At 42.1% G+C, this 144179-nt stretch overlaps 3 protein-coding genes across 11 annotated transcripts in view; all 3 read right to left on the bottom strand.

The window, feature by feature from the left end:
• HDAC10 (histone deacetylase 10) overlaps positions 1–30338 on the bottom strand; it is a 36511-nt gene extending 6173 nt beyond the window's left edge. The window contains exons 1-20 of one of the 9 annotated variants that reach the window (XM_048836870.2): positions 30200–30338; positions 28917–28983; positions 28199–28333; positions 25811–25907; positions 25169–25266; positions 24805–24909; positions 24533–24601; positions 23764–23890; positions 20571–20636; positions 20144–20203; positions 19683–19772; positions 17067–17173; positions 15579–15646; positions 11723–12011; positions 10931–11021; positions 9119–9204; positions 8468–8521; positions 2048–2132; positions 1271–1456; positions 132–242 (exon numbers count right to left, since the gene is read on the bottom strand). In XM_048836870.2, coding sequence (XP_048692827.1) covers positions 132–242; positions 1271–1456; positions 2048–2132; positions 8468–8521; positions 9119–9204; positions 10931–11021; positions 11723–12011; positions 15579–15646; positions 17067–17173; positions 19683–19772; positions 20144–20203; positions 20571–20636; positions 23764–23890; positions 24533–24601; positions 24805–24909; positions 25169–25266; positions 25811–25907; positions 28199–28333; positions 28917–28981 — 1989 coding nt within the window. In that variant the 5' untranslated portion in view covers positions 28982–28983; positions 30200–30338. Of the gene's footprint in view, positions 1–131; positions 243–1270; positions 1457–2047; positions 2133–8467; positions 8522–9118; positions 9205–10930; positions 11022–11722; positions 12012–15578; positions 15647–17066; positions 17174–19682; positions 19773–20143; positions 20204–20570; positions 20637–23763; positions 23891–24532; positions 24602–24804; positions 24910–25168; positions 25267–25810; positions 25908–26959; positions 27194–27242; positions 27382–28198; positions 28334–28916; positions 28984–30199 lie in introns of those variants that run through there. The other 8 variants (XM_048836874.2, XM_048836867.2, XM_048836873.2 and 5 more) reach the window with 8 other exon arrangements.
• A 3917-nt stretch (positions 30339–34255) lies between these two features.
• LOC125630658 (secreted frizzled-related protein 2-like) lies at positions 34256–38108 on the bottom strand. The gene is made up of 4 exons (XM_048836883.1): positions 37818–38108; positions 37041–37210; positions 36004–36096; positions 34256–34625 (listed from the first exon to the last, which is right to left on the bottom strand). The coding sequence occupies exons 1-4, from the start codon at positions 38099–38101 to the stop codon at positions 34315–34317; spliced, it is 858 nt and encodes a 285-aa protein (XP_048692840.1). The 5' UTR covers positions 38102–38108; the 3' UTR covers positions 34256–34314.
• Positions 38109–65771: 27663 nt separating this feature from the next.
• Positions 65772–143963, bottom strand: LOC125630653 (mitogen-activated protein kinase 12). The gene is made up of 12 exons (XM_048836877.2): positions 143521–143963; positions 140247–140376; positions 117088–117146; positions 102522–102633; positions 88657–88686; positions 88178–88225; positions 82284–82398; positions 79866–79937; positions 74254–74333; positions 73145–73223; positions 72097–72270; positions 65772–68751 (listed from the first exon to the last, which is right to left on the bottom strand). Exons 1-12 carry the CDS (start codon positions 143823–143825, stop codon positions 68681–68683), a joined length of 1275 nt encoding a protein of 424 aa, XP_048692834.1. The 5' UTR covers positions 143826–143963; the 3' UTR covers positions 65772–68680.
• Between the last annotated feature and the right edge of the window lie 216 nt (positions 143964–144179).

The raw sequence follows: 144179 nt of genomic DNA, 5'->3' as shown, positions 1-144179 counted from the left end.
GCTCAGGGGCCCTAGGGATAGCGGTAAACCACTTGAACTAGTGGTTCCTTCCCCTGGACTACTTTCCTCTCCTGCCCTTCAGCTTGTGGGGCTTCCTGCCCTCCCTCTGCACAAACCAGGTGTCCCTTTACCTAGGGTCTTGGTCTTCTTAGCCCACAGCAGCATTTCTCCAAACTCTCCTCTGCTTCCCTCCAAACTGCTCTCTGCGCCAACCCCAATCCACTCTGCTTCAAATCCTCCTCCTGTCCGATTGAAGCAGGGTTTTTTTTAAATCAGGTGACTGGCTTCAGGTGCTTTAATTAATCTATAGCAAACTTTCTTCCCTCTACAGGGAATAAGGCTCCCTTCTTACACTCTCTTGCTCCCCTCTGGCCATGCTGTATCACACAATATACAGATTTAGTTCACAAAATTTAAATATCATAGCACAGTAAATTCAAAGAAAATTCTAGAGAAATGTAGAATAAAGTACGGTAAGATTACTTAATTGACATCTTGAGAAATAACATGTCCCTAACTGGGGCAGTTTCCAGGAAAGAGATTCCATTTTATGTATTTCATTACATTAAAACAATAAATAAATGTTACATTTACCCCACATAGTACTTGTCAGTAAGTCTGTAAATGGATTCATGGTAACTTACATTTTCCACTTTTTTGCTTCTTTCCTGCTATATAATTCTGCTATTACTTTGTATTTATAATAGCACCTTCTATGTAATTATCTTAAAAAGCGTTAAAGTGCATAACACCTTTGTGGTAAGTAAAGCAGTATTATTCCAGTTTTACACATCTGGAGTAGAGAAAGTAAGAGCCACATTTGTAAAGGTATTTGGATGCTTACAGACCAGGCGCCTAGCGAGATTTTCAACAATAGCTTAGTGCCTAACCCCCAATGATTTCAATGCACAGGTGATTTTGAAAATTCCAGTCGGCACTTACCTGCATCTTTAGGCATCTAACCACCTTTACAAATATGACCGTTTGTGGCCTAGTCCAAGTCACTCACTTATACACCCCTACCATTATATAGGCTTCTTTTACATAGCAATATTTTTAAAAAAACTATGTTTTGTTTTTGTTATTTTAAAGTGAACTAGCCAAATAAAATTGAATATCACCCAGCACGGTGTATTCTGGTGACGCTCTGATAAATGAGGATGCTGACAGCCTACTGCTACTTCTACTCAAGACAATGGTGCTTAAATAGAATAGTTTCTTTGTCAGCTAAAAGGATTTTAGGATAATCAAGATTAGCACCACTTCTTACCTGAATTACCACAAGAATTCGAGACTCAGCTAATCCTTGCAGTAAACAAGTAAGTAGAGAAATCCCATTTATACCAAGGCTCCTGTTTGGTCCAATGACTATTATCATTAAGTCAGGTTGATAGCTATACGCTACAGGAAGAATGAATCCAAGTACAGCACAAAAGAAATTGTTTCTTTCAGCATCCTTTAACAAGAAACAGAAAACAATTTAACATTTATGTGAAACTCCAAAATCCCTGTATGTACCAAAAAACAGAGATTAAAAAATAAACAAAACAAAGAAATAAAGGAGAACAACTATAAAAAACTTCTAGAATAGATCACTGTTGGAAACAGGATACTTCTCTGATCTCATGTAGTGTTCCTATTTTCATATGAATCATTACTTGTATTAATTACGCATCATGCATTATTCATCTCCCCTTTCATTACAACTCCACCCCTCCAGGACTAGTGTCAGAGGCCATTTTAACCTTCTTCAAGCTGTCACAACTTTGGTGCCTAAGATGCACTATACACAAATGAAGAAGAAAAAAAAGGGGAGATTTTTAAAGGCCTAATGGCAGTTAGATGTCTAACTCCCATTTGTATCTTTGAAATTTCCCCCCCAATTTCATTAGTAAAAACTTGAATCAAATTGATAATCTTAGACACTATTGTCAGTTTTACGAACTAGTAAATATACTTGATTCTATTCTAACTTAGTTTAAAAAACAAAAAAAAAACAAAAAAAAAGTCCTTTATCTTATTTGGTTTCCAGAATTTTTTAATGTACCTCTCTCCAGTTCAGAGAAATATGATATTTGGAGTTGGTCTTTTCAGTTTGCTGTTTCTGGCAAATGTTCATCAAAAGTATTTTTCTGTAGATAAAAAATACATTTCACTATTTCCATCAACAACTTCTAATGAGATAATAAATAATACTAGTGAAATTAGTGAAAGTGGATATTAAAAATTATTCTTTGGACGATATTCGTGGCCCCTTATATAAATTTGATCTCAAATTTAACTCAGCAGCAAACACTTCTGAATCATTGTAGTCCCTTGTTTAAATTGTGAAAAGTAAGATTAAAAAAGGTCAATACCAGTTAAAACTGAAATCTCAATAAAAATAATTTTTTTGTATTAAAGTTTTTAGGAAAATAATGATCAAGCCACTTTTAGTGGAAAGAGGAGCTGGAGATGTAAAGTTGGCCTTCAATAAAGAATTGTCTATTTGACTCTTCTTCCCCCCAGCCCCACATATGATTAGCAAGCACATTTTCATAGTATGCAATAAAGAAATAACTACTTTCACAGTACCAAAATTGGGAGACTATGCCAAGCTGGGGAAGAAGCTTAAGGAAATGGAGGCTCAGGTGATCTTCAGTGGGATTCTGCCTTTTACTAGAGGAGGAGAATGAAGGTGAGACAAGATTCTGATGATCAACAGATGGCTCAGGCAATGGTGCTATAAGGAGGGCTTTGGGATGTTTGACCACTGGGAGGCATTCATGGACAGAGGACAGTTCTTGTGGGATGGACTCCACCTGAGTAGGGAGGAAAACAGACTTCTAGGATGGAGGTCGGCACAACTCATTAAAAGAGCTTTAAACGAGGAACTTAGGGGAAATGCTCATGTAATTTCCACACTTGATTTTAACATTGAGGGCGAGGAAAATCAAGTAAGAAAGGATACAGGAATGGAGAAAGGAACAGCAGGGGGTACAACAATGTACATTAAGAGGAAGAATAGTGGTGATACTGGCAGTAGAATGACTGTACCCAATCGGGCAATGAATGTCGGGGAAGCCAAGCAGCAACAATTAGGACATTTGTTACCCGGGCTCCCTGCATTGGTGTACAAAATGGAGGAACTAGAACTATTGGTACAGGAAGTGAAACCAGATATTATAGGGATAACAGAAACATGGTGGAATCGTAGACATGGACTGGAGTACAGGTATTGAAGAGTATGTGCTGTTCAGAAAAGACAAATAAAGGCAAAGGAGGTAGAGTAGCAAAGTATATTAATGATAAGATAGACGTAAAGAAATTAGAAGTGATGGAATGGATAAGATAAGAGTCTGTCTGTGCCAAAATCACTTTGGGGAAGAAAGCTTCTAGAAGTTCCCCTGACATAGTGCTTGGGGTGTGCTACAGACCACCAGGATCTAATTTGGATATGGATACGAACATCTAATGTTTTTAATGAAATAAATAGTACTGGAAATTGTGTGATTATGGGAGACTTTAACTTCCCAAATATAGACTGGAGGACAAGTGCTACCAATAATAGTAGGGCCCAGATTTTCCTGGATGTGATAGCTGACTGATTTCTTCTCCAACTAGTCGCTGAAGCAACAAGAGGTGATGCCATTTTAGATTTGGTATTTGCGAGTAGTGAGGACCTCATAGAAGAACTGGTTGTAGAGAACAGCCTTGGTTTGAATGATCATGAGCTAGTTCAGTTTAAATGCAAGGATAAACAAAACTAGATCTGCAACAAGGGCCCTTGATTTCAAGAACTAACTTTAAACAATTAAGGGAATTAGTGAGAGAGATGGACTGAACTGAAGAACTCAAGGATCTGAAGATGAAGGAGGCTTGGAATTACTTTAAGTCATAGTTGCAGGAACTATCTGAAGCCTGCATCCCTAGCAAGGGGAAAACATTTGTAGGGAAGAGTGGCAGAGCAAGCTGGATGAGCAAGCATCACAAAACAGGTGATGAAGAGAAAGCGGAAAAGCCTACAAGGAATGGAAGAGGGGAGGGATCAGCAAGGAAAGCTAGCCTCTTGGAGGTAAGAAAGTGTAGGGATAAAGTGAGAACTCACAAAAGCCAAGCAGAGTTGGATCTTGCAAAGGAAATTAAAACCAACAGTAAAAGGTTCTATAGCCATATAAATAAGAAGAAAAGAAGGAAAGTAGAAGTGGGACTGCTAAACACTGGGGATGGGGGTGGAGGGTAAATATTATCTAGGCCTAGCCCAACACCTAAACAAATAGTTTGCCTCAGTTTTTAATAAGGGTAATGAGGAGCTTAGGGGTAGTGGCAGCGTGGCTAATGGCAATGAGGATGTGGAGGTAGAAATTACCGCATCTGAGGTGGAAGTCAAAACTCATACATCTTAATGGGACTAAATCAGGGAGCACGGATAATCTCCATCCAAGAATATCAAAGGAGCTGGCACATGAAATTGCAAGTCCAATAACAAGGAATTTTAATGAATCTGTAAACTCGGGGGTTGTACCCTATGACTAGAGAATTGCTAATATAGTTCCTATTTTTAAGAAAGGGGGGAAAAGTGATCCCGGACACTACAGACCTGTTAGTTTGACCTTAATTGTATCAAGGTCTTTGGAACAAATTTTGAAAGAGAAAGTAATTAAGGACAGAGGTGAACAGTAACTGGGATAAAATACATTATAGTTTTACAAAAGGTGGATCGTGCCAGACCAACCAGATTTCCTTCTTTGAAAAGATAACTGATTTTTTTAGACAAAGGAAATGCAGTAGATCTAATCTACGTGGATTTCAGTAAGACATCTGATACAGTTCCACATGGGAAATTAGTTAAATTGGAGAAGATGGGGATTCATATGAGCATTGAAAGGTGGATAAGGAACTGGTTTAAGGAGGGGGACTACAACAGTTCATATTGACAAGTAAACTGTCAGGCTTGAGGGAGGTTACTAGTGGAGTTCCTCAGGGACTGGTTTTGGGACCAATCTTTTTATGACTGACCTTGGCACAAAAAGCGAGTGTGAGCTAATAAAATTTGTGGAGGACACAAAGTTGGGAGGTATTGCCAATATGGAGGAGGACCAGAATATCCTAAAAGAAGATCTGGATGACCTTGTAAACTGGAGTGATAGAAACAGGATAAAATTTAATAGTGCAAAGTGCAAGATCATGTATTTAGGGACTAACAAGAATTTCTGCTATAAACTGGGGACTTACCAGTTGGAAGTGACAGAGGAGGAGAAAGACCTGGATGTATCGGTTGATCACAGGATGACTATGAACCATGAGTTTGATGTGGCTGTGAAAAAGGCTAATGGAGTCCCAGGATGCATCAGGTGAGGTATTTCCAGTAGAAACAGGGAAGTGTTAGTATCATTATACACCTCTACCCAGATATAACGCGACCCGATATAATGGGGGTTCGCATACAACGCGGTAAAGCTCCGACACACTGCTCTGAGCAGCATGTTAAGGGGGCCGGGCTGGGCCGATGGGTTGGATAAGGGGCAGAGGGTCTTGGGGGTGGTCAGGGGCTTCTCCCCAACCTCCAGGGTCTGGGAGGAAAGGGCTGGGGGGGCACTTTTGGGGGCCCCACAGTCCCAGAGTGGCCCAGGAGATTAGCCGGGGGCAGCCCGCTCCGCTTTCCTCACCCCGTCCCCAGCCATGTTGCTCGGGGGAGGGGGAAGGGATCCCCCCCGCACTCACCAGCGGTGGGGAAGTGGAGCAGCCCGGCCCCAGCCTGCTCTACTCCACCAGCTCCCAGCCGCGGTGCTCCATTTCCTGCCGCAGGTGAGTACGGGGGGCATCCTTTCCCCAACGCTTCCCGCCACCGGTGAGTGAGGGGAGGTTCAGGAAAGGACACCCTCTGTACTCACTGGTGGCGGGAAGCGGAGCGCTGTGGCTGGGAGGTGGCAGAGTGGAGCGGGCTGGGGCCGTGTTGCTCCGCTTCCTGCTGCTGCTGGTGAGTGCCTGTCATGGGGCAGAGGGTGTGGAGAGGGGTCGGAGCAGTCAGGGGACAGGGAGCAGGGGGGTTGGGTAGGGGATGGTCAGGGAACAAGGAAAGGGGGGCCCAAAGCAAGTTCAATATAACGCAGTTTCACCTATAATGCGGTGAGATTTTTTTTGTCTCCCGAGGACCATATTATATCAGGGAGAGGTGTATAAGGCACTGTTGAGACTTCATCTGGAATACTTTGTGCAATTCAGGTCTCCAGGGTTTAGGAAAGATGAATTCAAATTGAAACAGGTACAGAGAAGGGCTACTAGGATAATCCAAAGAATGGAAAACCTACCTTATAAGAGGAGGTTCAAAGAGCATGGCTTGTTTAGCCTAACCAAAAGAAGGCTAAGGGGAGATTTGATTGCTCTCTCTAAATACATCAGAGGGATAAATACCAGGGAGGGGGAAGAATTATTTAAGTTAAGCCCCAATGTGGACATAAGAACAAATGCATATAAACTGACCATCAATAAGTTTAGGCTCAAAATTAGGCAAAGGTTTCTAACCATCAGAGGAGAGAAGTTGTGGAACAGTCTTCCAAGGGGAGCAGTGGGGTAAAAAACCAAACTGACTTCAAGACTGAGCTTGATGAAGGGATGACATGATGGGACTGCCTATGATGGCATGTGGCTCACTGGTGACCGCCAGTAGCAAAAATCTCCAATGGCCAGAGACAGGACACTAGATGGGGAGGGCTCTGAGTGACTACAGAGAATTTTTTTCCAGGAATCTGCCTGGTGGGTCTTGCCCATATGCTCAGCGACTAATTGATCGCCATATTTGGGGTCAGGAAGGAATTTTCCCCTAGGTCAGATTGGCAGAGACCCTGGGGGGTTTTCACCTTCCTCTGCAGCATGGGGCACGGGTCACTTGCCGGTTTAAACTAGTGTAAATAGTGAATTCTCTGTAATCTTGAAGTCTTTAAACTCTGATTTGAGGACTTCAATAACTCAGCCAGAGGTTAGGGATCTATTACAGGACTGGGTGAGCGAGGGGAACCATCAAGATCATGTAAAGTTTGAGTCTAATGTCACAATTGGCTTGCCCCACAAACCTCTACACAGCATTATTATTTATTAGGACCCCATTGTGCTAGGTGCTGTACACACATAATATGCCTACATCTGTACAAACAACAAGAAACTTGCCTTCCATGTTAGGTTCTAATACTGAGATAGTTTGATACCGTTTAGCAAATTCAAGTCCTACATGGTATTTTGTATACATTTTGGAATAGACTGTGTCTTCAAGGCACAGCTCTGTGATGAGCATGTGTAGCCATATTAGCCCAGATCCTCAAAGATACTTAGGTTCCTAGCTTCCACTGAAATCAACTGAATTTCAACCACTGATTTCAGTGGAAGTCTAAATACCTTTGAGAATCTGTGCCATTGCTCTGCTGGGATTGCCCAGAAAGCTTCCAGCCCCCATGGTAACACCCATTGGAGGTGACTCAGATGGAGGAAATCTTGTGTCCCCTGTGACCCACATGGATCCTGGAGGAACAGTTGTGGACTGGGGCCAGCAGCAGGGAGATCTTGTGTCTCTGCAGCCGTTCTGTGCCCCTGGTAGCTTTCCATTCCCAATGGCTGGCTAGGGAAACCCCCTCAAAGAGAGGTCCTAGCCATGGAGAGACCCCCCATGGAAAAGATAATATAGCCATTTTGTAGATAAACTGCAGAGTTAGGTGGGAAATGATGTATGCACGCCCTCTCCTTGCTATCTGCCCAGTCCTGCTTCTTCCTCTCCTAATACAAATCTAGAGAACAACATAGAGTCCCACTGAGTCTAGGGTTCTAGATGAGCATGGGCAAGATGACCCCCCCCCCGCTAACCCTTTTACAGCATGCATCATACAGTTCCTAATCCTGGTGCCAGTTCTACTGGTTGTTCAAGAGGGCATGACCATGGTCTGACCCTTTGTTGAGGCTGGTTTCACTGCTGTTCTAGCCTGGAGCTGGCATTACCTCAGACAAGGACTGGGAATGTATCTGGCCCCTCTGTAGGGGCACATGAATGTGAAGGCAAAAGATATTTTGTGCCTTCTCCCCACCATCACATTCACCTGTGCTGGGCTCTTAGTGACTTAAATAAAGCATCTGTGATTAACAGCAATACATTTGATCACATATTGCTCTTTTTAGATCCCTTTTTTAAATAGCCTGACATTTCAATCTCAATTTTCAATAATATCGAAAAGGATTATACTTTAAACCAACAACAAAACCTACCAGAGACAACCCTTATAAGGCAACCTTCTGTCTTTAGAGGCCATCCCAAAATATACCTAAACATACTGAGTACAATTCTGCCGCAACTTTATTAGGTATCAACTCCATTAAACAACTAATGTTTGTTGGGTGCTTGGGTAGTCATTTAATGCAAGTTTCCTCAGACATATGTGCACCTAGAATCATTTAGAAATGATCCTCTGGGATTTAATCACCTGAAACAAATGGAAAGTCTTACCCATCATCTAAATCGAGTTCAAGATCCACGTCTCCAACAACTATGCAGAGCACTCTACAGAACACAAAGAATAATTATGTGTGTGTGCGTGTTATACACACACACACACACACACCCCTTACATTTATAAGTTTCTAACTTTTAAAAACATGCAGTGCAATTAAGTAATCAGTACCAGAAAAAAATCTGAAAATGTGGCCATTTGGCTAAGGGGTTTACATGTGTGGAAGAGAATTCAATCCAGAAAAAATAATAAACAACCGTGGGTCTTCTCTGAATTTGACCTATTAGCAATATAAAAAACAATGGGATAGCATACGGGTTCATGACAGTTCAGGACAAAAAACAAATAATACAACAGGCTGATAAAAATAATGGGGACTTAGGCAATCAAAAAACAGAGTTAGAAAAACTGTTATTTAACAATCACTCTTAAAACGTTGCGTTTTGCCTTTGATAACTAGATAGCTTTATGGTCACATTTACAGGGTTGCCTATATTTAGTATAGGCAATTTTGCACATATTGAGGTGATGTTGTTTCATTACAGAGGCAAATGAAATGTTTTTAAGGCAGCCCATTGTAGTTTATGAACTTGCATCACATTTTCAAATTTTATAAGAGAGCACCATATCCAATGAGCATAGCTCACCTTTGTAATCCAAAATCAAAGCAGTGCTTTAGTGCAAAGGTTGTAGAAACAGAAGCCAGAGATGATTCTGCAATTCCATTGCACACCTAAAAATAAAAATTTGTATTAATAAATCATAATAAATCCTATATCATACCATTTTTTAATTTGTACCAGTTGAACCTGTTTTTGTCTATACATTATATATAAATGCAAACAAAGCTACAGCTGTGTGAAAGGAACATTAATGATGTAGCCTAACAAGATTGGTAAAAGTCCTCGTGGCCCACTACCTGCAAAGAGGATGTGTTTGGCTGTTATGCTACACAGTGGCTCTGTCTGGCAACCTATTTAAAAGCGTTGTTCTATGCTGAAAAGTGACTCTGTAAAAATGGCACCATGGGGTTCCATGTTTATTGTCACTCAATGACTTATAGATAAATCTGCTCAGTTTACAAGTAGGCACTGCTCAAGAGGAACAAACACTGGTCTGGGAATCAGGCTGTGCCAAGTTCTAACTGTCACTGTCATTGTGATCTTGGCCAAATCCCTTCACCTTCCCATCCCCTATCTGAACAATACCTACCCCCGCAAAGATTAAATTAGCTAATGTCTGTGTCATGTCTTCAGATGCTACATAAATATGGAGTAAAACAAGGATTTCCCAATTCCCAGCATGGGAAGCTCAGCCTAGAATCTGAAAGTCAAAATGGGAACTTTTTGGATTTTGAACAATAAAGGTTCTCCAACTGCAATTTAGTTATTAGTTCTCTTGACTGTTGTACAATCCAGCTCCCTCTCCCAGAGCTGAGTGGGGTTGGTAATGTTAGCAGACATAAACAACTTGCTTTTGCCACCAACATCTGCAAATATGACTCTAAATATCAATAGCAGGAAGCAGACCTGTTGAGTACGATTCTGACAAGTACTGCACTTTAGAATGAGATGTTCATCCAGAGAGAAAGTTTGCAACTGTACAATGACAAAATACAAACTCATTTATGTTTCGCTTGTTATTTGTAATTCTTCTGGTCACTCCTGCCAATTGTTGATAACAGTTGTGTTTAAATATAGTCTTGATACTTCAAAGCCCATCTTTCCTTAGTTCCTGATCCTGCAGTGAAATCATCACACTGAATTTGGGGTATCACATTAATTTTCATGGCAATACACTGATGTTTTAAACAAAACAAAGAGGATTATTGCTTCACTGGAGAGTTAAACAGAGAGAAAAGCTCAGTTCTGAGTAAACTGTTATTCAGACATCAACAGATATAATAATAAAAGGGCTAAACTGTACATTTAACATGCAACCCACAATAAGGGAGGATGCGTAACTGCACTGCCCTAATGGTAGGATCAAAAAGGAAAAATTACTCCCAATGTGCACTGGGGAAGGAATAATTTGAGACGCTTCTTTATGGGGTGCAACATACTCCATTTGCATCGCCTTGGCTCTACCTTCTCCCCTCCCAGTTTTGCTTGAAGCATCAAGTGCACAGCCCTCTGCACTCCCTTAAGAGTCAGAGCAATGATCTGGGTAGGCCTACAGAACAAGGGGGATTCTTGCTCCCTCATATGCCCCTGCTCACATAAAGACAGGGCACAATCTTGATCAAACACAATCAAAAAAATTACTGAAGTAAGCTGCTGTTCATATATATTTTCTCTTATCTTTCCCATTTACTCTAGTAAGTAGTCACAATTTTAACACAGATACAATCTGACGGACACTAGCAGGATAGGAAAAGACATAACTAATATTGAACTAACACTGAAGAACAATCAAAGAGCAGAAGAAACATAGAAAACAATATAGGCAGTTAATATTACCTTCTTCTTTAGTATTTTATCTAGGATAGCCACCACATTCTGAAGAGAGAGTAAAGCTCTCTCTTCCTTCACAAGTTCTGCATCAAGTGCACTGTAAAATAAGTTTTTTAAAACTAATTAAAATTGGGTTATGAATAATAATCTGTTATATTCTGAATAGTATAGTAATGTTAATTAATAAATGTTTCTAAAGTATTTTATAAGTGCTACACATTTGTCCTCAAAGAACTAGAGGTGGTCAGAGGATGACAATTTTGTTTCATGACAATTTTTGAGATCTTGAACTTTGTTTTCACTCCACAAAACCCTTTGGGACACTTTCCAAAACAGAATTGTGTTGAAACAGTTGTTTATGGATTGAAAAGCTTAGGTTTTCAATTCAGGTCTCCCTCTACCTTTCTCTGGTCAGAAGTGAACAGAGAGCCCTGGCCCTCAGAAAACTTCCTACTGCAAACTTCATTGAAATCGGTATGTTTCTGCAAAGTGTTTTAGTTTTGGAAAAAACAAAAACACAAAAAAATCCAGTATATTTGATTAAATTACTTTTAGTCACAAATGTTCTGACAAGCTCTACAAAGAGCTTTGCCGACATGGGAGATATATATCATTTACCCTATTTTGCCGATGGAGAAACTGAGGCAAAGGTTAAGGAAGGCCAAGGCCAAAGAGAAAGTTAGTATCAGAGAACTAGGATTAGAAGACAAGAGTCACTGGTTTCCAGTCCTGTGGTCAAATCACTATACCATGCCCACTCCGCAACATTAAGTTGACAGCCACATAAATAAAACCAACCTGACAAGAGTTTTCAGTTCTTGTGCATTCATTTCCATCTCCACTTGAACAGATATTGGTAGCAAATGTGCATCAGCTTTAGAGACAATTGCTGCTGCTGTTTTAACAGGAGGCACTGGAAAGAGAATTTTTTTCATGTGTGATTCCAAAAACCTGTCTATTTTGATAGCTTCATCACTGTTAGTCTTCCCAACCGCTTGCTTTGCTGTGGGATGTGTACTAGTTTGAATTAGCTCAGCCTCCATCATCTGTTTTGACTTGGTAACGAGATTGTGTAAAGGAGTTGCTTCTAGAAAAAAAATGCATTTTTTGGGTTCATAAGTATCATAAAACGCAAGTGTAATTCCTAGGCACTAAAAATGTTATATATTAACATGTACAGTAATTGCATTTATTTACCATAGAGGGGTGCATTTGCCTGGCTGGTGCAAATATATATTTGCAGGTGCTGATTTCAACATATTTATGCTACAAAGAAATATGTAATTTTCAGAAGTGATATTTGGCATTCTTGTTTTCATAATAATATGGCTTCAACCTTCCTTTGATTAATATGAAAGATAAGCAAATAAAGCTGTTTCTAAAAGTTTTTATTTGCAGTGTAAAATAAATTGTTCTGTATTCTTTGATGCCCCAATCCTACAGGTGCTTAACTGAATTAATTGCACTGAGTTCATCAGACCCACTCATGTACATAAAGTTATGCACCTGTATAAGTGTTTGCAGGAAGTGTTTGCAGGATTGGGGCCTAAAAGTATACTCATCCTTGAATAAAAGCCATAAACATTACTGGGAATATCTGTGTAAATCTCAAGAGATTAGAATCCTATATATGATGCTTTTACCCAACAACCTCAATTTGAAAAAGCCTACAATGTGTACCATTAGCTGGGATGGACCACAGTAGAAGGAACGAAACAATCAACAACATGTACCGCTTTTATATTCTGAATTGGTGGAATGATTCAGCAGAAAGAAAACCAGTTGCAGTTAGCAAGGTTTTTGCCTCAAAGGAATATCACTAGTAGTTGTAAGAAGAAAGCAAAATAAATTAACAAACAGAAAAAGAACACACAATACTCCTCAGCATGAGATTTAACCCAGACTTATGACACTGGTGCCAAACCTTCACAAAAGCATCCTCTGCCCCTCTTGTCTCTCAAGCAGCCAATCTGAGCAAGCATACAAAGGGAGGAGGAAGCTGACCAAAGGTTAACCCTTTGCTCACTGGGGACCAAATACTGATTGTGCATCCTGTAATACATATTAGCACTTCCAACCAAGGATGTCACAGCATTTTTTGAGACACTGAGGACCAGATTTTCAGCTGGAGTAAGTAAATCAGTGGAGCTATAAAAATAGAAAACTCAATCATAATGGTGGATTTAAATTATCCCCATATTGACTAGGTACAGGACAGGATGCAGAGATAAAGTTTCTAGACTTTCTAGACCTTCTTGGAGCAGCTAGCCCTGGAACCCACAAGGGGAGAGGCAATTCTTGATTTAGTCCTAAGCAGAGCACAGGATCTGATGCAAGAGGTGAATATAGTTGAACCGCTTGGTAATAGTAACCATAATATAATTAAACTAAACATCCTTCGGGGTGAGAAGAAATACCAGAGAAGCCCACCACAGTAACATATAACTTCAGAAAGGGGAACTACACAAAAATGAGGAAATTAAAAGGAACAGTAACAAGAGTGAAATGACTGAAAGCCGCAGGTAAACTTTAAAAAACACCGTAATAGAGGCTCAAATTAAATGTATACCCCAAAATTTAAAAAAAAATAGTAAGATGAACAAAAAGTGCCACCATGGCTAAAAAACAGAGTGAAAGTGGTGGTTAGAAGCAAAAAATAGAAAGGAGCATAAACTCTGGCAAGGAATAAATGGTCAGTTTTCAGAATAGAGAGAGGTAAATAGTGGTATCCCCCAGGGATCTGTACTGGGACATATTCATAAATGTTCAAAATATTCATAAATTATTTGAAAGAGGGGTAAACAGTGAGGTGACAAAGCGTGCAGATGATAACTTAACTTTCTTGAGTAATTTTGTAAGTCCAAAGCTGATTGAGAAGCATCACAAAGGGATCGAACAAAACTGGGTGACTGAGCAACAAAATGGTAGATGAAATTCAAATGTTGATAAATGAAAAGTAATGCACATTTGAAAACATAATCCCAACTATACATACAAAATGATATGGTCTAAATTTGATGTTGTCACTCAAGAAAGATCTTGGAGTCATTATGGATAGTTCTCTGAAAACATCCACTCAATATGCAGCGAGTCAAAAAGGCTAACAGAAAGTTAGGAACCATTAGGAAAGGGATAGCTAATAAGTAAGGCTATGTTTTAGTCCTGGGTATTTTTAGTAAAAGTCATGGACAGGTCATGGGCAGTAAACAAAAATTCACAGCCCATGACCTGTCCATGACTTTTACTATATACCCCTAACTAAAACTTGGGCAGGGGGCCACAGGTGCTGGGGGAAGTTGGATGGTTGGTAGGGCTGGCAGAGGCTCACTACCCGGCTCCGCATGTCCCTGCAGCTCCTAGGTGGCAGAGGAGCCATGGGGGCTTTGCACGCTACTCCTGCCACCAGCTCCGGCTGCACAGCTCCTATTGGCCAGGAACCGCAGCCAATGGGAGCTGCAGGCCAGAGGCATATGGGCACGGGCAGCACACGGAGCCCCCTAGTCCTTCCACTGCCTTGGAGCTGCAGGGCCATGCCAGTGGGAACCAGGGAGCCCCCCACCCCGAGGTAAGCATCCACACACACACTGCCCAACCCCCTGCCCCTAACCCTGAGTCCCCTCCCACACCCCTGAACTGCTGCTGCTGGCCCAAGGGCTGCCCAACTTGGGCAGCCCCTAAGCCAGCACTGCCCGCTGCAGAAGTCACAGAAATCCCAGAAAGTCACAAAATCCATGACTTCCATGACCTCCATGACAGACTTGCAGCCTTACTAATAAGACAGTAAATATCATAATGCCACTATATAAATCCAAGGTACACCTCCACCTTAAATACTAAATACAGTTCTGATCACCCCATCTCAAAAAAGGTATATTGGAATTGGAAAAGGTACAGAGAAGGGCAACAAAAATGATTAGGGGTATGGAACAGCATCCATATGAGGAGAGATTAATAAGAGTGGGACTGTTCAGCTTGGAAAAGAGATTACTACATGGGGGATGTGATAGAGGTCTATAAAATCATAACTGGTGTGGAGAAAGTGAGCGAGGGAGTGTTATTTACCCCTTCACATAATACAAGAATAAGGGGTCATCCAATGAAATTAATAAGCATCAGTTTAAAAACAAACAAATGAAGGTACTTTTTCACACAACTTACAGTCAACCTGTGAAACAGGATGTTGTGAAGGCCAAAACTATAACAAGGTTCAAAAAAGAATTAGGTAAGTTCACGGAGGATAGGTCCATCAATGGCTATTAGCCAAGATGGTCAAGGATGCAACTCCATGCTTAGGGCGTCCTTAAGCTTCTGACTGCCAGATGCTGGGACTGGACGACAAGTGATCCATCCCTTGAGAATTGCCCTGTTTTGTCCATTCCCACTGAAGCATCTGGCATTGGCCACCGTTGGAAGATAGGATATTGAACTAGATAGACCACTGGTTTGACCCCAAGTGGCCATTTTTATGTTCTTATGAGCTATGCCAAATTACACCAGCAAAGAATTTGGCCCTGAATAGTGATCCCTCACAATACTTCCGTGAAGTAGGTAGGTTATTTGAACCTATGGATATTAATTATAAATCTTTTCTGGAGTTCAAGTATGTATCACATTTATCAATCACATTAGCAAAAAGAAACAGAAGACCAATTACCTTCATACATCAGACATTTCCAGTATGGTTTATGTGCAGCTCTCACATTTTGTATAGACTCAACAGCACTACAAAAGACAAGTGATTAGCATCATCAGTTCAGATGAAAATATAGGGAAGGTTGCCAAGCTGAACATAAGACTCCGTTTCTGAAGTTTTTGCTAGAAAAACAAAGAGAAGGGCATGTTACTTGGAATGATTACTTGCAAGTGTCAGCCACAGAAAATGAAAGAGAATGTGTAGTGTTGTAGTCCTGGATCAGCTATCGACTGAGTACAGAGCTTGTTTGTGAGCAAGAGAGACACCAGATGTGCTCACTATACCATCCTTTAATGCTCTGCCCGCAGGTATGGCTGAGGTTAGCTTGAATAAGGTATTTCTCACACAGTGCAACCTAGAGGCTGAACAGTATAATACAATTTAGTGTTCCATTACACGAACACATTGCTGTCCGACAGGTTTCAGAGTAACAGCCGTGTTAGTCTGTATTCGCAAAAAGAAAAGGAGTACTTGTGGCACCTTAGAGACTAACCAATTTATTTGAGCATAAGCTTTCGTGAGCTACAGCTCACTTCATCGGATGCATACTGTGGAAACTGCAGAAGACATTATATACACAGAGACCATGAAACAGTACCTCCTCCCACCCCACTCTCCTGCTGGTAATAGCTTATCTAAAGTGATCACTCTCCTTACAATGTGTATGATAATCAAGGTGGGCCATTTCCAGCACAAATCCAGGTTTTCTCACCCCCCACCCCCCTTTCCAAAAACCACACCCACAAACTCACTCTCCCACTGGCTGTTATCATCTGGTATTGCCAGTCACGGCATTAGGAGTTCAGCTTTGACTGAGGTGGATGTCTATAGAGAAACGAGGCTTAAGGATAGAGATAGTAAAAAAAATTCCCCTCCTGAGTTCTTTCACCTTTTAAGCTTAATTGGAAATAATCCCAGAAAAGGAAAACAAAACCAGAAATACATGGATCATTTTGAAGTGGGAGCGATCAGAGTCAGAAAAATAATGCATTGTAGCAGCATATTAAAGCCCTGATTCAGCAAGGTATAATAAGCACATGCTTAACTGTCCCATTGATGGAACTATTCATGTGCTTAAGGCTAGGCATGTGCTTATGTATCTTTCTGAACTGGGGCCTAACTTCTTAATTTGCATTTATCAATATCATAATATTGTTTAATATTTTTGAGCATCAGGATTAAAAAAGTAAGGAATGAGCACTTTAATTATTTTCTGGAAATTGTAGCATTTTTAATGAAATGTTCTGTTTCCCACATTCAGGTTTTAAGGTAGTTTTCTTTACACTTTTAGGCTTGATGATACAAGTAGAAAAAATAATATGAAATGCCCATGTGACTTGATTTCTAGCTCACACTCCAATAGCTCCAGTTCAATGTACAATCAGCGTCTTTCATAAACAAGAAAAACAGACACATATAGCATGAAACAAAATATTTCTTGATCCATACCTTAAGCACGGTGCCATTTCTCCAGAGATCTGGGGGAGAGGGTCTCTAAGCAAAGTTTTTACAGTCATGCAGACTGATTCAGACAATGACTTCAAATGGTATCCACCCTAGGAAAATTAAACTATATTTTGTGCAATGCAAAGAACAAATACGTACTAAATAAACTGTCTGTAAAACGTGCTTGTAGAAAGTATATTTTTTCATTTAAAAATATTCTACATCCACCTTTTGAAATATGCCTGCATGTTAGCTAAATGGAAAGTAGGATCTAATGGCTAGTGCCATGGAAATAAATAGTCAGCTACAGTTTCTGTTTCAGTCTGAAAACACTTAGTCAGAAGCAACTTGTTAAAATACGTCATTGTGAAATGACACCAAAGAGCATAATATGGTTGGACTGCATTACTGGAAATCAGTTATGATCTTACAAAAAAAAATAAAATAAAATAAAAAATTGGGAAACTTGGGGTGAGATTCCGTACTGAGCCACTACAGGTACGTCTACACTGCAATTAAAAACCCACGGCTGGCCCTTGCCTCAGGCTCACAGGGCTCAGGCTAAGGGGCTGTTTAATTGCAGTGTAGATGTTTAGCCTGAGCTCTGGGACCCTCCCACCTTGCAGGATCCTAGAGTGCTTTCACAAGGGGACTCCTCACCCAGCTGGAACAAGGAATTTTAGGGCCCCTTTATACTGCTCTGGCCCCCTTACCCAACATAAAAGGGTCAGAATTGGGGGGGTGAGGATCTCACCCATGATGCTTTCATCTCTATTAAACTCATTTTCATCTGCAAGTATCTATTCTGATATACACCTTAGTGCTCAAAGATTGCAACACTGACACCTCTGGAGACTGAAATCCACTATTCATCCATTGACAGGTATAGAATGGTAAAAGACCAATGTATCATAGAACCATAGAATATCAGGGTTGGAAGGGACCTCAGGAGGTCATCTAGTCCAACCCCCTGCTCAAAGCAGGACCAATCGCCAACTAAATCATCCCAGCCAGGGCTTTGTCAAGCCTTACCTTAAAAATTTCTAAGGAAGGAGATTCCACCACCTCCCTAGGTAATGCATTCCAATGTTTCACCACCCTCCTAGTGAAAAAGTTTTTCCTAATATCCAACCTAAACCTCCCCCACTGCAACTTGAGACCACTACTCCTTGTTCTGTCATCTGCTACCACTGAGAACAGTCTAGATCCATCCTCTCTGGAACCCCCTTTCAGGTAGTTGAAAGCAGCTATCAAATCCCCCCTCATTCTTCTCTTCCGTAGACTAAACAATCCCAGTTCCCTCAGTCTCTCCTCATAAGTCATGTGTTCCAGTCCCCTAATCATTTTTGTTGCCCTCCGCTGGACTCTTTCCAATTTTTCCACATTCTTCTTGTAGTGTGGGGTCCAAAACTGGACACAGTACTCCAGATGAGACCTCACCAATGTCGAATAGAGGGGAACGATCACGTCCCTCGATCTGCTCGCAATGCCCCTACATATACATCCCAAAATGCCATTGGCCTTCTTGGCAACACGGGCACACTGTACATTAATTCTGATGTACAAGAGCCTTTTCCAGGTATTTTACTTTCCATGCCCTTTCAGTTCTTGGCCTCTCTGCTAAGACTAATGGATTGTAACTAGGGCCAGGCAATATCACAAATAGCATTTGTTAAAATTATGAGATGTGGCTGGCCTGATGGCCCATCAGAGGTGAGATACTTGGGTTGCAGCTGGTAAAGTGCTTCCTGCAGCCTGCTTATGGAGCAGCCATGGCATTAGCCTCAGAGGATAATGCTTGCTTCTGTCTTAGCTAGAAAGAAGGGACTGCAACTGTAACTTTGTAACAGGCAGAAGAGAGGAGGTTTAAAAGGAATAATTAAATGGAGAATGAGGATGAGAAATGGGTTCGCCTTAGGAGAGAAACCAGGCTTGGATGCCTTGAATGAGTAGTAATATCTCTACAAACTCAACATGCCCACAAGAGCCATCAGTTCTTTAGGATGCTGTCGAGAGGGCGAGTGTGAAGGATGCACCATGAAATGTTCAGAAAGATAAAATATTTTCTTAGTTAAAAAGATAGCTTTCAATAGCAGTAGGTCGTGTAGAGGTTTTTTAATAAATACAATGAGAAATCAATAAGGACTCCATTACTGGGTAAATATGTACTTGGGCAGATGACTTTAAAAGCTCTATTGGGGCAAGGTTTACTTGCAAAAATGTCCATAATGCAGCCTTGTTCTTAATGGATCTGATATGGTTCGGAGTAGCACTCCGGTTGCTGTGCACAAGCACTATGAACCCACATTGAAAGCTTTATTTTTTTAAATCCAAATATAAAATCATCATATAAATTCTCTCTCCATCAAAAGTGTAGACTACAAAATGTTAGTTTAAAAGAGATGCAGCTTTTTTACACACTCACAAGAGCACTGTAAAATCTTAACCATTCTTGCATTCCTGGTTCTCAAAAAAGACATTCTAGTAAAGTTTCACATGCATAGGGAAAGAATTTATTTTGCTGAGCTTTTTATTTCTAGTTTCAGGCTAGGGTGAGGCTCTTATACAGAGACCCTCCCCTCCAAAATGTACAAAAAAATGACACGTTTAAAGCTTTACCTCTAGAACTGCACACAGCCTTCCATTAGCTAACTGCATTAGGAAATGTGTAAGGTGGGCAAAACACTCTGGAGTAGCATTCATCTGACCCTAAAAACCAGGAAAATGTTAGAAAGAAATAGAAGCCTTGGTCAACAAAGCTGGTAACATAAGAACTGCTATAGTGGATCACCCATGGTCCACATAGCCCAGTATCCTGGTTCCAGCACCAGATATTTCAGACAAATGTGCAATATGTGGAAAAATCTGTACCTCCCCCCACCAACCCATAAATGTCTCAGCCTAATTCCTAAAAGTTCAAGATTATTTTCAGGCCTGAAACATGAGGTTTTATTCTTGGTCAAAGTGAAAAATCTATCTATCTATCAATAGCTGGACAATTAGGACATTTAAAATATAAGTATACTTTTAAAATAAAATTATGAATGAGAAAAGATGCAAAATCCTGTAAAATTGCTTACCTCCGGGTCACCAATTCCTGAATCATATCCAGAAGAGACCAGAATAAGTTCTGGAACAAACTAAGATAAAACAAAGATATGTTATATGGCATTTTTGCAATCCCTGGGCCCAGTCCTGTCAACTGGACTACACACATTACTCAGGAAAATTCTTTATTCAAGACTTAGCCTTTGTATTGTTTTCATTACAGCCTTTTACACTGAATATGTAAAAATAAAATCCTAACTCATTTCAATATTTCACTAGTCAGGCATCAATCATTCAGCCACTCCTTTCAGTAGAAACAATGGACCGACTGCATTTCAAATGCATACAGCATTCCTATACCTACAGATATTTATAAAAACACCACTTTAAAAAGTATTTAGAAAGGGTAACAGGTTCTTTTTTATTATTTTTATTCAAAAACTAGAACAAAAACATTACCTCAAAAGCCACTGGAAGCAACACATGGAAAAATGCAGCTAGATAATCTGAATTTCCCATTCCGACCTGCAAAACCAATGCATGAGATACGAAGCAGCTCTTTTTTCTGAGAAAGTAATGTGTTTATTTTCTAGGGGCCAGATCCACAAAAGATTTTAGGTGCTGTGATCCTAAGTATGCCTGTATTCACACCCTGCACACTACTGTAATAATCTTTGTACAAAATATGCCTTGTGTTGTATAATTTAAAAATTAATAACACACTGACTATTTATATTCTTGTGTGATATATGTATGCAGTGTATATTAAGAGTTATGGATATACGGTAGAATTATGACTAAAATGTGTTGAAATCAGGTATGTCGGGGGAGCTGGTAAACAGGAATGACTTACACAAAGCAATGTGTATTTGATTCTCTGACCAGCCCAGTATTCAGTTAAAGACAATGACGGTCCACTTTTAAATATTAGGTAACAAAGCTAACAAGTGGGGGAAGAGAGGGGAAAAGAGCACAGAGCTTCCTTCATCACCAGATTCCATGGTGATTTCCTCACAGCTTGAATAAACTTTACTTTGAGGGGTACCCTCAGAAGAATCTGTTTCAAAGTTTTAATGGTCTATAAGCACAGGGTGGCGAATCTCAAGTGATAAGCAACTGAATCAACTGAGTTTTATAAGACTGTAATATTGTATACAGTGTACAGAGGTCTCTTCTGGAAGCTAATGACACACTGGTGATTAATATAATTGGGAAAGGTATTTACTAACACTATATGAGGAAATATGGATACTTAAATGATATTATGCTTTAAAGTCTGTGGCCAAACAAGGTGAAACAGTTTCCCTCCCAGACAGGATAAAATGCAACTATTTACCTGTAAACTATTCTCCTGTAAATTAAGCATGTGGAATCAAAACAATGGAAGCCCATTTACATGCAGGGAGGTGGGAAGCCCACAGGAAGGGGAAAACAGCATGAGATCATCCCACCTCTTGAAACAAAATCACTGAACTTTGGAAGATATAAGCAAAGATAGAAGCCATCTTCGGCTTCCATCACTAGATGGACACAAGGGAACAGAGTTCTTGCAAGCTGAGAAAGATGGGTCCTTCAACCAAGGAGAAGTTGAAGTCTCTGGAATGTAGATGAGAAACCATCTTGAACAAAGCTTATACCTTGCTAGATTGAGTTTTAGATGTGTGTTTTTCACTTTTATTTGCTTGTAGCCCTTTCTAGGTGTATTCCTTCTACTTGGCATCACTGAACCGATGTCTTGTTGTTAATTAATTTGTTTTATTTTTTACTATAAACCAATTCAGTGCTGTGTTTAAAGGGAAAGCTGCATTTACTCAAGTTAAGTTAATAAGCTATGATGTGCTTGTCTGTCTTTAGAGAAACAAATGAAATTTATTATTTCTCTGCACTGTCCTGCTACTCTGAAACAGGTGAGGACTGGACATTGCAGAGCACACAGGCTTTGAGAAAATTTGGGATTGGGAATGTGTTGGGGTCACCTTGCTGGTTGTAACCGAGGCTGGTGGAAGACACAGTGGGGCTATAGACAGGCTGCTGGGGTCAGAGCTGCTGAACCAGGACTGTCTAGCGCACAGACACTTCAGGGTGTGACCTGCATGCTTGTAGGCTGCATGTTTGTAGGTGGTGAACATCCCAGGCTGGGAGCTACAGCAGCAAAGCACTGTAAGGCATGCAGGGTTTCAGGGAAAATGGTGACACAACTGCTCACTGGTCTGGATTGTATCCAGAATCCCATGTCCCAGTTTTAGGCACCACTGCAATCTGCAAAACCCCCACCTGGCTGCCACCTAACCCCACAGGTACCTAAATTCACTCAGTACCTAAACTTTTACTGTAAAAGTCCCGTAGGCAGGTAAGTTTCTGCCTCTAAGCATGCACACTGCTGCCTAAGACAGGCATCTGGATGCCTATCTCATGGCTAAGCCCCAGACCGATGCTCAAACCAGGAGAAGATAGATGGAGGAATGCTTATCCTACCTGAGTCCAGCACGCAAGCTCAGAGCATGCCTAACACTAACAAAATAGGCAGTGAGGACAATCTTTAGCCCAGTGGTTGGAGCACACACCTGGGATGTGGGAGACCCTGGTTCAATTCCTTCCTCTACCTGATGTAGAGAAGGGATTTGAAAAGGGATAATCACAGGGCTAAAGGTTATTAGGGAGCTTTCCTCCTCTTCCCTTCCATCTTGTGTGGAGTGAGACAGGCCCTACAAAATAGTTTAGGCACCTAAGTCACCTGACTCCAGGAAAAGGGTTTCCACAAGCAGAGACAGGTGCCTCTCTGCAGGCTGGACTTAGGTGCCTAACCTCTATAAGAGCGGAGGGACTTAGGACATCCCCCTCTTGTCAGCATCTCCCATTGGCCCGCCTAAAGTGCTGGCTTTTATGGATCCCATTCTCAGGTGCCTATCTCTCCCCAAGTGTTGTACAAAGGGGCTAAAATCCTAACTCAGGCTTTGTGGTTTTCAAGGTGCATAAAAGTTAAGCATTGCAATGCCTAAGTCCCTCTGTGGATCCAGGTCTCAGTTCCTTCAAGATTTTAGGGAAAGCCAGGAGCAACGGTTAAACAGGAGGAACAGAATACAAAGCTGGAGCCTTAGCTTTTAAGGCCCCAGTACAGCCATCCATCCCTATTCAGCAAAGTATGTAAGCATCCAATTTCAATGGGTCTTAAGCACGTGCTTAAGTTCTTTGCTGAAGAGGGATGGATTTCATCATGTGCTCAAATGCTGTACTGTACTGGGGCCTAACTAAATAACATACAGATAAAGGAAGGGGAATGTTTGAATTGGTGATAGATTGTTTAAATCATCACACTGGAAGTCATTTTCTCAGCAGACATTCCATTCACCAGAACGCGTGACCTCTGCCAAGTAATCAAGTCAATGCATTTCTCATAAAAAGTATTACTTCTAAAACTGCTAAGACAACATTGCCCTGAATGGTTTCAGAGGAACAGCCGTGTTAGTCTGTATTTGCAAAAAGAAAAGGAGTACTTGTGGCACCTTAGAGACTAACCAATTTATTTGAGCATGAGCTTTCGTGAGCTACAGCTCACTTCATCAGATGTTTACCGTGGAAACTGCAGCAGACTTTATATACACACAGACAAAGTTACTGAATTTCCACTTTTATGCTATCAAGCAACATTTACCTTATTCCAGGGTACATTTAAATTGAATCCTTTTCCTTTCCCCTGACCAACAGCATCATAATCAGATTCTCTGAGCAAGGGCCAGAACTGCTGATGTTCATAGCGATGCCAGGAGTAATAGAGAACGCTGAAAGAAAGAATAAACAAACCCAACTGAAACAAAAGTTATGAAGGATCTTTTCACATCTGACCCTCTCTGGCTCATTTCACAGAAAGCATGAAAATAGGCCTTAAGTAGCAAATATTCCTCATCTTTCTCTCCACTAATCTCTGAACAAACTGGCACCCACTTACTTGAAAAGCTCCGTATAGTCTAGCACAACAGTTAAATTCAGCTAGGGCACTTTTGCTGTAAGTTTCTGGCATAGACTCCTCTAGGGCCAGAGAAAAAGAATTTTCGAAAGAGGGGTTTTGCTGATGGGCTCAAAGTTTTTAGCTTTCAGAAAACAGCATAGACCAACTGTTCACTGAATATTTGGATAGTGGTGCGGAGAGAGCTTTTTATCAGCAAACAAAGGCAGCCACGGGGCTCATATTGTGTCAATTTTTCTAGAGTAGACTTACAAATTACTTTTAATTAGGTTTAAAGGTTTGTTTCGCTTTGTTTGACAAATGAGAATAAATAAATACAGTTTCAAAGAGAATGAAGTACCTAAAAGAATGAGAGTCATTTTGTAGGAATTTCCATTTTCAAAGTAAGAAGGGTTTTATTCTACAGAGAGGAGACCAAAAATAAACCAACTGGACATGCAAAAAAAAATTTACGAACCTGGGATCCTCTTCAAATACATATTGAATTCCTTGTCCATGGTGCACATCCCAGTCAACAATGAGAATTCTGCATGAATCAAGAGGAAATATTCACTAGAAGAACCACAGCAAACCATGTCAAGAGGATAGTAAGTAACAGACAGAGGAGAAGATTGTTAAAGGCACAAAAGCAATTTGGTGCCGAACGCCTATGGACTTTCAGTGGAAGTTAGGCACCTAACTGACATTTGTGCCTTTGAAAACCTACCCCAGAGACAAATATACACTAACCTCTGGAGACCATATCTTCTTTTGGCATACTGAGCTGCAATGGCAACATTATTAAACACACAGAATCCATTGGCTGCATTTCGCTGGCTGTGATGACCTGGAGGCCTGAAACAAAGCTTGACATGGTTACTCACTGTGAATGAACTTTGGCTGAAAAGTAATGTAACCCCTTCCTGGTTAGAGTGGCACTCTGTCCCCCTCTAGTGGTGGCTAGGCCAGCTATAGATTGATGACCCTGCTACAGCCATGGCTGAGGCCTATCTTTTAGCTCAGGCAGTAGAGGCTCATATATTTAGCTCAAGAGGTCTCATGTTTGATTCCTGCTGCCAGTACCCCTTAACAGAACTCCTAAGTACTTCATTACCTTACTAATGCCATTCCATTGCACACTTTTCCTGACATCACAGAATCCACCAGTTGCAAAGTTGCTCCTACTGCTAGTTTAGCACAGCGGTAAGTATTCTAAGAAAAAAAAAAATCCCATTATCATCATCAGCCACCCACCAGTTGGTTTAAACTAAATATAACTGACATGTTTTGCATCACTATAACAAATTATTTGAAGTGTTCCCTCCCTAGTGAAGTTGGAGTTGCATGAATGTAACTGAGAGCAGAATTTGACAATAGAAATTCAAGTGTGACTTTTACGAGAAATATTTGTGTATATCATGCACTGTTCTGAAGCATGAGCAATACACAGGCACAAATGGGAAGAATTATGGGAGGAAAGTGTTGGCCTTAACTATCAGTCTCCTTAGTTTTATTAGTTTAAGTTAAAATCCAGAACTATACTTCAATCGGGTGGTGTGGTTAGAGAGCAGAAGCTGTGGAGCTGTTACAAGTATCAGTGTAGTAATTTTAACTGACAAACGTAAGTACCTTGTGAAAAAAACGACAAGTATATTTAAACAAAAGAAAAAAAGTTGGCTATTTTAATTCCAGCTATAAAAAATGGGCTTCTAACGCAACAGTACAAACACTTATATAAATGGCCATGCCCACGTACCGGATGAAAGTAAACAGCATCATAATTTCCTGAGACTCTTCGGAGTTCTTCTTCATTCATTGTCTGGGTGCTCTTTACAACTTCCAAGTATTCTGAACTTTAATAAAAAAAAAAAAAAAAAAGAGAAGCCAGGTTAACTGACCTCAGATATGGCCTGAAAAATCTCTACTAATGCAAAGAGAAAACAAAAGACTACGTGATAATATGAGAGGTTGGTGGTAGCATGTGAGACCTAGCTTCAGAATGTCAACCCCCCATATCCGGTGGTGTTCCGGGGATCAAAACCGAGATGTTAGGTCATATGAGAGCGTGACAACTATCATTTCTACTAGCAACCTGTCTGAGCAGAACCAAGTGTGGTTTGCAGTGTTGTTCAGTTTGGAGACTGCTATCAGCCCCCAAGGAGGCCACTCATTTAGGCTGTGTACACTTATGGTGGCGTGTACCTATGTAGCTACATGCTGCAGTAAAAGACAGGCTACTTGTCACTGTGGTGTGTAACCACACGTCACAGTGAAAGGTTCTGGCAGGGGAAGGCAGTGGTGAAAGGCTCTGGCAGTGAGGAGGCAGTGGGATCCTACACTGCTAACAATAGCAGTGTAGCAGGTGGGGGAGACTGCTTGGGTGTAGAGAGCCTGTATAGGGCATGCACCCTGGGATTCAGGTGTGTTGGGCATTTCATTCCACTCTACTCACCGAAGCCATACCTCATTGTTTCCAGTTGTGTTTACATCTGTGCTAGCTGGGCATGCAACATCTGTACTCTACACCCTTACTGTCCAAAGGAGAGATTGTCCCTTTGTAATCTGCCCTGAGTAAAGAGCAATGCAGAGATGCTGTGCCTCAAGAGTTGATGAGGGAATGATATTATGATTCTGAGAGTCACAGTTCAGTCCCAAATTCTCCCCTTGCTCCATGGAAGAAGTAATTTAAATCAGCCCTTTATCAAGTTTATATTTTTTGCATCGCCACACTGGCTCAATTGTGCTGGCATTGGAAGTGCATTGGAAGGGCAGAATCAATGTTCTAACCATTGTCTGTCCCTGCCCCTCCTGGTCCAACTGCATGGGAATGGCATCCCAGTGGAACCTGTTCTGTCCTCCACTCTGTGACTTAGGATATGATGCATCTTACACCCTGCCTGCTTACTCTCATGTGGGGTCATGCAACACAAGCCACAGTCTCACTCCAGGTAGAAGACAGACACAGTAATGGCAGCTGCCTAATAGGAACAGATGTAAAAGAGTGGCTCCAAATGAAGAGGTTCGCAAGAACTAAGGAGTAGGATCCAAATTCACTGTATTTAAAAAAAGAAAAAGAAAAAGAAAAAAGAAAAGAAAGAGAGCTAACTTAAACCCATAGGCACCAGGTGTGAACAACACATACAAAACATTTCAACATAAATAATTATTAACTAGCTCTTATACAGCACCTTTATAAAGGAGGTCAGTATCCTTGTCCCCGTGAGGCACAGGGAAGGGAACTGACTTGCTCAAGGACACCCAGCAGGCCAATGGCAGACCTAGAAATAGAACCCAGGTCTCTTGAGTCCCAATCCATTGCGGTATCCTCTAGGAAGAGTAAGAACTTTACATGTCTTTTGAGGGAGGCAGGTGGCAGAGTGGGTCACCCTGGGACCTCTTTTGGGCCTGATTTTCTACATGCGTGGGCACCGATCCAGATCACAAATAAAATTGAACTTGGTGGTTTCATCCTAATGTACAATCAACACTTGCCCATACTGAAAAACCACTACACAACATGCCACAATTAAGTTTGGGCCAGGGCTACAGCCAGAGCCTTCTGATTTCAGGAATCCCATCTCTGGGGCACCCTCTCTGAGTATGTATGCCACAGTCCCTCTGGGCCCAGGGCCTTCTGCAGAATTAAATACAATGCCTTTCTATTTGATTCAATTTATCTTAGATAATTTCCCCTCAACATCTCTTCCTATTTGATTTACACAAATCCCCATTTTTCCTGTGTTCACTTTTCTGGCAAAGTTGGACCAGTTTTGTTTAAAGATTACTTTTAAAGTTTTACAAGTACAGAGCCTCAGTTGTATGCAGTTAGTGCTGGATACAATTGGCAATCTCTGCTCAAAAGAAGCCCAGAATAGGAAAACCAAGAAAATTGTCAGACAGGATTTAGGGGCATTACAGACTTGTGCAGGGAAGTTTGTTCAGCACCTGCCCCCACTACACCTAGATCTAGCCAGTCTTTCATTTTGGGCCTGATCCATTACCCACTGATATCAGGGGGAATCCTTCAATTGGTTTCACTGAGCTTTGGGTCAGGACCTTTCATAGCAGCAAAATATATGAACAGTTTTTGTAAAGATCAAATAGGATCCAGGTGATTAAATTAACATTATACTTGATATCACACCTGTGAACCAACATGATCTCTTCTTCCGTTCCTTCCCTGACAGGTACATGGACACATCTTTCCAAAAGATGATAACGTTTAAGTTGCTCATAGGAAGATAACAATCTTTCCGGCACTTCAATATCACACTCAGGGCTACAAATAAACAAAAATTATCTTGTTACAATACAATATCAACAAGTCTTATTATAAATCCTCTTCAGGGATGCTTAGGCACAAATATTTCATTGTGAAAAGATTCATTTTTCTTGTAGGGGTGAATAAGAGAAAAAAGATCTTTGAAAACTTTCCAGTTTGTGGAATTGGGGAGGTGGGGGAACAACAAACATTTTTTGGTTATAAAAATGCATGAGTAAGAAGAAATTTTATGTGGCTCTTTAAAAACATCAGGAGTGCAACCAACAAAGAACGAAGCCAAAATAAAATAAATAAATAGAGAGAGAGAGCACGCCCTAAAATAAAGAAGGCAGGAGTATTCAAATGAAAAGAGTATCAGAGATAAATAATGCTCAAGGCCAGCAAAGAAAAAAGGGATTTACAGCAGAATTCTACTTTGATCAAAAGCCGTAAAAATAAAAGAAACTCTCTGGGTCCCAAGAAAATGCAGCTCACAAAATGGAAATCAGGGCCATCCATCAACTCTTGTACACAACATTTCTAGAAACACTCTAATAACGGTTTGTTCATTGAAAATGCAGCAAACCTGCAGCTGACTTACTTATCCCAAAGTAGTTTGTAACTTGTCATTTCATCATCGTAAATCAAAGCTGTTCCTGAAGCCATTGCTAAAACAAAACAAAACAGACATCCCAAGATACATTTCTGCATATTCAGGCAGAAAACAAAAATTACAAAAAAAGGATTGAACTGTTCATACATCATCTTATCCTGTGTAATCTATTTTGGGGATGAATGCCCACATTACAGAGGCAACAATACAAAGCAGAGGCAGTGATCCAGAAACTGGAGCACAAAGAAAAGGAGTACTAGTGGCACCTTAGAGACTAACCAATTTATTTGAGCATAAGCTTTCATGAGCTACAGCTCACTTCAGGCCCTGCAATTGTCTGAATATGCAGCAAGCCAACATTGTTGGCCATTAGAGCACTAGACTTTCTCTGTTATCCAAACTGTAACATTGTGCTACATACCTATCTGTCAGGGCTGGTCTGAATGTATGTTTGTGAAGTATTGGGTAATCCTCAGACTGGTGAAACCAAAGTGTTATTATTTATACCATAGTCATTACAGTTATAATAAATTGATCACATTAACCTTTATCAGGTTTACTTTTAGAAGGATGGGTCTTATGGATATAAAAAGAAATTCATTTTAAAAACGGATATAAAGTGACAAAAGCAAATTCAAATGCAAAACAATAAACTGGTGTCATCAAAGGCAAGGACCAGAGATCAGCCAGTGGGATGTTAATATGTAACCTGGAACTGCCCAGATCAGCTCAGCTTTCCAGTTCAGTCTCATATCAGTTTATTTTATAACTTCTAAACTACAAAGCCGTTTCCCTATTATTTAAATAGCTCGCGTGTTTGCAGCAGGACCAATCGCAAAATCAGATCATCCAGTCAGCCCACCCTCAGCAGTAAAAATAATCCCAAGAGCGAGTTGTCTGAACACTTGGGTTACGGTGTGAGAGCGCTGACACTTCACTAGCGTCCCGAGCTCAGTGGCGCCCCGCAAAGGGCCGTGAGACCCCTTGGCTCAGCAGTGCAAACACATAAAAAAGAAGCTGGGGGAGAGGGTATGAGAATGCATCAGTCCTGCAGGCAGCCAACCACCCCGGGGGCGGAATAAAGGCGGGGGTAGGGGAATAAAAGACGGTGCAAACTGCGGGAGGGGGAGGCCATGCACTTCTCATTCCCTCCCTGGGCTGTGCGGGGGCGATAAAGGGCTTCAGGCTACCGCCCCTCGGGGGAGGAGAGGGGCGGGTGCAAAGGAGAAGCGGGAAGGTGACTGTATCTTTGCTCTGAGCGGGGGCCCTACCTGGGTTGTCTTTGCGCCGCTGCTACGGCGCGGCCCCTTTGTCTTCGCTTCCTGTTTCCTTTGCCAGCCCGTGAACCCGGAGCGAAACCCCCAACCTGCTGCACCTCCCTCCTCCGTCCTTCCCATTTAAGTGGCTCACGTGACCGATCTCTGAGGGAGGAGTCAAATGGTCGGGCACGCACGTGTGTGTGTGTGTGTGTGTGTGTGTGAGTGAGAGAGAGAGAGGACTAGGACTAGGGGTGCAGAGCACGGTGTGTGCGCGGGGTTCGCGTGGCTGGGCTCTGGAGGCAGGGAACTCTGCGTGTGACGGACAGGGCAGTGTGAGTGGGTTGGGGTGGGAGGACACTGTGTGTGTGTGTGTGTAAGGGACAAGGGTGGCTGGGCACTATGTGTGTGTGTGTGAACCTCACTGAGGAAACTTGAAGGGCCTGGTTCTCATTACACGAAGGCCACATTACACCTCTCTCGTGTGTAAAGAGGTCTTATGGTGGGTACATGTGTAAGTTATATCCATTCTGAGGCCCCCTTACACTGTGTAAAGTAGACTTAGTCCTGCTCTGCACCTGAAACCTAGCTACGTCGCTCAGGGGTGGGAAAAATTCACATCCTCAGAGACTGTCCGCTGACCTAAAACCCAGTATAGACACTGGTAAATCAATAGAAGAATTCTCGCTTGGCCCTCGCTACCACCTCTCAAGGTAAAAATCCCTTCCATCGCTGTAGCAAATGTTTGCACTATAGCACTACAGTGGCACAGTTGCCACGCTGCAGCTATTCCGCTGTAGCACTTGTAGTGTAGACATATTGTTAGTGCAAATTGGCATCAGCCCCTTTGTTAGGGATTGTTTTGAATGTGTTTTCCAGGCCAGTCTTTGTTACACTCCCAGTCAGGGACAGTTTAAAACAGGAGTATTTTATTAAACTTTTGCCATAATCCAACAAAACCCTTCAACCTAAATCCTGACTAAATTCCCCAATATAAAGGTAAATAAAACTAAACTAAGGAAATAACTCCTTTTATTTTTATAGGTTTCAGAGTAGCAGCCATGTTAGTCTGTATTCGCAAAAAGAAAAGGAGTACTTGTGGCACCTTAGAGACTAACCAATTTATTTGAGCATGAGCTTTCGTGAGCTACAGCTCACTTCATCGGAAGCATTCAGTGGAAATTTATTTTTATAAAGAACCATGAATCTAATTCCCTGTGGATCATACTCAAAGTGTACCTTTTAGTATGATCAAAACCAGGTTAGTGATGTTGCTGACCATTCTGACAGGTATTGTGCTTCTAGAATGGGTCACCCACTGCTGGGTGTGAATGTTACCATGAAGAGAGCCTTTTAATGTGACCTTTATGGGAGAGTTGGTACTTGTATAAGCACTGACAGAATTCTTTAAATATTTACCATTTTACCACCAGAGATTGACACACAAGCCACAGGACAGAATGACCTGAGCTTTTCAACTACATGCTTTTTTAAGCAGTTGCTTCATTATACAACACAGCTTTAAAATAGGTTGTTTCAGCTTCTGGATATTTCTCAATCTGTATTAGTTTTCCAGTCCATAACAGCAAACTACGGGCTGGCTCTGGTTCAAATGCATGTATATAAGAACATAAGAACGGCCATACTGGGTCAGAACAAAGGTCCATCTAGCCAAGTATCCTGTCTTCCAACGGTGGCCAATGCCAGGTGCCCCAGGGGGAATGAACAGAACAAGTGATCCATTCCCTGTTGCCCATTCCCAGCTTCTAGCAAAAAGAGGTTAGGGATACCATCCCTGCCCATCCTGGCTAATAGCCACTGATGGACCTACCCTCCATGAATTTATCTTTTTCTTTTTTGACCCCTGTTATAGTCTTGGCCTTCACAACTTCCTCTGGAAAATGATTTACATTTAATTAATGTCAATGGGAATTGTGGCCACCAATCTAACGAAGAGGATTTGTTCCAGTAACAACACTACTCAATTCATAACAAGAGTTCCACAATATATATACAGAAACCCCTATGCCATATGGATTTTAATTATTAGAAAAGATTCATATTGGGGCCTATCTGCACTACTTGAATAAACATGCTTGTACACAACTCTCTGCTATGAATAGGGGACACTGTTATAACCATTTAAATACAGTTTTTTATTACCTGTATGGATGGGAAAACAGCTCTAAAATATTGAAATAAAAAGAAAACGGTACAGAGTTTAGGCATAGAAGTTTCTGGTTATCAGGGAATATCTGATTCAGTCCCATATTTTCTTGTCCTCATTGGTAAGAAGAAGCCATGTTGTTACTATTGGCCTTAGGCAAAGAGTGGGACTCCATGGTGCTGGGAACTGAGCAACATGGAACAGAAGACAGTCCCTGCCCCCGAGAGCTTACAGTTCGCAATGAGCTCTGCAAGGGTAGACTCAATCAAAGAGTTTATTAAAGGATTGGGGTCTAACTAAGGACAAGATGTGACAGGTGAGAATAGGATATAATGGTGGGAGGAGAGAAGCCAAGAAGCCAGGGCTAACAGTGTTAGGAACACAAGGTTGTATATATTAGCTAAGTGTAAGCTAGATTTTTAAATTTTTGTATGTAAGTGAACAAGAGGGTGATTAATGAATCACTAAAAGCTATGTAAAAAGAAAAGGAGTACTTGTGGCACCTTAGAGACTAACCAATTTATTTGAGCATGAGCTTTCGTGAGCTAGTGAGCTGTAGCTCACGAAAGCTCATGCTCAAATAAATTGGTTAGTCTCTAAGGTGCCACAAGTACTCCTTTTCTTTTTGCGAATACAGACTAACACGGCTGTTCCTCTGAAACCTAAAAGCTATGTGCTTAGTTTTAATAAGGATGCCCTGGAGCATGGTAGAGAATCATGTTCTAGTTGGTGTAGTTGGGACCTTAGGACCTTGCTTTAAAAATCCAGATGCTTTTTTAAACTTTTTAAATATACAGATACAACAGGTAGCATATTACTGGTGTAGCTGATAATTTATGCAGTAGCTATTACATGTTTTTGTGCTGATTATACATCTTTATGAAATTAGTTCTTATGTGTTTGAAATTAAATTGAGCCCAATCCATCACCACTGTGTTTTAAGATCAGCACAGGCATACTACAACTGAAGATGCTAATTACAATAATTTGGGCAGTATAATGTTTTACATTTCTTGAATATTATCAGTGTCTTTTGCAGTTGTCTTAGTCCCATGTAATTCCCAGAGACAGCTTGTAAAGCACCTGGGTTGATTTTTTTAAAGTAACTAATGTTTTATTTGAGTTAATAAAATGAAAACAGATTAGATACATTCAGTAGAGTTCTGATTCAGATTCCAGTAGGAGTGTACACTTTTTCAAAATGATCACACACGATCAAGAAAGTACTTTTTCAAAACCTGTACTTGTCTTATGCTTTAAAATATTAATACTATGTTATTGTAAGTAATTGTAATTGTAAGTTATTGTAATGCTACCCATTATAAAATAAAACTAGCCACCCCAACCATGTCCTTCTGAGGCACTCAAACTGATGTTTGTTTGACAGAAAAGGAAACCATTTTGTCCATATAGAAATGTCCAGTAGAGGGCCACCTTCTTTTAAAACACTCCATCAATGTAAGAAATTAAGTAGATTAGTGTAGATGTAGGCCAAATTTTATCAAAGCAGGTGCCTAAAATTAGGCACCTAAAACCACAGTTAGGGCATGTGAAAGTCAATACTGAGATATTACAGTGATGGGCAATACAGAAAACTTAAGAAATTGTAGACAGACAGATTTTCAGAGGTGCTGAGCACCTCAAACAGCATTAGAAGCATTCATTGTTATGATTTGCACAAGAAAGTGTTTTATGACAGTGTTATACATATTATGCAAGATTTTTCACAATAATCTGAGGATACACATTTATACATGCTGGGCCAAAGTGGCTGGAACACCATTTACCACACAGAAATTATGTCCACTTACACCCAAGTTGAATTCAACCTGTTATAACATATTTTTAAAAAATTACATTAAGACTTTACATTGCATTTATAATACATTTCTATTTACAAGACTGCATTGGTATGAGGAGAGTAGTCACCTTTTACATGTATCAGGGATCATAAGATAAATATTTATAAACATTTATGGTGTTTCCACTTCCGTGTGGCCAAAGTTAGCTGGGAGTCCCTCCTCTGCCAGCGGTAAATTTGGTTTACTAAAACGGTACCTTCCTCAATATTCCCCACAATGAGATACACCATGGGGCGGTAGGTCTGGGTCATCCTCTGAGTACAATTTTCATTCATAAGCAACCACTGTTGTATCATGTTCCGAGTATCATAAGGCAAGAGCAAACCCTGGTTGATGAATTCCACCTGGCATTCAATATTATACTCCTGATCACCAGAAACTGTTCTCTTTTTGGACAGCTTTACCTTTACCGCTAGGGAGAAAAAAACACATAAGTTGCTTTAACTGTTTAAGTGTAGCAAGGAATACTGCCTAATGAGCAGTGGAGGAATCCATAGTGAATTCTACAGTATAAGTATTAGGTCATACCTTTGTTTTGGGTCATTGCCATAGATTATGGTAGTATTTTTTTAAAGAGGGACATAGATAAGAGAAGTTTTTCACTGAATCACACAACCAGGAAAATGTAACATTCTCACAAAGATCACTGTCATATATCTTTAGTGACACTGCATGTGTCTAACTACTAGGGTGACCAGATGTTCCAGCACCCTGGTATCATTCCAGCTTTGTAGGGCAACCCAGGTATCCCAGCTGGTCCTATGGAAATTGTGACTTTGTCCATTTTTCAGCAGAATCAACCAACAAAATATCTGGCTACTGCTGCCTGCTCTTTGCTCCACCTTCTTTATAGTTCTTCCCTTTCTCAGTAAAGCTTCCCATCCAGCTATTTCCCCAGATCCAACTGCATCATTGCGTTTCCATGCCCACTTCTCCTAAGGCCTGGTCCAAAGTCAACTGAAATCAATGAAAGTCTTAGCATTGACTTCTGTGGGTTCTGGAAGAGGCTTCTAGCTGTAATCTCAAAGTATTGTCAGTGGAAGCCCAACGAGGCAGCAGCCAGAACTTTCAAACCCTCATCAGGTAAGACTTTTTTTTTAATGTTAGCATTTGCTGAATCTTGCTTTGTGTGGTTAACAGGAATAATGCACAAGTACACATTCAGTAAGGAACTTTCCTCTTTTAATGTCAAACAGCCAAGTGCCTCAGCTTTCTTTTGGTTTTAACTGCCAATAAAAGCCACTTCACTCCTTTGCCTGCAGATTTCAGAGTAGCAGCCTTGTTAATCTGTATTTGCAAAAAGAAAAGGAGTACTTGTGGCACGTTAGAGACTAACAAATTTATTTGAGCATAATGCATCCGATGAAGTGAGCTGTAGCTCACAAAAGCTTATAAAGCTCAAATAAATTTGTTAGTCTCTAAGGTGCCACAAGTATTCCTTTTTGCCACAGATGTTATCCATAAAGTACACTGTAGTACAGCAAATTAGACTAGAACAAAAAAGCCACTTGGTTATAAAATAGACAATAAGGCAACCTCATCATTCAAACGAAATCAGCGTGGAGCCTATTTGTATATTGTTTATAGGGGAAAGAACTTCCAGAAGATATTGGCTTGGGGCTAAATCCTGAGACACACACACACACACACACACACACACACAGAGACATCACAGACTGCCAATTATATTAGAGAGTTTTTGAATACATCTGAAGTGATAAAGTGTGTCCACTATTCAGGAATCAAAAATACTGGTGTCTCTAATTGTACATATATTAACAAGAACTTACCAAAATTATTGGCACAGAAAACATCAAGTACTCTTTTCTGTGTAAAGAATTCCTCCACTGCTGGGCAGGTCTGGCATATAGGCTTTGGCAATTCTGGTAAGAAATATTAAAGTCTTGTTATTGTTTTGTCCGCTGTCTGAATTTAGAGCCAATGAAAGGTGCAAGAGTGACAGGCCTGAAGAGTAACATTCTCCACTTAACCACAGACCAGGTGTGATGTAGGCAAGCTTCCAGACAGTGCTCTGAAAATGGGCCCCTTCTATGGATGAAAAAGGGGTTCATTTTCCATGCCCTTTCACATTGCTTGCTAAGAGTGACAAGGGTATCAATTTGTACCATTTATGGCATGTGTATTGGAGTAATTCTATTGGTGATGCTATGCTAAATTCACGAGAAGGAAGATCTTGTGGTTAAGGCATTGGGCTAGGGCTCCGGAAATAGTATTGGTTCTGCCACAGGCTTCCTGTCTGAGCTTGGGCGAGTCATTTATGGCCAGATTTCCAAAGGTGACTTCAATAGGAGCTGCTGAGTGCTAAAATCTGGGCATTAATCTCTCTGTGCCTAAGTTTCCCAGCACTAAAATGGGAATCCTTCCCTACCTCACAGAGCTGTTGTGAGGACAAATTTATTGTGTATATGAAGTACTCAAATACATGGTGATGAGGGCCATAGACACTCCTATCAGTAAATAAATAAAATACATTGAGCTCTGTAGATACCGTGGTGATTATGCTGCATATATGCATGATTGTATTAGCCTTCCTCCTGCCATCTGACCATCCTTCCTTGACTACAGTGCAGTTATACTGATTATACCAATTAAAATCTGGCCCAGTTTACACTGAAGGTGTTCAGCACTTCACAGGATCGGGTGCAAAATGGATCTGAATGCATGCACAATAAATGTGCACCCAAGGAAATGACTGTTTACAAAAGAGACTGTTTTTGAAATTTGTCCGGCAAGTTGTATTTGATTGATTCTGTACACTTGATTTTAAAACAGCTCACAGCCAATCCGACCCATCTACTCCATCTACCTTTATGAATATGTTTGTATTCTTTGCTAAGAGATGCTAAACACATGTCCTCATCAGCAGGGAAACGATCACAGTACAAACTGTCAGGCCAAGCCAGTCCATGGCAGAGGAGCACAGGAGCACAGCTGTCACGAACAGCGACACACATACTCCTGCAAGGATGGATGAAGCTGTGAAAAAATAAAAATCAGGTCCAACCAGTTAAATTTATTGGAAGTCAGTGACAATAGTGATTATTCCTACAGTAAATTCTGTACAGAGTTGTGAAAGTCTTTCTTATATGTCAGGGTTTAACATCCTCAGTCTTCATCAGTGATGCAAGTCCACACAGACAGAGGGTGCTGCTGGGGGTTCTGTATCTGGGCCTTGGGCTGGCTTTTAGAAGTCATACATTGTTTTAAGAAAAATACCTGTACGTCATTTTTGATAGGCACTCAATAAGGGCCTACTTCTATGTCCAATAAGTGATTTCAGCAGTAATTAGATTGGGCCCTAAATTATTAATATGAATAACACTGCAATCAAACGAAATAAAACCCAACATTGTTTGATCACAACTCTCTCTTTTTTTACATCATGACCAACGTTTAAGTAGAACACTTCTTGTGTGGAATTTTTTCCTGGAACAGGCAGGCAAAAGAAAGGTTAATAAATATTCTTCAGCAAAAGAGAAACGGGCTGAGAATTATCTTCATTTTAAGATTTAACAACATACATTCAGATTGATATCTATTCAGGTACACAAGGCAGAATTTTAGAACGTGACATAGTACTTACGTATCTAAACAGACTGGCGCAAACAGAGAGCACAGAAATGTCCTTGCATGAGGGTGGCAGCCAGTTTGCACAAAGTGCTGCCATTCAGCAGATTTTGGAATAACCTCTGCCATACTTGTGTGTCCCATCAGGTTGGGAAGCCTCATTTCAGAATAACCAATGCTGTGGCACATGCCCATCTCCATAGGTATCGTTACACATTTAGTGGATAATCCGATGTCAAAACCCATTGTCAATCCTAGGAAGCCACTCAGAGCAAAGAGCATCTCTGCTGTAGGAAACATCTTTGTGTGACTCCTGAGTTGCTAAATATGGGGTTGTCAAGTCCTTCTGCAGTGTTCAGACACACAAGCCTTGTGGTTTATATACACCATGAGCTCACTGCCCCATTCGTTATCAACAGCTTATCAAAACACTCAAGACAAGACCTGGGCTTATTGCCCATTCAAGTGATTGTTGTGATAACCAGGGAGGTGGAGACGATGACTTTAAATGCAAAAATTTACATATGGGATTTCATGAGTCTGAAAATGTCAGTGCTGCAGCAAACTATGTGGCATATTAAATTGTGACACATGGTAGTTTTGCTATGTGCCTGCTAAATCGAATTAAGTGACCCCTAGAAAAGTACTTGACAGACAGGCTGTCTCCTGGGGTTGGTGTGTCTCTTTTGTTGTCAGACATTGCTGATTTGGCAGAAAAAAACAGCTCAGATTGACTTATCAAGTGAAAATGTTTTGCTTTTGGTAATTGCACCATGTCTCTTGCACTGTTTTACAACTTCAAGAGGCACTTTCTTTATGTGGTCAAGTACTACAAAGGAGACAGCTTTCTGTTAGTAAAAGAATATTCTGTCTGGAAACTTCTGTTAGGTCCCAATCCCATGAAGCGTTAAGTATTTCAGTAAGAGTCACAGAACTGAGTGCTTATGGAATTTACTGTATTGTCTCATTCATTAGGATATCCAGAGGCAGGGTTATATATTTAGCTTTGGAATTCTCATCTTTCATTGACTAGATTAGCAGAAGGTATATTCAAGTTCAGAGGTGGGAGAAGTTTTTCTAAGTGGATAGTATAGGACCATATTCTGGCTTCAGCTACAGTCATCTATGTCAACATACACTTACACAAAGCCAGAATATTGCTTATAATTGGTACAGGACTTTGGGAGTCTTTGAGATGAAAGATGGTACACATTTAAGGCATTCAGATGGTTATGTATTTTAATTACTTTACTAATAAATGAATATCATTTAATTAACATTTTATAAATACATGAAAATGTATAACTGCAAATACTACTCCCATCACCCTTTTTTTAGCACAAGTTCAATTGTCAGTTTTGTTAATTAAAAATAAATAGAATTGCTGACAGTGCAAGTTATTTTCTTACATAGTATTAAAACAAAGGGTGCCAGATATACCAGAGAAGGGAGCAGACTAGTTGAGGCCATATAGATCTGAGTTACAGCTAGCATACATATTGCTATTAGAAAAGTTATATCAAAAGAGGGTTGAAAATTTTTGAGTTTCAAACTAGAAAAAAAATTTAATGGAAATTTTAAATTTTGATGAAAACAGATTTTTCCATCAGCTCTATTTATATCAATTTTTTAAAATCAATTTCTTATCACTTGATCCATTTCTCCTCAAATAATTGATTTTTTACTCTGAAACAGACAGTAATTGGGCTGCTTTACAATATGTAAACTTATTTCAAGAACTTTTTAGATATTAATAAAATGTCAGGCCCTAATCACAATAAATCTACTACAAAGTATTATCTCTGATAAAAGAAAAGGAGTACTTGTGGCACCTTAGAGACTAACCAATTTATTTGAGCATACACGAAAGCTTATGCTCAAATAAATTGGTTAGTCTCTAAGGTGCCACAAGTACTCCTTTTCTTTTTGCGAATACAGACTAACACGGCTGTTACTCTGAAACCTATCTCTGATAAATAGATGTGTATATAATTAAAACAAATAGGCTCATAATATCTTTTTGAAGGGCTCAGACATGGCAGTTATAGTGCTTGATTAGACTCTTCCAGAATGTTTTCAGACCTCTAGCCTCAACAGATTTGAGAAAGACAATACACTATATATCAGTAGTTGTGTGTAAATGTCTAGGGGTGAAATCTTAGACCCATTGAAATCAATGACAGAACTCCCACGGGACTCAGGATTTCACCGTACATATTTGTTTTATTGTTTGTATGCTAGCAGGAAAATTACAGGATCTGTTTAAATACCCTGATAAAAGACAACATAAAAGTTCCCAGGGATTAATGGTGTTGTTTGGAAAAACAAATATTCCATGGATTTTTTTCTTTTATTGTTTTGTTTCTTGCTCCTTGTTTCTGAGGACAAATATGGTTTATTTATACCTGTCTCCATTTCCTCAAACTAGAGAAGATCAGTACAAAATAAGACTAATTAGGGCTATGGGGAAACACCTCAAGCCTTTATTCATCAGCGTCAAGTTCATCAAGTGCTTCATCTTCAACTCAAATTTAGGAGCCACATTTAAACTCAATAAAAATGTAGTTCCAAAGAAACTGGTTTAGTATCATTGATTTCAGTTAGGCCAGGCTTTTACCTGTTGGCTTTAGAGTTACTTTGCAACAACAGTGTGGCACAAAGCAGCCTTAACACAGGAGAATCTGGGCCTGAGTTTCAAACCAATTCAAAGAAACTTTTAAAACTGTCCTCTGACATGGTTTGGCTGCCCAGTGTGCACAGAGCTAAGTCATAGACCTGATCCTGCAAAACTTCTATGTACATAACTTCCAGTTAAGTCAATGGGGAAAGCCTTAATGGGGTCACCCAACATATATAACCCATGGGAAGATAACACCATGTAGGTAAAATCCTCCTCCAAAAAGGCCCTTAGGGTACCACTCCCTCTTGTTGTCAAAGTAGGAGGCATAAATAAGAAGCAGAGTTGAGATCAAGGCTTCTCTGTGTCCTTGCAATCCCTGGCAGCTGTAACAATTGCTTCAGGTTCTTGACAGGTGATGTAACATATGCTGATGGGCTGGCCAATGCCCAACTGAAGCAGGACTAGGAGAGCACAAAGGTGGTTTACAGCCCCTTTTGCATCCCTCAGCCTTAGTGGCACTGCATATTTCGGAGCTGCAGGAGAATGTGTACAATGCCAATGAACCCCAATGTGTCCAAAATAAACAAACCAAAAGGAGTTCTGTATTCATCCATGCTGTGCACAAGCCTTTGCTGAGTAACCTCATATCCTATTGTTGTAACCCCTTTCCTTCAGCCCCTCAGAATTATTTTGTTGTGTTTTTCATTGCTTTATGTCTGAAATCATGTTGGAAGCTCTCCAGCATTGGGACCCTGCCTTCTTATTTGTAATGTGAGCTTCCTAGCACACTTTTGAGTGCTGTAAAACATATATTATTAAAAGGCCTGAGGGCTATTAACTATTTTGAACATAATTCCCACACTCTTTATATAAAAATACTATTTGATTTCTTCCAAACTATTATATAATGGCAAAACATAGACCTATGACAAATTCTCAGCTTGTTGCAGGCAACATTAATTCTTTCACTCAAATGGCGAGATTGTACCCATGCGTTTCTCAGCCAAGCAAGGGAATAATGGGGTTTAAACACTCCAATTCTTGCTCAGCCTACATGGGTTCCAGTCTGTAGAATGGAGAACAATTGCTGGTCTCTGGGTTGTGGGCAAGTGGGTGGGGAGAGGTAGGAAGTAGGAGGGGCCCTGGCTCTGAGAAGCTGGCCAGGTGTGAGTGGGGAAGCAAGTGGAACCTTTTCCAGGGCTGTATTATATAGCAACAATCCCCTTCTCTCCCCTTCAAAGTACGGAATTGGAAATCTCTGAGTCACAATTTCTTCCTGGGGCTGTTCCTGGGTGGAGCAGTTATGAGCTACCACTTACTCAGCATTGTATCTAAAGACTCACTCTAGTCCCAAATTTGCACTGCAGGAAGTTAAATCAGTTTTCATGTTTGCTTACTGTGCTCTGTCTTTAAAAGGATCTGCACTTTCTAATTGTAAAGAAAACTATTGTGTGTGAGTGAATGTGGTGCTTATTGAGGCAGGTGGACTGAGCATCCTGGAGACACAAGGCCTCAGTTTATAGAACAGGTACAGCACAATAGAACGAGCACATCAAGCGTCTCCATGCTGGCCTCTCAATATGCCTCCACCAGGGATTGGAGGGACAACTCCTCTTGTCTCAGAGAGATCAGTGCAGCCTGTCAGAAGAGACACATACTGTGTGCTCTCTCATGGAGGCTTCACTTCTGCCCTTTCTTGTTTTGCTGTGTACTCTTATCATTCTGACTAAAAGTATCTGCTCCTTGAGTATGGAAAAAATGTATACATGTATTGTTAGCTATAAAATGTGATGGTTTCAAATACACTTTCAGCTTTTTAGTTCATGTGAATCAAAAGCCAGTGATCACACAGCCCTAGTGTGATCGCTAGCTTTCATAAACACATACCCCTTCTGCTTGATATTTGTCACTGTTTCTGGTTTGAGGCAGCAACTGAAACCATTACCTAGTAGGCCATAGTTCTAGTTATCTTTGCTGGCTGCCTTCTGCCAGAAAACAAAGTCCTTAGGACTGGGCTCTTGAGTCTGTTGCACCTTGGTAATCATCTAGTTCAAGGGTGTATTAGCTGTGTCAAATTGCTTATCCTGTGCTATTCTCAGCAGCATCATTTCCCAGGTAAGCCTTCTCCATTCTGAGACTTCAGTTCCACACATTCACAGTTCAGTCTTAAGTACAAGGAAGTTCCTGGATATATTTATTTGTAGGCCTCAGTAGTTTGACATCCTCCATGGAGGGAACTCTGATTGACATGCAGTCTGACAGCAGTTGGCTATACGTCATCATTTTTAACAAGACTCTGGCAAGCCAGTCACTAAACAGAGACATGGCTTGGGGAGCACTTCACATCAATTAGTATGTTGACTCCTCCACAGAAATAGGAGTTACAGGAGTACGAGTTGCCTTTTCTTTTTGTGGCTACTTAACTCATCAGCATGGTGTGGAAAAGTTGCCATGTGAATTTGCACGTGGCTTCATAAGGGGATCCTTTTACTATGTGTTTCACCACCCCCATCCCACTTTGATGCGTTGTTTCACTTTATTCATCTGGTTGTGCTGCATCTCTTGCTGCTCTTCCAAATCCTTGTGGGACTTCAATGGAAGGGCTGCCTGAGTAAGGACTACAAAAAACAAAGAAAGTAAGAATTGCTGAGGAAATTGAGTGAGGAAATTGCAGGGCCTACATGCCTTTTTTTATTATTATTATTAAACTAAGTTTTGTTAGCTTTGAAATATGTAATGTTGTCCAGTCAAAAAGTAATTGCCATGTTTTACAGGTATGTTGTTCCTGAACATGTGATTCAAGCTTGATTCTTTTCAAGACTTTTGAAGAAAGTTGTGAGGTCACTCCCTTAGCCACAGGCCATATTTACTGTTCTTGACTATGAGAGACAGTCACCTGTTGATGGACCCTGATAACTTGAATAGTCACTGGAGACTACCCTCCTCCTCTACCCTGTTCTCTTCATTTCCTTTGACTGTTCCCAGGGAGACAGAGATTAATGAGGAGCCACTGATCAGACTCTATAAGAAATGGGACTGGAATTCTCCTCAAAGAAGGCAGGAGTTTGTTTGGGCAATCTGAACAGATTAGAAAACTAAGTATTAAAAAAAAAAAAAAAAGTTAAACTAAAGATTTGGTGCGGTATTTAGCCATATCAAACAAAATAAAATAATTGTAGAAATGCAAGACGGTTTGAAAAGGATCCATCCCTTAAACTTTGTGCCTCCACTCTCAGTCCTAATGAGAGATTTCCAAGAAGCCCTGCTCTGTCAGTAGTACAATAAATATTTTGTACTTTAACATTCCAGTTGCCTTTGTACTTTGCCACACTAACATGCTTTCTTCCATGACAGCAATTATTTCATAGTCTCTTCTTTTGGTTTTGATTTTGGTGGATTACAAAAAATGATGGTAAATAGATACTGGCACCAATATAACTGTGAGGAATAGTTGTGTTTAGTACTGAAAGAGTTTTCTTTAATTTGTTAATAGGAATGGTTTTAAGATATGCTTTAATTTTTTAAAAATCAGAAATATTATTTTTATTTAAAAAGAGCTGTAGGTGCACATAGTGCAATAAATAGTTCAAGAGAACAGGGCTACTGCCCTGGGATGCTACAAATGAGGATCTTTATCTTTATTACTATTAATTATTTATTGGAGAATAAGGATTGTCCAATGGTTAGGGTGCTTGTCTTGGACTTTGGAGACGCAGGTTCAATTCCCTGCTCTGTCATAGATTTCCTGTGTGACACTAGGCAATGCACTTAATCTCCCTGTGCCTCAGTTCTCCATCTGAAAAATGGGGATAATAGCACTTCTCTATTCTCACATGGGTGTGGTGACGCTAAACACATTAATCATTGTGAACATGGGCAGCTGGTGAACCAGCCATTAGGGAGGGCTAACCCGTGGATCCTCCCCTTCTGCTCAAGGGCCTGCACCTCCTCCTCCCCTTCTGTCTGCCCTCCCCCGCAGGAGCCCAGAGCACCCCTACCGCAGTCCCCAGTCCTGGGTCACCTGAGGGCCCCAAGCGCCAGGCAGGTGGCGCAGTCCCAGTGCCCCAAGCGCCGGGCAGGTGGCGCAGCCCCAGTACCGGCCGCCCTGAGTCCTGGTGGCAGGCCAACCAGCCTGGGCCAGGGAAGAGTGGGAACTGCAGGAAGGGACCTGGAGACAGAGCATGGGCAGGGCTATGCCAGGCTGTTGGGGGAGATACAGCCTCCACCAGCCAATGATACCCACTGCCCATGACTGTGAGGCAGTCAGATACAATGGTAATAAGGGCCATGGAAATACTGGCAGGAGCTAATACAGTAGTGCCAGGGGCCAAGGGTTCTTAGCACTGTACAAAGAGTGAGTAAGTAACAGCTTCTAAATAGATCTGCTAGACAAAGGTTGGGCTAGGAAACAGGGTGCACAGTGAGGTGCACAGTGAGGTGAGTTGTTAGTGGCAAAGGCAGGATTAGAAGAATTCACATCTCCTTTTATCCCCATCCAATGCACTACTCCTGGGGCCACTCTGCTTTCAGTCCAGCCTCACCTATGTAATCATTAGTCATGGAAGTCAGTTGGACTATTTGCATGAGAAGCTTTTAGGCTCAGAACCTCAATTCAGTACAGCCCTACAAAGAGGTAAAACATCCTTAGAAGTATATGTAGGCTGCATTCGGTGGATGGCAATACAAAGGCGATAGTAAAGTTAGAGGCAGCTGTGGGGTAAATGCTGTGTGTAACACAGGTTGTTTCTGAGAGGACAGTGGAAGGAGAAAAGGAGGACAAGAGTTGAAGATTATTATAATGAAAGTTAAATTCCTGCTCTTCAAACATACATAAGCTCTGTGTGGCAGGGACCATTGTTTCATTACGTGTCTGTGCAATGCTTAGAGCTTGGGGCTCCAGCTCCTGACTGGGACCTGTAGGTGCTAGAAATATACTATCTATATTGGGATTCTGTTCTGTGGCCCATCACTGTTCTGTGTGAGCACCTTGCACATAAGATCAGTAGCAATAGCCAAGTATCTAGTGGATTCATGGAGTCCCCTTGTTAGGGATTAAAAACTAACCTATGCATAAGGGGATTGTGGTTATTGTTGATGGTTTGAGTTGCTTGTTTGTATTTATTGTTAGTTTTTAATTTTTAGTTTCGTGTTTTTTAATTTACTTGGTTTTAATTTAATTTAATTTAATTTTTTTGCACAAAAGTGGGGTCCTGTTTAGGTAGGTGGAATTTCAATGTTGGGGCTGTCATTCTTGTTACAGAGGAAAGATTCTTTTGAAGAGGCAGATTTTTCAGCATTTTGTAAAGATGGTCAGAGTCTGGCTTTGCCGAATCTCCCGCAAAGTTCATTTTATAGCTATATCCCTCCACTGAGAATGCTTTGTTCCCAGTAAGTAAATAATAATAGGAACGAATATGCAGGTTTTAAGAATAATTTACAGGATGATTTAAAGAAGACAACGCTGTACAGAAGAGTGTATTGAATGATTTGCCAGCCCCTGTTGAAGTAAAAGTTAAGTAATAATAGTTCCAAAGATGCTGTATATGTATGCTTTAACATAAGCCAAAGATAAATTCATTTGGATGAAAGTAAACAGCAAATACATACCAATTGTTTGTAGTTCATTGAGGAATTAAACAGGGTCATCTTGTCTGCTCCCAGCACTTCCTTTGTCTGTGGCCTGTAGTCAGCTACTGATTAGCATGATAAGACAAAAACACATCAAGACTTGAAAATTATGTCTGGCCTCTTGCTGTTACTGGAGATAGCTCAAATCAGTTAAGAAAGTAAAACTTTCAGGTGAGTACTCACTTGACTCCATTAAGCCGGGAGCTGCTCCTTTCAACTGGACTTGCCAGCTTCCTGAATCCTACTTCATATGATTAGCACAGGCTGCGACTCTGAAACCTGTCATATTATTCTATGTTCCTGGAGGAAAAAACCCTGTGGCTTGCCATTCATAATAATAAACATAGGATCAAATTCGCGGCTTATGTAACCCAGTTGAAGTCAATGAGACTGAATCATGTGATTAAAAGTGAAACATACAGTTAAATGGTCTACAGAATAGGGATAGTCTTAAATATGTGTTTAAGATTATGCATAGGTTTAAGTACATAGGCTGAATTGGGCCTTATTGTCAAATCTTGAGATCTTTTTCATCAGTGAGAGCTTTGCTTGAATAATGACAGCAAGGTCTGGCCCACTTATTTAATTTGAAAAATATATCGTAACATAAATGAGTGAAATGAAAATTCTATTTTCAAATGGCTTTGCTGAACAGGGATTTAAAAATAATATTTGTCAGCAAATAATCAAAGCAACAGCCTGCAGATGCATTGTGTTTCTGTCTGGTGGCTTCTTGGTAGGTGTCAGAGTAGCAGCATGTTAGTCTGAATCCGCAAAAAGAACAGGAGTACTTGTGGCACCTTAGAGACTAACAAATTTATTAGAGCAAAGTTATGTTCTAATAAATTTGTTAATCTCTAAGGTGCCACAAGTACTCCCGTTCTTTTTTCTTGGTAGGTTCTTTTTGATAGATCCTGCTATAAATCTACCAAGATAATAACATTCTTTTTAAGTAAGTGGATTTACTTTTAAAAATTCTACAAAGAAAAAACTGTTAGATGAAATACTAGTCTTTACTTTTGAACTTTCTACTTGAATAGTATTCTTGGATTCTGATTTTTTTTCTAGATTTTCCAAACTTTTGCATTCAGATAAACACAAACAGGTAAATGTACATGACCCTTTTGGCTAGCTCCCTTATAAGAAATGGCTGTGTCTTAAACCATCAACTGATAGAACATTATAACCAAGCTTGTTTTTAGGAAACTTCATTCTGAGCTCATGAAAAAGAAAATATGTTTGCATTAGGTATAAAACTGTTAGGACAGGGACTGTCTTGTATAGAGCATCATGTACATCCTAGTGGTATATAAATGTCTGATAATTATTTGTTCCTGATCACTATAAAAACAATTGCCATTGGAATAGTTCTGTTCTATTCCCACTGCCCCCTACCAGAGGGGCAATGGGACTCCTCCAAATACCTGCAAAAGGCTTGAATATTCCCTAGTTTTCATTTTCCTCCTACCCATTTGAGACCCCCTACTACAGACACTCCCTTTCTGGATAAGGATGACTGCATGGGACTCCCACTAGTGCCATCTGTTACTCTGCCAAAAGCTGTATTTTATGCTACTACTTCCCTTTGATCACAAAGAGGTTCAGTGAGAGGCTAGAAGTCACATCATTTAGTGGCAGGCTGGGAATAGAACCCGGGAGTCCTGGTACCAAGTCTTTTGCTTTAACTGCTACATCACCTCCCACTATATATCTCTTTCTAGGTATAGATCTATACCTTGAATCAGGGATTCTGAGTGTTTATAACATGACATCACAGTCAGACACCCTCATCTAATACTCCAAAGCTGCACCACCCCGCAAATACATTGTTCTAGAATTCCTACTAATTTACAGAGATTATGTTAGATATATTACCTGCTCTTATGAACAGTAGTACAGTTCCCGATTTAAATGTCAAAGTGGCAATAGGTTTGCAGAACAAGTTGCCATGTTTTAAAAGTATGAACAATTTTGATTTTTATCTCTGCATTGTGTACGAACTGGGCCGTATCCCTTTAAAAAGTCTTAGAGTCCTCTAGTGGCACTCTCTGCGGTCTGTGTTTAGAAACCTACCCGAGCAGTAGAGTGTACATGTAGGTAGGCCTTGTATGTTGTACATACTTAGCCCTGGTCTGCACTACTAACTTATGTCAGTATAACTACGTCGCTCAGGGGTGTGGAAAATCCACACCCCAAGTGACGTAGTTGTTCCGACCTAACCCTCGGCATCGCTACTGCCTCTCAGGCAGGCAGAGTAGCTGTGCTAATGGGAGACGGTCTCCTGTTGGTGTAGGCAGCATCTTCACTAAGCCCTATGGTGGCGCAGCTGCACTGGTGCAGCTGCTGTGCTGTACGTGTAGAAAAGCTCTTAGTAAACCTGGTCTCTTGGCCCCCAATGTGCTGCTGTGGTGCCTTCATATTACTATTTACATTTATTGTAAATAAACAAAAGATGCAACGATTGCTCCCTGACCTTGTGAGTCGGTGTCTCGATTAATATAATAATTTCTGGGGCACATTCTAGGATACAGTCAGCCTCAGTCAACAGTGGTGGTTGTATTGATTCACTTTGCATCCCACCCGCTAACCACTCCCTTAATGCAGCATTTAAATGCTCTCCAATCTGACAACACTCTGTGAACTTCCTTAATTCAGCCCCACATTCTGAAATTGTTTCATTTTCTTTTTGTTGTGTAGAGAGCAAAAGACACAACAATCACCAGAGAAAGATGTGCAGGGAAATAACATTTTTTTCTTCAGCCTCCATGATACCAGCGACACTATCTCCATTCAATAGGAGGTTTATACAACTGCAAAGGCAGGTTCCTTTTACATGGTGGTTTGTGAAACACACGTTGCCTATATTGAGATCAAAGACGATTGCTTTCTATTATCATGTCTTGCTGAGAGGTGCACTGATAAAGATGTCTCCACCCTAATGCTTAAATTCTATTCAGACTAAAATAAATGTATGGAACCAGCTCAGCCTCCAGGCGAGGATTAGAAGGCCATGACTCCAGCACCCATTTGCTAGTCTGGATACAGAACATATTTTGCCTTTGTGTGAAATATAACATAGCTTGGCTTGCACAGTCATTTACTGTCTCTGGGTCACTTTTCTTCCAACTGTGCTAGCAGGGATCTAAATTAAGATGAATCCAGCCTAAATAGCTGAATGAACAACAGGAGTTGAACAAATAAATGGGGAAAAAATTACCAGGCAATAATTTATAAACTGTTTAAACTTAAATGGTGCCCTAAAATTATTTTTAAGAATGCGGTTTGCTTTGACTGGTCTTCTAAGGAGCAGGGAAGGAAAGCTGAGCCTGGAATGCATGTAATTGACTGAATATTTTATCTGGAGAGGGTGATTTTAGCGAACAGCAGGGGTTTCATTCTCTAAATAACACTACCGGTTTCACACTGGGTTTTGTGGCCTAAGATTGATGACTGTAATGTTTGAGTCACTTGATGCTCTGAAGAGGCAATTTTCTTTATTAAAATAATAGAGGAGTAAATAGATTAGAGGTGGGATTGTTTTAGCTGACAACATTTGAAGGCTAGACTCAGGAACATTAGGAGACAAAAGTAAGGACACCATTTTAAACACTGCAAAAAGAAAAGGAGTACTTGTGGAACCTTAGAGACTAACCAATTTATTTGAGCATGAGCTTTCGTGGGCTACAGCCCACTTCACTGGATGCTAACGAAAGTTTATGCTCAAATAAATTGGTTAGTCTCTAAGGTGGCACAAGTACTCCTTTTCTTTTTGCGGATACAGACTAACCCGGCTGCTACTCTGAAACCTTTTAAACACCATTAATATATCGGTGCAGGAGAGTTTTCCTGAGGCACAGAAAGAAAAAGTGATACTTTTCTAAAATAAAGAAAACTAAGGGAGTGTGCCTCCTAAATGGGGACGGTTGGCAGGTCTGGATCATTGCACTGAAAGCAATCCACCTTTGAACACAGGAGATAGTTACATTTGAATTGCCATTTGGGGTCAGACTCTGCCACCTTTACTTATGTTAAGTAGTACTTGTCTCAGTGAAGAGTCCCACTGAAAGTAGAATGAAGCTACTCTCTGGCAGCCTGATTCTGCCCATTGAAGTCAATGGCAAAGCTTTCAGTGACTTAAATGGTGCAGAATCAAGCCCTGAAAGCCAGGTTGTGCCACCCTTATTCATACTAAGTATCATCATATATCATGAACAGTCCTACTGATTTCAGTGGACCGCTCATGGCGTACAGCACTATTCAACACAGGAGCAGGTGACAGCACCTGGCTGTATGTAAATGGACCACCCATACTATTCCTGTTTTTCAACTGACTTTTAGGTAGTTATGTAAGAATGCATATTTATAAAACAGGATGTTTAAAAGGATTTAAGATGGGAAGGATGCCTCAATCCAGTATTCTGCACTGGCACATGGGAGACTGGCTAAAATAATCCCCTAAATCCTGGTCTCTCAGAATCCCTGTGCCAGCAAAGGCTAGGAATGCTGCAGATGCACACGCCTAACTTGAAGGGGAGAGAATGCCTTCTGCCACTTAAAGTCCGCTCGCATATCCTTGGGCTGAACAGATTATTTACACAGAGTTTCTGCCCCACCCAGGGAAAGATACCGGAAGTGCGGAATTGAATTTGGCCCTCCACCTCCGTTTGCATTACGCCACTAGCCTGACCATGATTGCTTCTGCTGGCTGCATAGATAGAAATGTTGGTTTTTATTTGGTAAATGGATTTGGTAGATAACACTAAAGGATGAAGCATGGGAGAGGGAGATACTTTCTCTGCCTTTTTGACTCCCTCCCACCCCCAATTTTCCTAGTGTTACTTTTTCTCACTTTAACATTTTATTGACTCCCCACTTTCTCACACATTTTTTGGCCCCCCACCCCCAACTTTCTCCAGTAAAACCAGATCTATGTAGGGCCCTTTGTTAGAATCATCCTCTGGCTCTCACTCCATTTTCTGTCTGGACTGCCTGCTTAGTCTGTGACCTCATCTTAGGAAGTGTGCGTGTTTTTGTGCCTTATTTAGCACTCAGCACCCTATCCTGCTGGCAGATTAATCTACTTAAATTATAAATTTAATCTATTTAAATTATAAATAGATAATATTTCATTTTAATCTTGTATGAGAAATTGTACTTGGTGGGGAAAAAGATGTCTTTTCTGTTCACTTGTTAGGTCCCACAGGCAATTGCTTCTAAAAGCTTTTCAGATAAGGAGTCTAAACTGACAGGTTTCAGAGTAGCAGCCCTGTTAGTCTGTATCTGGAAAAAGAAAAGGAGGACTTCTTGCACCTTCGAGACTAACAAATTTATTTGAGCATAAGCTTTTGTGAGCTACAGCTCACTTCATCGGATGCACAATGTGTATGGTAACACCCACCGTTTCATGTTCTCTGTGTATATAAAATCCCCCTACTGTGTTTTCCACTGCATGCATCCGATGAAGTGAGCTGTAGCTCACTAAAGCTTATGCTCAGATAAATTTGTTAGTCTCTAAGGTGCCACAAGTACTCCTGTTCTTTTTTTGGAGTCTAAACTATGGCTGGCAAGTGTAAATTCAATGTAATACTGCTGGCATCACCAGTCTTTTCCTTTCTAATATGAACTGATGAAAGCTTGTAATATACTCACACAACCCCTCTGAAATATGTTCGCATTTTGAAATTTCTGTGAACTTTAAAGCAACAAAACAGAAGAGGAATAAGGAACTGTGTCTTCTTACGTGATGTTGACTTCAATGAGTCCTAACGTGCTTAACTACTGTACTTAAGCATATGTTTAACTGCTTTGCTGAACTGGGGCCTAAATGCCATATTATCAGTCTTGTGTGGCAGAGAATATATTTCCAGGAAGGATGAAACTTTTGGGGTAAGAGTTTTTATAGTCCATCTTGTGGGTATCCCCAAATTTTTAAAGCCTAACTTTTTGGGCTGGATGAGCCATAGGAAATTTAACCTGTTTTAAAGTTAGGTAGCTGACCATAAGGGATACATTATGCCAAGTTCTGATCTCACACCACTGTACCCCATTAACCTCAATAGGGGCGTATAGGCATACTCTAGTATGAATTTAGCACATTGGGTATAGCTGACCTTGGGTGATATATTCCTCTCCTTGTTCAGCTTTATCCTTTGGACTTCCATCAAAAAGTGCCGAGGAATGATCATTCATATGCCATTTCTCAGCACTGGTGATACAGTTTTGGGAAAATCTTCCATTTTCATAAATAATATACATCTCAAAGCGCTTCCAATAATGAAGACACATACCGTTTAGGGAGAGCAATTCAAATGCAATAAGACACGCAGCAAGCTCATTATACTGATCGAATCAGATCAGTGACACACAGCATTAATCCAATCATAATCCATAGAAGGCTGTAGAATCCCCAATAATTCCACATACCCTAATATTACAGCACAGGAAGATAGAGTTAAAGTTCCATTTTTAAGACTTATGATGGTATTGCTAATCTATCCATTAATTATAATTTTAGAGAATTAATATTAACTGAGAAAGTCACACTGAGACACTGAGAATTTCTAAACTCTTGCATCTTTAAATTTAATAAGTAGGACATTCTTTCACAGCTGTTCTGTAATTTAGCAACCTTAACTTAAAATTTACCAGGGAGTTTTATTTTGGAATCCATAAGAGGAGTTATATTGGAAGCCTGTCCTGTGTAACCTGGGATTTGAAGTGTGTTTATGTAGTTGGTGCCTCTGTCCTCTCACCCTGCTGGTTGAAGAACTCTGTCTCTGTTAGCAATTTTTTCACTTCAGTGGTTTGACTTATCTCATGAGTGTGAAGGTTTCATTTCAGATGTAGAGAACTTCTTCACTTGTTTGCATTAGGTTTCCTTTCTGTCTCAAGCCTAATCTTTGTGGTGGGGGTGAGGGCTTGCTGCACATGTAAACAAGCTAGTCACTGCTAGGGCAAATTACATATCCTAGTATTTTAAATGTTGCACTTACTATGGGTCTGATCTAAAGCCTGTTGAAATCAACTGAAAGACTCTCATTCACTTCAGTAGGTTTTGGATCACGCCCTATGACAGGAAAACTTCTAATATGTTTCCTTTTATTTTTAAGAATTATGAATAAATGTTTTCAGCCATAATTCAATCATGCTGTTATACAGAATGCCTGGTCTAAGAACCAGCTTTGAAATACTAGATGTTTTCAAACCGGCAGGCTCAAATTTCAGGAGGGTTATGTCAAGCCTTCATCCTCCCAAGATAGATCACGAAGTACTGTTACGAAGTTTGTGGGTGTTTCACTTAAAAACAGAGGTTCTCTGATTAAAGATCTGATGGCACTTTTCATAAAAAAATAAGGACAAGGGCTAGCTAGTGTCTTTGGCCAAGAGTTTCCTTTGACACACTGGTATGTGCTGGATGGTTTTTACACTTTATCCCAGGTAGCAGCTTTTCAGTGATGCTGTATTGAGGTAGTGTGTAAAGTGCTTTGAGATCCAATATGCAGGTTTAATATTAACTGAATATTGAACATAAGCAATAAGACATGGTAGTTATACACACACACATACAAAATTACATTAAAAGAATATTAATAAGGTGGTATGCAGTGTTGGTGTGGCTGTGTCAATCCCAGGATGGCACAGCCGCGTCATTGTAAGATGCGCTGTGTGGCTGCTCTTTATCGCCTCTCCTGTGAGAAAATAAAACCATCTCCAATGGGGGCAGTAGCTTTGTCACCAGGAGCGCGGCTCCCCCCAACAAAACGCTGTCCACACAGGCGCTTTTCGTCGCTAACATTTTGTCATTCAGGGAGGTGTTTTTTCACACCTCTGAGTGATAACAGTGCCAGTGTAGATATAGCCTAAGAGAGACAAGGTGGGTGAGGTAATATCTTTTATTGGACCAACTTCTGGGCATATACAGAGCTCAGCTTCAAGTCTGGGAAATTTACGAAGGCTATGGCCACACTACAGCTTAAGTTGACACAAGTTATGTTGTTCAGTGGTGTGAATTAGCCACCCTCTGAGTGATATAACTTATGCTGACTTAAGCGCTGGTGTGGAGAGCTTCTCCCACTGACATAGTAGCCGCCACTCACTGGGGATGGATTAATTAAGTCGACAGGAGAGATCTCTCCTGTCAGCTTAGATGAGGCAGCTGCGCTGCTGTAAGCTGTCTAGTGTAGCCATAGCCTAAGGTTTGGTCTACACGAACAACTTATATCGGTATAAATACGTTGCTCAGGGGTGTGGGAAATACACACCCCGGACGATGCAGTTATACCGACCTAACTCCCAGTGTAGACAGTGCTATGTTGATGAGAGGGCTTCTCCTGTCAACATTGCTACCTCCTCTCTGGGAGGTGGAGTATCTATGCCGACAGGAGAAGCCAGAAAGATTCAGGAAAGATTTCTTTCAGAGCTGGGTCCTGAACCCCCTCTTCTGACCTTCAAACAACCCCACAACCTCTTCAGCCTCATCATCAGAGGCAAGCTCCGCACAGACCAGGACACACCAACTCAAAGAGCACCGGACCCTTCCAGAACAACAGATGCAAAATCTGCAGACATATCTCCATTGCTACAATGATCAACACTACCCCCACCCTGAACTCACCTTTGAAGATCCTTGGGTCCTACACATGCCTATCTCAACATGTGGTGTGTACCTCCTCCACTGCACTAACTGCCCCAATAGCAACTGTGTGCATGAAACCAGCCAGCCAATCACTGTGCTCTCGAATGAACTCAAACAGGAAAAAAAGACAAAACCCCCAAATCACAAAGTGATCACTCTATATCGGACCTATCAGTCCTCATCCGCAAAGGAAACCTGCACAACACTGTCAAAACATGAGTCTGGGAGCTCAAATTCACACCTTTGCTAGATACTAAAAATCATGACCTAAGTAGAGACACTAGATTTATGCCTTGTTCCTATAATCCTTATGACTGGAGGGGTGTTAACGGGCCACTTCACTTTGAATGGTCCCTTGAAATATGTGTTAACTACTTTTGCTAAACAATCTGTTCCACCTTGTATTTAGCTGTAACACCCTGAGTATTTTCCCAAACATGAGCAGCTCAGGGGAAGCTTGAAAGCTCTCACCAACAGAAATTGGTCCAATAAAAGATATTACCTCACCCACCTTGGCTCTCTATTATTAAGGTTGCAAAGTCAAGCACTCGAAACGTAGGAAACCCCAGAATTAAGGTCGCCTATGCAACCTTAATTTGGTCCCCTTGTGCATATGCATTATGATACAATCTTTAGCTATATGATTACATACTGTTTTTTCCACAGGACCCTTGCCTCATTCAGTCCACAGGATAGATGAAGCTATTCAATATTTTGTTTTCTCATTGTTCAATGTATGGCCACAGGCCTTATTTACTGCACACTATTCAAACTGTGCTCTGAATACAGAATTATTAATTTCCTCATGAACTTTGCTCTGCCATTTATCACAATAGTATGTGAGTGCTTCACAGGCACTAATTAATTTATTTCACAGTACCCCTGTGAAGTGAGGGGATGGTATTATCCCCATTTTATAGTTGGGGAACTGAGGCATAGAGACTAAGGCTATGTCTACACTACAGACGCTGCAGCTGCACCGCTATAAGGTCTCCTGTGTAGACACTCTATGCCAGCGGGAGAAAGCTCTCCCGCCGGCATAATTAAACCACCCCTAATGAGCGGAGGGAGATCATCTCTCACCGACATAGCACTGTCCACACTGGCACTTTTGTTGGTGAAACTTTTCTCAGTCAGGGGTGTGTTTTTGTCATGTAATTTGACTAATAATGTTGTGACCCATAACCACGTGTAAAAAGAAAAGGAGTACTAACAAATTTATTTGAGCATAAGCTACAGCTACAGCTCACTTCATTGGATGCATTCTGTGTGGCAAGAACACAAAAAGCTGGACCCAAAGAGAGTTGTGCTGACGGGCAGAGGAAAGCATTTGCAGCCACAGGGCAGTCTCCTTTGGTTGAAGATACACACCCACAGTTGGTCAATTCAGTCTATAGCGTAGGAGTGCTCCTGGATTCCTCACTGATGCTAAGCTCTCACATAATAGCATCTATCTTTAAAAAGAAAAGGAGTACTTGTGGCACCTTAGAGACTAACCAATTTATTTGAGCATGAGCTTTCGTGAGCTACAGCTCACTTCATCAGATGTTTACCGTGGAAACTGCAGCAGACTTTATATACACACAGAAATCATGAAACAATACCTCCTCCCACCCCACTGTCCTGCTGGTAATAGCTTATCTAAAGTGATCAACAGGTGGGCCATTTCCAGCACAAATCCAGGTTTTCTCACCCTCCACCCCCCCACACAAATTCACTCTCCTGCTGGTGCTAGCCCATCCAAAGTGACAACTCTTTACATAATCAAGTCGGGCTATTTCCTGCATAGATCAAGGTTTTCTCACATCCCCCCCACCCCCATACACACACAAACTCACTCTCCTGCTGGTAATAGCTCATCTAAACTGACCATTCTCCAGGTTTAAATCCAAGTTAAACCAGAACATCTGGGGGGGGGGGGGGTAGGAAAAAACAAGAGGAAACAGGCTACCTTGCATAATGACTTAGCCACTCCCAGTCTCTATTTAAGCCTAAATTAATAGTATCCAATTTGCAAATGAATTCCAATTCAGCAGTTTCTCGCTGGAGTCTGGATTTGAAGTTTTTTTGTTTTAAGATAGCGACCTTCATGTCTGTGATTGCGTGACCAGAGAGATTGAAGTGTTCTCCGACTGGTTTATGAATGTTATAATTCTTGACATCTGATTTGTGTCCATTTATTCTTTTACGTAGAGACTGTCCAGTTTGACCAATGTACATGGCAGAGGGGCATTGCTGGCACATGATGGCATATATCACATTGGTGGATGTGCAGGTGAACGAGCCTCTGATAGTGTGGCTGATGTTATTAGGCCCTGTGATGGTGTCCCCTGAATAGATATGTGGGCACAATTGGCAACGGGCTTTGTTGCAAGGATAAGTTCCTGGGTTAGTGGTTCTGTTGTGTGGTATGTGGTTGTTGGTGAGTATTTGCTTCAGGTTGCGGGGCTGTCTGTAGGCAAGGACTGGCCTGTCTCCCAAGACTTGTGAGAGTGTTGGGTCATCCTTTAGGATAGGTTGTAGATCCTTAATAATGCGTTGGAGGGGTTTTAGTTGGGGGCTGAAGGTGACGGCTAGTGGCGTTCTGTTATTTTCTTTGTTAGGCCTGTCCTGTAGTAGGTAACTTCTGGGAACTCTTCTGGCTCTATCAATCTGTTTCTTTACTTCTGCAGGTGGGTATTGTAGTTGTAAGAAAGCTTGACAGAGATCTTGTAGGTGTTTGTCTCTGTCTGAGGGGTTGGAGCAAATGCGGTTGTATCGCAGAGCTTGGCTGTAGACGATGGATCGTGTGGTGTGGTCAGGGTGAAAGCTGGAGGCATGCAGGTAGGAATAGCGGTCAGTAGGTTTACGGTATAGGGTGGTGTTTATGTGGCCATTCTTTATTAGCACTGTAGTGTCCAGGAAGTGGATCTCTTGTGTGGACTGGACCAGGCTGAGGTTGGTGGTGGGATGGAAATTGTTGAAATCATGGTGGAATTCCTCAAGGGCTTCTTTTCCATGGGTCCAGATGATGAAGATGTCATCAATATAGCGCAAGTAGAGTAGGGGCTTTAGGGGACGAGAGCTGAGGAAGCGTTGTTCTAAATCAGCCATAAAAATGTTGGCATACTGTGGGGCCATGCGGGTACCCATAGCAGTGCCGCTGATCTGAAGGTATACATTGTCCCCAAATGTGAAATAGTTATGGGTAAGGACAAAGTCACAAAGTTCAGCCACCAGGTTAGCCGTGACATTATCGGGGATAGTGTTCTTGACGGCTTGTAGTCCATCTTTGTGTGGAATGTTGGTGTAGAGGGCTTCTACATCCATAGTAGCCAGGATGGTGTTATCAGGAAGATCACCGATGGATTGAAGTTTCCTCAGGAAGTCAGTGGTGTCTCGAAGGTAGCTGGGAGTGCTGGTAGCGTAGGGCCTGAGGAGGGAGTCTACATAGCCAGACAATCCTGCTGTCAGGGTGCCAATGCCTGAGATGATGGGGCGCCCAGGATTTCCAGGTTTATGGATCTTGGGTAGTAGATAGAATATCCCAGGTCGGGGTTCCAGGGGTGTGTCTGTGCGGATTTGATCTTGTGCTTTTTCAGGAAGTTTCTTGAGCAAATGCTGTAGTTGCTTTTGGTAACTCTCAGTGGGATCATAGGGTAATGGCTTGTAGAAACTCGTGTTGGAGAGCTGCCGAGCAGCCTCTTGTTCATATTCCGACCTATTCATGATGACAACAGCACCTCCTTTGTCAGCCTTTTTGATTATGATGTCAGAGTTGTTTCTGAGGCTGTGGATGGCATTGCGTTCCGCATGGCTGAGGTTATGGGGCAAGTGATGCTGCTTTTCCACAATTTCAGCCCGTGCACGTCGGCGGAAGCACTCTATGTAGAAGTCCAGTCTGCTGTTTCGACCTTCAGGAGGAGTCCATCTAGAATCCCTCTTTCTGTAGTGTTGGCAGGGAGACCTCTGTGGATTAGTATGTTGTTCAGAGGTATTTTGGAAATATTCCTTGAGACGGAGACGTCGAAAATAGGATTCTAGGTCACCACAGAACTGTATCATGTTCGTGGGGGTGGAGGGGCAGAAGGAGAGGCCCCGAGATAGAACAGCTGCTTCTGCTGGGCTGAGAGTATAGTTGGATAGGTTAACAATATTGCTAGGTGGGGTGAGGGAACCATTGCTGTGGCCCCTTGTAGCATGTAGTAGTTTAGAAAGTTTAGTGTCTTTTTTCTTTTGTAGAGAAGCAAAGTGTGCGTTGTAAATGGCTTGTCTAGTTTTAGTAAAATCCAGCCACGAGGAGGTTTGTGTGGAAGGTTGGTTCTTTATGAGAGTATCCATTTTTGAGAGCTCATTCTTAATCTTTCCCTGTTTACCAGCAGGACAGTGGGGTGGGAGGAGGTATTGTTTCATGATTTCTGTGTGTATATAAAGTCTGCTGCAGTTTCCACGGTAAACATCTGATGAAGTGAGCTGTAGCTCACGAAAGCTCATGCTCAAATAAATTGGTTAGTCTCTAAGGTGCCACAAGTACTCCTTTTCTTTTTGCGAATACAGACTAACACGGCTGTTCCTCTGAAACCTGTCATCTATCTTTAGTTACCTCAAAACTCGATCTGATCCTGGCAAACCATGACCTGGCTTCAGTCATTCACACCTTCCTCATTTTTCGGCTGCACTTAGGAAACTCCATCTAGTACAGAACACTGCAGTGCATCTTCTCAGAAAAACAGGCTACCACAAGTACATCACTGTTGTCCTCCACTCTCTACACTGGCTTCCCATAGAACATCACATCAAGTTTAAACTCTTGGTTCATAGCCTGGGTCCAAGATATCTAAAAGACTGACGTAAGGTCTGGGATGAAGACCCTGGGTGCAACTTTTCTCCTTTGGCCCACTCTCTGCAGCAAAGATAAAGCTGGTCTGGTGCAGGAGACAGACCTTTCTTGGGGGCCAGTTCAAAACTGTGCAATGAATTCACATGGGAAGAAAGGACCACCACAAACCTCATAAGTGCAAGGTACATTTCTTTGACCTTACCTACTTTGCATCCTCTTCTTCCAGCTCCCAGTACCAGTATCCTTGCCCAGCCAGTCACAATTTCACTTGCCCACCCATTATGGCTTTTTTTGTGACTTGGTCCATCTCTTGTCCCGTCTGCATTCTGATCAGGCGGCTTCCTCCTCTGTCATGCCTGGGTGCCAGCAGGGAAGTCACTGAGAGCACAAGAGAGAAAGTCTCCCTATTCTCAGTTCTGGTGCCTGCCCACACCTTAGCCTGGGGCAGCTGGGAACCGCAGTTAGAGGGAAAGTCTGGCTTTTCCCCTGTAGTCCTGGGCTAGAGGGAGAATGCGCAGTCTGGTCAGCATTAGGAGCTGTGAAAGGCTTGAGCATGCTCAGTGAGGACAAAATCTTTAGAGATTTTAGCTGCTAAAATCTGTCCCTTACTGAGCATATGCAAACTCAGACTTTTCATAGGCTTATAACTTGGACAAATTTGAAGGGATTTTTACAGGGATGGCAAAAGAGACTTCCCTGACTTAAAGGCCACTCTCCCCCTGGCTAAATTTCATACCCCTGCTCAAAAGTATGGGGTGCTAGAGTTTTTGAAAGAAAAAGTTACCAGCATTTTTTAACATTGGCAAAACAATGTATTTCCCCCTAGCCTCATTATCAAAAATAGCCGAACTGTGTTGTCTGCAGGAGAGGGGAAGTGGTAGAAAGAATTGCAGTCTTGATGATTAAAGTTTGTCAAAGGTATAAGCAACTGAAAAGAGGGTATTGTAATAATGGGACGAATCAGACTACCTCAATAATAGGTGATTCTGCCAGCACCAATGCTAATGGTATTGTACTACATTGCACTGAAGGCTGAATGTCACTACTGTCCTAGAAACTATGCATAAAATAATCTAGAAAGACGTATAACAGATGAAAGGTGGGGAAACAGGATCCAACATACAAACAGAGTGATCAGAGCGAAGAAGTCACCTGTCTTTAAAAGAAAAGAAAAGAAAATGTATTACTCAGGGCAAATTCCCCTTTTAGTTATGGAACTCCATACCTAGCCATTGCTTTACATAACAGTGTTATATAAAGTGTTTATTGCTTTGTCAGGCAGGAAGCCAAAATTAAATATAAAAACAAAAGCTGTGTTCCTCTGAACAAAATCCAATACCAAAAGGCCCAGATTTTTGTCTATAGATGGGGAACATAGTGCGGTTGAGGAGAGAAGTATGTACAAAGGCAGCCCTTGCACTGCCCTTTTCCTGGGCTGGTCTCCCGGCATGATTTGGAGGAGCCTGTAAGTAGCTGCCTATCGCCTTGAGGGCCACACAGCAGCCAGCAGGATACAATGAGGTGTGGGTATAGCACAGGAGGATCCTCTATATTGGGGTTATCCTACCATGGCAAGGTACAACAGCTTTGGGGCTGGAACCCACTAACAATGCAATGCAAAGCAGCCAGCCACATCACACCTTAGGATCGGATCAAAAGCTGTCAAATCCCCTAGTTACCTTATAAGAGAGCAAACAGAGTCACAACATTCATTTGTATTAGCTACAGTAAGAGAAGTGCCCCAAACAATTTTGGTCTGAATTGATGAACAATTCTTGGCATCTGCCCATCCACTTGACAGACAGTCAAAACTCCAGTTGACTTCACTGGGGCCTTTTCACCCTTACTCTGCCTGCTTTAACTGGAGGTTTTGCAGTGGCATGTTAGTTGCTGCACTAGAAAGAATGCTCACCAGGGTTCATTCACTTGGGAGTTCAATGTTGTGTGGTTATTTTAGAGACAAGATAGGTGAGGTGAAACCTTTTATTGGACCAACTTCTGTTGGTGAGAGAGACAAGCCTTCAAGCTACCCAGAGCTGTTCTTCAGATTATTCTAATTGAATATGCCTAAGTGGTTCTACTGTTGTTCAGGAGTCTTTTTATTTGAATGGTAGTTTCAGTGCCTTTAATACTAACATTGTTTCATGTTGCGATATATTCCAGATCTTAAGAATGCTTTTCAGAAAGCAAACTCCTTGGTTTTGTTTCAAAGATTGTCTGTGCATAAAGCAAAGGAGTACTAGTGGCACCTTAGAGACTAACCAATTTATTTGAGCATAAGCTTTCGTGAGCTACAGCTCACTTCATCGGTTGCATCCTGTAGCTCACGAAAGCTTATGCTCAAATAAATTGGTTAGCCTCTAAGGTGCCACAAGTCCTCCTTTTCTTTTTGCGAATACAGACTAACACGGCTGCTACTCTGAAACCTTTCTGTGCACACTTCTCCAATTCTTTTTTTTCCCTAATAATGATCCACTGCATTTAAAAATATCAGCTAAATAATTTAAATGAAAAACAAAAAAGGAAGGAGTTTCCTGAAAACGGCAAGTGGTTGGATATACACCAAATGACATGTGTCACAAAGACAACAAAACTAACTGCACTGTCCTGCACAAACAGCGAGCCTCTGGGAAAGGGAACAGAAACTTAGTTGCTGCAGCCCCCTGGTGGCCAGAATTGTGGTCTCAAAAGTATTACAGTTTGTATGGTATTTTCATTGTCTGCGGAGATCAATGGGAGTTTTTCCATTGACTTCACTGGGCACTGAATTAGGCCCCAGTCACTGCCTTTGATTGTTACTTATATTACAGTAGTGCTCAGAGGTGCCAGTTAGGATCAGAGCCCTGCCAAGCTAGGCATTGTCCAAACACAATTAGCCATTCCCTGCCCTGTTTACAGTACTTTCCACAGCAAAAATGAGCAGATTCTAAAACAGGATCTGAACAGTAATTTGTTTCATTTGATTTCATGCATAGCAGTCAATTTACATTTGCATTATTTCACTTACACTTCACTTGTGAAAAGAGCGTTTCAAATACATCAGTACAAGCGATGTAGAGTTTATATTGTGAGGGGATTAGTGCACTAGTCAAATCCAATTGGGAGAGTCCCCACATCCTTCAGTAAAACACAAGTGATTGATGTAGGAGATCATGGAGAGCTCAAGGAAACTGCCACAAGTACTCCTGTTCTTTGTACTGCAGAAGGAAGTTCAGCAGGACTAAAGCGGGGTGGGGTGGGGTGGTGGTCTTGTACTGCAGTATTATGTAACATTGCCTTCTGAAACCAATTTCTTTGTCCTCAGTTGCCTTCTTCCGGAGGGAGGCTGCTACCAGCAGCATAACAAGCTACATACTTCCCATGTCTGAGAGATGCAAGCGGTTGCTAGGTGGCAATGTACGTTTTTAAATAGTGGGATAACAATCATGCGGGAGTGCAAATAGTCTGCTGAGCACTGAGAATCACCTAGCAACAGCATAGGGCAGTTGTAAATGTGTGTGTGTGTGTGGAGGGGAGAGGGGAACACATAAAAGAGACCCTCCTTTCCTACACTGCCGGCAACTTAAGGCTTTGTTCTCAAACCATTTAGAAGTCTGCCTGGGGCGCTGGTGGCCCATGCACCGAACTGGATAGAACCACTGGCCATAGTAAGTCAAGTCCTACTTCATATGTAGGAGTGGACGTGGAATTAGGAGATGGAAGGTGGATTGGCAGGCAGAGCATATTCAGGAAGGTTTCCAGACATGTCACTAACTCCCCCGTAGCTACAGATAAAGCACCCCCCCCCCCGCTCCCCACTGGACCTTCCCCTAAAAACAAGTCCAAAGTTACCATCTTCATTCTTAAAAAGAACAGGAGTACTTGTGGCACCTTAGAGACTAACGAATTTATTAGAGCATAAGCTTTCGTGGGCTACAGCCCACTTCGTCGGATGCATAGAATGGAACATATAGTAAGAAACTATATATATCCATACAGATAAGTTGGGAGTTGCCATACAAACTGTGAGAGGCTAATTCCTTAAGATGAGCTATTATCAGCAGGAGAAAAAAACTTTTGTCGTGATAATCAAGATGGCCCATTTAGACAGTTGACAAGAAGGTGTGAGGATACTTAACTTTAGGGAAATAGATTCAGTATGTGTAATGACCCAGCCACTCCCAGTCTCTATTCAAACCCAAGTTAATGGTATCTAGTTTGCATATTAATTCAAGCTCAGCAGTTTCTCATTGGAGTCTGTTTCTGAAGCTTTTCTGTTGCAAAATTGCCACCCTTAAATCTTTTACTGAGTGGCCAGAGAACAGTTGAAGTGTTCTCCTACCGGTTTTTGAATGTTATGATTCTTGATGTCAGATTTGTGTCCATTTATTCTTTTGCGTAGAGACTGTCCAGTTTGGCCAATGTACATGGCAGAGGGGCATTGGTGGCACATGATGGCATATATCACATTGGTAGATGTGCAAGTGAATGAGCCCCGGATGGCGTGGCTAATGTGATTAGGTCCTATGATGGTGTCCCCTGAATAGATATGTGGACACAGTTAGCAACGGGCTTTTTTGCAAGGTTAGGGTCCTGGGTTAGTGTTTTTGTATTGTGGTGTGTGGTTGCTGGAGAGTATTTGCTTCAGGTTGGAGGGCTGCCTGTAAGCGAGGACTGGTCTGTCTCCCAAGAACTGTGAGAGTGAGGGATCATTTTTCAGGATAGGTTATAAATCTTTGATGATGCGCTGGAGAGGTTTTAGTTGGGGGCAATTTTGCAACAGAAAAGCTTCAGAAACAGACTCCAAAGAAACTGCTGAGCTTGAATTAATATGCAAACTAGATACATTAACTTGGGTTTGAATAGAGACTGGGAGTGGCTGGGTCATTGCACATATTGAATCTATTTCCCTAAGTAAAGTATCCTCACACCTTCTTGTCAACTGTCTAAATGGACCATCTTGATGATCATTACAAAAGTTTTTTTCTCCGGCTGATAATAGCTCATCTTAAGGAATTAGCCTCTCACAATTTGTATGGCAACTTCCAACTTATCTGTATGTGTGTGTATATATATACATATATATCTTCTTACTATTAGTTCCATTCTGTGCATCCAGTGAAGTGGGCTTTAGCCCACAAAAGCTTATGCTCTAATAAATTTGTTAGTCTCTAAGGTGCCACAAGTACTCCGATTCTTTTTGCAGATACAGACTAACATGGCTGCTACTCTGAAACCATCTTCATTCTTGTCCTCTCTAAACCTATAGCATATCTAGGTTCTAGACTTTGCTGCTCAGTGTTCAAATGGTTAGCATGAAAACGTCATTTTTAATAGCCTGCTTTCTGGGCTGACCATGTGCATGTGCCAAGTATGAGCCCTAAGGGAGTATTTTAGTCCAAGTTATAATAAAGAAATAATTTCTGATATAAGATCTGACACAACCTTAGCTGGAGCAGGTGGAAAAGGCACTTGATATTTGAATTTTGCAAACGGTAAGACAGCAGGAAGCTCAAACGAGCAGCTCATAAGCTTTTTTATTCTAAGCAATTGCTTTTTAGGGCAGTGGATAGTGAACATTAATGGAAGAACTGGTATTGTAAAATGGTCAGTACGCATTTAGGTTGTTAGACTTAGGTCCCAGCTCCACTTCTAGAACGCTGCTATACTTCTATACTTACGAGGTGTTGATGTCATAACAGGTTTACTAATTGTCAGTGTGGACAGGAAGCCAGTGGTTCTTTAATCAAGTTAGGGAACGGTTTTAAACTGAGAATGCCTATGAAATAACCAGGTGGCAAAAACTACACTCAGTCATGTTGTGTAGCTGATGTGCAGTGCTGGACATTGGACTGGAAGAGGTTAGAATCTATGGGCTTATTTCATTCCAAAATAAACAAAGCCACCGTTTCTTATTAAAATGGGATACATCTATAATATCAGGTTTCAGAGGAACAGCCGTGTTAGTCTGTATTCGCAAAAAGAAAAGGAGTACTTGTGGCACCTTAGAGACTAACCAATTTATTTGAGCATGAGCTTTCGTGAGCCACAGCTCACTTCATCATCTGATGAAGTGAGCTGTGGCTCACGAAAGCTCATGCTCAAATAAATTGGTTAGTCTCTAAGGTGCCACAAGTACTCCTTTTCTTTTTATCTATAATATCGGGTTTCATACAATTTCTTGACAGCAAAAATATTTTACCCAGACATCTTTCATCAACAATACAGCTGGTTTGTGTGTGTGGTGGGGGGAGGAGAGGGGTCAAGGAGTAGGAAAATGAGACCACTATTATTAAAAAAACAGTTTATTTTTCACAATATATGTTGAGTACATGCAGATCATATTTACATTTCTCCTTAAGGCAAACAGAAATTGGGTTCTTATTGTCCTGAGTTGCCTAGCACCAGTAGAAATAGCAAATAAAAACCTACGAAACTTTGCCTCCCCCTTTGAATCAGCAGTTGTATCACACAAAGTATACTTTCCTCTACATTCACATTTCTTTTAATAAGCTATTCATACTAAAAATCCCTATTGCTCTCCCCAGCAATTTTTTTTATCTTAAGCTCTTTGAGGATATATGATGCAGAGATATTACTTACTGCTTCTGTTAACTCTATGATCCCTGGTCATTTGACACAAGCTCACATAATATTGCATCATCTACTGTATGTTCTCTGGTTTCAGAGTAGCAGCCGTGTTAGTCTGTATCCCCTCCCAAAAATAAACAATAATAATAATTTGTTAGTCTCTAAGGTGCCACAAGTACTCCTTTTCTTTTTGTATCTTCTCTGGTACATTCAGAATTCTGTATATTTCATTAAGGTCTTCTCTTCCCAACATCTTTTTTTTTTCTTCTTCTTCCAAGAAAGGGTTAAAAAAATAAGACAGTCCTATATTCACTGATGTTTTAGAAAAATTAAAATTATTTTGCTTATGCCTCATTGTGCCTGTCCAGCTCTACATTTAGAAATCATAGTAAGTTGAGAGGCAAAAATCCATCTTCAAGCCAATGCAGGAGATATTGCATGATCCTAAGTGCTGAGCACTAGAACTGGTCAACATTTTCCAAAACTCAATTAAATTAAAAAAACAAAACTAAACAAAAAGACAGGAAAAATAGAATTGAAATTTTATACAAAACATTCATCCTGAGATTTGACCAACTGGAGTGCAGGAAGGAATTTTTAAAATTTCCAAAAGTCTGGTGAAATTTAGAATTTTGAAATGTATTTAAAAAATATGAAGCAACACAAACTATGAAAAAAATGAATTGAAGTATTTGTCCCTTTTTCCTGATTAGCTCTGTCGAACTCCCTTAACTGCCATTACCTTCCATGAGAGTTGAAGGTATTTTGCTCTCAGCACCTTGCTGGATCAGGGCCAGAGTTTCCATATACAGAAGGTCTCAGATATTAGAGTACCTGATCCTGTGCCCATTGAAGTAAATGGCAAAGCACTTATTTACTTTAACCACAGGACCAAACTCAAGGTGAGAGCAAATGGTAGTGGCAAAATGAAACATGACTCCCAACATGTGCATTCCTTCATGTCTTATGTGCTAAGAGGTTTCCCTTTGGGTTGCATTTATTGCCTCTTTTTATGCATGTTTTTTTTTTTAAAGGCTTATTTATGGATGCATAAAATTGCAGGGTTTTAGCTACCATTTCCTTTCTCCATGTACCTCTTCCGGCTGCTCAGTGTTCGTCACAAATAGCTTCCTGCTAGATACTGGTATTTATAGAGCTTTATATTAAACAATCATTAAAAACTGAGTTGATGAAGCCTTCCAGTTTAAAATGTTTACTGAGTAAAAAAATAAGTCAACTGAGCCATCACTGGGTTCCTTTCCAGTTATTAGGTGCTAAGATCAAATGTCTCTTTCCACAGATGTTCCACTTGGCACCGATGCAAAGCAGCACATTGTAGTGGGAGTAACCCTAATGCAAGTATTCAGTTTTTAAAGAGATGAACTTTAACCATAAAAACATGTACAAAGGTTTGTCACTTTCCATTTCCTGCTCCTGTGAGATTACTATGAACTAAGCAGCTAGGAAAGTGCAAGAGATGAACACAGCTGAAGAACCCATCGTAGCTTCTAACCAATATCCCAGAGTAACTCATCAGGTAGATGTCTCTTGTGGATATTGTACCTTCTGTCAAGGGATTGTTTTTCACAAGCGAATGAGATAAGGAGATTTAAAAATAATTAGTTCTGTACACCTAACACTGCCTATGCAGAATACGAACAAAATATCTAGCTGAGGGTCAGAAGAAGAATAAAAGTATTATCATCCCCATCCCTATTGTCATGAAGTGACACTTTGCATGTAGCTATATTTCTAACTCACATCGGCACACTGATCCCCCCTCCTCCCCCAATTACTATGTACATTTTCAATCACTACATCAAAACCATGAAGGAATTACAGAGCTTATAGAATGTTATAAATCCTCACAGTTTTTCCCCTGGAAATCAGGAACCTCTACTCCACTATATAAAGTGAGAGCAAGTTATTCAGAAGAGGAAGAAAATACTATGTCATTTAAAATCAGGACCACTTGCGGCTCCTCTCAGGCCCCTGCTAAACCTCTTGTGGCCAGGGGGGTCCCTGACCACCACTGCTGCCGCTTGTGCACACCCCTCACAGTAGGCTTGTTGAGCCTATCCAGCAACATTTTCATTCCCTCACAATCTGCAGATCATCTACAAATTGGCTTCTGCAGGAAGGAAAGAACCAAGCGGGAAGTTAGCACACTCCCTTTGATGCTTCTGGGCTCATACTCCCCTCCATTCATGTACGAAGATGGAAACACTTGTCCGTTTAGCCTCAGATTGCTTAAGGTGTTCACTATTTACTCTATTACCCTGTGACTCGAACTAGCAATACCTGGTCTAAAAGCACATTCATGAAAACCCTGGTATGTTGAGGAGTACTTTGATTAAATGAAACCACAAATTTGCACAAAAAGATGAGAAAATTTGGGTAGAGGTAAGTTTCCAGACAGTCTTGAAATGCTACTTCCAAAGGTGCTAGCGTCCTGGTTAGAGTAAAAACGCCATTACAGTATTCCTTACCATACAGATATAACAGATTACATCCAGTTTATTTATAAAAAGGTTTGTACAACTGAGTTATCACAAGCATTTACACCCTTCCTGCTTCTTTTGATTTTTGAAGAGACGGTTCATACGGTTACACTGCCGTTTCCTTTGACTCAGGCAGGGGAGATGGCTTGAAGTTTATTACCTCTTTATAGGTAATGCCTGAAAAACAACAGTAAGAGAGAGTATTGCTAATATGTTCATAAAAGGAGCCTCAGACAGTAGTGAGGAGCCAATCCCAAAATGGCTGGAACGTTGTCTATTTGGGGATGAGACATGGGTGAGGGAAAGAAAACATACAAAGAGCTAGGGTTCAAGTTTTCAAAAGTGGATGCCTAAAATTAGGCACCTAAATAAGCGACCTGAGTGTCAGTGTTGCATCTACAGCTGGCATTATCTTCAGCAGCTGCTGCCATGCAGAGCAATCTGAAAATCAGGCCCTCTCGCTTAGGGGCCTAAATATGGGCACCGAAAGTTAAGTGCCAAAGTTTGTCAATCAGGACCAAAACTGAGGCCCCAAATCTCATCAGAAAGAGATGGTCTCTCAGACTCTCGTAGCAATAGGTAGAGACCTTAGGACTACAGCTCGTTGTCAGTCTCACACTCAAAGCACCAGCTACCAGGAGAACATGCTGTGAAAGGCTCCTAATAAAAGGGTAAACCAAAAAAGAGTTCAGTCAGGAACAGGCAGGCAGGAAGCTGTTAGGGAAAAAAGAACTGAATCCCCACTTTTCTGACTGCCAGACATCTGGGTGAAGGCAGCCTTAGATTTCCAGAACCAGAGCCAGGTATGTATGGGAGCGACTGATGTCTCTGTCTTGTTTCGTTATGAGACATTTGCATACTAAGTATCCAATCCCCCTGTGGAGGAACATCAGTTGCTTCCTTTGCTTGAAGTTTATTTTTAATTCATCATAGTCTGTAAATCTAGTTACCACAACTTCCTAGTTCCGTTGAGCACAGAAATACTGCAAGAACATCATTTCTGATGGCATTTTAGTATTTCTCATCCTGGCCAACACTAGCAAGTAAGGATGTGAGGAAATGAAAGAAAAGCATGAATCTCAGAAACAGCCTGGTTTGCACGATGGGGTGAGGACTAGAAATTTCCTTTTTAGTTTGTTTTTTAATGGAAAGTTAAATTAACTCAACATTTATATTTATTTAAAAGTCAGCAGACTCAAGTTTTGTAGATTCTAGAGGGTAGCCTTGGTCATTTTAGGAAATTTAAGGGAATTTGGTTTTAATTTGAGTGACACCAAACAAAGCAGTTAGAAATGGGGGATTAGAAAGAGGACAGCCAGCAGACCCAGCAGCAGAGGGGAAAGAGTAGGTGGAAAAATCAGCAACATTAAAAACAATTATTCATGTTAAAAATATTTAAAAAGTATATAAGTAACCAATAATCAGCACAATCTCTTCTGTGTATAGAGGCATATCACTGAAATGCATTAATTATGCAACTGCATAACTTGTTTTATATGAAGGTGTAGCCACTCACGGGACACCCAAGCATAATCAGTAGCTCATTAGGTTTAGGAGAAGTATTCTCCAGCTCCATTGGCAGTAAGCAATAATACACAGCATAAGAATTCAGAAATGCCTCCTTTCTGTACATTTCAAGGTATCTTTCAGCAGAAAACCAGGAGATCAAAGTACAACTTATTACTTCCTCTTCCCCTCCATTTTCAACATTTGTTATGCTAAGGTAACAACTGTGACCTGCACTCAGTCATTGGAGCCAACAGCACACTGAATACTATTCTTATGTTCCCTTGCACAGGCTAATACCTGTCATTTGTTGCCAACCTTTGGAAGGCACGTGCAGATGGGAGGGTGTTGATAGCTTTGCAGAGGTTTGTTTTAGGAAAGGCAGATTTGTAACAATCCATCATCACTACTCCTATCCCTGTGATGTATGAATTAGGGAAATGAAAAAAAGAAAACCCAGAACAAAAAGTGAGCCCAAATCCTCAATAACTGATTCCAACTCCTCTTTCCCTCAGAGAAGAGGAAATTATCATTTAAGTTTATTCTATATATAACTCCTTTGCGGTTTAAAGAGCATGGCCCCTTTAAATCTTTTACCTAAGGGGAGAGGGGGCGCAGTGGGAATAAGGAGTGTGTGGCTGGAGCTCCAGGGTGTGTGGCTCTGGAGCTCCAGAGAAAAGAAGGGCTGCAGCAAGCAGGCCCTCGCAAAGTGAAGCAGCAGAGAACCTGCCTGAAGCCTGGGAAGGACAGGGTGGCCGATCGGGGACACCCCAGGATAGGAGCCAGGAGGAGCACTGTGCCAGGGAGGAATTGCCCAAGAAGGACAGGCCGGCGCTGGACCCAGTATCACTGCTTCCCAGAGCTGCATGGAGCTGTGAGTACTGGGGCTTGTGACGCTGCACTGGGATTAAGGAGGGAGGCTGCTAGCTAGTTAAGTGGGGAGGTGGTCTGTGTAGCTTTGCAGAGAGTGGCAGAACGGGACACCGGAGGGGTTTGTTGGGAAAAGTTCACTGGCGCCGAAGATGACCAAAAGCATCCAAGACTCACCAACGGACTGGAACTTTGCTCATGTCTGTCCTTTCAGACTGTGCTACCACTGGGCCTGTGGGGCCTTGGTTTGGGTGCAACCCTGTTTTACGGCTCCCCCTATATTTCCCCTTGTTGTTTTTCTCCTCTCATCCCTCTTCAATAAATATTTCCCTTTCTTATATCCATTGTACTTTTCCTGTGGGTGTGGGTGTTCACTCTGGGGGTTTGGAACAGGTACCCCTAGGGTGAAAGGGATTTTTCCTGCTGCATTCCTGCACGCACCTTCTCTTGGCCAGAGCTGCCTGCAGAGCAGACTCCATCTTGGCCATGAGGGCACTAAAGTTACATATACATAGCAATAAAACCTTGTAATAGTGTTCTACAAACAGTATACATCTAATTATTTTCCACTTTCAAGACACCACTGGACAGTGAGAATGTTTGATAAAAACCCAGAATGTTCCATAAAGATCAGAAGCCACTTCAGATCTACCAGCTAGCTTTGCTTAACCTCACTGCTAAGTAATTTTTTATTTCCATTCATTGTATAAATAGCTGCACTGTAAAGAAAATCTCTGGTCATCTAAAGGCATTTCCCATATGGGTCAGGGAAGGCTTGTTAGAACCTTAGCTAACCTTGGTGGGACCAAGAAGGGTGAATTGAAAGAGCTCAGGAAGAGAAAATTTGATGGGGAATGGAGAAGGGACGGGAGGGAGAAAAACAGATAAAGCATGGGGGGTTTGGGAGGAGCAGAGGAGGCGGAGCGGAGTGGGCTCCCTGGAGAGATATGGAACTAGCACAGGGGCAACCTTAGGTGGAGGTACAAGGTGAGATGGGGGCACTGACTCATTTTATGTTTCTAGGCCCCACTGATGCCTATGTTCTGCCAAGACCAAGGAAAGTCATTTGTAAGGAGATAACAGTGTTTTTACTTCTCAGCTAGCCCTTCTGCTTCGTCCCTTTTAGCCCCACCATAATGGACTTACGCTTCCACTCATCCAGTGGCAAATCCATATTGTCAAATGTGTCATCATATTTCTCTGCCTCCGTTTCCTCTTCAGGATCATGAATTGGTTCAAAATAAGGATGTGCTAAAGCTTCTCCTGCCGTTATTCTCTTCTCTGCATCTAACACCAGCATCTTCTCCAAAAGGTTTACAGCTGTTCAACACAAGCCAAACAGGACATTCAAATATTGCCACTGAATCCAACTTGGATTTTAAAGCTGTTGTGCCTTTGTTGTTTTTTAGAATTACAGATGGTTACAAAGATGAGTTATTTCATTTCATATATATCTGATGTTTTAAGAAGAAAATAAAGATACAAAGTGTTTTGCTGCTGTCAAGTCATATCATTATGATATTCAATACAAAAACCACTTCATTATGAACCAGTCCACATGTTCAGTACACTTTCAATCCACTAGTGCCATCAGACTGCCACGTGTATACCTATAGCACCGATTTTCTCAGCTATGCAAACACAGTGAAATCCATGGTAATCTTTACGTGTATTTCAGTGGGATTTGGATCAGGCCCTATGTGAGCTTACTGAAAAATTCAAAATGTACTGTGCTTACTCAGTATGTTATCTTCAGAAAGACCAAATCAAAACCAATTTTCTCTGGAACCCTGAGATACTTCTCCCTGAGGACTATTTTCATGACAAATTTCAGTTTTCAACCCCTATCAGTTATTCAGAATAGGGCTTTAAGAATCATTTTTTTAAAAAAGGAAAATTATATTATCTATATTTGATTTCTTGGTATTCACAAAGACCCTGATCCAGCAAAACATTTAAGCATTGGCTGGATCAGGGCCAACAGCATAAACTACTTTTGCTTAACTTTTTAAGTCCTGCTTATCCAAGGACTAGTCTTGGAAAATTTCAATCCTTAAGATGAAAGTTATGAGCAATGGAAAACAAGGGGTTAGAATCCAACCTTAATTACCATAACGCAACCTTATTTATAGCAGCAGCTGCTGGCCTGCTGTAGCACACCACAAATTGTAGAAACCCAAACATATTTTCTTACCTAAAGGATTTGCATACTTCAAGATGGCTGCAAAGTCTTTTTTCTGCACTTTTGGGAGGCTTTTGATATAATTTTTTGCCTTAAAATAAACACGAACATTGGTTAGAACAGTTCTTCCTTTTTATCTGATAAGATTTAGCAATATGCTTGCTAGGTAAATATTCATGAGTTTTGTGAGAGCATGCTATGCATATGGACATCATTAATGGGGTTCTATTTTAAGATCATTCTGGGGCCTTGTTGTCTTTATATACTGATTGAATGACACATTGTTTGCAAGTGTTAAGAAAAAGGAGAGAAATAATACCTAAGATTGAGCTTTCGTACTGTTTATTATAGCCTGTATATTATTTAGTTTGGGAAATATATGCATCATTCAACAGAGGTATAATTATTTTTTCCCCACTGTGGGTTGATACAAGTTTCTAGAAAAGTAGATCTTTCTTTTTAAGATATATTCAATGCATATTTAAAATTTACAGGTATTTTAAGGAATGTTACGGTGCATTTAACAGCGTTAAACTCTCTAGAGAAGTGTGCACCTGGGACCAGGGAAGGCAAAGTTAAAAACAGAAGAACAAATGTCAGTCTTCTAAATACATTATATGTATCGTCAGTGCGCTCTCAATAAAGGTAGCAGCCAATCATCTAGAGCTGTTGATGTGCCACATATGTAAGAAACTTTAAGTACGTAGGTATACGTATTTCCAAGTGACCATTAATTTTTAAACACTTTAGTTTTGGATGACCACCTTCAGAGAGAACTCAATTTTCATACATGCTGAGCACCTGCAGCTCTCAGTGACCTCAGCTGAAACTGTAGATGCTCAAGTCTTCTAAAAAAAAAAAAACCAGGCTCCGGGATCTCAGGTTGGGTAGCTGTAATTAATAAACACTTCTGAAAATGTCGGCCATTACCTTATTGCAACGTACTTGATTCAAACCTATTTGATGATTGTGTTTGACTAAATGAACTAAACCAATAAGGTTTCAAAAAAATTCTTGAATATTTTTATGATGAGATTCAGAGAACAGCTTTCCATTAAGTTTTCTTGCATGTGAAACGAGAACAAGCAGAATATTAGCAGAATACCAAGCAGTATACTCACATCTTGACTCTGTAGTTTCTGAACAAAATCTTGAGTTGGGGTGCCTGTTATCTTCATTATTTCTGTGAGCTGGTCCAGATCTGAATACCAGACGTCAGGAATCAAATTTTTGTACAGTGACAAAATTAAAAGCCCTACAAAAATTATGCAATTTCCTTGCCAATGGAGATCATAGCGGAACACACAACATAAAGGTGAAATGAGAAACTTTACATTTGTGCAGCTCAAGGTTCTGTTTTTCTTTTGCTAAAGCTGAAGACACTGAAACACCTAAAGTCAAGTATATTCCAACTTTATGGACCAGATAACGTCCTCCCCCTTCGGTAGTTTATACTTGTGAAATTTGCAATGAATCATGTGATTGGAGCTGGGGTTTAGCCACCTATGGGGTATAAGTAGTTTCCTTCTCCAACAGCAGTTGCCCAATTACTCAGGCTAACAAGCCTAGTCCTCCCAGCCAGAGCCCCATTAGCCCACGTGTTTTGGAGTAAAACCCTGTAGGCCTTCATGGCCACCATAGCAGCCTGGAAAGCAAAGCTCGCCACCATACTTCGCCCTACAGGGCAATCCCCTACTTGCCCTGTTTCCACCATCCCACCATGCCATGGGGAGGAGAGGTTGGACTTCCGGGAGGTGTATACTCCAGAAATAAACCTGCAGCTAGCAAGTCCCTCAGTTGTCTCGGTTTACCTTGCTACTGGAAATGGTCTTGTTGGCTAAAAGTGTGTGCAAGTTAATGTGCAACTACTCGTTCACTTTAAACAAATTCTCATGCAGCCTTCAACAGTCTAACAAGTCCGGCGGTTATGGGAGAATGGGGAAAGTGACAGGTGATGGACATTGCTGGGACTCATAGTTGTGAACCTGCATGCAGGCAGGTCAAGACTTTGGTCACTCTGTGTTGACCTGAGGTGATGCTGTAGTCCAGCAGCATTTTGATCGACTTGTCTGCTCTATTCAGGGACGGCACAGGGGACCTCAATACAAGGAGGGGGGCTCAAAAAGGTACTCTAATAATTGCTCATCTTGAACAGCCCTGACCAGCTTATCACAGCTGGAGGGTGGCCCATCATGTGTCGAAATTCAAATAAGCCTTGAAAAGTTCATTTTTGTCTCAGTGTTGTGACATGGAATGTCCGTACATTCCTTCACTGTCCAAACCAAACTGATCATCCTGTCAGGCAGACTGCTCTGGTTGCTCTACAGCCTGGAAGATACGTATTGACATTGCAGCACTGAGCAAGATGCAACTTGCTGATGAGGGTCGGTTGATTGAGGAGAATGCTGGGTATACTTTCTCCTGGAAGGGATGCCCACAAAATAAGCCATACAATGCAGGAATAAGCTTTGCAATCAAAAAGAATCTTGTCTCTCATTTGGAGAGCATACCCATAGATAAAAGATTGCCCAAAGAGGCAGATGTAATGCTTCACTGATTAGTGCTTATGCACCAACAATGACTAACTCTGATGAGGGTAAGGAGGAATTTTATTTCAAACTAAATTACCTGATCCGATTGGCTCCCTCTGAAGAAAAGTTGATTGTTTTAGGCAACTTTAATGCTTGTGTTGGCCTTGATGACTCTATGTGGCATGGTGTACTTGGCAAACATGGCATCAACAAGATGAACAGCAATGGCCTACTTCTGCTAAGGACAGATGCTGAGCACCATCGAAATATTAAAAACAGTATCTTCTGACTCCCCAACAAATATAAAACAACCTGGATGCACCTTTGCTCAAGTCATTGGCATTTGATTGACTAGGTGTTGGTCTGACAATGGGACCTACAAGATGTGCGCATAACTTGGGTATTACACAGAGCTAATTGTTGTACTGACCACTATCTTGTTCCATCAAAGCTTTCCCTCACTATTTGGCCAAAAATGTGTAAAAAACCATCAGTCAAGCTTGTAAATATTGCTTGGCTGAACGATCTGTCAATTGCCAAACAATTTTCAACACAGCTAACTACTCTTTTAGAAACTCTTCCAATGATCAGTGATGACGTAACTGCCAAATGGGTATCCTTGCATGACACAATTGATAACACTGTCGTGAATTGTGTTGGGCATACAAAATGCCATCATGCAGACTGGTTTGATGAAAATGATCATAAAATATTGAATCTCCTTGATGTTAGGTGACAAGTCCATGCTGTGCTCTTAGCTGAAATAGGCCAGATATAGGGCTGCCTGCAGTACACTCCAATCCAAACTCTGCCAAATGCAAAATATGTGGTTTGACCATAAAGCAGAGGAATCACACACCCTTACTAATAAACATGACTCCAAAGGTTTCTATGAGGCAGTCAAAGCTGTGTATGGCTAACCGATCTGTCTTGACACCACTACCAAGTGCTGATGGTGAATCTCTCATCACAGATCGAACTGCCATCCACTAATGGTGGCATGAACATTTCAGTGGACTACTTATTTGTTCATCTACTGTTTCTGATGAGTCACTAAATAATGTCATTCCAGCTTAGGTTTTCAAACACAGAGGAAATCTTCTCATCGGCAAGCTCTTTGAATTTTTCTTACATGTCTGGCTTCAAGAAATTATACCACAACAACTGGAAGATGCCAACATTATCACTATTTATAAGTGTAAAGGCTCAAACAGTGACTGTGATAACTACTGAGGTATCTCTTTGCTCTCTGTGGCCAGCAAGATTCTTGCACGGACCCTCTTGAACCACTCCTGACCCAAATCATCGACAACATGCTAGCTGAATCACAATGCAGCTTTCATGCTCAGTGGAGCACTGCTGACATGATCTTCATCATGAGACTACTACAGGAAAAATGTCACAAACAGCACCAAACTTTATACATCTTACTGCTTTGCTGCAACAGCTTGTAACTTTGGCCTCACCCATCAGCTGAACGAAAATCGAGATTATATACTTGCCAGCTCCTCAACAACTTTACCAAGACCCATCAATAAGGTTGGAAAGTTTTATGCTGCAAACTGTCAAACAGTTTACATATCTTGGCAGCATATTGAACAACGGAGCTATAGTCAATCATGAAGTGGATGTGAGAATTAAGAAAGCCAGCACTACATATGATCGCCTCTATCACCAAATCTGAAAGCAACATGGAATCTGTCTGCAGACAAAAATCAAAGTCTATAATGCTGTTGTCCTCATGACATTGCTCTATGCGTGCGAAACATGGACCTGTTATTGACGACACATTAAAAACCTTGCCAATTGCCATTTGCATCACCTATGATGATTGCTGCACATGAAATGGCAGGACTGGGTTTCCAACATGGAAGTCCTGGTGCAAGCTGGTTCAGTTGGCATCAAGGCTCATGTGATCCACACCCAATTGAGATGGCCATTTGAATTACATGGCCAGCCTGAGACCCATCTATCAAAACAAATCTTTTTGTTTTTTTTCTTTTTTCAGATAATTCTGAATTATGTTTTGGCAATTGTAAGCATTGAGGGCAGATGAAACTCTTCAAAGACACTGAAAAAAAACTGTGCAAAATGAACATTTCTTACTCGTCTTTTGAGCAGCTGGCGATTGAGCATATTGTCTGGTGCCACATCGTAACGGTGGGTGGCCACGACTTTGAGAAGAATCATGGGAGCAGCTGGAAACACAATGCCAGGCATAGAAACAATGTGCAGCTCAATCAACACAATTAAGCAAATGGTTCTGTGGCCAGCGTGGTAAATGTTGTTCTTCCTGAATTGGTCTATAGAATCACACAAAGACCCATTAGTACAAACTATGATTGTTGACATCATCCTCGAAACTGAGGTAACCAGCTAATTATCATCATAGGTAGCTTCCTGACTACAGCTGGTTGAAATTTTTTGAAAATTTGAAATTTTGACAAATATTCCATGAAATGTTTTTGTAGCATTTGTAAAGTCTTTCCCCCCCCTTGCTCCATTCCAAACCCTGAGATTTCCTGAGACAACCTGGGTGGGATAAGGCGAGTAGTCCCTGATCTTATGTCTCCTAAGGAAGTATAGCTTAGTCAGTACCGGCATTATCTTTTCCAGGGATTCCAGCAGATTTCCAGGGGCTGATGCCATAGAAAGCAGCTCTTGTCAGGTGTTGCACCTCTTTGCCTATTGTTATTGCAGAGCTCCAAATACATGAAGATCACACATTCAAATGCCTGTAGAGTCAGAGGGAGATGATGGATGAAGCTAAAAAGCTTTTACAAATGATGTTAAAAAAATTATTTGGTATCAAATTTGCAACAGAATTTATTTATGGAACAAAAACAAAAGAACTAAAAATTATATTTCTTGCTTTGCTGAAAAGGACTGGAACAAGATTGTGTTCTCCTTGCAACAGCTAACATAGGTTCACAGATTTTAAGGTCAGAGGGGACCATTATGATTAATTAGTCTGACTTCCTGCATAACATCGACTGTAGAACTTCACCCAATACATTCTCCTAAGATTATTAAAATACTGGTTTTCCCACTCCTGAATTTCTGGTGCAGCTTGAAATTGTGACTCACTTGTTTCCTTGTGCATGCATAAACATTACATAAGTATCCTCAAGGCCAGCACAGCTTCAGAAATAATACTGGGTTAGTTAACTGCTGCCCTTAGGCCAGCAGGAAAAGATATTTTTGTATTTTGTTGTTAACAAAGGACACATACTTGAATCTAATTAATTTAAAAAATTGTGATAAAAATAGTTTCAGGTACTGCAGCAGCCCTAGTCCCGTTGTCTCATTTTTGTGGTTTTGCAATCCCCATTCTTCTATTTTGAAGTGTTTTTCTCACATAATAAGGGAAGAATAGGACACAAACAAGCAAAACAGAAACATACTAAAGCCCCAAAAGCTTATGCTTGACTTTAAGCATGTGTGGTAACTGCTGGCAGAACCAGGGCCTTAATGAATACATATTCAAGGGAAAGAGTGAAACTGGTTATACACAAGCCCCCTCAAATAAACAAAACAAACAGAAAAAATTAGACAATTTCCCCCTCTAATTCCTGGTGAGCGATATTAATTTTCAGAGTTACTTGTAACAATAGTACATCAAAAATGTCTAGACTGAAGTGGGATTTTTAATTTTTTTTAAGTTGATTTAAGTTTTAAGTTCTCAGCAATGAATGATACAACTCTATTTCAAATATGGAGAACCTTCCTTACCAGATCCTAACAATTCTGGATAAAATCTTGAGAAGTGTGTGCACCCAACTCGAGGTACATATCTAAACTGTGCTCTGTATGTACCTGTAAGGTTGGGTGTTCACACAGCACCAGCTTTGTGTGTGCACACTCCTGAACTGGGGTGCCTGCTATTGAAGATTTTGCCTTTTTTGTGCATTGAACCTTCCACCTGAGGATCTGAGAGTGCTTTGTAACATTAATGATTCAATGCTCGTATTTCTCTAGTGAAGTAGCTCAGTAATATTAGTTCTAATTTACAGATGGGTAAACTAAGGCACAAACATCCAGTAATTTGCCCAAGGTTTAAAGGCAGGTGAAAGTTGGTGAGGGAGAGAATTAACTGACCATTGTTTTAAATCTATATCCATTATGAAACCAACTTATTGTGACACACAAATACCGACACACTTTTCATATCTTACTGCCAGGAATTCATCATGAAAGGATACGATCATTTCCTTTGAACAGTGGCCTCCCTGTTATCATTTCTGCCATAATACAGCCCACTGACCAGATGTCAACTGAAATAAAAAAAAATCAGTAACATTAAATTGCTGAATTATATTTCTGAATCCCCTCACAAATGTCTGGTTAAAATACAGTTTCAGTTTATTATACTTTTTTAAAGAAGCATATTAATATAGTTGATCCTTTATACAGAAAATAAATGTCTACCAAAAGCAAGTTGCAATAAGGTAACTGGTGTTCGTGACCAGGATACAGGGAGAGGGTAGCTTGTCAATATTAAGCTAATGCATATAGGAAGTAATTCTTCCAGTCATTTAGGAAGGGACTACAGCTACCTTCATGCTTCTTTAGTACCCCTTCTTTGCTGAATGGTTTGCCCTTCCAGTTGGAGTTAGGGTACAGTCTGCAACATCCTGCAGGATTACAGCATATAGAAAGAGTAGAGCTCGCTACCATCTACGTCCAAACCTAGATTGACCTTTTTCTCTGTCTACACTGGAGTTTAATTTCTGAAGACTAACAATAACAAAGGATTACCCAAATTTTTTAACTGCAGGGAACTTGCTCTTAATTACTTTACTGTTTTACATTTTCACTAGGGCTGTCAAGCGATTAAAAAAATTAATCGCGATTAATCACGCTGATAAACAATAATAGAATACCGTTTATTTAAATATTTTTGGATGTTTTCTACATTTTCAAATATATTGATTTCAATTACAACACAGAATACAAAGTGTACAGTGCTCACTTTATATTTATTTTTGATTACAAATATTTGCACTGTGAAAAACAAAAGAAATAGTATTTTTCAATTCACCTAATACAAGTACTGTAGAGCAATCTCTTTATCATGAAAATTGAACTTACAAATGTAGAATTATGTACAAAAAACCCTGCATTCAAAAATAAAACAATGTAAAACTTTAGAGCCTACAAGTCCAATCAGTCCTACTTCTTGTTCAGCCAATCACTCAGACAAACAAGTTTGTTTACCTTTGCAGAAGATAATGCTGCCTGCTTCTTGTTTCCAATGTCACCTGAAAGTGAGAACAGGCATTCACATAATACTGTTGTAGCCGACATCACAAGATATTTACATGCCAGATGCGCTAAAGATTCATATGTCCCTTGATGCTTCAACCACCATTCCAGAGGACATGCATCCATGCTGATGAGGAGTTCTGCTCGATAACGAGCCAAAGCAATGCGGACCGACGCATGTTCATTTTCATCATCTGAGTCAGATGCCACCAGAAGAAGATTGACTTTCTTTTTGGTGGTTCAGGTGCTGTGTTTCCACATCAGAATATTGCTCTTTTAAGACTTCTGAAAGCATGCTCCATACCTCATCCCGGTCAGATTTTGGAAGGCACTTCAGATTCTTAAATCTTGGGTCGAATGCTATAGCTATTTTTAGAAATTTCACATTGGTATCTTGATTACATTTTGTCAAAGTTGCAGTGAAAGTGTTCTTAAAACTAACAATATGTGCTGGGTCATCATCAGAGCCTGCTATAACATGAAATATATGGCCGAATGTGGGTAAAACAGAGCAGGAGACATACAATTCTCCCCTAAGGAGTTCAGTCACAAATTTAATTAATGCATTATTTTTTTAACAAGCGTCATCAGCATGGAAGCACGTCCTCTGGAACGATGGCCGAAGCATGAAGAGGCACATGAATCTTTAGCACATCTGGCACATAAATATCTTGTGATGCCAGCTACAAGAGTACCATGCAAACGCTGTTCTCACTTTCAGATGACATTATAATTAAGAAGTGGGCAGCATTATCTCCCGTAAATGTAAACAAACTTGTTTCTCTTCACGATTGGCTGAACAGGAAGTAGGACTGAGTGGACTTGTAGGCTCTAAAGTTTTACATTGTTTTGTTTTTGAGTGCAGTTATGTAACAAAACCCCCTACATTTGTAAGTTGCACTTTCATGACAAAGAGATTGCACTATAGTACTTGTATGAGGTGAATTGAAAAATACCATTTCTTTTATCATTTTTAGAGTGCAAATATTTGTAATAAAAATAATATCAAGTGAGCACTGTACACTTTGTATTCTGTGTTGTAATTGAAATCAATATATTTGAAAATATAGAAAAACATCCAAAAATATTTAATAAATTTCAATTGGTATTCTATTGTTTAACAGTGCGATTAATTGTGATTATTTTTTTAATCGTGATTAATTTTTGAGTTAATCATGTGAGTTAACTGGGATTAATCGACACCCCTAATTTTCACATATTCTCACCACCATTTTTCATTTCCCCCTGAGGAACAAAGATATGGTTATATATTACTTAATTCAGTGCATATGTGGGAGCTACTAAGACTGTTCAGAGAGAGGATGTTGATCCTAGCACCCACACATACACATTACCTGTTTGAGTATAATGCATCCAATTAAGTATGACCTCCGGGGCTCTGTACCATCTAGTAACCACATAGCCTGTCATTTCACTGTCTGTATGCCTTGCCAGCCCAAAATCCAGAATCTATATTAGAAGAATAACATGAATGCAGAGACATTCCAACTGGAGACAATAGGAAAAAGTGAACATTTCACATTGACGTTTTATTGCTGCATTGTAAAATTTAGACAGAAATAGTATACAAGTTATGTTTCAGAATGCTTCTCTCCCATTTATGATACTTTAACAAAAATGGAGATGCTGAACTTTGTAACCATACTGAAGGAAACAGTAAATTCTTTAATTAATTTTATTAAAATATTGGTCAAATATTTCATTCTACTAACAAAACACCCTGTCTGAGGAATCGCTATCAAATCTTTCCAGGGTTATAAGGAAGCTATCCATCTTAGGTACTTATGTGGCCCCATTCTTGTCGCAGCTGAGTGCCACACAATCTTTAATGTATTCATCCTAATAGCACCCCTATAAGGTAGGGAAGTACTATTATCTCCATTTTACAGATAGAGAACAGAGGCAGAGAGAAACTTGTCCAAGGTCACAGATGAAGTCTGAGGCAAGCCAGGGCAGGGAATTGAACCTAAGTCTCCTGAGACTCAGGCTACTGCTTTAACCAACCTTCCTCTCTCTTCCTCTTCTGAAGGGCCTTTTAAGGAGTTCAAGGCCCACAGGTGATCCATTCAGAATTACAAAGTTATATATGATTAAACTTACTTATTCATTAAACTATTATTGCAGTCTCTTGGATATTTATCTATACAGCTAGCCATTTCCAGTGGCAGCCACTTGAAAATACAAGTATAAGCCTGGATCAGCTTCTACAAAATGGTCCAAATTAGAGGATTAGCAGTAGAGACCAGCTAAAGCAGGAGGCCAACGGTGAAAATTAATTCTTGAAATAACAGGCTCATACTCAGCAGTGAGAAATTCCTAACCAGAAAATTGAGCCTCTTGGATGAGGTGAATTAACAGATTTATGACAAAAAATGTACCCACCAACTGGCTTGTTGAAAAATAGAACTGAATGGACCATCTATGGCAGGGAAGATTAAAAAAAAATAATAATACATGCTTGAATATGTAGATCTACTAAATAAATAACTGCAAAAATTTCCATGCTTACCAGACTGCATGAATACCTTATGGGCAGAGATTTATAGTACAAACACTCATTGACACTGCCAAAGGACACAGTATTTGTAACATGCTGACTATAATTCAACCATTTAAAATACTTCACTATTCAATTAAAATAGTATCATCACTCTCCTGGCACTAATGAAAAAGGAAAGTTATATGATGTTGTTATTCATGGATGCAGGATATAAAATGTAAATATTATGGCTTTATTCTCACTGCATCACTTTAACATAATTTCCATATCATATCAGGGTCAGAAGGGACCTCCAGAGGTCATCTAGTGCAACCCCCTGCTCAAAGCAGGACCAATCTCCAATTTTTGCCCCAGATCCCAAAATGGCCCCTTTGAGGATTGAACTCGCAACCCTGGGTTTAGCAGGCCAATGCACAAACCACTGAGCTATCCCTCCCCCTTATCAGCTGAGGTGTCAACTGCATTTAAAACAGAAATGGGATGCAAAGTGGAACAAGAGATTTGCTATGTTTACCAATAATTTCCACCTTGCTCAATGGCACTTAATCCCTATTTTGTATTACATCACTGATAAACTTTGTCATTTAAATACTGGACACAAGGCAAATAAATATTTTCAGAAACAGGATAGCAAGATATACTTTTAAATGAAGCATCCAGACATCCTATATGTGTTCTCCACTAGGTCTTCAGAAGACATCAAAGAAATGCAACACTTTGATGCTTTTCTACGGTCTGTATCATTTACATAAAATTTATTATTTTTTTATACAGTTTTTTTTATTTGCCAGACTAAGATCTGTGGTTTCACTGAGAGCTAGAAACAGTTGCAATATATTGCAAATCCTGGTTTATTTATTTAGTATAGGTAGCTAACAATTACAATAATAGTTAGAACATATGTTATGCATAGGGTTGGGCAAAATTTTTCACTTTTTTTTGAGGGGTAAGCAAAAAATGCAGATACAGCAACACAGAAATATTTCACAAATTTGTGTCAGTTTTGCCAAATTGTTCTGGTAAGGAAAAAAAGCTTAACCCCCTTCCCCCTCACCTCCCTACCTCCAAAAAAATTTGTTTTGACATTTTTAAGTGGAATGTTTCATTTTTTCACTTTGAAACAACCTTTTGTTTCAGAATTTTTGATAATTTTATTAAAATGTTTAAAAAAATTAAAATGGTCAAAATCTAAAAAAAAAAGCATTTTGCTTAACCTGAAATATCCCCCTCCTACTTTTAAATTCACTGAAAAATTTAAAAAATTGGTTTTGGTTCAAACCAAAATGGAATTAAAAAAAATGTTTTGGAATTGTCAGCAAACAAAAAAATCCGTTATTTACCCCGCTGTAGTCATGCAGCCATTTTAGAATTTTCATTTTGTTTTTACAAAGTAAACGTTTATTCATTCTTATGAACAGATTTCTAATTATAAATGTTAAGATCATCACAGTTAAGGCTGCACTACAATTTCCACATCAAGTCACTGTTTTCATACATTCTTGACCTAAACATTTAACCTTTTGGGCTGGAATTTACCATGCTGGAAAGTGATTTTTTGAACAAATTTGGGCAAAATCCCTTTAGCCACTTTAAAATTAAGAATAGGGTGGTGGAAAACACATTTTTCCCCACTGCAAAAATAAAATAAATAAATAAAACTCCAGCTTTCCACCTTAATAACAAAACACAATTGAACTTTGACACTTCAAAGATAGCCTATAAACAGGGCTTAATGTCCAGTATGCATTTTCTTAAAAGTGTAGGTAAAAAAAATTAGTTTGATGACTGAAAATGCATGACCGAGCATGTGATTTAGAAAGTTATGCTAAGGTCTTAGCTGTGGATTTAAAGATCGATGTGGTGCACAGTTAAGAGAACAGCTATATTCCATAGGCCCATTAGCTGTGGAGAAAGAGGCTTTCAAAGTGTGCTCATAAAAGCAGTGGAGTTTATTAGTTCTGTATGTTAGTGAACAGTGAACTTGTGCACCTTGCAAGCTCTGCAAAATGTTTCACTCCCAGGGAAGGTGACAGAGGTTGTTAGTTTTTCAACCTGCAGTGGTGATGAGATTACAGCCTGACTGGAACCACATTTCCCCAATTCTGTACAGAGGCATTATAACTCCACTGAAGTCAATGGAGTTACACTGGTATAAATGAGACAAGAATCAGGCCCTTCGCCTGCATTTCTTACACAGACTAGTCTACCTTTTATAGATTGCTGCCTGTTGTTTACTGGTAATAGGTGTCTTTTCACAATTGATACCTGTTAATTACCAGCCTTGCATATTTCTTTTCCTGTTTTTATACAATAAACTTCAGAAATTACTGCAACATTAGGGTCTGCAAAGTTAAGTACTTGAAAGTCAGGAAATGCCTTTATGTGATCTCAATTTATCTTATTGTGTATCTAAGGTTATAGTATCCCTTTAACAAGGGGAATCTGTAAGTGGCTGGATCCACCAAGTTAAATCTGCTTTATTAGCAGACTTAAGGCTCCAGAGAATTGGAGTGAGTCTATATTACAATGAGAGCTGGGTAGGAAATGGTTTTCCCATCCTGCACACATTTTCAGTATTTAAAAATCTTTTCCATTTCACATTGGGAGAAAACTGTGACTTTTTGAATGTTCTGTTTTGTAACAAAATGACAACCACCCACCCACGAATAGCCAGTATCCCTGTGGTTAGGGCATTCACCTGGGATGTGGGAAACCTAGGTTCAAGCTCCTACTCTAAATCTCTCCTAGAGTTTCTTTGCCCTAATCACTGGGCTATTTGCTATTTTAGGATGGGTCTCTCTGTCTCTCTCTCGCTTTGAGCAGAAATTCTGTCCTGGACGTAAAAAACCTGCCCAATAGAAGTTTTGTCTAACCTGACCCTTTCACATGAAAAGTTTTGATTTTGCTGAATCGGCATTTTCCAACCAAAAATGTTTTGTCAACAGATCCCAACCAACTCTAATTACAGCGACTTGGTGCAGGTACTGAGCATTGAAGTTGTGCACTTAAGTTTTCAGTGTTGCAAACTCTTCCAATTTTATCGTGAATCTCGGGCTACTGGATGTTTTTCTTAAGTCCCAGTCCTGGAATCATGCAACTAGGGGAGAATTTTAACTTTTTATTTATTTATTAATTTTTTTTAGAAGGACAGGGAGAAAAGATAGAACACATGACCCATGTGTAACCAATAGGCTCAAAAACCGAGAGAGACAGAGAGAAAACAAATAAAACTCCAAACCCCCAAATTTATTACTGTTTAAAATTAAAATTTTAAGCCAATTTCATCCTTTTTTGAAGCCTGACTTATGATTTTTGAATGCTTGGTGTTAACAATACTGCTTTTGTATTTCCTGATATTTGAATGATTGACTCTACACAGTTTTTGAGTTTAATTGTTGAATCACTTACTAGCCTTTTATGAGGGTGATGTTTATAACTTTCAGGGGGTAGCCGTGTTAGTCTGTATCCACACAAACAATAAGGAGTCTGGTGGCACCTTAAAGACTAACAGATTTATTTGGGCATAAGCTTGGCAATCCTTCCAGTAAGATAGCTCACACAGAAACAAGTTCCACAAAATAAATAAGACTTTCCAAACCTTGGGGAGAGAATACCTTTTAATTCATTAGAAAGACAAGGTAGGTGAGGTAATATCTTTTATTTGACCAACTTTCGCTTGTGAGAGAGACAAGCTTTTGAGCTTTACAGAGCTCTTCTTCAGGTCTGGGAAAGGTACTAAGAGTGTCACAGCTAAATACTAAATAAAAACAGATAGTTTAGCATAAGTAGTTAACACATATTCTAAGGGACCATTCCAGGTGAAGTGGCAGCTGGGAGCAGTCTGAATCTACTGACCTCATATAAGGGATATAACCAGAAGTCTTATAATAAGCTGATGGAGACATGTATAAATCACATTTAATAAAGATTTCTTATCTGCTTTCCATAACAAACTCTTCACTACAATTAAGCATATACATATTGTGGGGTCTGGGCTAGCTGGCATAATTATTTCTGGAGAATAAATATTATGCTCTAACACACTGATGGATTGGAAGATTCCCAAGACAGAGAAGAAGAAGCAGAGTGATAAAATCCGATTCAGTATTTCAGTTTAATGATCTAGAGGGAAGCTTGCAGATGGCAACGCCTACTTGCACAACAGTTCAGCAGGAATCTGCTTAGGGCAGACTCATATGCAGGGACAATGGAACATAAGAAACAGCTCATACCTCTTTCCATGTAAAAATGTCTTAGAAGCAGAAGCGCTGACTTCCTAATTTCCCTGGGGGTGCCTGACTCCTCCTCTTGGATGTTAATCATCCAATCAGCTGCTTGCAATCACTCAGAGTTGTGTAGATACACCCAATGAGATGATTAGGCTTTTGAAGGTCAGTTTTCCCCCTCAATAATATAGGTTCCATTATTTTAGTATGGATTGATGCCAGACATATGGGACAACAGTATTCAGAACCACTCTTCTTTTGGAAGACTGGTACCACATTTGGTTCTTCCTCCTGCTAATGTCCTGGGACCACATTTGATCCTCCCTCACCTCAATTTCCTGGGATTTCCACATTTCTCCATGACTCTTCAAAAGTCATAGGGTAAAATCCTAGCCCAACTGAAGTCAATAGGAGTTCTGTCATTGACTTGGTTTCACTCATGTTCTCCTATGCAGTGTGTTTGTAACAAATTCAACTGCATACTTCAGAAAGTGTTTCCTACCTTCAATTCACAGTCTTCATTTACTGCTAAATTTCCAGGCTTTAGATCCTGTAAATATATCAAGTTTGAGATGGACTTTTACAACAAACAGAAAAATACACTTTTTAAATAAAAACACTTGCATTACATGAAAGATAGAGCAATTTCTTGCAATAGTCTCAAAAAACCTTATTGAATGTTATGACCTTACTTCTAAGCTGCCTTTTCATGCAAATTTTTGTATAGTCTAAAACCCAATTTTCCCTCAAAAAAAGAAAAAAAGAAATTTTTGATGGAAAATTTTCTACCAGTTCCAGTTAGTCATTGGCTGTTCTGAAACCCTCTCTGTGCAGACCATATCAATTAAAAAACATCCAACCAAAATGAATCAAGTCAAGAATGATGTGAGAACTATATCTATGGACATACGTGTGCACAAACATGATCTACAGAATCTGAATAAAAAAAACACAAGTACTTTTAATACTGTTTTCACTTACCCTGTGAATTATGCCTGATGAATGGATATACTGTGAAAACAAAAAGATCTGTTAATTGACACTTGCTGGACTCTAAATAAATTATTATTTCAGTTCTGCTGAAAACGTGGCCTTATGTGGTGCTAAAGTGATCTGAAATTAATAATACACCTTTTAGAAAACGAGTCAATCAAATGTGTTGTCATATAAAAAAACTGAAATATCATTAGATACCAAGTAGAAAAGTGAAGAGAGATCACAATGTCAGAGGCAGGTGATAGTCAGGTTTATGCACCTTTACATCAAATATTCAAAGAAAAAAAGTAAAAGTGTACTCATTTTATGATACAATTGCAACCCATTCACCCTACAGATTTCCTGCCAGAGAGATTAGAGAATGATTTTAGAGAAGGTCAGACTGGCCTCCTAACACTAAATTTAAGGTTATAAGATTATTTTTGCTTTCTAAAGAAAGTCTCAGGTATAAAGCTGCTGCTTTTTTCAACCTATAATCATTATTCCTGTAGCGCTATTTGAACATTGATATTGAATCAAGTCACCATTTTTCCTCACTTTTAATTTCCTCACAAATCATTTTTGTGACCAGAAACTTTCTGGCATTGTTAGAAAAATAAAATCATCCTGAAATTGGGTTGTGAAATATATGGATTAAAATAAAACCGACTGTTTACTTACTGTAAATTCCTGAGCTAGCTACAACAGAAATCTAAACTGCACAATCACAGATTAAGTTCAGATGCCTCTGATAAAGCCCAGATAGAGGAAAGCATGTGCTGTACGACTGCAGTCATCGGATTTAAGCACAGGTTTAACTTTAGGAAAGCAGATGCTCAGCTTTAAATAAGTGCTTTATTTCCTGAATAGATATCCTTTCCTGAATAAAGGTCTGAATGCAAACAAACCTGAAAGGAATCTTAAAACACATTTTACTTTCTTGGAATATTTTCATCATCTTTACAGGGCTCTGTGTGAGGACGCTCAAGTTTTCAAAACACACATAACTCAACCTAATGGATGTCCAAGGACTAGAGTTTTGAAGAAACTGATGTTTATACCATACTGAGCAGCACTGGCTATGTTCTGATAGGGACACGCCAATGTGTACATTCCAGTTACTAGGACCTTCTGCAGTTCCGTAGACAGTTTGGTAAATAAGGGAGATAATATTGTTGTTACATTACTATTATGTCTAATAACTTTGGTTCCTCAAAGGGGCAACAAGAAAGATGCAAAAGCCAGACTGAGATGTATGTAATGTTTGCTTTTTTGGTATTAGTAGCATTTTGAATTAGACCAGTTTTGACAGTCCACTTGGAATAGTGTGCTATATGCTATTGTGCTGCATCTTTGCAATATGTCATACCATGACGACAGACTCTTTAAGCTCACTATATTACCATTTGGGAGTTAAATGAAAATCTCTGTGTGTTTGGATTTGTAGTCTCAGTTTAAATGCTCAGGAGCATGGCGGTTTTACTCAAAAAGGGACTTTTCTTGATTTGTAAACCATTTCAACTTCTAAACAAAACAACCAGAAGGCAAACTACCACCTTCATCCTCACACTTTATAAGAAGAATGGTTCTGCCTGGTTCCATCTCTGACTCTCCCAGCTGGGTTAATGGTTCCAACAGTCCACAAAATCTCCATAGAGAGCAGAGTAGTTATTGATGAATATTCTGCTGGTATGAATTGTAAAAAGAAAATTCCATTTTGTGCAGAAATTCTCCAACAGACTTATAATGGGTGGGTGTGACGGGTTAGATCACAGAAACCCCCTGGGAGCTGCCACCTGATGTGCCAAGACTACTACTGCTCCTGTTTTCCTGCCCTGCCAGCTTAGGACTCTAGCACCCTGCCTGGTTTGAGCAAGACCCGCTAGCCTGTTGCAAACCCAGACCCAGGTGGGTTATAATGGGTGTGTTAGTAGCAGTTATGTCCATATGCAAAGTGCTTTTCGAACACTAAACAAGCAATCAGGGATGGATCAGGATTGGAACCTAAGTGGCAGGACGGGACAGTAAGGCTCACCAATAGCTTGGTGTACTAGGAGTGCAGAGGAGCTCCGAACTTGGTATAGAGCTCAGGCAAATGAGCTCCTTGCCTTCTGGGCAGCCGTCCACAAATCCTGCCTCTATCCACCCCAAAAAGGAACCATGAAGTCAAGCCATAAACCCTACAGTTGTAAGAAGGAAGGGGAGTCACAGATGGGTGTTAGGGTTGCCAACCCCCCAGGGTTGTCCTGGAGTCCCCAGGAATTAAATATTAATCTTAAATTAACGATTATGTCATGTGATGAAACCTCCAGGAATAGGTTCAATCAAAATTGGCAACCCTAACTGGTGTCCTAGCCATCTTCCTCAGCAGACATATTGTGTATTTTAGTTTTAGATCTCTGTTTACAGGAAACAGACCAGCAGAGGAACTAGTATTTCAAGGTGTACGCTGCTTAAAATCTGGAATAATATGACAAGGATGAAATGCCTGCCATGCATATGTTAGTTTTGTGATCTTCTTTCCCTTTGTTGTATCAATGGATACATCAGATCATTTAAGGATCTAGCGATTAAGATTATATAGTTAGCTACTATTATTACATTTAGTGCAAGGGGAAACAAACCTTCATAGACAAAAATGTAGCGTTTTTTTCTTTTCCATGTATGAAATCTAAGCGTCAGTACTGGAATCTAGTGACCTGTACCCATACTTGAAGATCAGGCCCAGTGTAGTACAGCAAGAACACAAGCTTCCCATGCAGCTAGACATACAATTTTAGAGCAATGCTGTTCAGAGTCCATTTTATCTCTGCCATTGCAAAGACTAAATAACTCCTCATCCCACCACATTACACAGAGGTTCCCTCTGTCTCACCTGACATAATTTGTTTTGAAAGCCAGCCTGGTCTTGAACTGCTTACAATAGTGAGTTTACAAGCTCCATCTTTGCCTTCCTAGCGTTGCTTTCATATTCGGACATATCTGTCTGCCCTTGGCTTTATGTTCTCCTAGACCACCCCTTAGCTGATGCGATTATAAAGTAGTTTCTTGTTTTGACATAATATGAGCAGAGGGTGCAAGAGTCATAACAAAGTCATAACAAAAAGTGCCACAATAAATGAGTAGGCTTGGAAGAGGGACCACATATACTGGACATTTCCAGCTGGAGGATCAGTTCCATTTGTGAATTGCCTAAAGACCAGACAGTTCTAGCACCTCACTAGGGAATGAAAAACAACCTCCCATACTCGGTTCCAAAGAACTGACTACTGTAGAGAGAAGTGGGGAAAGATGTTGGTGCCATGGAATATAGCCTGGAGCACTACTTCTGCCACTGACTGGAGAAGACTGGCAACTATGAAGTACTATTTATTTCATGGATGGAAGGGTGAAGTATATCAGGATGAGAGAAGCCTGCTTAAGCAAGAGGAAGTCCTGCCACTTGGGTACAGAGTCCTGAGAGTTTTCCTATGGAAAGTGTTTGTTAGAAGTCAGACTCCCAGCAAAGAATGGTAACAAACAAACAAGGAAAGGCTAGACATCTCTTGCCTAGGGACTTCTGCACAAGAACGCAGGATCTAGAAACAGGAATTTTAAAAGAATTTCAGCCTCAGGAGTTTTAGTAAAAATGGGCCTCAGGCACCTTCAGGGAAGAGAATAGTTTCCCTTAAACATCCTACTTTCGCTCATGGTCTCTCCCTCACCATACCCGGGAATGAGTGTTAGAAATGCAAAGGAGGAAAAAACAACTCATGTAACACGCTGGATATAATTTACATGTTTACTAAACACTCTTCTTAATAGAGAGATGGTGAGACCAAATTATTTAGCATTTCATTTCTGATGCCAGGTTTCTTTCATAAATATTTGTTTCTTTGTAAATCAAGATATTTGAATCTACATTGCAGTGTACTCCAATACTGAGGAAACTGCTTAGTTCAGAATATTTTCACTTTGATGGAGTCTCTCTCTAAAATGGGATTTTGCACTCTCCTATTATGGATTTTTACCCATTCTCTCCTAAAATGATGGATTAGCAGAGGTATTTAGACCATAGCAGTCATTTCCCTCACAACATTGTCACCATTTCATCTTAACAACTGGTCTTGTTTCTCTGATTAGGGTGAACAAATTGATTTGTAGTACAGGAACCTTGGGAATAGCTAAAAGGCAAATTTTGGTACCATATGCAAATTCAGTTCAGTAAGTTACTGCACCCTGTTGGTAAACTCTTGATCATCAGACACCTGATAATAAGTGTTCTTGGCTGCACATAAAATATGAGGACAGAGTAAGGTGCCTCATCCAAATGTGTATCTTCTCACTGACTTCAACAGTTTTCGGATCAACTCCTTTGAGAATTTTAGAGTATAATCAATACAGGGAGATATGGCAAGGGAGTTTACAAAGTGAAGTCCTGCAAATATTTTTTAAGCGGAAAAAAGGGAATGACTGAATTTAGTGCTCATGAAAACAAGAGTCTAATAGCACTAAGTTGAGTCTAAAGTAACAAGGGCTGGTGCTGTGGGAGCGTCACTCAGACAAACAGCACGGCAATGTCCCTGCTTTTAGATCAGTTGCTTAGCCCTGGTCTACACTAGGACTTTAGGTCGAATTTAGCAGCGTTAAATCGATGTAAACCTGCACCCGTCCACACAATGAAGCCCTTTATTTCAACTTAAAGGGCTCTTAAAATCGATTTCCTTACTCCACCACTGACAAGTGGATTAGCGCTTAAATCGACGTTGCCGGCTCGAATTTGGGGTACTGTGGACACAATTCGATGGTATTGGCCTCCGGGAGCTATCCCAGAGTGCTCCATTATGACCGCTCTGGACAGCACTCTCAACTCAGATGCACTGGCCAGGTAGACAGGAAAAGAACCACAAACTTTTGAATCTCATTTCCTGTTTGGCCAGCGTGGCAAGCTGCAGGTGACCATGCAGAGCTCATCAGCACAGGTGACCATGATGGAGTCCCAGAATCGCAAAAGAGCTCCAGCATGGACCGAACGGGAGGTACGGGATCTGATCGCTGTTTGGGGAGAGGAATCCGTGCTATCAGAACTCCGTTCCAGTTTTCGAAATGCCAAAACCTTTCTGAAAATCTCCCAGGGCATGAAGGACAGAGGCCATAACAGGGACCCGAAGCAGTGCCACGTGAAACTGAAGGAGCTGAGGCAAGCCTACCAGAAAACCAGAGAGGCGAACAGCCGCTCTGGGTCAGAGCCCCAAACATGCCGCTTCTATGATGAGCTGCATGCCATTTTAGGGGTTCAGCCACCACTACCCCAGCCGTGTTGTTTGACTCCTTCAATGGAGATGGAGGCAATACGGAAGCAGGTTTTGGGGACGAAGAGATGATGATGATGAGGAGGTTGTAGATAGCTCACAGCAAGCAAGCGGAGAAACCGGTTTTCCCGACAGCCAGGAACTGTTTCTCACCCTAGACCTGGAGCCAGTACCCCCCGAACCCACCCAAGGCTGCCTCCTGGACCCAGCAGGCGGAGAAGGGACCTCTGGTGAGTGTACCTTTTAAAATACTATACATGGTTTAAAAGCAAGCATGTGAAAGGATTACTTTGACCTGGCATTTGCGGTTCTCCTAGATGTAGTCCTAAAGCCTTTGCAAAAGGTTTCTGGGGAGGGCAGCCTTATTGCGTCCTTCATGGTAGGACACTTTACCACTCCAGGCCAGTAACACGTACTCGGGAATCATTGTAGAACAAAGCATTGCAGTGTATGTTTGCTGGCATTCAAACAACATCCGTTCTTTATCTCTCTGTGTTATCCCCAGGAGAGTGAGATATAATTCATGGTCACCTGGTTGAAATAGAGTGCTTTTCTTCAGGGGACACTCAGAGGAGCCCATTCCTGCTGGGCTGTTTGCCTGTGGCTAAACAGAAATGTTCCCCGCTGTTAGCCACAGGGAGGGGGGAAGGTTGAGGGGGTAGTCACGTGGTGGGAGGAGGCAAAATGCGACCTTGTAACGAAAGCACATGTGCTATGTATGTAATGTTAACAGCAAGGTTTACCCTGAAAGAGTGTAGCCACTGTTTTATAAAATGTGTCTTTTTAAATACCGCTGTCCCTTTTTTTTTCTCCACCAGCTGCATGTGTTTCAATGATCACAGGATCTTCTCCTTCCCAGAGGCTAGTGAAGCTTAGAAAGAAAAAAAAACGCACTCGCGATGAAATGTTCTCCGAGTTCATGCTGTCCTCCCACACTGACAGAGCACAGACGAATGCGTGGAGGCAAATAATGTCAGAGTGCAGGAAAGCACAAAATGACCGGGAGGAGAGGTGGCGGGCTGAAGAGAGTAAGTGGCGGGCTGAAGAGAGTAAGTGGCGGGCTGAAGACAGGGCTGAAGCTCAAATGTGGCAGCAGCGTGATGAGAGGAGGCAGGATTCAATGCTGAGGCTGCTGCAGGACCAAACCAGTATGCTCCAGTGTATGGTTGAGCTGCAGCAAAGGCAGCTGGAGCACAGACTGCCACTGCAGCCCCTCTGTAACCAACTGCCCTCCTCCCCAACTTCCATAGCCTCCACACCCAGACGCCCAACAACGTGGTGGGGGGGCCTCCGGCCAACTAGCCACTCCACCACAGAGGATTGCCCAAAAAAAAGAAGGCTGTCATTCAATAAATTTTAAAGTTGTAAACTTTTAAAGTGCTGTGCTTAAAGTGCTGTGTGGCATTTTCCTTCCCTCCTCCACCACCCCTCCTGGGCTACCTTGGTAGTCATCCCCCTATTTGTGTGATGAATGAATAAAGAATGCATGAATGTGAAGCAACAATGACTTTATTGCCTCTGCAAGCGGTGATTGAAGGGAGGAGGGGCGGGTGGTTAGCTTACAGGGAAGTAGAGTGAACCAAGGGGCAGGGGGTTTCATCAAGGAGAAACATACAGAACTTTCACACCGTAGCCTGGCCAGTCATGAAACTGGTTTTCAAAGCTTCTCTGATGCGTACCACGCCCTCCTGTGCTCTTCTAACCGCCCTGGTGTCTGGCTGCGTGTAACCAGCAGCCAGGCGATTTGCCTCAACCTCCCACCCCGCCATAAACGTCTCCCCTTACTCTCACAGATATTGTGGAGCACACAGCAAGCAGTAATAACAGTGGGAATATTGGTTTCGCTGAGGTCTAAGCGAGTCAGTAAACTGCGCCAGCGCGCCTTTAAACGTCCAAATGCACATTCTACCACCATTCTGCACTTGCTCAGCCTGTAGTTGAACAGCTCCTGACTACTGTCCAGGCTGCCTGTGTACGGCTTCATGAGCCATGGCATTAAGGGGTAGGCTGGGTCCCCAAGGATACATATAGGCATTTCAACATCCCCAACAGTTATTTTCTGGTCTGGGAATAAAGTCCCTTCCTGCAGCTTTTGAAACAGACCAGAGTTCCTGAAGATGCGAGCATCATGCACCTTTCCCGGCCATCCCACGTTGATGTTGGTGAAACGTCCCTTGTGATCCACCAGAGCTTGCAGCACTATCGAAAAGTACCCCTTGCGGTTTATGTACTCGGCGGCTTGGTGCTCCGGTGCCAAGATAGGGATATGGGTTCCGTCTATAGCCCCACCACAGTTAGGGAATCCCATTGCAGCAAAGCCATCCACTATGACCTGCACATTTCCCAGGGTCACTACCCTTGATATCAGCAGATCTTTGATTGCGTGGGCTACTTGCATCACAGCAGCCCCCACAGTAGATTTGCCCACTCCAAATTGATTCCCAACTGACCGGTAGCTGTCTGGCGTTGCAAGCTTCCACAGGGCTATCGCCACTCGCTTCTCAACTGTGAGGGCTGCTCTCATCTTGGTATTCATGAGCCTCAGGGCAGGGGAAAGCAAGTCACAAAGTTCCATGAAAGTGCCCTTACGCATGCGAAAGTTTCGCAGCCACTGGGAATCGTCCCAGACCTGCAACACTATGCGGTCCCACCAGTCTGTGCTTGTTTCCCGAGCCCAGAATCGGCGTTCCACAGCATGAACCTGCCCCATTAGCACCATGATGCATGCATTGGCAGGGCCCATGCTTTCAGAGAAATCTGTGTCCATGTCCTGATCACTCACGTGACCGCGCTGACGTCGCCTCCTCGCCCGGTATCGCTTTGCCAGGTTCTGGTGCTGCATATACTGCTGGATAATGCGTGTGGTGTTTAATGTGCTCCTAATTGCCAAAGTGAGCTGAGCGGCCTCCATGCTTGCCTTGGTATGGCGTCCGCACAGAAAAAAGGCGCGGAACGATTGTCTGCCGTTGCTCTGACGGAGGGAGGGGCGACTGACGACACGGCTTACAGGGTTGGCTTCAGGGAGCTAAAATCAACAAAGGGGGTGTCTTTACATCAAGGAGTATTTCAGGCAGGCTTTCACGGAGGGTTCCAATAAGAAATGGTGCACCTAAGTTATCGTTCTTATTGGAACAAGAAGGTTAGCCTGGCCTCTGATTGATACATGGCTAGATTTACCTCGCTGCACCTTCTCTGTGAGTGACTGCAGTGTGACCTAGAAGAATGAGTCCCCTAGACAGGGGAGGGGGGGAAGCAAATGAGTACAAAACAAATCTGGTCTATTTCTTGTTTTGATCCACTCCATCTATCTTTTACATCTTTGGCTGGCAGCAGACGGTGCAGAAGGACTGCATGCTATCCACATCTCATGGCTGCTCGGCAGAAGATGGTACAGTACAACTGCTAGCAGTCCGTATCGCCTGCCCGCTCACCATAAGACGGTTCAGTAGGACTGACTGCAGGACTAAAGAGAATGACCTGGTCAAGTCACTCCAAATTTAGTCCCTGCGCCCATGTCTGCCCAGGCGCTCCCAGCCGACGTGGCCAGGAGCACCTCGGACATGACGATGACGGCTACCAGTCGTACTGTACCGTCTGCTGCCACAAGGCAAGGGGTTGCTGCTACTGTGTAGCAATGCCGTACCGCGTCTGCCAGCACCCAGGAGACATAGGGTGACGGTTACCTGAGCGGGCTCCATGCTTGCCGTGGTATGGCGTCTGCACAGGTAACTCAGGAAAAAAGGCGCGAAACGATTGTCTGCCCTTGCTTTCACGGAGGGAGGGAGGGAACGGGGGCCTGACGATATGTACCCAGAACCACCCGCGACAATGTTTTAGCCCCATCAGGCATTGGGATCTCAACCCAGAATTCCAATGGGCAGCGGAGACTGCGGGAACTGTGGGATAGCTACCCACAGTGCAACGCTCCGGAAGTCGACTCTAGCCTCGGTACTGTGGAAGCGCTCCGCCGAGTTAATGCACTTAATGCACTTAGAGCATTTTCTGTGGGGACACACACACTCGAATATATAAAACCGATTTCTAAAAAACCGACTTCTATAAATTCGACCTTATTCCGTAGTGTAGACATACCCTTAGAGACTTTCCCAGCTAGACACAAATGTCAGAGGGGTAGCCGTGTTAGTCTGTATCCACAAAAACAATGAGTAGTCCGGTGGCACCTTAAAGACTAACCAATTTATTTGGGCATAAGCTTTCATGGGTAAAAAACCCACTTCTTCAGATGCTTATGCCCAAATAAATTGGTTAGTCTTTAAGGTGCCACCAGACTCCTCGTTGTTTCTTTAAGCTAGACACAGTGCTTGCTCAGAGTGAATTATCACAAGGAGAAAGATCCAAAGTATAATGACATGGATCACAAGTGAATTATTGTTGAATGTCTGACTCACAATATGAAAGGACTAAAACATCAAAAAATAATGGATGAATAAAGCTGTACGTTACTTCTGATAATGCTGTGGTGATTAGAGATACACTCTTCCATATGACCAGATGGAAAGCAGTTTTGCAAATAGTCAAGAGAATCATTTCTATTGAAAGATACAGTAAGATTAGGGTCTCGAGCTATACTGGCTTACTAGGATTATCTCAGCATCCCTGCAAGATTCACTGGAACTGGAATGCCCCAGTTTCTCCAAACCCTGGGATGCCAGGTCACCTAAGGAGTTTCCTCCCATTTCCTCTTTACCCAATGTGCTGCTTTGAGTGCTTCATACATCAGCTCTTCACACCTGCTTTCCCAGCTTCCTATGAATGTAGCACATCTGATTAGCAGAGACAGAGACATCCTTTGGGGCTCACAAAGCCTTCTCCTGTGGGTGCTCTATGATTGTAGGGGCCTAAATATGTCAGGGATAATCTATGTATTTTTTTTCACAGTAGGTTTCTAGCCCTTTTCCTTAGGAAGATATTCTAAAAAGATAAACCAAGCCCTCTAGTTGGAAATTCAGAATTGTTTTTCCCCCTGAAGATCCCATCTACCCCACTACTGTCAACTCAGGCTGGTCTTTTAAGGTTCATGAAACCCTTGAGCATAAACCCTTCTACTTGGAGCCAGGGATAAATGAATAAATGGGGGAGCAGGATTTATGAGGGACAAGATAAAAATATATACACTAAATCTGGAGATAGGAGAAAACAATACAGACACAAAGGGGTAAATGTACAAAGTAGTGGAGTGAGGTCAGAGGGGAGGGGAAAACAGCACTCCTAGGCACCCATCACCATAGTATCCAGGCACAATGTGTCCTGTTCTTTTGGTTTCAAATGTTTGAAAGGTCTAGTGTAAATCAAGAAGAAAAGCTGGTTAGAATCTGATCAGGCATGATACGCCTGTCTCATTTAGGGCTTGATTCTGCAGTTTACAAAACACAGGGGGTCCACTCCACCCATCTTAACTTCAGTGAAATTCTGCATCAGTGCAAGGCTCTTCTTGTGTGTCGTAAATTGCAGGATCTAGGCCTTAAAGACCAAACATTCACAGAGAAAGGAGTCACCAAAAATATACATATAATTCAAAATTCTGCTATTCCATGGCCTTGTCGGAGTTTGTCTCTCAAGGTGAAGGGAATTCAATTCTACAGAAATTGCTGTCACTGTGCGAAAGACAGGTTTCAGCCTGCAAAACTAGGTCAAGACACTTTCAGCAATCAAATCTCAACTGTATGCTAAAATTGTTGTTGGCGTGTTAATAAGCATCTTTTATAAGAAAGCTCTCTCCTTTTGGATGCACAGCTTTCAATAGAAGGAAACAACAAAAAATAAACCTTTATGATAAACAATATACTTAAAAACCAAAACAACATGCACTGTAATTTAAAAGTTAGAGTCAATGTTTTCATTTGCATTCCTAATCTAGAAAGAGAAGGATTCTAATCTTTCATTTATAGGATCCATTCAGAAACATGGAGGTTCAAAAATATTTTTCTGTTTTTTTTTTTTTTATCATTCATGGTTCAAAAATAGAATGTTAATAATCATTGTCTATTTTGTGATAATACGACAGAAAATATCATATTGCCTCTATATAAATCCATGGTATGCCCACATCTTGAATAGTATGTGCAGATGTGGTCGCCCCATCTCAAAAAAGATATACTGGGATTGGAAAAGGTTCAGAAAAGGGGAACAAAAATTATTAGGGGTAGGGAACGACTGCCAACATTTCAGCTTGGAAAAGAGACAAATAAGGGGGGATATGATAGAGGTCTATAAAATCATGACTGGTGTGAAGAAAGTAAATAAGGAAGTGTTATTTACTCCTCATAACACAAGACCTCGGGGTCACCCAATTAAATAAATTGGTAGCAGGTTTAAAACAAACAAAAGGAAGCATTTTTTCACACAACACACAGTGAACCTGTGGAACTCTTTGCCAGAGGATGTTGTGAAGGTCAAGACTATAAAAGCGTTCAAAAAGAATTAGATATCTTCATGGAGGATAGGTCCATCAACGGCTATTAGCCAGGATGGGCGAGGATGGTGTCCCTAGCCTCTGTTTGCCAGAAGCTGGGAATGGGTGACAGGGGATGGATACTTGTTCATTCCCTTTGGGGCACCTGGCATTGCTCACTGTTGGAACACAGGATACTGGGCTAGATGGACCTTTGGTCTTACCCAGTATGGCTGTTCTTATGAAAGCCAAGTGAAACAAAACCGAGAATAATGAAGATGGAAATCTGTTTATTTAGCTGAAATGAGGGAAAGACAAACATACACATTGTATAGCAGTTTAGTATACGAGACTGGATACTTCAGAGGTGATCCACAATCATTTATAAACAGTATCATTATTAAAAGACAGTACATATGAGAAGAATATTTCTGATAGCAGAAGGCTCTATAATCTATCAGACAAAGGTATAACAAGATCCAATGACTGGAAGCTGAAGTTAGATAAATTCAGGCTAGAAACAAGATGGAATTTTTTAAACAGTGAGAATAATTAACCATTGGAACAACTTACTTAGTGATGTGGAGATTTCTTCAACACTTGAGGTCTTTAAATCAAAATTAGATGTCTTTTAAAAAATATGCTTTAACTCAAAGATAAGATATGGGCTTAATGTAGGAAACAGTGAAATTCTATAGCCTGCATTATGCAGGAGGTCAGACTAGATTATCACAATGGTCCTTTCTTGCCTTAAAATTTTTGAATATGTCCATTATCAAATAAAAATATCAAACCCTGAGATAGTATCAAACTATGCTCCCAAAAATCATTGAAAAGTGATGCTGTTTCAATGGATACGTTTCCAGCATCTTTCATCCCCCATCATTTACAATTTTTTAGTACAGACGGTTGACTTCTTTTGGGCGGTGGAGGGATGAGAGAGGTTTTGAAGAAGTTCTAGCTTCTCTCAGCCACATTACACATTAATTTGTCACTAAAAATCCAGAGTGTGTGTTAGCATGTTTTTTCTCTACACCAAGCCACTCCACCGTCTCATGCTAGTAGAATTCAGAGATCCCTCAGATCTATTGGGAAAGGCTACATAAAATGTAACGAGATGGAAGTATATTTTAGAATTTCACAGGTAATGTTAGAACCCTGATTAGTCAAGGTAATTAAGCCTGTGAGCAATCCCATTGACTTTAGTAGGATGAGTCATGTGCTTAAAGCGAGGCATGTACTTTAGTGCCTTGCTGAACTGGGGCCCAATTCTGTAAGAGGCTGAGGGCTCTCAACTCCCATTAACTCTAGTGGGAGTCAAGGAAGCTCAGCACCTCACAAGGGCAGGTTTTTACTCAGGGATGCCCATGCCCGAAGGTCTCTATTCATCTTATCTAAAAGGGATTAAAACAAATTTACAATAAACATAGGTAATATGTGCATGAAAGGAGATCCACAGAGATAATTAATTAAAATAAACAGAACTAATGAGAAAGCAAAAACTGGAAAGACATCATATCTGATGTCACATCTCCAGTAGATATAGCAGGGGAAAGCACTGTTCTCTTAATGACAGCACTTTAAACTGACTTTGAAAAATCTGCAGATTAGCAAATAGGATACTTTTAAAACTAACCATGTAACCTGGTGCTCTGCACCGCCATATGCGAAATCCAAGTTTGATTCTTGGTTTGGGATCAAATCCTGGCCCCGTTGAAATCAGAGCCATTGTCTTCCACAGGGCAAGGATTTCATCCCTGGTTTCTAATTACCTCAGCTAGCAGGGGTGAGGTGTGCCAAAGAAGCAGCCCAATCAACTGCTGGAGGAGGATGGACTAAAATCACAGTAGTGACTTTTCTGGCTTGTTAAAATAAAAGTGTTGATGGCCTACAACAGAGTCTTCATGGATCAAATGTATACAAAAATCAGACCATTGGGGCAAGGGACTCACACTCCAACCTCCACACATGATTTTTGAAAAAATATAAGCAAATATTCATCATCAAGAAACACATCCATTGTGGGGAATTCCAGAGCTCACAATGTCTACAGGGAGATTACATTTTGCTCAGCTTTCAAATATTGCAAAATGTATGCAGCTCTCTAAACCAATTTCCTGAGAAAAAAATTAACTTGTGAAAGTAAGAAAGTAATAAAAATGGCAAACCTTTAAGCCCTTTAACATTTGATAGACCAGGAACTGGATTCGATCTTCAGTTAGTTTCTCATGCTTCATTATCTTACTCAAGTCTGTTCCCATAAACGGCATGACTAGGTAGCTAAAGAAAATTGAGTACAAAATAACTCCATCAAGTTTGTCAAAGTGAAACATACCAGTACATTACATCTCAATGATCATTAGAAATTACAGTTCTTACCATTTAATTAAGCTACTAGTTAATTTGATCTCCCATTGAATTAAATACCTCTAGAACCAAATAATTTCTACTAAAAACAATATGACTTCCATGCTTTATTTTTATCAATTATGATTGCCTGAAGCAGGTACTGAGTAATTCAATCACTAGTTATAAGAAGAAAAGGAGTACTTGTGGCACCTTAGAGACTAACCAATTTATCTGAACATAAGCTTTCATGAGCTACAGCTCACTTCATTGGATGCATCGGATGAAGTGAGCTGTAGCTCACAAAAGCTTATGCTCAAATAAATTGGTTAGTCTCTAAGGTGCCACAAGTACTCCTTTTCTTTTTGTGAATACAGACTAACACGGCTGTTACTCTGAAACCTCGTTATAAGAAGTTGTCAGTTAATAGGAAATAACAAATTCTGAACACGATAAAAGTGTGTGTGCTTAAAAGATAACTAGATAAAAAGCTCTGTAATTTACACATTGCTTACCTTAGAAGAACTATCATGAGTTATGCAAACCAGTAGGTACTATCCATAACAAGGTCAACGACATACCTGAGTCAAAGTCACAGGAATAGATCTGATCAAAGGCAGAAGAGGGTATTACTGTAAGGCATGATTTCTCAACGTGGAAGTCATGAAAAAGTATCAGCGGGTCATGACCACCCTGCACTTCCCATATTTCTAAATGGGAAGGGAGTCCAGGTATGGAAAAAGTTGAGAACTATTGCTGTATGTCAAGTTGATATTTCAGGCCTAGCCTGAAGAATGGGACAGTTTGGGGACCTCATGTTTTTGAGGGCCTTCAGTAAGCTCAAAATCCAGAATCTAGCCTGATGTCCAGCCTATAGCAACTAATATAGACACATACACTTCCAGCAGTTTAAGGATCAAACCGTAAGGCTGCACCTGTATGTAATAAAAACTAGACCCAGCTATGAGGTGTAGAAATACATTTTGTCATTGTCTGATCTATAAAGATTTCACCAATTTGTCTTAAAGGGTTTTTCTTGATTTAAAATATATGGACTTTCAATATTTTATGTTCAGTCTTACAATAACTGAGGTTTGCCACACAGCATCAGCATCATTAAAAGAGAAATAGAAAATTTTATTCTCAAACTAAAGAAAGAGCAACAGACATTAAAATGTTAAACCACAGAGAAAGGAGACAATAAGGTAGTTTCAAAGAACTACGGCTGGGATTTTCAAAAGAGCCTAAGGGAATGAGGCTCCCAAATCCCTTTCAATGGAATTTAGGCACCTAACTCCCTTAGACTTCCTTTGGTGCAAAGTTTAAGCAATTTAATTCAAGTAAAATGTGGAGAAACAGAAGTTAAGTGGAGGAGCAGAGAATGAAATCTCTCTGCTCTCTCTATCAGTGTATTTATGGCACATGAAAAAACATTTCTCACTGATAAAGTGGATGACCTAGACAATGGATTTTAACCTCCAATATGTTGGTGTTCCTGAACAATGAAAGCATAGATGGACATATTATTTTTTCCACAATCTTATCAAAGTCAATTATCAAGAGGCCATGAATATTTGAAGTGAGCTAGAAAGAACTTACTGAACATTCTAGCAAAAACACAGGTTTTAAGGAAAAAAATCTAGAGGATTTACTAACAACATTTTTATTATTAATTATTATTAGAGATATTCAAACATGCTGAAGGGATTCAGAAGCACTAATCCAGGGGTTCTCAAACTGGGGGTCGTGACCACTCAGGGGTTCGCAATATTATTATGTGAGGGGTCGCGAGTGTCAGCCTCCATCCCCAAGCCCCGCTTCACCTCCAGCATTTATAATAGTATTAAATATAAAAAAAAAAAAGCTTTTAATTTATAAGGGTGGTCGCACTCATAAGTTTGCTATGTGAAAGGAGTAGGGTTGCCAACTTTCTAATAGCACAAAACAGAACACCCCGGCCCCGCCCCATGTCCCACCCCTCCCAGAGGCCACGCCTATGCCCCATCCCTTCTCCAAGGCCCCGCGCCCAGCTTGCTGCATCCCCCCTCCCTCCATCGCTCGCTCTCCCCCACCCTCACTCACTTTCACCGAGCTGGAGCAAGGAGTTGGGGTGCGGATGAGGTGTGAGGGCTCCAGCTGGAGGTGTGGACTCTGGGGTGGGGCCGGGGATTAGCGGTTTGGGCTGCAGGAGGGGGCTCCAAGCTGGAGCAGGGGAGCTGGGGGCTGAAGGCTCCAGCTGGGGGTGTGGGTTCTGGGGTAGGACCAGGGATGAGGGGTTTGGGGTACAGGAGGGGGCTTATGGCTGGGGCAGGGAGGGTACAGGGTGCAGGCTCCAGGAGGGAGTTTGGGTATGGGAGGGGACTCTGGGCTGGGGCAGGGGGTTGGGGTACAGGAGGGGGTGCGGGTCCCGGAGGCAATTACTGCGGCTCCCAGGAAGTACCCGCCAGGTCCCTGTGACCCCTATACGCATGGGCGGCCAGGGAGGCGCCAAGGCACCGAGAGCTGCCCTTGCACCCACAGGCACTGCCCCTGCAGCTCCCATTGGTCACTGTTCCTGGCCAATGGGAGCTGTGGACCTGGCCCTTGGGTGAGGGCAGCGCATGGAGCCTCCCTGTGCCTAGGGGCTGGAAGGATCTAGCAGCCGCTTCCAGGAGTCACACGGAGCCAAAGCAGGTAGGAAGCCTGCCTTAGCCCCGGGCCCCCGCTCTGCCACCAACCGGACTTTTAAAGGCCTGGTTGGCAGTGCCAACCAGAGCTGCCAGGGTCCGTTTTCAACCGGGGGTTTCGGTCAAAAACCGGATGCCAGGCAACCCTGGAAAGAGGTCACCAACACAAAAGTTTGAGAACTACTGCACTAATCCAACATTCAATGGGACTTGTGCTCCTAAATCCTTTAAGTGCTTTTGCAAACTCATTATTATATTTTGGTGACACAAAAACACTGGTAGGGACAGGAGCCCATTGTGCTAGGTATTGGACAAACATATGTGAAGAATCAGTCCCTGCTGTACAATTGTGTGGATTGTACACACCTCGTACAATCCAAGGGCCTGAGCTTGCAATCGGATACATATGGGTGGACATGCATGCAGACTACCACCAATTCCTTTAATTTAGAACAAAATGCAACCAGTGAATGTGATAAACAACAGGATGGGAATGAGGTAATTTGATTACACTAACTAGCTATATGTACATGTAACCCTCAAGGAGATTACTTCAATTCCTGGTACTCTGTGTGCTGGTAGCTCAGAGAGAGGCATACTGTCCCTGATAGGGAGGGGCAGCCAAAGGCAGACTCAGAGTCTGTTCAGCAACAAACAGGGAGAGAGATACCCTTCCCACGGAGCTCAGGAGAGAGGAGAAGCCATTTTGGAGCCGTCTGGACTCTGGAGTCAGCAGGGCCATCCTTAGGCATATGAAGCATACATAGCTGCGTAGGGCACCTGAAAATTTGGGGCAGCCTGGGTCTTAGTGTCCACCCACCCCTCCTCTTCCTATCACTGTTCTGACCCTTCCTGCAGGCTCCCACAGCTGGCTCCTGCAGCCTGGTGAGTCTTCCTCCAGAGGGGATCTAGTAACTTAAAAGTGAAAAAGTCCTCCAGCTTTCCAGACCTATTCGCACCACACTGAAACCGTTAAGGAGCCATGCAAGTGGTAATGAAGCCATTTAACAGGCATTTGCCAACCCCAGGTATATACCCTCAGTTTCTGAATTTACTGACAAAAACAGTTGTGCATTACTGTAATATTTACTCAGAACATGTCAGTCTACAGGACCTTAGTTTAAAACTTGCTTTAAAAATATTTCATTAGAAGATTGCTGAAGATTACAAAATCACATCTCTAAAAAATCCTTGGATAGATTTTTAGATGCACAATCTGAGTATTCATCTTTAGCCTTAAATGCTTGGATCTTCAGACATATAGTTTTTTAAATAAATCCTTCAAAAGACCACCCTTACCTAAAATACACATGTTAATTTTAATTACTATAGTACAAAAAACTTGCTTCCAAAGTCTTCCTGTCCTTTCTGTCCATCCTTTTCTTCCTTCACTCCCCTGTTGAAGAGAGCCCTTAAACACACAACATCCCTTTCCTTTCAGATAGCTGGACAAACGAGTTTCCCCTTCTCTACTTCTGACTATTTGATGAACTCATTTTAAGAGAATCCTCCAGCAAAATCAATACCTTAGTAAGATATAAAATCCTTTGTTATGCCTAAAATTTTTGGAAACATATTTTTTAAAGTTGGTGAAATTTCATAAACATGTCTATTGTTATGGAGATTACACAAAGTAAATTAGTGTTCCCTTTTTCTAAAAGCAGTGAACATTGTTATGAACACACTAACCCTCTGTGACTGCTTAATTTAAAATAATGTCTTTGTTTCAGTGAATTAAATATGTAGTAATCTGGAATGATTACTTTATGAAGGCTTAAGAGTACATTTAAAATATAAAATCAGTTTAGAAATACTGATTAAGAAAATGTGAAACAGAGAAGAGCTGCATCATGTATTCCATAATATTTAATGTTGTATTCAGCAGGACAGCTGATTTGCCCTCAAAGTTTTTGCAAATAAATCTCTGACAAACTTGAGGGTATATCAAAAAACCTGTGACTGCCATTTTTTATTCCCAAGATTAGTGCTTTTAATTAGGTACCTTCTCCATGTCCAGTCTTTACCTTCACCTACTGGCATGCAGTGGAAAATATGCTCCATTTTCTTTAGAAATAAATTGCAGAAGAGTGTTTTTTCAAATGTCATTTGCTTCATTTGGGCTCAGGGATTTGGCTGGAAGGGGGTGAGCAGGGAGGGGGAGGGAATAGGAAGAGGGAGACCATGGGGAGAGGGCGGGGCTTGGGCAGACTGATGGTGGGCCTGGGGCAGAGTAGGGCGGGGCCACAGGCAGAAGAGGTGGGCTGGGGAGCTAGCCTCCCCAAGCGGCAGCTTCACCCACCACCCATGACAGCAGATAAGAACAGGTCGGCTCCCGCACACCCAGGGCGCGCTGCAGTCTCCTTAGGCAGAGGCTGTATTCACAGAGCCAAATGCACCAGCGCCGCACATTCTGCATGAGGGAGAGGGTACAGGGGTCTCTGCAGGGAACTATGACTCTCCATCACCATGAGGCAGACCGGGTGGCTCGGTATCCTTTGCTGCCTCCCCCTCCACCCCCGGGTTGTGAGCCCGGGCTGCCGTCGGGCATAGGGGCACCAGTTTAATAATACTGTGTTCAGCCCCATAAATCCTAAGTACGGCCCTGGGAGTCAGCCAAGGAAAGGGCAGGACTGGCCTCTGGGGACCTGAAAGCAAGGTCCCTCAGCTTGGGCCTTTCCCTCTCCAAAGGTGACTTCCAGTTTGTAGAGTTTTGAACTCTATGTGAGATCAGTCACCACTTGGCCAGCTCTGCTCTGGCTGCTAGTCCGGGGCTGCTGCCTGCTGTGAGTGTGTCTGAGCACTGGGGTGGGAGATTAAAATCCAGATTTTACTATACTTTTGTAATCTCCACCTTAAACCCTACACCCCTTTGTGGTGAGGGGAAATCCTGGCACCAGAAGCAGCCTGACTCCTATATGAAGAGGACACCTGTCAGCAGTGGTTGTCAGCCCTCTGCAGTGACGGAGGAGTCCAGAGCCATCTCTGAACCTGAGGATCTGTGGCGGAGTTGTGAGTCTCCATCTTTTAGTTAGCTAGTCAGGGAAATAGTTTGGGAGACCACTTACCAGGAGCACCATTTCGGGGGTGCAAGGGGGGCTCAAGGCTCCCCCCCCACCATTTTCATATTGGAGGTTTGCTAAAAGCACATGCCCTCGCCCCAGACGGAGCTCTTAACTGCAACACAATTTGAGCGTGATATGTAATGAGTTCTCAAAAAGAAAAGGAGTACTTGTGGCACCTTAGAGACTAACCAATTTATTTGAGCATAAGCTTTCGTGAGCTACAGCTCACTTCATCTGATGCATAAAAGTGGAACCTGTAATGAGTTCTGTGCTGCTCCAAGCTTCTGCCTTGCGGCAGGGAGTTTGTTTATAAACAGAGGCAGGGTGATTAACATAACAAAAGGCTTGTCATTAAATTAAATTAAGGATCGTTAGATGATCCTGAAAGCATTGCCAGGCACTCCAGTTAAAAAATAGGAAACAAAGAGTAGGAATAAATGGTGAGAATAGAAAGAGGTAGTGGTGCCCCCCAGGAGTCTGTACTGGGACCTGTGCTGTTCAACATATTCTTAAATGATCTGGAAAAAGGGGTAAACAGTGAGGTGGCAAAATTTGCAGATGATACAAAATTACTGAAGATAGTTAAGTCCAAAGCTGACTGCAAAGAGTTACAAAGGGATCTCACAAAACTAGGTGACTTGGCAACAGAATGGCAGATGAAATTCAATGTTGATAAATGCAAAATAATGCACATGGCAAAATATAATCCCAACTATACATACAAAATGATGGGGTCTAAATTAGCTGTTACTTGTCAAGAAAGAGAATTTGTGGATAGTTCTCTGAAAATATCTGCTCAATGTGCAATGGCAATCAAATAAGCTAACAGAATACTGAAAATCATTAGGAAAGGGTTAGATACTAAGACAGAAAATATCATATTGCCTCTATATAAATCCATGGTACACCCACATATTGCATACTGCATGCAGATTTGGTCATCCCATCTCAAAAAAAGATATATTGGATTTAGAAAAGAAACAGAGAAGGGCAACAGAAATGCTTAGGGGTATGGACACCTTCCATATGAGCAGAGATTAAAAAGACTGGGACTTTTCATCTTGGAAAAGAGATGCCTAAGGGGGGATATGATAGAGGCCCATAAAATAATGAATGGTATGGGAAAACTGAATAAGGAAATGTTATTTACTCCTTCACACAACACAAGAACTAGGGGTCACCCAATGAAATTAATAGGCAGCAGATTTAAAACAAAGAAAATAAAAGTATTTCTTCATGGTCAATCTGTGGAACTCATTGCCAGGGCATGTTGTAAGGCCAAAACTATAACAGGGTTCCAATAAGAACTAGATAAGTTCATGGAGGATAGGTCCGTCAATGGCTATTAGTTGGGGTGGGGGGCATGATCCAACACCATATTCTGAGTGTCCCTAACCTCTGTTTGCCAGAAGCTGGGAATGGGCTATGGGATGAATCATTTTGATGATTGCCATATTCTGTTCATTCATATTGGTCACTGTTGGAAGACAGGACATTGGGCTACTTGGACCACTGGTCTTCCCCCGTATGGCCATTCTGATGTTCTTATATAGATCCCAGATGTATGTGCCTCCCACTGTGACCCACTAGACCCCACTCCCCTCCCAGAGATGAGACAGAACCCAGGAATACTGACAGGGGCTCTCTCTCCACAGAGTTAGTAACAAAGTAAGAATATACATTCAAATTTTAAACCTAACCAGTGTCCCTTAGGTGACTTGCCACAAGATATCAGAATATGTTAGTATTAGCGCTGAGTGGGTCTAATATTTATTTAATTTTCTTTCTTTTATGTAGAATTAAATACAGTGCTCCTGTCCGCTAATTGTTATCTGCCAAAAAACTTCAGTTTTCAAGTGCCTAAGTAAGCCCCTGGAATCACAGTTAAAAGTTGCACCACCCTACCAAAATCTGAAATGGTGCCCTGCCACTTCCTCAACTGTGTCCTCAAACCAGGGGGTAAGGGATTGGGGATTTTGTTACCTGCTGCCTATTAAATCTGCAGAGGGACTTACCACATTATCCCACTTGTGAGTCTCTTGAGCTGTACTGAACCCAGTCAGCCACATTGCTAACAGCTGCACAGATGATATTGTCGTCACAGATCATCAAGAGCCCCTACAAACTACAGAACACTAATTTTACGTTAGCTATATCAGGTCGCATGACTGGGGAAATTCACGGATATTGCAGGGGCCCTGGTGACCCTGAGAATAGTATTTTACCTTGATATATTTATCTTCTGTTTAATAATAATTACTGTCTTAAATATATTGTATGTGTTTGTGTTATTTCATGGAAGTCTCCAACTATCTGGCAAGTAAGTGGTGGTTACCCAGTGATTAGAATTTTCCCCTCAAGCTGCCCTGGTGACCCTGCCAGGAAGGAGCAAGGGAGTGGAGGCACCACCAAATAAATTCATATGGGAAGAAAAAGAAGTTACACCCTGCTGAATGTATGGCGGGATCCAGAAGAACCCAGGCCTGTTCATCAAAACCCATAAGGAGATTGGCGCTAAAGGAGGTAACCAAATGGATAGGGGGCACTACATACAATTTGATGTTTCTGAATTTTTAAGAATCAGGATAAAGAACAATCTTTTGGGAGAAACATACAGGTGTGGTACAATAAAACAGAAAGTTTGAATATCCAATATTTCTGGATATTATTGGAGCAGGAAACAAGGTCCAGAGACAAAGGAATTAGCTGCAATGTAGGATTCCAGAACAAAACCTCAATTTAACATTTTTAAACATGCCTCTAGGATACGAAGATCACTAAAATCTACATAAATAAATAGGCTTCATTCTTCCAAGGCCCTGTACAAGCAGCATGTCTCAGGATTGGGTCAGTCAAGACAAGACTGACTCAGGGTTATCTGGACATAGCTAAACTGAGACACTCGGTCCAGCCCATCTTTGGCAGAATTCCAGCCCAACTAAGACTGTGTGGTCTATCTCTATGTTATCCTAGAGATTCCTGTAAGTTCTCAAAATTGACCATCTGGTTATAAATCTAAGGTCTCAGGAGCTTGTTGGAATAACAACATTCATCAAGAAAGAAAGGGAAATTAATCGAGGAAAATATTTTCCTTCAGTTGCATAGTTATCTGCTAAATGTTTTTAATTCCAAAAGTGTAGTTGAATATTATGAGGTAAGTCCTCATCTAGACATACCAGTTCAAATTCACTGGGTAGCAGAGACCTTTGGTTTATTGACAGTCATTTTATAAACACAGCTATTATTTGAGTACTAATACGCACAAAGGTTGATTTTAATATTAATTCACCATTGATATAATTCAGACTGTTTTCTCATTTTATTTTCTATTTCTTTAAAAACATGCTGGGCTTATTTGGACTGTATACAAACCTCATAGTTAATTCCAAAACTGGAGTTCTTAAAGGAGCCTGATGGTTTTAGGTGCAAAACCCCCAATTAATTTCAAGGGGAGTTGGGCACCTAACTTCCTTAAGTTCCTTTAAGGATTCCAGCCTAATCCCTACAAATAGAGGGCTATAAAGAAGCACTTGTCAGCCACAGCACCAAAAACAGAGCCACCACAGACCACATTATATTTCCCACTGTGCAGATACAAGAGCTATTCCTAAGGGAATTCCACACCAGTGCACATGTGCAGAATTCACATCTGTCACACATTTCTTTGCTTCCCTGAAGAAAAATGACTTTCTGACAGGGAAGCAAAGGGAAGCAGCAAGAGTGGTCATGTGCCCCTTCCAAGCAGCGCAGGCATGTCATTTCAGGTGCCAAGAGCAGTCGTTGGAGAGAGAAATCACTGGGGGAGTGAAGTGTCTGGGGACACCCCAGCTGGTGCTGGATCAGACCCACCAGGAGCCGGGGCCAGGTCAGACCCATCCCCCATCCACCCAACCCCTGTGCATCTGGACCCCCTATAGTCAGACCCCCCTCAATGAGCCTCACTTCCTGCACCCAGAACCCCACCACCAAGCCCCCGGGCCCCCCTGCTGAACCCCACCCGCTGCATCCAGACCCCCACCCCTGCACCCAGACCACCTCTGCCAAGCCCCACCCCTCAGTACCCAGAACCCCCCACACCCCTACGGAGTGCATCCAGATTTCCCCCTGCACCTAGACCCTCACTGAACCACCCACTCGCAGACTGCCCGACACAGAATCCTCTCACTCCACACCTGGATCCCCCCACACTAAGCCCCTCCACACTTCCCAGGCTGAGACTGCATGCCCACATCTGGTGCGCCTGGTGTGGAGGGACAGGGACTCAGGGTGTTTCTGGGGCAGGCTTGGCCCTTGCGCTGCATGAGGGTCAGGTGCAGCCTCACTGCTGAGTCTATGTCCTGGGGAGATGAGGGGAAAGCAGGGTAATCTCTGTGCAGTCAGTGGCCTGTGCTCCCTACTGCCATGCTGGAGCCTCCACATTTATTTATTGACAAATAGAATGTGGAGAATTTTAAAATATTGTGCACAGAACTTTTATTTTTTTGGTGCAGAATTTTTAATTTTTTGGTGCAGAATTCCTTCAGGAGTAAAGAGCAGGCAAGAGACAGTGCAAAGTCTCTCCACCCCGCCTTCCATACTTGATCAGGAAGCAACTACAGACCTAGGCTCTGATCTTGCAGAGACTTATGGAAGAAGAGCTGGATGAGGCTTTTTTAAACAACTAACAAAATCATCCAAAGCACAGGACTTGGTGGTGATGGGGGACTTCAACTACCCAGACATCTGTTCAGAAAATAATACAGCTGGGCACAGATTATCCAACAAGTTCTTGGAATGTATTGGAGACAATATTTTAGTTCAGAAGGTGGAGACAGCTACTAGGGGAGAGGCTGTTTGACAAATAGGAACTGGTTGAAAATTTGAAAGTGGAAGATAGCTTAGGTAAAAGTGGACATGAAATGGTAGAGTTCATGATTGTAAGGAATGGTAGGAGGGAAACCACCACAATAAAGATAAATTTCAGGTTTCAGAGTAGCAGCCGTGTCAGTCTGTATTCGCAAAAAGAAAAGGAGTACTTGTGGTACCTTAGAGACTAACAAATTTATTTGAGCATAAGCTTTCGTGAGCTACAGCTCACTTCATCAGATGCATATGCTTATGCTCAGATAAATTTGTTAGTCTCTAAGGTGCCATAAGTACTCCTTTTCTTTTTGTGAATAAAGATAAAGGATTTCAAGAAGGCAGACTTTAACAAACTCAGGAAGTTGGTAGGTAAGATCCCCTGGGAAGCAAGTATAAGGGGAAGAAGAGTTCAAAAGAGTTGGCAGTTTTTCAGAGACATTATTAAGGGCAGAAGAGCAAACTATCCCACTGTAAAGGAAAGACAGGAAGTATGGCAAGAGACTACCCTAGCTTAATCAAGAATTCTTCAATGATCTGAAACTCAAAAAAGTCCGACAAAACATGGAAACTAGGTCAAATTACAAAGGATGAATATAAACAAATAACACAGATATGTAGAGACAAAATTAGAAAGGCTGAGGCATGAAATGAGATTAAACTAGCTGAAGACATAGAGGGTAACAAGAAAACATTCTATAAATACCTTAGAAGCAAGAGGAAGGCCAAGGACAGGGTAGGCCCATGACTCAAAGAGGGGGAAAAAACAATAATAGTAAATGTGGAAATGGCAGAGGTGTGAAATGACTTCTTTGTTTCAGTTTTCACCAAAAAGATTAGTAGTGATTGGGTGTATAACATAGTGAATGCCAGTGAAAATGAGGTAGGATCAGAGGCTAAAATAGGGAAAGAACAAGTTAAAAGTTACTTAGACAAGTTAGAGGCCTTCAAGTCACCGGGGCCTGATGAAATACATCCTAGAATACTCAAGGAGCTGACTGATGAGGTATCTGAGCCACTAGCAATTATCTTCAAAAAGTCATAGAAGATGGGAGAGATTCCAGAGAACTGGAAAAGGGCAAATATAGTGCCCATCTATAAAAAGGGAAATAAGGGGAATTACAGTCCAGTCAACTTAACTTCAGTACCTGGAAAGATAATGGAGCAAATAATTACTCAATCAATTTGCAGACACCTAGAAGATAATGAAGTGATAAGAAACAATCAGCATGGATTTGTCAAGAACAAATCATGTCAAACCAGCCTAATAGCTTTCTCTGACAGGGTAACAAGCCTTATGGATGGGGGGAAGAAGTTGATGTGGTAGATCTTGACTTTAGTAAGGCTTTTGATACTCTCTCACATGACTTTCTCATAAACAAACTAGGGAAATACAACCAAGATGGAGCTTCTGTAAGGTGGGTGCATAACTAGTTGGAAAACCATTCCCAGAGAGTAGTTATCAGTGGTTCACAGTCAAGCTGGAAGGGCATAATGAGTGGGGTCCCGTGGGAATCAGTTCTGGGTCCGGTTCTGTTCAATATCTTCATCAATTATTTAGATAAAGGCATAGAGTTTACACTTATAAAATTTGCGGACATACCAAGTTGGGAGGGGTTGAAAGTCCTTTGGAGGACAGAATTAAAATTCGAAATGATCTGGACAAACTGGAGAAATGGTCTGAAGAAAACAGGATGAATTTCAATAAGGACAAATACAAAGTACTCCATTTAGGAAGGAACAATCAGTTGCATACATATAAAATAGGAAATGACTGCCTAGGAAGGAGTACTGCAGAAAGGGATCTGTGGGTCATAGTGGACCACAAGCTAAATATGAGTCAACAGTGTAACGCTGTTGCAAAAAAAGCAAACATCATTCTGGGATGTATTAGCAGGAGTGTTGTAAGTAGGACACGTGAAGTAATTCTTCTGCTCTACTCTGTGCTGATTAAGCCTCAACTGGAGTATTGCGTCCAGTTCTGGGCGCCACATTTCAGGAAAGATGTGGACAAATTGGAGAAAGTCCAGAGAAAAGCAACAAAAATGATTAAAAGTTTAGAAACATGACTTCTGAGGGAAGATTGAAAAAATTGGGTTTGTTTAGTTTGGAGAAGAGAAGACTGAGAGGGGGCATGATAACTGTTTTCAAGTACATCAAAGGTTGTTACAAGGAGCGGGGGGAAATTATACTTCTTAACCTCTGAGGAAAGGACAAGAAACAATGGGCTTAAATTGAAGCAAGAGCGGTTTAGGTTGAAAATTAGGAAAAATGTCCTAACTGTCAGGGTGGTTAAATACTGGAATAAATTGCCCAGGGAAGTTCTGGAATCTCTGTCATTGGAGATTTTTAAGAGCAGGTTAGACAAACATCTGTCAGGGATGGTTTAGATAATTCTTAGTCCTGCCATGAGCTGAGGGGACTGGACTAAATGACCTCTCGATGTGCCTTCCAGTCCTACAATTCTACGATTCTATGATAAAGTTAACTGTATGTTCTGTGGGTAGTGCTAACAAAGCAACACAACTACTCACAGAGCAGAAAATTCAACATAAGCATGAATTTTTGCAGAATCAGGGTCCTATCTTCGCACTTCTTGAGCTAAAGGGCTGGGGAGGTGTGGGTATGTGGGGGGAAATGGTCAGGTGCCACCTGGGACAGCACCTGGGGTCTCAGAAGGGGTGGGCTTTGGCTCTACTACCTCTTCCACATTGTCTGGCAGAATGATGCTGATGGCAGACCTAAGTGTATGCTTCCCTCTAAAAAGTAGGGGTAGGAGCCACATTAAAGTATGCTCCTTCCAATTCCTAAAGGATTCAGACAGGAATAACGCCCCAGGGCACTGGCAATGGTGGAACTGCCTTTCCCAGCACTGCTGTTTCGAGCCACAAGGCAGCTGCATTATAGTAAGATCAAATTCATATCACAGACCAAACAAGCTCCCACATGACTAGTTGGCAAAAATTAAACAATCAGATCTCCCCTTGAATGACTCATCTGACCTTTAATGCACAAAAGCTTCCCCTCACTTCTGTTTTAACTGTAAACACATTTGTACTTGCTTACACTGTACAGCTTGCTGAGAGTGTATACAACACATTTGCAGCAGACTTCCGCACTTCTAGTCATGAAAAGAAGCCTCTATCTGCCTCTTGCACCCTCAGAACTCCTGGGTGACGTTTTACCCGGCCTTCCAGGCACTTTAGACTGTAAGGTCTCTGCCTCAGAGGCCTGTGTGGGCAGAGGGGGCATTCAGTCCACATGTTTGGGCTTAACCCAACTTTTGTGTTTCGTTTTCTACTTTTTTATTTTTAACTCTGTATTTTTAAACAACATGGGATAGATATGTATTACCAGAGGAAAAAGAAAAGGAGTACTTGTGGCACCTTAGAGACTAACAAATTTATTTGAGCATAAGCTTTCGTGAGCTACAGCTCACTTCATTGGATGCATGCAGTAGAAAATGATGAGTGATTTTAAAACATTTTGGACCCAACTCTGATCCCAGTTATAATAGAGGAAACATACTACAATCTACTGAAGGTAATGGGTTTACTCTACATGTACAACAATTTAAATGAGATCAGAATTTGGCCCTTTGTTTCTCTGATATGAAATCAGTACGTTAAGCCTAGGATTTTCAAAGGTGCCTAAGGGAGGGATGCACAAATTCCCACGGAATTTCAATGGCAGATAGGCACCTAACTCTCTTACAATCCTTTGAAATTTTGTAGGCAAGCACATAATACTGACATTAAACTGTAATTCAGAAATAAACCATAAGCTAATGCCTACGATTTCTCATAGAATCAAAAACTTACAAATCATTAAATTTCTCCAGTATTACATCTGGTGTGAACACATCCAATATTCCAATAACCTAAAAACAGGAGAGAGAAAAAACAGAAATATATGGATTAAGATTTCATCAACAAAAAATTCCCAAGCCACATAATAAATGAAGAAATATAGTGTAGAACATTACCAAAATGAGACATTAGTTACAAACATAAAAATGAGAAGTAGCTTGCCTATAGCAAAGCACACAACTTCTAGTGTAAATGAGGTTTGTCACCCATTATCCATCAATTTTCACCTCCATCACTAGGTCTGCTTGACCTAAGGATAAACAAGCTTTAAACGTACATTTTTTATATATATATAAGCAAGGCTGAGTGATAATTATATAAAACAGCTGATAAAACCAAACAAACTAAAACTTTACCATGCTGTACACACAGGAATAGTCCATCATTGTTATTCAGTCACTTCTGGGGAAAAGTGAGCCAACTGTGGGTCAATGCATAGTAACACAAAATAATTTAGGATAGCAAATAAAATGAATTTTCCAAATTCATCTGCAGGGAAATTTTGGTAGGCAGAATATAATTCCCAGAATGGAATTTGGTCAGGACCCTGGGACTAAACTTGTTTATTCCTGTGAAAAGCGATAATTGGCCTTAAGTGACCATAAGTCATCAAGAATACAATTGGGAATTTAACTCTATATCTTGGACTGCTGCACGCGGCTCCCCAGGCCGAGGGGAGGGAGGGGGCGGCGGGGAGCTGCCACGGGGGGGGGGAGGGGGACTCCCTGGGCCGAGGGGAGGGGGCAGCGGGGCTCCCCGGGCCGAGGGGAGGGGGCAGCGGGGGCGGGGAGCTGCCGCAGGGGGGCTCCCCGGGCCGAGGGGAGGGGACGGCGCAAGGTGGAAGTTTCACCTAGAGCGCGAAACCTCCTTGCACCAGCCCTGGAAGCACCAGAGAAGGGGGTCGGCTTATGAACGGGTATAGAAAGGGAGAGGTGGGACAAAGCCCCTCCCTCCAAACAGAGGGAGCAAGGAGAGGCAGCACAGCCAGCACAGCCAAAAGGGAAGAGGAGGGGCCAGAGTCTCTGCTTCTGGCCATGCTGCTGTCCCCCTAGCCTCTGAAGCAGCTGCAGCCATGCCGCTCGGCCCCGCCCCCCAGAGCAGGCTGTGGCCGCGCCGCCCGGCCAACCGGAGCACCCTGCAGCCATGCCACCCAGCCCAGCCTGCTGGAACATGCTGTGACCGCACCACCTGGTCTGGCCCGCCGGCGCAGGCTGCGGCCACGCTGCCCAGCCTGCCAGAGCAGCTCCAGCCAGGCCAGAGACATCCTCCCCTGACCCTCCCCAAATAAGGTGGGAAGGGATGGGATAGGGAGAGTGTGGGGGACCCTGGCTACGGATGGGGTCGTGGGGGGTGGTCACAGGGGTTACTCGCCTGACCTCCAGCTTCTCCCCGCCCCAAAATTTCCCCACCAGTTCCTGTCCCGGCCCGTCAGGGTAAGCAGCTGGCACGCCAGGACACTTTGTTTACTTAGGTTTACCTCCATGCCTGTGGACCCTCAAGGTAAACAAACCATGTCTGCCTGCCAGTGGCTTATCCTGATGGCCTGGGAGCCAAAGTTTGCTGACCCCTGAATTATAGGGTCAGCTTATGAATGGGTCATAAAAATTTTCCATTTTTACTTATCCCTCTTGGGGGGGGCTTATAAACGAACCGGCTTATGATCGAGTATATACAGTAGTCTTTTTGGAGCCATGAAAAGAACAATAAAAAAATGAAAGAACTGCTCCACAAAACATTAGTAAGACCCATTACTAGACAATCAAAAATAAAGTAAAAGAGGATGTATGTATTCAAAACCATGCTTTAAAGTACTGAGGTTATAGCAAATATTTTATTTTTCAGATTTCTACAGCAGAGTTTTATAAATATCCACCACAGAAACTTTTCACTCATGATGCAGAAAGTGACACCGAAGCTGAATCATGGAATTTTAAGGGCTTTGCTTCTAGTTAAAACTTTGCATGTGCACTTTTCTAAAGCTGCATCTTGCCGAGTCTACATTTCAAAAATTCTTAATATATATGTAGCTAGCATCTAAAGAGTGTGTTATTATAAATGGAAAGTTAGTATTTGAACTTCAGCCTGGCCACCAAGTGCCTTCTCTTCCCATTAAAACCCACTACTTCCTGGGAAGAAGCGTTCCTTGTCCTCTAACTAATACACTTTCTGTGTCCTCATTTACCTGAACTGTTGCCCTGTGTCTTGTCTATTTTAGATTGTAAGCTACATGATGGTGACAGCGAGCTTCAGCACGAAAAGTAATTGATACCGCAGAAGATGAGGCAATGTATGGATGCTGCACCACATGGATTTGCAAAAAGTATCCTTAAGGCAAACAAAGCCTGGGAACCTGTATTATATGCTCCTTTTCTTGTTGTGAAACATGGGAAGCTGGAAAAGGTATTTCAACAGAAAATACCAGCCAAAAATCAAGGAGATTAGTAAAGCTCATTAAAATTCCTCTTCATCTCCCATTAAAGTCAGCGGGAGTATATTAGTTACTTGGACTATCCTGTTAGTTAACAACAGGATTTGTCCTGAGAAACAAAGAACTGAGCTCATACTTTTCAGGTAAACTGGCAAACTAATTGAGACAAGCTTGTCATCAGTCTTTGTCGTTGCAAATCCTCGGAATTGAAAAGACCGGGGAAAGAGCAGCAACTCCATTCAAAAGACCAATGTAGAGAGCAAAATGGGAACTGAGCACAGAATATTTTTATAAACATGCAATGGATGGTTGTCCCTCTTTTATTGTCATACCCATTTGATTTGATAAACTAGTTTATTCTTTTTCATAATGGATTTTCTAAAGCAACATCATTGAAACTGACATGGACAAGTCACACTAAAAATAATTAATCATTTATAAATATCAAAGAGAGAACTCTGATTCCTTCTCATCAGTGACCTTTATTTAATAGCTATGTTTCAGAGTGTTTTTTCCAAACTAGAATATAGTTATTAATATTTCCATTTATGTTACAGCCTGCTGCAGATACATTACAAACAAGAGGATACAAAATAAAATAAATACTCTAAGGAAGATATAATTTCGGTGACTAATGTAAATATAAGAAAAATTACTGGTTAGTATGTTGGAAATATTTTTCTCCATAACACCCTGCAAAAACATTTGTTACCATGGAATGCCATTCCTCTATTAAATATAAGGTTCTTAAACATAATGACTGACATAAAGACCAGTTTGGATAGTAAAGCACAAACGACACACGGTGCTTATTTCTTTTATAACTTGGTATGTATAAAATAAAATAGAAAATACCTTGACGTTATCAACAATGATAAAGAGGACAGGTCACTGATACAGAGTGATCTGGAAGACTCAGTAAGCTGGGCACAAGCAAATAACATGCATTTTAATACAGCTACATGTAATGTATACATGTAGGAGAAAAGAATATAGGCCACACTTAGAAGATGGAGGACTTTATCCTGGGAAGCAATGGTGCTGGAACCGGGAAAGGGAGCAGCGGGCAATCCCCCCACACACACACACTTTTAAAAGTGGGAGGGCCATGCCCCACAATTTTTAACAAAAGAAACATATGAGTTTGCCCCCCAAGAGGTGACCCATGCCTGCCCATAGTGGGCACAGTGAGGGCAGTGGTTTCAACCGATGTTACTGAGCATGCTCAGTCCATCTGAGCATGCTTAGTACAAGCCAAGCAGCAAATCTGTGTGGGCATGCTACCCTGCATCCCGCCCCCCACTTCTACAAAGGTTCCGGTGCCCTTACTGGGAAGTGGTGACTGAAAAAGATTTGGGGTCATGGTGGATAATCAGCTGAACATGAGCTCCCAGTGCAAAGCTGTGGCCAAAAGGGCTAATGCTATCTTTGGATGCATAAACAGGGGAATCTCAAGTAGGAGCACAGAGGTTATTTTACCTCTTTCTTTGGTACTGGTGCAACCCTACTGAAATACTGTGTCCAGTTCTGGTGTCCACAATTCAAGAAGGATGTTAATAAATTGGAGAGGGCTCAGAGAAGAGCCAAGAGAATGATTACATGATTAGAACATATGCCTTATAACGATAGACTCAGGGAGCTCAATCTATTTAGCTTAAGAAAGAGATGGTTAAAGGATGACTTGATCACAGTCTTTAAGTACCTAGAAGGGGAACAAATATTTCCTAATGGACTCTTCAATCTAGCAGACAAAGGTATAACAAAATCCAATGGCTGGAAGTGGAAGCTACCCAAATTTAGACTGGAAATAAGGAGCAAATGTTTTATAGTGAGGATAATTAACCACTGGAACAATTTACCAAGGTTTATGGTGGAGTCTCCATCACTGACACTTTTTAAAATCAAGACTTTTTAAAAATATATGCTCTAGTTCAAAAGGAATTATTTTTGAGACCTTCTATAGCCTGTGTTATACAGGTCAGACTAGATGATCACAATGGTCCTTTCTGGCCTTGGAATCTATGAAAAACATTCTTCAATTATATTTTGATTGCTTCACCAGAGCACTTGCTGTTATTAGAGATGCAAGTTCTGTGGACAAGGAATGCTACTATAAGATACCACTGGAAAAGGTCTATGTCTATGGTAGACATTAGCAGTGATGCTCTCCACCAGGGTCTCACTTTTACCAATCAGTTTTTAAGATGAGATTTCTGGCATTCAGTAGCACAATGAGGTGAGTACGCCATCAACCCATGGCCATCGGAGTGATTGTTTTTTTTATCCGGTGTTCATTGGTTCCTTGTAAACTCAGTGAAAGTCCCTCCACCATCCCTTTAAAGACAGATCCAAAGTGGAGTGAATGGTATGGGAGAAAAAATCAAACTCAGATTTTTTTGTTCAATATTAGTGTCTTGTGTAGCCCCCGCTTTCTCCTTCCCTGATAGAGTAGGAGGAGCTACTCTGAGGATAAAGTAGTATCACTGATCTTGAAAATCTGGAGTGCAAGGTAACAAAGATAATAGCAATAAAATTAAATTGCTCTCAGGAATCGTTAGCAGCAGCCTGCAACACCATGTTTAAGGATATTTCCAGAAGAACAGATTCTGAAAGAAAGTCTAGGGATAGAGAAGACAAGACAGTCAACACTAAATTGTTAAAAGAATTGATTCCTGGCAAACAAAAAGATGGATTTCTTTACATACCATTGTGACACAGAGACCCCTTGGCAAAGGGTTCTCTGTTCTTTGCAAACAACTCTCACCCCAGACCTGACAAACTCACAACACCAAACACATCTTACAGGGTGTATATCCTTGAAGAGTAACACGAAAGGTATGTACAGAAAGCTCATAACTGGTCAAGACTCATAATCATTGTATGTATGGGTAATATTTAAGGATTTATATTGAAAGTATGCTCCGTGGACTTGGAGTAAAAGTTAGGCCTTGTTTACACTGCAGAGTTTTAGCGATGAAACAGTGGAGGTGCACACTGCAAGGCCCTTTTCGGCAACAAAGCTCCTCAGTTTCAGCAACAAAATAAAACCACCTCAATGAGAGTCATAGAGCTTTATACGCAAAAGTTTAGTTGCCAAAATGCCAGTGTAGACACTGCACTTGATTTTATCACTTTAATTGAGGGTCTCCCACAATGCTCATCCTGACCGCTCTGGTCAGCAATTCCAACTCCGCTGCCCTGCAGCCAGGTAAGCAACCATCTGCCCCATCTCCTTTAAAGCTCCAGGAATTTTTGAAATTCCACTTCCTGTTTGCTCGACATGGAGAGCTCACATCTCACATCGCGTCTTCCCAGCTGACCATGGTGGCTCCACACAGCAAATGCTCTTCTGCTTGAACCAATGCAGAGCTGCCGGATCTGCTCAGTATTTGGGGAGAGGAGGCTGTGCAGTCCCAGCTGCGCTCCAGCCATTGGAATTTCTATACCTACCGGCAGATTTCTTGAGGCTTGTGTGAAAAGGGCTATGATCAGGACACGCTGCAGTGCAGAGCAAAGATCAAGGAGCTGAGGTATGCGAACTGGAAGGCAAGGCAGGAAAACCATTGTTCTGGTGCTGCGCCTCAGACCTGCTGTTTTTACCAGGCATTGGACGCTATCCTTGGTGGCGACCCCACCTCCACTGCCAAGAGTCCTTTGGATACTTCATTGGGGATGGAACTGGCAGAAAATGGACCTAACCCAGAGGATGAAGTCATTGACGAAGAGGTGGAGGCAGACAACGATGTGGAGCCAGGGCCGGATTAACCCATAGGCTAATAAGGCTATAACCTTAGGCCCTCCTATTTTTAGGCCCTAATGTAAGCCCTCCATTCCATACTGAAGTAACAGCTGAGCGACAGTAGCAGGGCCATCGGAAATTTTTTTGTCTTATTAGATATTGCTTTGTACAAATTAATCCATCAAGATTGTGAATTCAATTTATGGTGGTTGTGATTTTGTTTTTGTTGGTTAAGGAAGTGGTTGTGGCCCAAGCAATATTGAACTTTGTACACAGTAGGCCTACACTGGACAACAGAAACTATGTCAAAGAAAGGAGGATAGCAGAAATTGAAGGAGGCCAAAGAAAGATGGTAAAGACAAGATGTAGTGCTGAAAGGTGTTCCTTCTCTCCTAACTATTTTTTCTCCTACTTAGTCTGGTGGTGAAGGAGGCCAGGTGAATACCAGCCCAAGTGAACCTGCTGTGCCTGCACCTGATGAAAAGGAGCAACCTCCTGTGACTTCTCTAGCTGCAGTCTCGTCCCACTCTTCTGAAGACTTTCCCAGTGATAGTAACACAAAAATATCCTTCTCCAACGATTCAGGCGGGTGGGACATGACTTCTCAAGATCTCATGGCACACTGGACTGAAAAGGGCCAACAGAAATGCCAGAATCTAGATGCTGACTTTTCATTGACAATCCGAGAGTACAACCAATCAGAATAGTTATCAGACCAAATCAATGTTTGAATATGTGAAGCCTAACAAACAGATTGGCAAGCGAGAATGGCTCATCTATTCACCTTCTAAGAAGAAAGCGTACTATTTTTATTGACACCTGTTTTCTGATACCAAAAAGTGGGGAATGTTCTGTGGAGGCTGGAAGAATACTGCATACATTACCAATCATGCAATGAGTGAGCAGCATACATTGTCAGTTAGCAGCTACCATGCCTGAAAGAAAGTTAGTGGCAGAATTGAAGAATGTTCTCAGACGCATAGTTGAAACCATAGTTTTTCTTGCTGAGCATGGTCTGCAATTCCGTGGCTCAGATGAGAGCTAATCGCTAAGTTTGACCGTTTCTTAGCTCAGCACATCAATGAACACGCAAATCGTGGAAAAGGCCATACATTTATCAAAGACTGATGTTATTTATTTATTTATTTTTAAAGCTAAAGCTAAGATTAAGGTAAATTACATCAAGATTAAAAAATTGAGTAGATTCTCTCTCCTGAATTTTAGCATTTGTGGCTACATAGTTTCAAAATGTTCCTTAGCTTAAGTAACTCTTACAAAGAACGTTGGAACCTACCTTTAATTGTTATTGTTCATCTATCAGTATCCATCAACATTTATGTATGGAACATTTGTGTATAGCATTATAGATGTGCATGGTGCTTTATGGAGTAAAAATATGGGGGTAAAATTCTGGCTCCCCGAAGCAAAAATCCCACTGACTTCAATGAACCCAGACTTCCACCCAGAGTCCCTGCCCTACCTTACAATTTAGGGGGCTGATTCTGCAAAAGCTTACTACTGAGCTGCATAATACCATGAAATAGTCTCAGTGGGTGCTCTAGAGAGTGCTTTCAAGTTCAGATCATAGATTAGAGAAAACATTACATGACACAGGAAGATTCCAAGAGAATGAGGGGGAGAAACATGCATCCGATGAAGTGAGCTGTAGCTCACGAAAGCTTATGCTCAAATAAATTGGTTAGTCTCTAAGGTGCCACAAGTACTCCTTGTTTTTTGCGGATACAGACTAACACGGCTGCTACTCTGAAACCTGCAAAATAAAGGTTACTTATTTTCACAAGACACGTTCTGTTAATTCTTTTTAAAAACTGTTATAGTATTCATTTAGAAGACACGAGGGAGAGAAATCACAGCCTATTTAAAGGATGTATAAAGTTGAAATATTGGGAGGTTGCATTTCAGAATCTGAGTCACAACTTCAAGGTGTTCTATACCAAGCCCCACTAGCCCAAGTCTGTCAGCCCTGGCTGGGAGGCTTGCTCCAAAATACTGTTGTAGACATACCTGGTGAGGAAACCAGTTCAGGAAAACATCCCTAATTGAGGAAAGCACTTAGCACATGTTTAACTGTAAGTATGTGCTTAGATCCCATTGTTAACATGCTTAAGTGCCTACCTGTATCAGGGCACATAAGGAAGCAAGGGATACCTGTGGCCAAAGACAGACTAACATCTAAGTGTGGCCCAGCTGATGAAAAACAGCTTCAAATCTGCAGATATGTTTCCATGGCAATTGTGGAACAGATCAGTTGAATTCTTCAGTGCTCTCATAATCCATTACTGCCTGTGGTGAAGGAGGGTGAGGGAGCCAGGCCTCCTCTCTGAAACTTCAAATTCCTTTTTCCTGAAGAGATTTGTGCTTCAGCATGACTCTCTTGTTTTATAGGTAAGAATCCTTCTGAGCATACCTAGGCTGTGATGTAATTACAATATGAGTGTATATTCCATTTATCAGCAATATTTGCAAACTTCACTGAGGGTGCAGACATCTTTGGGCCCAATCACAGTAGGGAAAACTTTAAAAGTTTGTGCAGTTTCTAGCAAAAGTATTCTCCATTACATCTCTCACAAACGGCTACAATCTGTCTGAGAACATTTCTAAAATATCTGTAGCCATATATGCATATTTCTGATCAAATACCTCTTTCAAACAGTTGATGAAATACAGTATGCCACAAAAACTCACATGCATTTTTTTTTTTTTTTTTGCATGCAAAAGTGGCAATATGAATAACACAAGGCTGGAGGGATTGGGAACTTCCCCAAGCGATGTAGTTATACTGATGTAAATGTATAGTGTAGACTTGGCCTAAGTCTGCTCTGGATAAAAGTATCTAATGGTATGTCAAGTGTTAGCTATTAACACTGACACCTTGGTTCCAATGACAGGTTTCAGAGTTGCAGCCGTGTTAGTCTGTATTCGCAAAAAGAAAAGGAGTACTTGTGGCACCTTAGAGACTAACAAATTTATTTGAGCATAAGCTTTTGTGAGCTACAGCTCACTTCATCGGATGCATTCAGTGGATTTCCGATGAAGTGAGCTGTAGCTCACGAAAGCTTATGCTCAAATAAATTTGTTAGTCTCTAAGGTGCCACAAGTACTCCTTTTCTTCTTGGTTCCAATGTTCAACTTCACTGGCATGTCAGAACCAATCTAAGAGCTACAAACCCTTTCCTTTCTTGGAGTGCTGTTGCTCTATGACTTCACAAAGCAGGCTGGGGAGCAACTCAATCTTGGCTGCTTCTCCAAACTCTCCTCCTCCTCCTTTCTTGCATTCTCCTACTGGGCAGCTAAAAAAAATAATTCAATATAAAGCTGACAGTGTGTTACAATTGAAGACCATTCACAACTGTTTTATTCCTTTCAGCTGCAGAGGGTACAACTGAGTGGGAGTGGCCACAAAGGTATTTGTAACTTTGGCTAGTAGCCTTCCTCAGGTCAGTGTGCGCTGGGGATGTTTTCCCAAGTGGTGGCTAGAATGAAAGCCTTTTTGTGAGCTATTAAGAAACCAAGTACTGAATTTGTGGAAATCAAATTTAACAGCAAAGTCAGACCACTGGAAATGAGTGTCAACTATTTAAAATGAGTGAATAGGACATATAGAGTAAGGGAGCAGCACAATAAATTCCATGAGACCTGGCTCCTCTACATGCAACACTTGAATTTAGAAGACTAGAATTGTATGACAATAGGAACAGAGATAAAGGAACAGATATTTTACAAAACAGCTGTTGCTCTATTGATCCTATCAACACTTTCTGAAGCATGCCTTTATTCATAACTGGACATATCCTCGCTACTAGGAATGGTGGGTTATGAATGAAGCAGGACATCTGTCTCATAGCCAGGGATGTGTCCCAATATGGATACCACCCTTTATTGGTATAAAAGATTCCTGTTATTCAAAATGTTTGAGTGACTGATATATTGACTCTGCCTTGCATTATGGCTTGATGAACAATGAACACTGTTTATAATTTTATTAGTTCATATTAAATAAAATATAACAATCAAATGAAAAAAAGTTATACCACCATCATTTCAGCACTGTAGAATTACTATATGATTTCTGATGTAGGTTTTGTCATATCCTCTGTTATTTCTGTCTGATAAGGAGTTTTTATTTCCAAGATTGTCCATACTTCTGTTTCTAGCAAACTTTGTATTTTACATATATATTTGAAGATGGTCTGGATAAATTTCAAGCCAGATTTGTTCATCAAACTTCATTGTTTACCAACCATGTGATCAGAATGGCCAGATGTTGCAGTATGATCTGTGTGGGTGGACCCTTGCACCCCTGCAGAGCCCCAGTGACTCTAACAGGACTTCACACACACAAGAATCCACCCAGATCAGACTGCAGGACTGAAGGATGTAAATTAAATTTTTTAAAGTATCTGAATAGATAAAACAATGTAATTGGATAAAGACTTCAGAAGCTTCTTTGAGCAGATATGTAATCCCTTTTTTGAATGTCAAATTACACTTTTCTGCAATATGCTGATTGTTTTCTGTATACTAGATTTTAACTATAAGGGCAACCCCACTTTTCTTTATTCCCCACTATTTATTCTTTATTAAAGTGGCAGCGCTCTAACGTTGGCTGTGTAGACATACCCTTAGACTAATAAATATTTTATTACAAGTACTGACAATTCAGGCTGGTGCTCTTTATTTATGATCAAGTCCCCACCACCAGTTTCCAACTATATACAGGCTTTTTATAGCGGCTTGGCCTACCACAGGCCTGGCCAGCAACAGACTAGGAGACTCCCCACCTCCCTCTGAGCCTGACCTTCCCCTCTTGCTCTCACTTCCTCCCAGCCTTATAGCTCCTGCTAATGAGGCTGGCAGGTGTGACCAGTTACCAGGCAAGCATCAGGCTATCTACCCAGACCCAATCCAATCCCCCTGATTGGGGCTGCAGTGGCAGGAGCTGATTAAGGCCTCTCTAGCAGCACCCTACGACAATAACCAAGAAGAAAAAGTAGCAGAGCAATCAGGAGAAAACTTCCCTACCCAGTCATAGATTCACTACTGTCCTGAGAGCTGAAGGAGATGATGGTCTTTGTAAAATAAAAGCACATCAGGACTCATGTGAATATTGCATGCTGACTTGTGTGGTAACAAAGTAACACTCCAGCAACATCACCAAGGGGTGATGTCAATATGCCTACAGACTCTCAAGTCAGGCTTGAGTAGCTCCAATTCTTTTCTCTGAGAGGTCTCAGAAGGTAATATTTGCTTTCTCATCTGCCCTGAGGGCTCTTTTCTGTGATGTACTGCAGGGTTCTATTCTGTCACTTATCCTGTTCAGTGTGTATATAGGGCCAGTAGGGCAGATAGAAGGAAGGTGTGGGTTGCAGTAACATCAGTATGCTGATGACCCTCAACTCTACATCTCTGTTTGATTGGATCAAGTTTGTGCAATTGATTTGCTTTCCTCCTGTCTAACCAAGCTTGGGGCTTGGATGACAGCTAGTTAGCTGAAGTTTGGTCCAGCAAGGTAAATTGGTAAGTTATCACTTCCTTTGTTGGTTTTTGACAGAAGTGATATGTCACTGCACTGAAGATTTTCCAGCCTTTTGTTACGGAAGTTTATGACTTGGGGATTCTGTTAGATCCTTGGCTGTTCTGAATACACAGACAGCAGAGGTGCCAAGAATGCTTTTTTCCATCTGTTCTTGGCAAAAAAGTTATGAATGTGTCTTTTGAATGTGATCTCTCACTCTCCCATTCTTTTGTCACCTCCAGCCTACATTACTGCATTGCACTTTACTGGAGTCTAAACCTGATGTAGGTGAAATTTTAGCTGGTGCGGAAAGTGGCTGTCCAATTACATAGCAGTATTCCTTGCAGGGAGTCTATGCTCCAAAAACTGCACACTTTCATTACACTTCCTGTTGCAATCCAAGATGCATGTTTTGATCTATAACTTCCTTCCTGCTTTGGGTTTTATGTATCTTAGAAACTGCCACTCTTCCCATGTTTTAACTGGCAGTTGAGATCAGCCAAGATGTTTGGGCTGACAGTCCCAAGATTTGTTCAGCTGGGGACAGGGAGTTTCTCAGCAAAGGGCACTTTATTCTGGAACAAATTCCTCCCTTGGTCTGACATAACCTGAAATTATTTGCATTCAGGACATGTTGGACAGCCTATCTATTACTCAGGCATTTTGTAGGTAGATGAATGGTTGGACAGGGGAACATCAGTTTAGGTGGGATCGGGGCTATTTTAGCTTTGACACTGCCTCAGGATGAATTATTTTGTAAAATGCATTTTAAATTGTTCATGGATTTAGAGTTTCCTGATAGGCGCACTGTATAAGTCTAAACAAATAGCCCTACAATATGAGAATTTTGAAAAACACGGAGTTCAGTTTATTTAATATTATCTATCTAAAAACTGGAGGGCTGTAGCTTACTAAGAAAAATATAGGGAGATTGTGAGCTGATTTTGTATCTAATACACACCTGAATTCTCTCCACAAGTCAGGAAAAACTAAAATATTTCTTATATTATAAAACATACATTGCTTTTTGGACATGGGAATACACTAGAGAATGATCAGTAAATCAAACAATCAATAGGAGAACAGTATAGAACAGTTTCTTCTAAATAAATATTGAATATGAATCTCTAAATGCAGTGTTATAATGAAAAGAAAACATCTGTAGCACATGAACCAATTCAAAACTTTTAAATATTATAGGTCACTTATCAAGGGGTTTAGACCCCAAAATATGTTCTGAATTTATATTTGGAAGGGTTGGGTCGGGGATGTCCTCTAGATTTAATCAGTAGGATATTTTAAAACATTTCACTCCATTGCTGAGAAATTAAAATAAATTATTTTAACAATAGACACTGGTTTTGAGCATCATAAAATCCACCCCCTAATATTCTGTACTCCCACTGGTGGCTTTGCAACAGTCATTAAATATCCCCAGGAGGACACCAAGATTGATTTAATATAGGTCACTATACAAATTATTGTTGAATAAAAACAGGCATGTTAATGCCAGCTCCATTCAGTGTGCACAACGAAAACCAAAAATATTTGTCCAATGGAAGTAACAAAGGCTCATATCCTGCAAGTATTTGCAAGTATTTAACTTTATGCTCCATTGATCTCAGTGGGATGATTCATGGGAGGAGAGGTAAGCAAACACATGTGTCTGCAGGATCAGGTCCGAAGATGGTACATTAAAATATTTGTATCCTTCTGGGTATTACAAACAACTTTTTCTTTTCCGTTCAGATTGAAACCTATAACGTAGAGAGTTTTAAAGGTCACAATTATAGATTTAAAGTCAAGTTCAAAAGAAAAAAAAAAAACCGCTAAAAATCCTCCCATTGGTAAACAGCCTGTTTTTCTGTATGGGCTGATGCCTTGACCTCCACAATATCCTCCATCAGCTTATACCCAGAACTTTTCAAATTAAAGGTAAACTCAAAAGATTAAAAAAAGATGGACATTACTAGCTTAAGTGGTTCATTTTGAAATTCGGATACAAATGGAACAGAATCTCCCAAGTTCTCACTTCTCTGCTCCACAAACTCAACAACCCTCACACAAAAAACCTCTGTGGTCTCACATCACTTCTCCACATGGATTCAACAGCAGAGGGCTGACATGAAGTCTCACATTACCAAGACTTTGTTGACTTCATAAAATCTTCTATAGCAGTGGTTCTCAAACTTTTTTTTGCGGACCACTTGAAAATTGCTGAGGGTCTCAGCAGACCACTTAATGATCTTTTCAAATGTTGTTTGCACCGTTAGCTAACTACTGTAAAGCTCTTTGGATAAAAGCGCTATATTAAAAAAAACCCTTAATAATAATTACTTGTTTTGTTCTACAAATAAAAGCACACAGCTCATATTTTAATATCAGTAGTCTTACCTTTCTAATGGGATGAATGTGCCCTCTCTCCCCCACCGTGGCAGCCCCCCTAGCTGGGGCTGGGAAGGAGGGCCGTCTCTCCCTGTCAGCCGCGGCCCTGGAGCTGGGGAAAGTTGCCTCTTTCACTGGCCGCTGCAGCTCTGCATATCCCAAATTCCCCGCCACCCCCTCTTCTCACCCCACTGCCCCCTCCTATCTACCCCATCTTCCCCCAAGGCTACCACTTCACCTTACATGTGCAACTTCTCCAGTGTCCAGACACCTAATTTGTGGAGCCATGCCTGCGCGGCTCCCCTAATTAGCTGGGTGGCCCTTCATTCTCTTGTGTGCAGCCGCCTAGGCGCGCACCCTAGAGGGAACTATCTGCAGGCCACCTGAATGGAGCTCACAGACCACAGTTTGAGAACTTTTGTTCTATAGTACACATTTAATAGTGTACTGTTGTTTCAAAGCCACCAAATGCACAAAGATCTAGAGTACGTATCCCAGCATCCAGAGATTTATGATCTGGGGCTGTGTCTTGCAAATACTTAAATATCTACTGACATGAGTAGCTTCAACTGTGATGACATTCCAGCTAAATTCAGATGGACAACTCACATATTTGCAGGATTGTTTCCTAGATGACTGATCCTACAACCCTTACTCATGTGAGCAGTCCCACTGAAGTCAATAGGAATGCTCCAATAAGGATTACTTATGTGAGTAAGGCATTGTAGAATATTGATAGTAGTTGCTTCCAAATGTGCTGATGCACTGTTGTGGCACAGTAGTGGATGGAGTTAAGCATACCATGATGAAAGTTCAAAGAATTATTGCAAGGGTTTTTGATAAAATACATCATACCAAGACATATTTTTCTATTGTTCCGAATATGCCATCAAGTGAAATGATTACAGCTGAATACAGCCATATATATTCAACATAATGTAAGATCTTTCACTTTATTAGCTACTTGACATATTCCATCACGTTCTATAGCATTTTGTCAATAATAGACAAATACTTTTCATAAAAATTCCATATTAAATGCTTAACTACTGCAAAAGACACTTTCTAAGAAAAACATTATACAAAATAGAAAATTGGATATAATTTTAACTATGATGGCATTCCAGAATCTATAAATCATTTACATCTTGAGGGGGGGAAAAAAAGCAAATTGAAAACTGCGTACTAGCAGATTAATCCAATATGGCAGCAGTGTGCCATGCATAAAATGCAGCAGCAGCACTGTTAATGTAATTTAGCCATATGGAGTGGAAATCTATCAACTTCATGAAAAGACTTGCACAGATACAGACAGACATCATCTTCCTTTCCAAATGCAAACAGATGGACATCATACCAAAAGGACTGAAGGTAAAAAATCCATTACAATCTACATATCACACAGACTATGCTGACAGCTTGTGCCACACGCTCTCAAAGAAACTGCGGAACCACCTGATCAACATCCTCTACAGCAAACAGGGAAAGATTAAGAATGAGCTCTCAAAACTGGATACTCTCATAAAAAAACAACCTTCCACACAAACTTCCTCGTGGCTGGACTTTACAAAAACTAGACAAGCCATTTACAACACACACTTTGCTTCTCTACAAAACAAAAAGGACACTAAACTATCTAAACTACTACATGCTACAATTGTGGAAAAGCAGCATTACTTGCCCCATAACCTCAGCCGTGCAGAACACAATGCCATCCACAGCCTCAGAAACAACTCTGACATCATAATCAAAAAGGCTGACAAAGGCTGTCGTCATCATGAATAGGTCAGAATATGAACAAGAGGCTGCTAGGCAGCTCTCCAACACCACTTTCTACAAGCCATTACCCTCTGATCCCACTGAAGGTTACCAAAAGAAACTACACCATTTGCTCAAGAAACTCCCTGAAAAAGCACAAGAACAAATCTGCACAGACACACCACTGGCGTATTCTATCTGTATTCTGTTACCCAAGATCCATAAACCTGGAAATCCTGGGCGCCCCATCATCTCAGGCATTGGCACCCTGACAGCAGGATTCTCTCGCTATGTAGACTCCCTCCTCAGGCCTTACGCTACCAGCACTCCCAGCTATCTTCGAGACACCACTGACTTCCTGAGGAAACTACAATCCATCGGTGATCTTCCGGAAAACACCATCCTGGCCACTATGGATGTAGAAGCCCTTTACACCAACATTCCACACAAAGATGGACTACAAGCCATCAGGAACAGTATCACCGATAATGTCACGGCAAACCTGGTGGCTGAACTTCGTGACTTTGTCCTCACCCATAACTATTTCACATTTGGGGACAATGTATATCTTCAAATCACCGGAACTGCTATGGGTACCCGCATGATCCCACAGTATGCCAACATTTTTATGGCTGACTTAGAACAACACTTCCTCAGCTCTCGTCCCCTAATGCCCCTACTCTACTTGCGCTACATTGATGACATCTTCATCATCTGGACCCATGGAAAAGAAGCCCTTGAGGAATTCCACCATGATTTCAACAATTCCCATCCCAACATCAACCTCAGCCTGGACCAGTCCACACAAGAGATCCACTTCCTGGACACTACGGTGCTAATAAGCGATGGTCACATAAACACCACCCTATACCGGAAATCTACTGACCGCTATTCCTACCTATATGCCTCCAGCTTTCATCCAGACCACACCACACAATCCATTGTCTACAGCCAAGCTCTAAGATACAACCGCATTTGCTCCAACCCCTCAGACAGAGACAAACACTTACAAGATCTCTATCAAGCATTCTTACAACTACAATACCCACCTGCTGAAGTGAAGAAACAGATTGACAGAGCCAGAAGAGTACCCAGAAGTCACCTACTACAGGACAGGCCCAACAAAGAAAATAACAGAACACCACTAGCCATCACCTTCAGCCCTCAACTAAAACCTCTCCAATGCATCATCAAGGATCTACAACCTATCCTGAAGGACGACCCATCACTCTCACAGACCTTGGGAGACAGGCCAGTCCTTGCTTACAGACAGCCCCCCAAAATGAAGCAAATACTCACCAGCAACCACACACCACACATTAGAACCACTAACCCAGGAACCTATCCTTGCAACAAAGCCCGTTGCCAACTGTGTCCACATATCTATTCAGGGGACACCATCATAGGGCCTAATCACATCAGCCACACTATCAGAGGCTCGTTCACCTGCACATCTACCAATGAGATATATGCCATCATGTGCCAGCAATGCCCCTCTGCCATGTACGTTGGTCAAACTGAACAGTCTCTATGTAAAAGAATAAATGGACACAAATCAGACGTCAAGAATTATAACATTCAAAAACCAGTCGGAGAACACTTCAATCTCTTTGGTCACTCGATTACAGACCTAAAAGTTACAATTCTTCAACAAATAAACTTCAAAAACAGACTCCAAGGAGAGACTGATGAATTGGAAGTAATTTGCAAACTGGATACAATTAACTTAGGCTTGAATAGAGACTGGGAGTGGATGGGTCATTACACAAAGTAAAACTATTTCCCCTCGTTTATTCCCCTGACCCACACTCCACTGTTCCTCAGCTCTTGTCAACTGCTGGAAATGCCCCACCTTGATTATCACTACAAAAGGTTCCCCTCCCCCACCCCCGCTCTCCTGCTGGTAATAGCTCACCTTAAGTGATCACTCTCATTACAGTGTGTATGGTAACACCCATTGTTCCATGTTCTCTGTGTATATAAATCTCCCCACTGTATTTTCCACTGAATGCATCCGATGAAGTGAGCTGTAGCTCACGAAAGCTTATGCTCAAATAAATTTGTTAGTCTCTAAGGTGCCACAAGTACTCCTTTTCTTTTTACTATTAAATGTTGACATGCAGTGCTGATAGATTGCCTATTATATACTGCCTACTCTAGATGTCATTGGCTAGGTGCTATTAAAATCTAAGATAGATAAGACAAATATTAGTAATATTCACCTCTGTCCTGTTCCAACATCATCTTATTTTGGAAACCAGCACTGCAATTCTATTTAAGTTTTCGCAAAAAGAAAAGGAGTACTTGTGGCACCTTAGAGACTAACCAATTTATTTGAGCATGAGCTTTCGTGAGCTACAGCTCACTTCATCGGATGCATGCCGTGGAAACTGCAGCAGACTTTATTTATACACAGAGAATATGAAAAAATACCTCCTCCCACCCCACTGTCCTGCTGGTAATAGCTTATCTAAAGTGATCATCAGGTGGGCCATTTCCAGCACAAATCCAGGTTTTCTCACCCTCCACCCCCCCACACAAATTCACTCTCCTGCTGGTGATAGCCCATCCAAAGTGACAACTCTTTACACAATGTGCATGATAATCAAGTTGGGCCATTTCCTGCACAAATCCAGGTTCCCTCACCCCCCTCCCAAAAACCACACACACAAACTCACTATCCTGCTGGTAATAGCTCATCCAAAGTGACCATTCTCCCTACAATGTGCATAATTAAGGTGGGCCATTTCCAGCACAAATCCAGGTTTTCTCACATCCCCCCCACCCCCATACACACACAAACTCACTCTCCTGCTGGTAATAGCTCATCCAAACTGACCACTCTCCAAGTTTAAATCCAAGTTAAACCAGAACATCTGGGGGGGGGGGGGTAGGAAAAAACAAGAGGAAATAGGCTACCTTGCATAATGACTTAGCCACTCCCAGTCTCTATTTAAGCCTAAATTAATAGTATCCAATTTGCAAATGAATTCCAATTCAGCAGTTTCTCGCTGGAGTCTGGATTTGAAGTTTTTTTGTTTTAAGATTTAAAAAAAACTTCAAATCCAGACTCCAGCGAGAAACTGCTGAATTGGAATTCATTTGCAAATTGGATACTATTAATTTAGGCTTAAATAGAGACTGGGAGTGGCTAAGTCATTATGCAAGGTAGCCTATTTCCTCTTGTTTTTTCCTACCCCCCCCCCCCAGATGTTCTGGTTTAACTTGGATTTAAACTTGGAGAGTGGTCAGTTTGGATGAGCTATTACCAGCAGGAGAGTGAGTTTGTGTGTGTATGGGGGTGGGGGGGATGTGAGAAAACCTGGATTTGTGCTGGAAATGGCCCACCTTAATTATGCACATTGTAGGGAGAATGGTCACTTTGGATGAGCTATTACCAGCAGGATAGTGAGTTTGTGTGTGTGGTTTTTGGGAGGGGGGTGAGGGAACCTGGATTTGTGCAGGAAATGGCCCAACTTGATTATCATGCACATTGTGTAAAGAGTTGTCACTTTGGATGGGCTATCACCAGCAGGAGAGTGAATTTGTGTGGGGGGGTGGAGGGTGAGAAAACCTGGATTTGTGCTGGAAATGGCCCACCTGATGATCACTTTAGATAAGCTATTACCAGCAGGACAGTGGGGTGGGAGGAGGTATTTTTTCATATTCTCTGTGTATAAATAAAGTCTGCTGCAGTTTCCACGGCATGCATCCGATGAAGTGAGCTGTAGCTCACGAAAGCTCATGCTCAAATAAATTGGTTAGTCTCTAAGGTGCCACAAGTACTCCTTTTCTTTTTGCGAAAACTTAAATAGAATTGCAGTGCTGGTTTCCAAAATAAGATGATGTTGGAACAGGACAGAGGTGAATATTACTAATATTTGTCTTATCTATCTTAGATTTTAATAGCACCTAGCCAATGACATCTAGAGTAGGCAGTATATAATAGGCAATCTATCAGCACTGCATGTCAACATTTAATAGTAAAAAGAAAAGGAGTACTTGTGGCACCTTAGAGACTAACAAATTTATTTGAGCATAAGCTTTCGTGAGCTACAGCTCACTTCATCGGATGCATTCAGTGGAAAATACAGTGGGGAGATTTATATACACAGAGAACATGGAACAATGGGTGTTACCATACACACTGTAATGAGAGTGATCACTTAAGGTGAGCTATTACCAGCAGGAGAGCGGGGGTGGGGGAGGGGAACCTTTTGTAGTGATAATCAAGGTGGGGCATTTCCAGCAGTTGACAAGAGCTGAGGAACAGTGGAGTGTGGGTCAGGGGAATAAACGAGGGGAAATAGTTTTACTTTGTGTAATGACCCATCCACTCCCAGTCCCACTTTCTGGGAGGACTTGTGATGAATTCTTCTTTAATATCTAGCCTAAACTTTTCCTCCCATAGCTCCAAGTCATTGCTCCTTGATTTCCCTTCTGAGACCTTAAATTACTCCTTTTCTTCGTATATAGTTATTCTTAAGCCTTTTATGGATTGAGATCACATCCCCAGAGTCTGCTCTCTTCTAGAGTCTTTAATTATCAAGTAGCACATGGAAGAGTTCAAGATTACTATCCCAAAGGGCATATACAGCACAAAGACAGCAGCTGAAAAACACTAGCCAAGTGAAGGACAGATTACGCTGAGAAACTGGGGGAAAAAATCACCCAGCTATGATGGACACTTGGTAATTGCATGAGTCCATCATCTTCTAAGTGTTCAGTCAGAGTGCTTTGTGAATGTTCCAAATGTACTGAAAAGGCCTACGTGATGTACAAACATTAACTGAACAGCACTTTGAACATATAAAATGCTAGCTGCTAATAGCAGAACACAATTACTTTAGGGGTGCAGTGAGTGAAATGAATTGACCATAAATTATAAAAGGAGGCTTAAGGCTAAAATGCCTGAGGGACAGACACTAGTGGGTTTGTAAGTCTAAAGTAGTCTGATTCATCTAGACAGGGAACCAAGGTATTTCACAGATTAGTTTTAAAACTGAACTCAGACAGTGTTGGTGCTGTGTCCTAAGTGCCAATGCCATCATTTTAAATGACAAGGATTGGCTATTCCAAGCCATTAACCTCCCTTGCCCCCACTCTCCCTCCTGCACTAGCTCTTGCTCTTTTCAAGCAATCTGCTCCTCCCAAATTAAAAGCATGGTCTGATGTCCCACATCCTCAAATGTTTTGCCAGTTACCCCACCCTCCCTCTCTTTCCAACATGTCTCAATCTCCTCCCTTCCTTCCCCTCTAAACCCATGGAACATGCCATTTGTAGCCATTATGTTGATCCTCCATCTTGGGCCCCTTCCAGTCTGGCTTCAACCCCTTCACTCTATCAACCTTCCGCTCACCCAAGTCTCTACAATTTCTTCCTGGCTACATTTAAGGCCCTGGCCTCCACCTGTTGTCCTTACCTTTCTGCCACTTGGGTACAGTTGATCATGCTCTCCTTGAAACCTTTGCCACTGTCCTTTCCTGGTTCTCCTATTACCTCTCTAATCACTCTTCAACATCTCCAATTCAAGCTTTTCCTTTTAGGTAAAATTTTCAAGAAGCGCCTAAATGACATTTTCAAAAGTGACTTAGGGCTTGTTTACACTTGAAACACTACAGTGCTGCCAGTGCACATTGAAGCTGCACCACTGTGGTGCTTCAGTGTAGACACACACTATGGCAAAGGGAAGGGTTCTCCCATTAGTGCAGATAATCCACCTCCCCAAAAGGCAGTAACTAGGTCGACGTAATGCTGTCTATACTGGGGGGTAGGTCATCTTAACTACATCAATTAGTGGTGTAGATTTTTCACATTCCTGAGCGACACAGCTAGGTCAACTTAACTTTTGAGAGTAGCCCTGACCGTAGACCAGTGGTTCCCATACTTGTTCCGCTGCTTGTGCAGGGAAAGCCCCTGGCGGGCTGGGCCGGTTTGTTTACCTGCCGCGTCCACAGGTTCAGCCGATCGCGGCTCCCAGTGGCCGTGGTTCGCTGCTCCAGGCCAATGGGAGCTGCTGGAAGCGGCAGCAAGTATGTCCCTCGGCCCGCGCCACTTCCAGCAGCTCCCACTGGCCTGGAGCAGCGAACTGCAGCCACTGGGAGCCATGATCAGCCGAACCTGTGGACTGTAAACAAACCGGCTCGGCCCAGCAGGGGCTTTCCCTGCACAAGCGGCGGAACAAGTTTGGGAACCACTGCCATAGGCATTTAGGAGCCTAAATCTCATTGAAAATCAGTAGGACTAAGGCTCTTAAATTTCTTAGGCATTTTTGAAAATGTTACTCTAAAGGCTCGTCTACACTTACATTTTATAGTGCTCTAACTTGCTGGCTCAGAGGTGTGAAAAGTCACCCCTCTGAGCGCAGCAACTTTGAGCGTTTTAAAGTGCTAGTGTGGACAGGCTCCGAGCGCTGGGAGAGCTATTCTCCTCGTGGAGGTGGATTACCATCGTGCATGATCACACACACATGTCAAAGCGCTGCCGTGGGAGCACTCACGCGGCAACACTTTGAAGTTTCTAGTGTAGACATATCCTTAGTCTTCATGGCTCTTCACAATTCTACCTCTCCCTATTCACTTATCTCTTATCACTTCCCCCATCCCGTATGTCCACCAATAATGCCAGCCTTGACTGCTGCTCCTCTCAAAACCATTTTACTCTCTTCCAAATCAACCCTAAATTGATCCTCAAAGCTACTCATATATCCCTCCACTCCAACAAGCCTTCCATTGCTGGAGACAGGCATATTCACAGTATAGGTTACAATGTATATATGTGTATATTTATTGATTTGTTTGTATTAGGAGGTAGTGCCCCAAATGTGCTAGGCTTTGCATAGACACACAGAAAAATCCTAACCCTCGCAGTTTACAATCTTCAGGGTAGCCACAGACAGTGGAGCAGCCACAAAGGAAGGAAAGACAAGTGTTACAAATGTATGATCATGCAGACAATAGAAGTGGTAGTCACTTTTTGATGGCTCCTCTCTGATGGCACACACACACACACACCCCATCATCAGATTTTGTATGCTGACCCACTGATGGCTTTGCTCTTTATCAGGACTTTTAGTAATACATGGCTAAAAACCTCCGATACAGCTAAATTACAGATGATATTGTGCAAGGGCATATCTACCTTGGCAGATTATGGGCATAGTGGAGGAAGGGGGGCAGTGGATCAGGCAGTGTGCATGGTGGCGTGTACGCATTTTGTTGTGCAAGCTGCAGACTCGAGGGGATATGCCAGTGACTAAACTCACATTTTCATGCTTCATGTGTTTCAGGAGGCGCAGTTCCCGGTAGGCTCGTTTGGCAAAGAGTTCGGACTGAAATGGGCGGTACAGTTTCTTGATAGCCACTTTGGTGCCATTTCTTCCATCAATAGCTGAGCTTTAAGAGAACAAGAATAGAGTTTGTGAGTGATGATTGGAGTGATGCTGCAAGTCCTGCCACCAAAGATGCACTGAACAATAGGTTAGAGGACTGCTGGTGTGTGGCTGTTCTCTGCCATGTGACAGAGGCAAAGTCACATAACCGCTCTGTGCCTTTGTTTATCCTACTGTAAAGTGGGGATAATAACTCCCTAAGTACCTCACAAGGATATTGAGACTCTAGCATGCTCCCAGACCCTTTGACGATAAGAAGCTAGAATTAGAAAACTGTAAATGGGAACATTTAGGCAGGAAAAAGAGAGATGTCTTAATTCCACTATATTTTATTGGACTAAGAAAGGATTTTTGGTAAAGGTAGAAAGAGGGGAAATTAAGAATTGGCTACAAAATAAACCATTTCCCTTAGCCATGTCAGATGAGCCACAGCAGAAGTCTATAAAGTAATGGATGGCACAGAGGTCAATCAGCTCTCATATTCTAATAAACAGTGGAACATTTTTATGAAGTAGAAATGCAAAAGGATCATAGCGAAATTCAGTTTTACAGGACCCTGTAACTGTGGAACTAACTGCCACAGGACACCACAGAGGGCAAGACTTTAGGGTGGTTGGGAAAACGCTTGAGCAGTTCTATGGATGGGAACATGGAAACATGCAAAGTTACCATAGGCAGGACAAGAAAAACAGAAGGGACAGAAACCCTCATGCTTCAGGGCAGAAGCTTGCTTCCTCTGGCCCTTGAGGAAGAGATTTCCCCTAGGGGCAGGTTATTGCAGAACTGTCTGCTCTGGGCTTTCCTTGCAACTTCGCAGCAGAAAGCCCCGGGGGGCTAGGGGGACCAGACAGCAAGTGTGAAAAAAGGGGACAGGGGATGGGAGGAGCGGGGGTAAGAGGAACCTATATAAGAAAAAGACCCCAAAATCCGGACTGTCATTATAAAATCAGGACAGCTGGTCACCCTACCCCAGGCTAGCTGGGCAAATGGGCGTGGAGTCCAGCGCAAAGCAGGAAACGGGGCGGGACAAAGCGGGGCTGGGCAGAGCCAGCACCTTCCCCCCGCACAGGAGCGGTGCGATATCACAAACTGCCGCCCATCAGAATTGGCTGCAATGACACCGCCACCGAGGGGAGCGGGGGCCGGGCCGGGGCAGCCCGAACAAAAAGTTGGAAGGAATTAAAGCGAAAGTGGCCGCGGAACTGGCGCGCTGTCCCCGCGAGCCAGGGAACCGAGCCGCCTCCCCCAGGAGCTGCCTGCGGCGCCAGGGCGGGCAAAGTCCCTGGCTGTGCGGGGGCCGCTAGCCCGGCTCCCGCGGCTGGGGCGCGCAGGCAGTGGGCAGCCCCCTCCTAGCCGGAGGACGCAGGCACCCCCCTCCCCCCAGCCCCCTCCTAGCCGGGGCGCGCAGGCACCCCCCCCCTCCCCCCAGCCCCCTCCTAGCCGGGGCGCGCAGGCACCCCCCCCCTCCCCCAGCCCCCTCCTAGCCGGGGCGCGCAGGCACCCCCCCCTCCCCCCAGCCCCCTCCTAGCCGGGGCGCGCAGGCACCCCCCCTCTCCCCCCAGCCCCCTCCTAGCCGGGGCGCGCAGGCACCCCCCCCTCCCCCAGCCCCCTCCTAGCCGGGGCGCGCAGGCACCCCCCCCCTCCCCCCAGCCCCCTCCTAGCCGGGGGACGCAGGCACCCCCCCCTCCCCCCAGCCCCCTCCTAGCCGGGGCGCGCAGGCACCCCCCCTCCCCCCAGCCCCCTCCTAGCCGGGGCGCGCAGGCACCCCCCCTCTCCCCCCAGCCCCCTCCTAGCCGGGGCGCGCAGGCACCCCCCCTCTCCCCCCAGCCCCCTCCTAGCCGGGGCGCGCAGGCACCCCCCCTCTCCCCCCAGCCCCCTCCTAGCCGGGGCGCGCAGGCACCCCCCCTCTCCCCCCAGCCCCCTCCTAGCCGGGGCGCGCAGGCACCCCCCCTCTCCCCCCAGCCCCCTCCTAGCCGGGGCGCGCAGGCACCCCCCCTCTCCCCCCAGCCCCCTCCTAGCCGGGGCGCGCAGGCACCCCCCCTCTCCCCCCAGCCCCCTCCTAGCCGGGGCGCGCAGGCACCCCCCCTCTCCCCCCAGCCCCCTCCTAGCCGGGGCGCGCAGGCACCCCCCCTCTCCCCCCAGCCCCCTCCTAGCCGGGGCGCGCAGGCACCCCCCCTCTCCCCCCAGCCCCCTCCTAGCCGGGGCGCGCAGGCACCCCCCCTCTCCCCCCAGCCCCCTCCTAGCCGGGGCGCGCAGGCACCCCCCCTCTCCCCCCAGCCCCCTCCTAGCCGGGGCGCGCAGGCACCCCCCCTCTCCCCCCAGCCCCCTCCTAGCCGGGGCGCGCAGGCACCCCCCCTCTCCCCCCAACCCCCTCCTAGCCGGGGCGCGCAGGCACCCCCCCTCTCCCCCCAGCCCCCTCCTAGCCGGGGCGCGCAGGCACCCCCCCTCCCCCCAGCCCCCTCCTAGCCGGGGCGCGCAGGCACCCCCCCTCCCCCCAGCCCCCTCCTAGCCGGGGCGCGCAGGCACCCCCCCTCCCCCCAGCCCCCTCCTAGCCGGGGCGCGCAGGCACCCCCCAGCCCCCTCCTAGCCGGGGGGCGCAGGCACCCCCCCTCCCCCCAGCCCCCTCCTAGCCGGGGCGCGCAGGCACCCCCCCTCTCCCCCCAGCCCCCTCCTAGCCGGGGCGCGCAGGCACCCCCCCTCTCCCCCCAGCCCCCTCCTAGCCGGGGCGCGCAGGCACCCCCCCTCTCCCCCCAGCCCCCTCCTAGCCGGGGCGCGCAGGCACCCCCCCTCTCCCCCCAGCCCCCTCCTAGCCGGGGCGCGCAGGCACCCCCCCTCTCCCCCCAGCCCCCTCCTAGCCGGGGCGCGCAGGCACCCCCCCTCTCCCCCCAGCCCCCTCCTAGCCGGGGCGCGCAGGCACCCCCCCTCCCCCCAGCCCCCTCCTAGCCGGGGCGCGCAGGCACCCCCCCTCCCCCCAGCCCCCTCCTAGCCGGGGGGCGCAGGCACCCCCCAGCCCCCTCCTAGCCGGGGGGCGCAGGCACCCCCCCTCCCCCCAGCCCCCTCCTAGCCGGGGCGCGCTGCGGGGACCAGGGGGCCCCGCCCGGCCAGGGGGTTTCCTGGGGAGGGGAGACCCACCCCCTGCCTCACTCACCAGACAGCGCCGTAGGCTCCAGAGCCCACCGGCTGCAGGTCCCGGTAGCGCTCCCGCACCTCCCATAAGGTTTTGGTGATTTCCTGCCGGTAAAAGCCTTTCTTGGCGGAGGACATGGTGACCCAGCCCCCTGTCGGCGCCTTCCAACAAAGAGCCCTGAGGAGCAGAGAGAAGGGAGCTGCGGCGGCTGCGAGGGGCTGGGCTTGGAAGCGCTCCCGAGGTGTATGTGTGTGTGGGGGGGTGTCCCTCTCTTCACGGAGATTGAATGTGGCTCCTGCTTTCTCTTTCCCCTCCGCCCCAAGCATGCCCTCTCAGAGGAGGAGGGCCTGCTGGAGTCACCGTGAATGAACCCCCCTCCCCGCATCTGGGGGCTGCCTGCTTTGTGACAGATAAATAACTCTCCTGTGTGTGGTTGCTGCCTGGTGGCAAGGCTGGGCCCAGGGGCTAGGGAGGAGCTGCTCGGCTTTCTCAAACCAACTAAAAACTGGCCTTTTTGTTTCAGATCACGTGGTGAGATATCTCTGCACACACCCCTCCCCTTCCAAAAAGCCACTTCTAGCCTGTTTCAGTGAAAGCTGCTGTATTTGAAGGCAACCTTCCAGCTATGTAAGATTCCCTCTCTGAAAAGTTCTTATAAAAAAACCAGTGTGTGTGAGTGT

Source organism: Caretta caretta, chromosome 1, assembly GCF_965140235.1.
Source record: "Caretta caretta isolate rCarCar2 chromosome 1, rCarCar1.hap1, whole genome shotgun sequence".
Taxonomy (NCBI): Eukaryota; Metazoa; Chordata; order Testudines; family Cheloniidae; genus Caretta; species Caretta caretta.
This window is presented reverse-complemented; position numbering and strand designations above follow the sequence as displayed.

What these genes read in the sequence shown, in the direction of transcription:
- LOC125630658 (XM_048836883.1), bottom strand. Translation starts at nt 38,101, where the DNA reads ATGTTTCCTACAGCAGAGATGCTCTTTGCTCTGAGTGGCTTCCTAGGA. An exon ending in ATACAAACATATTCATAAAG is followed by an intron (nt 36,097 to 37,040) that starts GTAGATGGAGTA and finishes ATTTCTTACCAG; the next exon opens with AATTGCCAAAGCCTATATGC. An exon ending in TTTCTGTGCCAATAATTTTG is followed by an intron (nt 34,626 to 36,003) that starts GTAAGTTCTTGT and finishes TTTTCTCCCTAG; the next exon opens with CGGTAAAGGTAAAGCTGTCC.
- LOC125630653 (XM_048836877.2), bottom strand. Translation starts at nt 143,825, where the DNA reads ATGCTTGGGGCGGAGGGGAAAGAGAAAGCAGGAGCCACATTCAATCTC. An exon ending in ATGAAGACTGTGAATTGAAG is followed by an intron (nt 82,399 to 88,177) that starts GTAGGAAACACT and finishes CTTCTAATATAG; the next exon opens with ATTCTGGATTTTGGGCTGGC. An exon ending in AGAAACTACAGAGTCAAGAT is followed by an intron (nt 73,224 to 74,253) that starts GTGAGTATACTG and finishes GTTTATTTTAAG; the next exon opens with GCAAAAAATTATATCAAAAG.